General features: G+C 51.2%; 9 protein-coding genes across 21 annotated transcripts; 5 read left to right on the top strand and 4 right to left on the bottom strand.

The window, feature by feature from the left end:
• The first annotated feature begins 652 nt into the window (after positions 1 to 652).
• ZAN (zonadhesin) lies at positions 653 to 32340 on the top strand. Its single transcript, XM_045819344.1, has 47 exons — positions 653 to 729; positions 1827 to 1879; positions 2355 to 2501; positions 2620 to 2891; positions 3052 to 3139; positions 4064 to 4216; positions 6830 to 6994; positions 7306 to 7397; positions 7588 to 7666; positions 7775 to 7921; positions 8465 to 8733; positions 9033 to 9147; positions 9956 to 10039; positions 10738 to 10922; positions 12958 to 13099; positions 13271 to 13387; positions 13888 to 14012; positions 14239 to 14384; positions 15069 to 15212; positions 15569 to 15676; positions 15800 to 15969; positions 16667 to 16869; positions 18034 to 18175; positions 18471 to 18718; positions 18961 to 19141; positions 19432 to 19543; positions 19904 to 19998; positions 20306 to 20482; positions 21285 to 21493; positions 21713 to 21857; positions 22263 to 22510; positions 22606 to 22770; positions 22969 to 23093; positions 23433 to 23731; positions 26442 to 26653; positions 27152 to 27293; positions 27665 to 27912; positions 28380 to 28509; positions 28707 to 28878; positions 29160 to 29330; positions 29555 to 29694; positions 30095 to 30294; positions 30382 to 30520; positions 30963 to 31103; positions 31933 to 32035; positions 32127 to 32168; positions 32252 to 32340. The coding sequence occupies exons 1-47, from the start codon at positions 653 to 655 to the stop codon at positions 32274 to 32276; spliced, it is 7092 nt and encodes a 2363-aa protein (XP_045675300.1). The 3' UTR covers positions 32277 to 32340.
• Positions 32341 to 34494: 2154 nt separating this feature from the next.
• On the bottom strand, positions 34495 to 50494 carry EPHB4 (EPH receptor B4). Of its 2 annotated transcripts, none has more exons than XM_045819459.1 (17): positions 49960 to 50494; positions 47207 to 47277; positions 46677 to 46964; positions 45559 to 45955; positions 44618 to 44773; positions 44109 to 44441; positions 43671 to 43795; positions 43121 to 43286; positions 41987 to 42089; positions 41725 to 41789; positions 41497 to 41610; positions 41158 to 41405; positions 38128 to 38343; positions 37675 to 37824; positions 37090 to 37283; positions 36741 to 36896; positions 34495 to 35544 (listed from the first exon to the last, which is right to left on the bottom strand). In XM_045819459.1, exons 1-17 carry the CDS (start codon positions 50009 to 50011, stop codon positions 35415 to 35417), a joined length of 2964 nt encoding a protein of 987 aa, XP_045675415.1. In that variant the 5' UTR covers positions 50012 to 50494; the 3' UTR covers positions 34495 to 35414. The 2 variants fall into 2 exon arrangements, with proteins under 2 accessions (XP_045675415.1, XP_045675416.1); XM_045819460.1 differs by having other exon boundaries at positions 36838 to 36896.
• Positions 50495 to 61812: 11318 nt separating this feature from the next.
• LOC123806305 (NADH dehydrogenase [ubiquinone] 1 beta subcomplex subunit 9-like) lies at positions 61813 to 64543 on the top strand. The gene is made up of 3 exons (XM_045819342.1): positions 61813 to 61822; positions 62143 to 62726; positions 64472 to 64543. Exons 1-3 carry the CDS (start codon positions 61813 to 61815, stop codon positions 64541 to 64543), a joined length of 666 nt encoding a protein of 221 aa, XP_045675298.1.
• A 421-nt stretch (positions 64544 to 64964) lies between these two features.
• Positions 64965 to 74030, top strand: SLC12A9 (solute carrier family 12 member 9). Of its 4 annotated transcripts, none has more exons than XM_045819448.1 (14): positions 64965 to 65090; positions 65782 to 66004; positions 66166 to 66300; positions 66753 to 66884; positions 67275 to 67583; positions 68247 to 68354; positions 68487 to 68598; positions 69154 to 69311; positions 69419 to 69501; positions 69673 to 69797; positions 69941 to 70133; positions 70305 to 70479; positions 70689 to 70835; positions 72737 to 74030. In XM_045819448.1, exons 2-14 carry the CDS (start codon positions 65824 to 65826, stop codon positions 73630 to 73632), a joined length of 2754 nt encoding a protein of 917 aa, XP_045675404.1. In that variant the 5' UTR covers positions 64965 to 65090; positions 65782 to 65823; the 3' UTR covers positions 73633 to 74030. The 4 variants fall into 4 exon arrangements, with proteins under 4 accessions (XP_045675404.1, XP_045675402.1, XP_045675405.1 ...); XM_045819446.1 differs by having other exon boundaries at positions 64970 to 65086; XM_045819449.1 differs by having other exon boundaries at positions 64970 to 65086; positions 65767 to 66004.
• Positions 74031 to 74150: 120 nt separating this feature from the next.
• TRIP6 (thyroid hormone receptor interactor 6) lies at positions 74151 to 77992 on the top strand. The gene is made up of 9 exons (XM_045819451.1): positions 74151 to 74603; positions 74891 to 75018; positions 75111 to 75236; positions 75526 to 75915; positions 76231 to 76324; positions 76436 to 76605; positions 77059 to 77237; positions 77492 to 77612; positions 77724 to 77992. Exons 1-9 carry the CDS (start codon positions 74495 to 74497, stop codon positions 77853 to 77855), a joined length of 1449 nt encoding a protein of 482 aa, XP_045675407.1. The 5' UTR covers positions 74151 to 74494; the 3' UTR covers positions 77856 to 77992.
• A 1357-nt stretch (positions 77993 to 79349) lies between these two features.
• On the top strand, positions 79350 to 92057 carry SRRT (serrate, RNA effector molecule). 3 transcript variants are annotated; one of them, XM_045819485.1, is made up of 20 exons: positions 79350 to 79576; positions 79899 to 80035; positions 84708 to 84836; positions 85053 to 85199; positions 85432 to 85620; positions 87409 to 87578; positions 87713 to 87897; positions 88099 to 88197; positions 88281 to 88398; positions 88587 to 88744; positions 89090 to 89151; positions 89268 to 89346; positions 89597 to 89785; positions 90135 to 90308; positions 90402 to 90555; positions 90723 to 90916; positions 91095 to 91251; positions 91450 to 91539; positions 91653 to 91779; positions 91866 to 92057. In XM_045819485.1, exons 2-20 carry the CDS (start codon positions 79914 to 79916, stop codon positions 91939 to 91941), a joined length of 2619 nt encoding a protein of 872 aa, XP_045675441.1. In that variant the 5' UTR covers positions 79350 to 79576; positions 79899 to 79913; the 3' UTR covers positions 91942 to 92057. The 3 variants fall into 3 exon arrangements, with proteins under 3 accessions (XP_045675441.1, XP_045675440.1, XP_045675439.1); XM_045819484.1 differs by having other exon boundaries at positions 79353 to 79649; positions 91438 to 91539; XM_045819483.1 differs by having other exon boundaries at positions 79354 to 79576; positions 91438 to 91539.
• A 63-nt stretch (positions 92058 to 92120) lies between these two features.
• UFSP1 (UFM1 specific peptidase 1 (inactive)) lies at positions 92121 to 93114 on the bottom strand. Its single transcript, XM_045819486.1, has one exon. The coding sequence runs from the start codon at positions 92695 to 92697 to the stop codon at positions 92266 to 92268; it is 432 nt and encodes a 143-aa protein (XP_045675442.1). The 5' UTR covers positions 92698 to 93114; the 3' UTR covers positions 92121 to 92265.
• Positions 93115 to 93317: 203 nt separating this feature from the next.
• On the bottom strand, positions 93318 to 99080 carry ACHE (acetylcholinesterase (Cartwright blood group)). 7 transcript variants are annotated; one of them, XM_045819713.1, is made up of 7 exons: positions 98950 to 99026; positions 97978 to 98107; positions 97666 to 97851; positions 96281 to 97373; positions 95444 to 95928; positions 94513 to 94682; positions 93318 to 93662 (listed from the first exon to the last, which is right to left on the bottom strand). In XM_045819713.1, the coding sequence occupies exons 4-7, from the start codon at positions 97346 to 97348 to the stop codon at positions 93541 to 93543; spliced, it is 1845 nt and encodes a 614-aa protein (XP_045675669.1). In that variant the 5' UTR covers positions 97349 to 97373; positions 97666 to 97851; positions 97978 to 98107; positions 98950 to 99026; the 3' UTR covers positions 93318 to 93540. The 7 variants fall into 7 exon arrangements, with proteins under 7 accessions (XP_045675669.1, XP_045675667.1, XP_045675671.1 ...); XM_045819711.1 differs by having other exon boundaries at positions 96281 to 97370; XM_045819712.1 differs by lacking the exon at positions 93318 to 93662 and adding an exon at positions 93726 to 94398 and having other exon boundaries at positions 96281 to 97370.
• A 3671-nt stretch (positions 99081 to 102751) lies between these two features.
• Positions 102752 to 103283, bottom strand: LOC123806462 (AP-3 complex subunit sigma-1-like). The gene is made up of 2 exons (XM_045819615.1): positions 103011 to 103283; positions 102752 to 102835 (listed from the first exon to the last, which is right to left on the bottom strand). The coding sequence occupies exons 1-2, from the start codon at positions 103281 to 103283 to the stop codon at positions 102752 to 102754; spliced, it is 357 nt and encodes a 118-aa protein (XP_045675571.1).
• Positions 103284 to 121346: the final 18063 nt, after the last annotated feature.

Raw genomic sequence — 121346 nt, 5'->3', positions numbered from 1 at the left:
TTCCAGTCGCCTTTGCTGCTGTTGCTGGTTATAGAATTTTAGGTTTGAAGGAGTTTCTCTTGGAATTCTGCAGACAATGTCCTGCTGCCTCTTAGAATCCATGGTTGCTATAGAAAAGTGCAACGCCCAGCTGATTCCTGATACTTAGTATGTGACCTGCTTTCTTCTGTCTGAAGGTGTTTAGGGTTTTCTCTTTGCCCCTGATATTCTGAAATTTTATGACATGCCTTTCATGGGTCTCTTTGCATTCATCATACCAGACTCCTTTTAATCAAGGGACTCACATTTCAGCTCTGGGAAATCTTGTGTAGTTTTTCTTCAGTAGTTTCTTTTTCTGTGTTTTCTCTTTTTCAAACTCTTTTGATTGGACATTAGACTTCCTGGACTGATTCTCCAAGTCTCTCTTTTCTTTCCCTCTTGCTTTCCTTCTCTCTCGCTCTCATTTTGTTTCTCTCAATTTTGATTTATAACTTGTTTGTTGGATTTTAAATTTCAGCCCTCATAATTTTTATTTCCAGTTTCCTCATTGTCCAGTTTTCATGGCATCCTCAGAGGGATGCCCGGCAAGGAGGGTCAGGGGTGTCTAAAATAGCCTGGGCTCCTTACTCTCTGCCTTCCTCGTGTCCTCTGAGAGCCGGCTCTGATGTCCCACATGGCTTCGCCAGTCTGGGCTCTGGTGCTGATCATAGGAACCGCCTGCAGCCAGCACCACACGCCCATCTCTGTCCGGTAAGCTGGGCTCAGGGGGCGATTGGGGCCAGCTCTGAGGAGTAGTGGGGGACAAAGTTGGAGGGGGCAAGCAGGCTAGTCATGAAGGGCACAGTCCTGGGGAGGAAGGCGGGAGCCCCATGTGATAGAGAGAGGATGAACAGCAATGAGGGGAGCCCCACAACCTCAGAGCCAGGAACTGAGTGATGCCAAAGCTCAGTGGGAGCAGGACAGCAGAAACGTGAGGAAAGAGGCACGAACTGGGGAAACAGGTCAGAAGATGGTGGAGGAAGAGAGAGAAGCCGAGCCCTGAGAAAATGGACAAAACCTGGAGCAGGTCCAGCACTTAGGAGAGACTTCAAGTAGGAGGCAAGAAATGGCTGTCTCAGTGTCCTGGAGCTTGTCTGAAGGGATTTGAACAAGTAGAACTTGAACAACTAAAACCAGGGGCTATTCTATGGGGCCCATGCCACCTGGGAGTGGTAGGGACTTCTCGGTGGAATCTGTAGGGTGAGGAAGGGTAGTCTCTTTGTTAGTCCTCTGTGTTCAGTTGCATGTAGCTGTAGCTGTGACAATACTACCTCCACCCTAAACCTAGCAACATGGGGCCTGTATAGCCCCTACTTCGGAGGAGGGAGGACTTCGACTATAGAACAAGAAGATCTCAACCTGAAGGAAGGAGATTTCCCGGGTATAAACTGGTTCCTCCTCACCTGAGACTCAACACCTGACATCCAGGGCGTAGAGGGATAGAGGGTACTGGCAGGGATGTGAGGACCTCTTGGGGAAGACACTTTTTCAGGGACAGATGAGAACTTAAGGTGAGCTCACAGTCATTGAAATTTATAATTCTTAAAAAAAAGATTTTATTTATTTATTTTTAGGGAGGGGAAGGGAGGGAGAAAGAGAAACATCAGTGTGTTGTTGCCTCTCACGCGCCCCCTACTGGGGACCTGGCCCACAACCCAGGCATGTGCCCTGACTAGGAATTGAACCAGCGACCCTTTGGTTCACAGGTTGGCACTCAATCCACTGAGCCAAGCCAGCCAGGGGTGAGGCTTGTAATTCTTGACAATGACAAGCCTTACATTTTGTTTTTTCCTCAACTCAACCTCAAGGAAAGAGAAGTCTCTGGACCAGAAGCCAGTCACCCCCGACTCTAAGGACAACTGTGAGTTGGAAACCAAGACAGCTCAGACTTTCCCTCCCGCCAAGGGTGGCTGCACATGTGCCCTCCAGGCCAGGCGATGACATGAACATGGAATGAATGTGTAAAGGGCAGCCCTTGGATGACACAGGGAGGAGGGAACTGAGGCAGAGTACAAGCCCTGACTAAAGATTCACATTCAAATGAACAGCAACAAAGTGTATGCTGCCCAGACAAAGCCTGTCTGCCCCCCTGAATCCAGCCCTCTGGACCTCGGTGTGGGACTCTAGACCTAGATATTCTGCCCACCCCACCCCCACCCTGAATTTCTCCTAAGAGATGAATTCTCAGATTCTCTTTCCCAAACCTCTGCTCTGGACCCTTATCTTAGTGGCCGCCCTCTCTAAGCTTACCAGTCTTGCCAGCTCCTACACCCCCAGTTTGGCTCTGCATCTGGTCCTCTCCCCTCTCCTGGCCTCACAGTGGCCTTTTCCCCCAGCCATTATAGCCCACTGTGATTTTGAGGATAACTCCAAACCCTTCTGTGACTGGACTCAAGTATCTACGGATGATGGGGACTGGATTCGAGCCAGTGGACCCTCCCCCATGGGCAGCATTGGGCCTCCTGGGGGGTATCCCAACGGAGGTGAGGAAGCCTAAAGTTTAGGGAGGCAGCTGGGAGTGGGAGCCTGGGCTCTGGGAAAGGGTTGGGGGCAGCTCATAGCGGTGGCAGGGCCTCACTGTCCTGGGCTCTGCCTCCCTAGAGGGCTACTACCTGCACCTGGACTTGAGCTCCTTCCGGCCAAGTGGAGTGGTCCGCCTGCGCAGCTCCCCCATATGGGAGCAAGGCCCCCTGTGCGTGCACTTTGCCTATCACATGTTCGGCCTGTCGTGGGGTGCCCAGCTCAAACTGCTGCTGCTCATGGGCACCAAGAACAAGCACCCCAACCTGCTTTGGAAACACCTTAATACCCAGAGCCCTTCCTGGATGCCCGCTGCTGTCACCGTGCCCACGGGCCGGGCCCTGCCCAGCCAGGTGAGGCTGAGGGCAGAATCTGGGGCCCCAGTGGAAATCCAGGTGTGTGGGGAGGCCAGAAGGGACTGGGATAATGAAGGGGTGTGGGGTGGCTAGGCCTTCTGGATTCAGGCAGAAAACTAGGGGCTCACAGCTGAGTGATCCCTCCTCCCTCCCACAGCTGATATTTGAAGGAGTGACGGGCAGCACTGCTTACCTAGACATCTCTCTGGATGCTATCTATATCCGTCGTGGCTCCTGCAGCAGGGGTGAGCACCTGTCCCTCCTCTTTCTCTCCACCCCAATCATCGCCTAGGGTGGCAGAAGTAGCTCAGGGACCATGACCCTGGTTTCTGCCAAAGTTGAGGCTACTTGCTTCTCTCTACCTTCATACCCTGTACCTCTGACTCCTGAAGCAGCCACACCTAAAGAGATGTTCTCCTTTAACATAAAGTTGTGGTGGTATCTGCCCTGGGGTGACCTACCATTCTGGTTTGCCCTGGGCTTTCCCTGTTTTAGTGCTGAAAGTCTTCCATCTCCCGGAACCCTCAGTCCAGGGTAAACCTGAATGTTTGGTCACCCTGGCTGCTACCAGATCTTTCTGGAATTAGCCCTCTAATCAGATGTTAGACATTTGAAGGAAGCAAATTCAAGGGAAGGAAAATTCCAGAAGCTGGATCAAGGAGTGGACACTGAATCCAGGGGCTGTGCTAGATGCTTCCTGAACATAATCTAGTTTACAACATGTGGTTACTGTCATTCCTATTTTTTAAAATTTTATTTATTTATTTTTAGAGCATGAGAAGGGAGGGAAAAAGAGAGGAAGAGAAACATCAATGTGTGGTTGCCTCTCACGTGGCACTCACTGGGGACCTGGCCCGCAACCTGGCATGTGCCCTGACTGGAAGTCGAACTGGCGACCCTTTGATTCACAGCCCGCGCTCAATCCACTGAGCTACATCAGCCAGGGCTTCATTCCCTGTTTATAAATAAGGAAATGGAGGGTTGGGCAGTTTAGGTCATCTATGCCAGGAACATGGCTTCTAGGGAGAGGAACTGTAGCTGGCTTGAAGGCCCTCTAGGGTTCACAGGAGCCAGATTGGGGCTCAGAATTCTGATTCCAGACGGGCATACTTTACATAGCTGCGTCCTCTTAGAAAAAGCTAAATCCTCTCTCTTTTTATTCCCCTCAGTCTGCATGATGCAAATGTGCAGCTTTGACACTCAAGATAATCTCTGTGGCTGGAGCTGGATCCCCACAGCCTCTGGAGCCAAGTGGGTCCAGAAGAAGGGGTTGTCAGGGGTGCCAAACGTGGGCCCCGAGGATGACTTCTCCCACCCTGGTAGTGAGTAATGGCCGCCCTCCTATCTTCTGACTTCCTGGGCTTCTAGTGACCTTGTAGGAGTTTATGATGTTTACTTGACAACTCTACACTAACTCAACTTGGGAAGGTCTGGGGTGGACCCAAGCAATCCCAAACCTCTGTCAGCTTGAACTGCCTGGCAGAAGCAAACTCCACAGTCCCAGCCAGCTCCCCCCACTGCCACCTCACAAGCTCTACCTAGCAGACCTAGGACAGCCTGCTCCTTACCTCCCTTCCTTGGAACCCTTCATTCTTTTTTTTTTTTAATATTCTTTTTTTTAAGATTTTATTTATTTATTTTTAGAGAGGGAAGGGAGGGAGGGAGAGAGAGAGAGAGAGAGACATCAATGTGCGGTTGCTGGGGGTTATGGCCTGAGAGAGAGAGAGAGAGAGAGACATCAATGTGCGGTTGCTGGGGGTTATGGCCTGCAACCCAGGAATGTACCCTGGTTGGGAATCGAACCTGGGACACTTTGGTTCCCAGCCCGCGCTCAATCCACTGAGCTACGCCAGCCAGGGCTGGAACCCTTCATTCTTCATTCATCCAACAAATGTTTACTGAGCACCTAAAATGTACCCAGTACTATCCCAGGCACTTAAGAGACATTAGCTTACAAAACAGACAAGGAGCAGCAGGGAACCAAGAGGGGGGCAGTTCCTAAAACAACAAAGAAGTACAGTTATACAGTTATAAAGTGAGCATAAAAAAAATCAATAAAGTAAGGGGACTGGATGTGCAGGGGTACGGTGGGCTGTATGTTTAAATAAGGCAGTTGGGTAGGTCCCACTCAGGTCACATATGAGCACAAACTTGAAGGAGGTAAGGGAGTGAGGCTGAAATTTTTGAAGAGAAGGACATTTTGACCAGAGGGGTCAGCTGTGAAACAGCCCTGAGGTAGCAGTGAGCTGGTGGGAGTAGTGGGTGAGAGGCTATTGAGGTTCAGCTGGGAGCCGTGTGGCTGGGTTGGAGAGGATGAACTCAGGCAGGTCCTTGGAGGAAAAGATCATGTGGAGCCTTGAAGGCCATTGTCAGGACTGTGGCTTTACTCTACATGAATGCCTTTGCAGATTCGGAGCAGAAGAATGACTTAACCTGATTTATGTTTAAAAGGATCACCTGCTTTTCATACTGAAAATCCACTGAAGGGAATGCAGGAAGACATTTCAGAGGCTTTTGCAATAATCCAGGAGATACTCTTTCTTCCTCTTCTGTTCCATCTGTGTCTGCCCACAGCTTCTTTTCCACCACCTCGCTGTGCTCTTGGCTGGGCCTTTCTTCTTTTTCCCCTTCCTTCCTTCCTCCCTCCCTTCCTTCCTTGCTCTTCAGCTCCTTTTCTCTCCCCCACACCAGCCACTTCTCCTCTCTCAGTCTGCTCCACACAACATGCACTTCTAGCCAGCACTGAGTGCATGCCCTGCCACGCTTCTCAGGTCAAACATAGAGAAGCATACTCACTAATTCCCTCTTTGAGTTTCTCCCTCTTCTTTCTTCTCTTTCCCTTTGCCTTTCTCCACTCACAATCCTTTCCCTTCCTTCCACGTTATTTTCATTTTCTTTTTCTCCAGCGTTCCCTCCCCCACTACTCCATAGCTCTTTCCACCCCATCCTCTCCATGTTCTCAGTCCCCTGAGCTTTCCTGCTGTCTGAAGTTTGCCTTCTAGAAAGAGCTTGAGAAACCTCCACGCCCGCCGCCTTCATTCTAAGCCCCTGGAGAGTAGGACAGGGCCCGCCCATCTCTGTATTAGCCCCACGGTCCCCAGCCCCTAGCATTTAGCACTGTATCCCATGCACAGCAGTTTCAGCAAATGTTGTTTTTAAAAATTTCTCTCTTTTCTTTTTTCCAACTTGTTCACTTAATTACATTTTTCACCGTTCCTTGTGTTTTTCTCCCATTTCTTTTTCTATTTCTCACATGTTCCAGTATCGCCACTCCTTGCTTTCTCTTTCACCATTCGCCATTTCCTTTCCTTTCATTCTACCGGCCCTCTTGTTTCTTCTCTTTTCTCTTCTCATCCATTCCTGCCCATTCCCCTCCTTAGCCCTCTTCTCTCCCTGTCGAAAGTCCTCCATCCCCGGCGGTGAGCGCACAACCCAGGGTCGGGTACCTGCAGGCACGCATGCGCACTGTCTGGCGGTCGCCTTAATTTTTCCCTGGCTACTAGTTGCGTCACAGAGTGTTTTAGAGGATGATTGGCTGACTGAGCTGCTGGTAAACTTGAAGTGGGGAGATGGCTGCCCTTCTGTGTCAGACAGGCCTTCTCTTACCAGTTTGTGTGAGTCGGCTCTGTCCAGTGGGTCAAATGTAAGAGGATATGACTCTAGAGGACCCAAAAAGACAGAACCCAAAGGACAAGGTTCTGTCTGTTCCTTCTGAAAGGCTGCCATTTTTCATATGGCAACGCCCACGTCCTTACCCAGCTCTGCGAAGCACTTCTGGAAGGACTGAAGGGTTCAACCAGTTGTGAGATGGGTGTAGGCCCACCTCAGCACTGGCTGGTCCTAGGCAGCTGTTGGGGCTCACCAGAGCCAGAGCCTCTGCCCTCCCCTATTCCCCCAATTTCAGCCACTCACCTTACTGACCTTTTTCTTCACAGATGGCTTCTACATGCTGCTGGACCCCAAGAATGCAAAGCCAAAGCAGAAATCTGTTCTCCTGAGCCCCCTGAGCCAGTCGTCAGGCTGTCTGAGCCTGTCTTTCCACTACGTCCTCCATGGCCAGTCTCCTGGTGCAGCCCTCACCATCTATGCTTCTGTCTTGGGTGAGAGTGGAGATGTCATGGGACTTAACACTGACCTGAGGCTCATTTCCCACGGCTGGGTTGATGGGGAGACATAGGTCTAGAGAAATCTGGGCTATGTGCAAGATTATGTTAAAGTGGAATTAGAGAGCCAGCAGGCACTGGATTCTGGGAAAATAAAGTGCTATGAGGTGAGAGAGAAGGAAGTGCTTGCATTTGAGGAAGGGGAATACACTCCAAGTGTTTCCTTTGCTACTCATTCTTCTGAGTACAGGTTTGAAATCATTTTCCAGTTGGCTTAATCTCACTTCCTTGGATTCCTTCCATTGTAGGCAGCATCCGGAAACACACTCTTTTCTCAGGACAATCTGGACCCAACTGGCAGACTGTTTCTGTCAATTACACAGGCCAGGGACAGATTCAGGTAGAGTCAAGCAAGAGGGCAGGTTTCCTTGCTCATAGTAGGCACTCCCAGTACTGAAGTGGAATGAGGGTCTGGGCACTGGGAGCAATGAGGGTCTGGGCACTAGGTCCCTGAACAGAATACAGTCAGATGGGGTGTTAGGCATTTGGGCTGTTTTCTCATGCCCGGCCCCCTCTTTCTCTCTCTTCAGTTCATTGTGGTGGGCGTGTTTGGAAATATCCCAGAACCAGCTGTGGCATTGGATGCAATCAGCATTGCTCCCTGTGGGGGTAAGAGCAGGGCTCGGGGAGGCCCAAATCCCTCAGAATCAGGGGTGGGATAAGGGAGGAATAGAGAGATAGCCAAATTTTCTCAAATTTCCCATTTTGATACTCCAGAGCGCTTTCCTCAGTGTGACTTTGAAGATGATGCCCATCCCTTCTGTGACTGGGTCCAGATATCAGGGATTGGTGGACATTGGACCTGGAGTGGGAAAAATATGCCCACCCAAGGAGTGCATACCTTTGGAGTGTCTCTTCATAAAGGTGAGGAAATTGTGGGCCCCTCAAGCCAATGAAATACTGAATCTGCTCCTAGCTAGGGGGCTGGTTGGTGTGATTGATGGACGAAGATGTAGGTGGTAAAGATCAGCCAGCAGGTGTTTACTGGGAAGTGCCACGGGGTCAGAGCTTGGTGATGACAGAGGTAGAGTGAATTGAGGATTCTCGTGGCTGTGGAGTCACTGAAAGCCCCCCCAAAAATCCAGGCATCTCACTTCATTGAGCCCAAGGCTTCAAAATCTACTGATTCATTTGCAGTTAAGACATTTACTGGTGCAGCCAACAAAAGAATCTGGGTTGCTGGTTTGGTTTTCTGTTCCTTTCTGATCCTGCCATCTTCAGTTAGAAAAGTCCAAAGTGAGCATGCACACACACACATACACACAAGAAAAAAACACTACAATAAAGGGAGTTTGGGTATTTATAGCAAATTTCCACTTAGAAAGCAAGGTATTGCTAAAGAGAACAGTGCTAGACTTGTCCTGTGGAGGTTTCTCATCTTGCCTATTCCCTTCTTTTTCCCAAAAGGTCACTATATCTACCTGGAGGCTGACAAATTCTCCCAGGCAGGCCAGTCTTTCAGACTGGTAAGCCCGTCCTTCTGTGCCCCCGGTACAATCTGTGTGGAATTTACCTACTACATGTATGGCCTGGGAGAGGACAGTAAGCTGAAGCTCCTTCTGGGGAGTCCTGCAGGCAGTTTCCTAATTTCTCTCTGGCAACGCATTGGGTCTCAGAGCCCTGGCTGGCTGAACGCCTCCATCACCATCCCTTCAGGACAGCAACAGCCTATGCAGGTGAGAGACAGAGGGAGTGGGCCCTTTAAGTATCTGTGTGGGGCATGGTAAGAAGGACACAATGCCTAGTATCCAGGGACATAACCAGGGCTGCGATGGGACACTGGAAGGAGAGCAGAGCAGAAAAAACTTGGTGTTCCTGAGAAGCCTCTCCGGCTCCGGAAAAGGGACAAGGGCAGAGATGAGGTTGGAACAAGGTGACATTTTGGCAGAAGACAGACTCTCTGCCTGGCAGTTACTGAGGTGCCAGGGTTTCCTTTTCATTTCTCTTTTCCTTCGTTCTCCCTCATTACCTTTAGCTGATACTGGAGGCCATCAGGGGCACCAACACTGCCTTCATTGTTGCTGTGGGCTTCATCTTGATCAATCACGGGACCTGTCAGGGTAAGACAAAACCCAAGACCTCAGAAATGGGCCTTACTCTGAGATGACCATTACTTGGGCTTCTCTACAGGTACTGGTTAAAAAGCAAGTCGTCTCTGTGTCTGGGTCCTCAGGCAGCCTTGTTTTCTGTGATTGCCCACCTCCACCTCCCTGGCTCCAACAGGATGCTCATCTGAGTGATGTGCCTTTGATGCCATGAATTTCTGTGGTGGGATCCAGAACACCTTAAGGAACGATGATCCTGAAGGGAGTCCCAGCATCCTATTCATTCTGTGTTATCTGTATCTGGCACGATATCTGGCATACATAAGGAGCAGTGGTTGTTGAGTGTTTATGGAGTGAAGGTGGGGTTGGGAGTAGGAGGAATAGGCATAAGTTTGACCCCACCCACTCCAATTAGGTGTGAGTGAAGAGGGTCATGGTATGACTTTGACTAAACTCCAGGGCTTTTTTTTTTTCTTTGCAGGACCTGTGCCAACCATGCCTCCTTCTAAGCCTCCAGTTCCCCCTGCTGGCCCTTCTGAGATCCCTCTCTCCACAGAAAAAACCACTGTCCTCGCTGGAAAACTCCCTGTCCCCACAGAGAAACTCCCTGTCCCCACTGAAAAACTCACTGTCCCCACTGAAAAACTCACTGTCCCCACTGAAAAATTCACTGTCCCCACAGAGAAACTCCCTGTCCCCACTGAAAAACTCACAGTCCCCACTGAAAAACTCACTGTCCCCACTGAAAAACTCGCTGTCCCCACTGAAAAACTCACTGTCCCCACAGAGAAACTCCCTGTCCCCACTGAAAAGCCCACAGCTCCTACCACACTTATACCCACTGGGCCTGCAGCCTCGGTGAAGCCTCCTAGTGCTCCAACTACCTCCATGACCACTGTGCCCCAGGCCACTGCTACAACCCCCAGTCCTACTCCAGGTATGTGGCTGTTGGACAAAGAGCTGAGAGTAAGAGATGATGACTAGGAGAGAGTATTAGGGAAAGGGCTGCTTCTAGCAGAAAACTGCAGTCTTAGAGGAGAGATGGATCAGAGTGGTGACTTTAGAAGAAATGAGGACTGACTACCCTGAGCGAGGCGACAGCAGGGCACAGGTGGGTGCGGGTATTTGGAAACCAAGCACCAGGCTTTCTTCTTACTTTTTAAATTGAGGTGTAAGTCCTATACCATAATATTCATCGTTTTAAAGTGTGCAATTTGGTGGTTTTAGTATATTCACAAGATTGTGCAAACATCATCACTTTCTAATTCCAGAACATTTTCATCACCCTCAAAGGAAACCCCATACCTGTTAGCAGTCACCCCCCATCCCCCAGTCCCCAAGCCCTGGCAACCACTAAGCTACTTGGCGTCTCTATGGATTTACCTGTTCTAGATATTACATGTAGATGGAATCATATAATACGTGCTCTTTTGTGACGGGCTTCTTTTACTTAGCATAATGCTTTCAAGGTGTATCCATGTTGTAGTTTGTATTAGGACTCTATTCCTTTTTCTGGCTGAATAATGCAGATTAGCTTCTTAGAGAAGAACTTGAATGTGGGGTAGAGGAGAGATGGGAAGTCACCTTGAGGAAAGCTATGGAGTAGAGGCTTGATAACGGCTGTTTCCCCCTTAGCAAGCTGCCCTCCGGATGCCCATTACGAACGCTGTGCCTGCCCGGCATCCTGCAAAAGCCCCAAGCCCAAATGTGAGCTCCTCTGCAAGCCTGGCTGTGTCTGCAATTCTGGCTTTTTGTTTAGTGGCTCCCACTGCATCAATGCCTCTTCCTGCGACTGCTTCTACGACAATAATTACTATAAGGTAAGACCACTGGGATGCCCAAGGGCCCCTGAGGGAGATTGCTAGAGGAACACCTGGGTTCTGGTTCCATCTGCTCCCCAGGTGAGGTGAATTTGGATCCATGGAACGGTCCCCAGGGGTCAGCTCTCAAGCAGTGGTTACACAATGGTGGAGTTGTTCATTCAGTATGTGGTTTCGTTGTCATCTCTGTTCATACAATAAATATTTGTTAAGTATCCTCTCTGGCAGGGCATGATGCTAGGCTATGCAGACAATTCCATCATCCTGTGGTCCTAACAGTCTTGATATTCTGTACTTCTGTTCCATACTGGCAGCCTTGATGCAATAGATACTAGAGCAACCAGGTAATGCCGGGTCTTCCTCGCCAATCTGAGGAAAGTGGGGGACCCCTGGATATATAGAGAGCCCCGGACATTGAAGACATTGAGCAGAGCTTCTGGTATGTCCAGCACGTAGAACAGTATTCCAGAATTTTCCAAAGGAACTTGTAAATCCTGACAGGCTACATCAAAAGAGAGAAGTTACTGTTCTTGTCTTCCTTCACTGATGTCCCCCACCCTCGCCCCATGGGACATTTTGTCAAGAGCACAGGCTCTGAAGAGGCACAGGCTCTGGGCCAGCACTGTCCGAAAGGCATGGCAATCAAGCCACATGTCATTTTATGTTTCCTAATGAACACATTCAAAAAACAAAAGGAAAGAGGTTAAACTAATACCAATATCTGCTCAATCCTAAATGTTCTCATTTTAACATGTAATCAATAGCTGTTAATAAAATTGTTTACATTTCTCTTTTTTCCATACTAATAGTCTTTAAAAACCCAGTGTGTGTTTGATGCTTATAGCATATCTGCATATCTGAATTTGGAACAGCCGCATTTTAAGAGCTCAGTGGGCCCTGTGGCTGGTGGCCACTGTTTTGAACAGAGTCATCCTAGAGTCAGACCAATCTGAGCATGAATCTCGGCCCCAGCACTTTGCTGGGTCACCTTGGGCAAAGTTCTGTACCTCTTCAAATCTGTTTCCATATCTCTAAAGTGTTCACAATAAGATTTTCTACTTCATCAGATGGCTGTGTGATAAAATTAGATCCTGACACAGACCAATTACTTATAAATGTTAATTATTATTATTAGCAATTTGTGATAACTATCATTTGCAGCCTACTAATTAACAGAACATTCAGCTACTTAATAGTGAACAGTGCCTCTTCTCAGCCCCAGATATTCTTCCTCGCGGTTGTCTCTTTGGGGGCTACTCCCTCCCCACCACCCCTCTCTTACCCAGTCTCCTGGGTGTCCTTGCATCAGTGTTTGGATTAGCTTCCGCTGTAGCTCGGCTAGAAAGATCTGCCGTAGCTGTCAGCATCAGGCATCTCTTCCCTGCCCTGGGAGACATGTATTAACTTATTATGGATTCACTTTTGCATTCAGAAATGTTTATTGAGTACTTTGAACCCTCCTGGCATTGGGGCCTCCATGAACAGGGCGTGGTCCTTGCTCTCCTAATACTGCCGGATTCTTTGGGACACATTGGATCTTGGTTCACTCTTTATTCAGCAAATATTTATTGAGTGAGAGCTCTTTGCTGGGCACTGTGCTATGTGTTGGGGCTCAGGTAGTGAGTAAAGATATTCATGGTCCCTCACAGGGGGATTATAATCAAATAATCCCCAAAATAAATATAAAAGTGCAACTGTGGTACTTCCTGGGAAGAAAAAGGCACCCAGAGCTATGAGGATGACCCCTAGTCAGGGAGTCTGGAAAGTCCTCCTAAGAAAGTAGTGTCCCTTGAACTGAACTTGTTGGTTGCCTAGGAATAACTTAAAAAGAAGGGAGAAGGAAGAGCATTCCAGGATGAGAGAACAGCACATGAAAATGGCATGTGGTGGGCAGGAATATCTAAAAGGGGTGGGAAGAGGAAGCATGCAAGCAAGTTTAGGGCAGGTGCAGTGGCAGAGAAGGGGGCTGTAGCACAGGATGATGGGATCACCCAAGAGCTATGTAGTGTTGTGACCCGCAGTTCCTTGCTCTCAGCCCGGGGCAGAGTGGTTCGGCCCCAACTGCACAGAACGCTGTCACTGCCAGCCGGGCAGTCGGGTGGAGTGCCTGACCTCTCAGTGTGGGACACACACCGTGTGCCAGCTGCAGAACAACCAGTACGGATGTCACCCCCATGGTGAGACCCTTCCCTCATTCTGTCCCCACCTGCCAGCCCTTCAGAGTGGGTGTGACGCCAAGGTTCCAATCAGTCCCCTGATAAGAGAAGCCGGGGTGTGCAACTGGCTGGGCGAGGTGGCTATCTGGCCTGGTGAACCCTCTTCTGTGGACCCCTTTCTTCTTTTGGCAGGCACTGCCACCTGCTTTGTCTATGGAGATCCTCATTATCTCACCTTTGACCGGAGGCACTTTAGCTTCATGGGCAGATGCACCTACATCTTGGCCCAATCCTGTGGCAACTCGACAGGTAGGGTCCCGGCAATGCTCCCAAGGCTTGGGTGAGGGGTCTGACAGAATAGGTGGGAATGGGAGCAAATAGGAAAGGCAAGAAAGTAAGGCTTGACATGTTCACCCCAGAAGCAGGACTTTCTCAAGATCAGGCTACTGGGGAAATTGCATCTTAAGACACTTTTCTTTATCAGTTGCTTCCTTGGCTAGCTTTTATTTAGAGGCTCACCTCACACAGTGGCAATAAAGAGACAAGAGAAGCAGCACAAACCTCCACCCCGGAGGACATCCCAGTCCTGAGGGGAGCTGGATTGGCTGCATGCCATGTCAGACAGTTGTGGAAGAGGCAGGCAGTTACGCCCCACTCACATGTGGGTCTGGGCTTCCCTCTTGAACTGCAGCTGGCATCTCTGTGGTCCTTTATCCCCACGGTGCCAGACATGGGTGCCTCCCTCAGTGGGTGCTCAGAAATGCTGTTGAATGAATCCCTGGGTGCTCTTTACTCTTCTCCCCAAACAGAGCCCTTCTTCAGGGTGGTGGTGAAGAATGAGGAACGAATGCAGGAAGGCACGTCTTGCCTGAGTGAAGTCTACGTGACGCTGCCTCAGACCACCGTCACCCTGCTCAAGGACAGGCGCACTCTGGTGAGTCCAGTTTTTGCTCAGCTCTGCTGGGGCCACCTGTGGGCTACTGCAGCCTTCTCCTGGCCAGTTCCTGCCGCCTGCAGGGCCTCTCAGGGATAGGCTCCAGAGCACTCCAAGGGAAGAGGTCTTTAGGTTTGCTATGGAGGGTGGATATTAGCATCTTCTGCAGGGCCTTCTGGCCCTCAGATCCATCTCTCAGTCTCTTTCCTTGGCCCCACTTTTCCAGGTTGGGGGTCAACAAGTCACCCTCCCATCCATACCTTTTCAAGGCATCTTCCTGGCTTCAAGTGGGCGATTTGTGGAGCTGCAGACTGCGTTTGGTTTGAGGGTGAGATGGGATGGTGACCAGCAGCTGTTTATGACTGTGCCCAGGTGAGGCTGCTGCCACTTCTCCCGCTCTGCCCCTCCCTCTCCCAGGACTGTCCAATCCTCTTAGCTTTGTAGATCAGGTGAGCGCATTTAGGGTGCTAGGGCTGCAGACGAGTCATCTTTAGCTTCCATTCCAGGGACTAATTCCCAGTCTAGGTAGGACTAGCACCTAGCACTAGTCAAGCACCTAGCTTGACTGGCAGGCCTCCCCTTTCGATGGGGAGACAGGAGGAAAGGGTTTCAGGGCTATGGATAATATCAGGATATACTCACTATGCTCTGGGAGTGTGCTAAAAGGGGTCACTAATGGACTGTGGGTGCTTTCAGAAGAGTGATCACTTGATCTCAGTCTTCGAGGAAGAGCAGTTCATAAGGGAACTACAGCTTTATAGAAATAGTGAACAGCAAATTCAAGAAAAAGCTGGAATGTCTTAGGGCCAGCAAAAGGTTTGTTATGGCTGGAAGGTGAGCGAGAGCAGAAGAAGGAAAGGAGGGGAGATCGTAAAGACAGCTCCAGGCAGGGGGCTGTGAGGTCCTGGTGTGCCTGGCACCTGGCACGGAACCCAAATCTGAGTCTGCACCTCTTACTTCTCTGCGCGTCTCACTCATCCCACTCTGCTGTGGTGCCTCAGATGACTAAGGCCCCTTCTTTCCATTAACGCTGCCTCCTCGCCCTGCCCCCTGCAGCACCTACTATAGCAAAGTCTGTGGTCTCTGTGGCAACTATGACGGCAACAGTAGCAATGACAACCAGATGCCTGATGGTAGGCCTGCACGGGATGAGGACGAGCTAGCCGTCAGCTGGCAGACCAAGGAGGATGTGAACAAGGAGTGAGGACGTCCCCTGCTCTGTCACTGCCCTTCTGCTCCTTTGCCCCTTTTAAGAACCAAACACCCTGCCTGGCATCATCGCTATTCTCCCCTCTTCCTCTACACACCCCCACTTCTGTCCCAGCCATGTCTATGAACTCGTTACCAACATGTTCTCCCCTACCATCAGTGATCCTCAGGCAGTCACGAGGAGACCCTGGTCTTGCTTGTCCAGCTCATGTTTTCCCTTCTCCTTTAGGGCTTGGTGTTCAAATGTTCTCCACTAGGGGTTGCTGAGAGCCGGGGGGACTGCTAGGGTAGGGGCCAAAAAGAGGCAAGACTTGACCTTTAGGGCATTTGGGGTGGATCTCTTCTAGGTGCCAGAAGAACAAGGCAAATCCCCCATCTTGTAACTCAACCTTGCAGAACACTCTATCGGGGCCAGAGTTCTGTGGACGACTTGTGGTCTTCCATGGAGCCTTTGAGTATGAAAGGAGGCAGGATGGGTGTGTGTGGGTGGGGGGAGGCTTGGCACCTGGAGTCCTCTGAGGCAGGGTGCTCTACCTTCTCTGTCCCCTCAGACCCTCTGACCTGGCCTTTCTCCACAGGGCGTGCCTGCCTCACCTCATGGCTTCTGTCTTCCTCAACAACTGTGTGCTTGACATGTGTAACTTCCAGGGGCTGCAGCAGATGCTGTGTGCTCATATGGCAGCCTTGACTGAGACCTGCCAGGATGCTGGCTACGGGGTGAAGCCCTGGAGAGAACCCCAGTTCTGCCGTGAGTTGCCCCGAGGAGCAGAGTTGCGGGGATGCTTCCTTCAGATGCATATGAGAGCAGAGGGCCAGCATCTAAGAGAGTTAGCACAGGCTTGGGGTTCCTGATGGAACCCTTTCCCTTCCACACGTGGACAGGGAAATCTGCAGAGTCAGAAATGTCCACTGAGAAAATCAGTCACTTGTAAACTCAGCACGTCTCCCCAGCTGCCTGAGGCTATGCAGACAAGGACACTGCCTGCCCAGGTTGCCTGATGCACACATGAAATACAGACTTGTGGCTGGGGGTGTTGCACCATCACTGACGCACAGCTGCTAAGCATGGCCCAGCCCTCTGGGGAGCCTGCTTTAGGGCAGGGCCATGCCCTTAACTGAGGCCCCATGGGTGCTTCCCCAGTGTTACTTCCACCTTGACCATGTAGCTTGGGCATGTTTACATAGCAGCAGTGTGGAGGTTCTTGATCAGTCCGCTCCCATGGACCTGCTTCTTGGTAGCTCCCTACAGGTCTCTCCTTCAGGCCCAGTGTAGAAGCTGAGCTCTTCAGTCATGCTTCTCCCACTCCCTCTCTTCTTCTCAACATGGGACAGAAGCCTCTAGCCGAGACCGTCTGAACTCTGGGCTACGAACTAGCTACAGACCTTCTTTCTCTTGTCCTCAGCCTGCCTCACGTGCTTCTCACCTGTGCTTCTCCCTACCCCAGCTCTGGACTGCCCACCCAACAGCAAGTACACCATGTGTGCCAACATGTGCCCTGACACCTGCCATTCAAGTTTCTCTGGCATGTCCTGCCGAAACCGATGTGTGGAGGGCTGTGAGTGCAACCCTGGCTTCGTCCTCAGCGGTCTCCAGTGCGTGCCCCGATCCCAGTGTGGGTGCGTGGACTCCACCGGCCACTACCTCATGGTGAGCTGCTGGGGCGGGGCCTCTTAGCCATGCAGCCAGAAAGCCCTCCTCCAGGATCTGAAGTCTGCAGTAAGAGAGAAGGAGGTGTGGCAGGGCCTGTAGGGCTGGGATTAGGGAAATTCTGGCCCAGGTATCCTTTCCCTTTGTCTTTCTTCAGCTCTAGCAATTTTCACTCAGACACGGATGGGATCATAGCAGTCATTGCTAACACTACCTGGCAGAGCCTGAGACCCGTTTCTCTTCCCTCCCATCTTCTCTGCCCCTATGTCCCTGAGTCATTTTCTTCATCTGCGTCTCCCCTGAACTCTTTCCAAACACCACCTTCTCCCCTATCAAGGCCCCTTTCTCTGCCGAAGGACTCGGGTTCCATCCTGGCCCCAGTTTCACAGTTTTCTCAGGGGCAGTATTTGGAGCCAGACTCTCGTTGATGTCACTTCTCTCTTCTTTCTTTGCTTGTTCCTCAGCCAAGTCCTAGAAACTACACCGATGTCTGTCAAAGCCATCTACCACCTGAGGTCCTCTGGAATCTCTTCCCCTCAGCCCCCATTCCAGGCCCTCTGAAGACTTTCTGTCCATGCCTTGCTCTATTATCAATTCCACCTTCTTTTAAGCCCCTTTCACCTGCTCTCAGGCACCCAGCCACCCACACCTGTCAGAATTCTTCACCTCCTTTGAGGCCCTGTTGAAATGCTGCCTCCTTCTTGAAGCCTTCTTGATAGGCAAAGTCAGAAAGCAGACCTCTAAACGTTTGTAGCAAGCACTTACTGTCTGTGTTGATGGCAGGAGACTCTCACCAGGCGCCCTGCTTGTTGCTTGTCTTCTTCGGGTGCATATCGTGTTGGGGCACATGATCTATGTTTACTTGTTTGCTGCCCCACTCTGCATCATGAGTTCTCTTAGGGCAGGGACATCATCCATCCAGTTCATTATTGAATTCCCAATGACTGGCACCAGGCATATATACATTCTGTTGAAATAGTGAAGGAACAGACAGATGATGGAATGATTGAATAAATGAGTGAATACCAGACTTTTGCAACTAACCCTGGAGCTTTGGGAAGACAGAGATTCCTTCTCAATGAGCAAGCCAATGATCTGAATAGCTGTGGGCTAATTGTCAGATCTGGGAATGACATCTTTTTCTTCCTTCCTTTCTTCCCTCAGGTACAGCAGAAGTGGTTCAAAGCAGGCTGCAGAGAGCTCTGTGTCTGTGAGGGCAACAACAGATTTCGCTGTGTACTCTGGAGGTGCCAGGCCCAGGAAGTCTGTGGTCAGCAGGATGGCATCTATGGCTGCCATGCTCAGGGTGAGCAGTCAGGTGGAAGGTGAGCGGGGGGCTGCCCCTGCAGCCTCATGTAAGGGCATGGCCTTGCCCTGAAGCGGGCTCCTCAGAGAGCTGGAGCATAGCACATCCAAGGGCTGGAGGGCAAAACCAGAGCATTGTCTTCAAGGACCCAGAGAGTGAGGTTGGGGCAGTCCTGTTCTTGACCTCTCTAAGCCAAGCTGACCACCTGATGAGCTCTGGGGACCACCCCAGTGTGGACTCACCAGATAGCACCTCCGGGTCAATGCGCCTCCAAACTCCATCTCCTCCTTTGCAGGGTCTGCCACCTGCACTGTCTCGGGGGATCCCCACTACCAGACCTTCGATGGAGCCCTGCACCACTTCATGGGCACCTGCAGCTACACCCTGACACAGCCTTGCTGGTCATGGTCCCTCGACAACCACTTTCTCGTGAGCACCACCAACGAATTCCAAGGTGGGAACTTGGAGGTCTCCTACGTGAAAGCTGTCCACGTGAAGGTCTTCAACCTCAGAATCTCACTGATCAAAGGCCACAAGGTTGTGGTGCGTGCCTCTGCCTACCACCCCAGGGCCCCACACCAGCAGCCTGTGCAGAACCTCTGCTCTGTCCGTCCTTGCTGCAGACCTACCTGTCTGGCTTCTGGACCCCAGGGCAGTTCCCCGCAGCAGATCCAGCCCCAGTTCCCGAGACACACCCTCTGCCCCTTTCCTGCTCCCTGGCCTTGGTCCTGTTTTTGCCCTTGTTCCAAATGCCTTTCCCTACAATGTCCTCCCTGCCTTTGTAGCTGAATGGTCGCCAGGTGGCCCTGCCTGTATGGCCTGCACAAGGTCGGTTAAGCATTAGGCTCAGTGGCTCCTTCATTCTCCTCTACACTGACTTTGGCCTTCAAGTTCGCTATGATGGGCACCACCTGGTCAAAGTGACAGTACCCTCCACCTACGCTGGCCGGCTCTGTGGGCTGTGTGGTAAGTTCCTTGGGCACCTGCTGGAAAAGCCAGGACAACAGGAAGGAGCCTTCCCAGTCCTTGCTCATACACGCTCTTCATACACACGTCCTAAGCACTGGTCCACCGCTTCATAGGTGGAGGGTGTTGGGTATGAGGGTAGGTGTTAAGGGAAGCTCAAGGTGAAGAAAAAGTTAACCTTGGCCTGTGGAGTATAGAGTGACAGGGCCTCTTGGGGAAAGACCCAGTCCTGGGGCTGGGTCTGCTTGCAGGGTACTTCTGTGGCCTCTGTTAACTGCTCCTTCCTCCAGGAAACTACAACAACAACAGCTTAGATGACAATCTGAAACCAGATGAAAAGCCTGCAACCAACTCCATCCAACTGGGAGTTTCCTGGAAGTCAAAAGAATACTCTGAACCCGGGTGAGCTGGGAACAGGGGGTGCCAGGCATGGGGAGGCAGACCTGGGGAAGTGCTCAGCAGGCCGCCTGCAGCATCCTCTGCGTGTCCCCAATCTCTCCGAGACTGGATTTGATGCCCCTGATGCCAATTTCTCCTGTGCTTACTGATCTAAGTCTTTGGAGAACCCTTTTGGGCAGTCTCTACTGAGATCTAACCGTCTTCCTTCCTGCTGTATCTTCTGACCTTCTACTTGAGGGCACCACTTCGTTCATTTCTCCTGTCCTTACTTACATCCCTGTTTTTCTCTCCACCTTTGTTTCAATTTGGGGGAAGCTTCCTCCAACCCTAAATTCCTATCCTTTCCCCCTCTTTTTTGTTTAGCTGCTTCTTTGAGGGTGGCAAACCTCCTAGATGCCAGGGGAATGAAGTGGAACACACCTGGGATAAAAACTGTGATATCTTAACCAACCCTCTGGGTAAGCCTCATCCTCTGCTGGCCCCCTCTCCCCCCAGGGTGGAGAAAGGGGAGGGGGACTGGTCAGGGAAGGAGAAAGAGTGAGACATGAAATAGACAGAAAGTCGGGAGGAAGACGGGTGGAAATGCAGAGGTAGTGTGCACTTCTTGGGAGCCTGATGGATAAGCCTTTTTTATTTGCATCTCAGGGAGCAGGTTCTCAGTAAATACAGGAAATGGATGTTGAATTTGCCCCAAGCAGCTGCCTGGTTCTGCTCCCTTCCCAGGCTTCTGCTCTTCTCTCACGCACCTGTGGTTTTATCCTCCAGGACCTTTCTCCCAGTGCCACGAGGTGGTACCCCCACACTCCAGCTTCACCAGTTGTGTGAACGGCCAGTGCGGGACCAAGGGCGACACCCTGACCCTGTGCCGCTCCCTGCAGGCCTACGCATCCCTGTGTGCTGAGGCCGGCCGGGCCCCTGCCTGGCGGAACAGCACCTTCTGCCGTGAGTGACCTGGCCGGCACTTCTGCAGTGTGGAGGAGTCTCCCCAACCTTGTCCTCTCCTCCTTTCCCTAAGTTCTGTTCCTAGGTTCTTCCCTCCTAGCCTGGTCCTCAGCCCCCACAGGGGGCCTCCTCTGTTCTCCACTTTCCAGTCTCTCCAAGCCCAACCCCCACCCTCTCCTTGTCTCCTTGCACTGGGAGCTGCTCCAGCTGATTCTCACATCATCCAAAACGGTCTGCCCTCCTTTGGTCACTGCATCTTTCCCCTCTTACCTGTTCCCTTTCTTCCTCTGTCCCAGGAACTTTTTTTGCTTAATTGTAAAATATATATAATGTGAAATTGCCCATTTAAGAGACTTTTAAGCATCCAGTTCTATAGCATTAAACACACTCACAGTATCGTGCAACCATCACCACCATTCACCTCCAGGACTTTCCTGTTTTCCTAAACTGAAACTCTGTCCCCAGTAAACACTAAATCCCCATTCCTCCCACCCTAGCTCTGGGCACCCACCATTCTCCTCTCTGTCTCTACGAATTTGACCAGTCCAGGGAGCTCATGTGAGTGTGCTCACACAGTGTTTGTCTTTCTGTGACTGGCTGGTTTCACTCAGCACAGTGTACTCGAGGTTCATCCATGTTGTGTAGCACATGTCAGAATTTCCTTCTTTTTAAGGCTGAATCATATTCCATGGTATGGATTGACCCCATTTTGTTTATGCATTCATCTGATAAACATTCTTCATGCCCCAAGGTCAGGGAGCTGGAAATCACTCAGCCCTTCCTAACGCTAGTTTCTTTTTAGCTCTGAAGTGCCCATCTGGCAGCAGCTACAGCCCCTGTGCCAACCCTTGCCCAGCCACCTGCCTCAGCCTGAGCCCCCCACGGGATTGCCCGGCAGCACTGCCCTGTGTCGAGGGCTGTGAGTGCCAAAAAGGCTACGTCCTGAGTGGAACCTCCTGTGTGCCCCTCAGCCAGTGTGGCTGCACTGACCCCGAGGGCTCCTACTACCCGGTGAGAGGCCAGAGCACAAGGGGTGCCCTGCCCTTCCAATGTCTACAGGTTAGGGGGCAGAAAGGGTAGGCAGACCAGTGCTGGGGGCTGAAGAGCAAGCTGAGAGACGGTAGCGACGGAGGTAATTGCTGAGTAAAGCTAGCCTCATGCAGAGTTCAGGGTGGTGGGCACCCAGTCTATCTCTGGTTTCCAAGTCTCTTGCATGCCCACACCCCGCAGGTTGGGGACAGCTGGTACACGGACAACACCTGCTCCAGGCTCTGCTCCTGCTCCACCTACAACAACATCTCCTGCATCCAGACATCCTGCAAGCCTAGCCAAAAGTGCGGGCCCCTGGATGGGCTGATCCGCTGCCGCACTGCAGGTATGAGGCCCCTGAGCATGCAGGAGACCTCACAGCCAACAAAACGAGCTCTCCCGTTTCCCCTCATGCTCTCCTCACTGCCATCTGTGGCACTCCGGTCTGTGGCCCTGCCGTACCAAAGAGCTTCTGGTTGGAAAGGTGACCACTGCCCTATCTGTCAGGAAGGGCTCCTTGGAGTCACTCCTGGTTCTCCATAGGGGATGGGCCATTAGAAGTCTCCTTGGCAAGATAATACCTGTTCCACCCACAAGCCTCACACCAGCTGGAGCTTTTTGTCTTGATTCTTTTCTTTGTCTTCCTTCCCTTTAGAAGCCCCCTCGCCTTCACATCTTTTCCTTGAAGATGGGGAGAATGCCTATTCTTGACAGAGGAAGAGCATTCCTCAGCTACCTCTCTCTCCTGCAGGTATGGGAGTGTGCCGGATCTCAGACACCTCCCATTATGTGAGCTTCGATGGCAGTTACCACGCCATCAGGAGCACCTGCACCTACGTCCTGGTGAAAACGTGCCACTTCACCATGGACCTGCCTTTCTTCAAGATCAGTGGCGAGAATGGGAGGAGGGAAGACCAGTCCCCTGCTTTGTACCTCCGCCAGGTCAACATTAACATCTTTGATTCCCTGATCATCTTGCAAAAGGGCCACCGTGTGCTGGTGAGCTGGGTGGCAGGGGCTGGGACAAAGGAAGCGAGTGCTGGGGAGAGGTTCTGGTCCTTCTTCCTACTCACATGCCCCACCTTCCTCTGCAGATCAATGGCAAGCAGTTCACCCTTCCCTCCACCAACAAGGTCCGGGGTGTCAGCATCTCTGCAAGTGGCATTTACACTGTTCTCAGTGTTTACACTGGGCTACAAGTCAAGTTTGACGGCAGTGGGTTCTTAGAGATCGAACTCCCTAGAGTCTATTATGGAAAGGTGAGTAAAACACCTGTCTTCTCCCAAGGGACTCAGCCCCCCTGCAAGGGGTGGGGCCCTAGACCCAAGAAGTCACTCCTCAGAACAGCAGAGGAGTACCGAGTGCTCCTTTGTCCTTAGAGTAGAAAAGGGGGTGCCAGTGAGAAATGCTCTCCTGCCCCCCACCCTGAATCCTGAGACTCCCCTCTGCCCACCCAGGTCTGTGGCATGTGCGGGAACTTCAATGGTGAGGAAGAGGATGACCTCATGATGCCTAGTGACGAACTAGCTCAGAATGATACTGAATTTGTGGACAGTTGGCAAGATAAGGAGGCCAACCCAACGTAATTGTCCCCATATCTTTCTGCCTTTCCATAGAAACACAAGCTGGCATTCTAGATCACGTGGCATGCCTGGGCTAGGGAGATCAGAGCACCTCCTTTATGCGTGCAACTTACCAGGAATGGCTTCTGGGGGCTGGGAATCTATCTGGGGAAACATAAAAGTCTTCCTTTTTTGGTTTCAAAGCACGGGAGGGAACCAAGGCTGCATGGAAGGTGGCCAGAGCTCAGATCAGCTTCCCAGTGAAGACAAGAGGCATCTTCAGGGTCACTCGGGAGCGCCACATCATTTCCATAGCTGGGCCAGTGGCTGTCCCTGTGATGATCTCTTTCCCTTACCAGTTGCCAACAAGATGAGCAGATGAAGACCAAAAGAGAAGACCAGGAGGAGCTAACTGCAAACTGCAGGCCTGATCACCTAGCAAGAGCTCAGGAGCAATGCCACGTGGCGTTTCAGGCTCCGGCCTGGGCCGAGTGTGCCACCCACGTGGGCCCTAAGCCCTTTCTGCTTCGCTGTGTGCTCAACCTCTGTGAGTTTAGAGGTCTACACAATGCCCTCTGCGTGTCTCTGCAGGCCTTTGGGGCCGCCTGCCGGGCCCAGGGGCTCAAGCCCCCAATCTGGAGAAACAGCAGTTTCTGCCGTGAGTGTCCCCTACTGCCCCAAATAGCTCCCAAACCCTGGTTCTGTCTGTGGATCTCTTAAAACTGCCGTTTTCCTTTCTGATTATTTCTGACCTGTTTCTGACCTCAGTGTCTCTGACAGTAGTGTTACAATAACCTCTGAGCCAGTACCCCTCCCACCAGGACAGCACGGGCTGCCTCTCATCTACTTTGCTAACACTGTCTTTCCAAGGGATGTATGATCCTGTTACTCCCCTGCATGGCTATTGCCTGCAAGATTCAGTCCAAGCCCTTGTCTAAAATGCACAACAGCCTGTGCACTGTCCCAGCCTCTCCTCGCTCGCCCCTTTCCTGTGCGCCTGCTGTCACCTGCACCAAAAGACCCCATTCCCCATGCAGACCTTGCTGTTCCACGCCTGTCCCTCCCTTTATATATGCTGCTCCTTGCACCTGGAAAGTTCTCCTCCTGGCAGACTGCTAGGCATCCTTCGGTAGCTCCTTCCTTTATATTAAAAAAAAGTTACATACCATAATATTCACCCCTTTTAAAGTGTACAATTCCCTGGCTTTTAGGATCTTCACAAGATTCTGCAACCATTGCCACTATCTAACTCCTGAACCTTCTAAATTTTAAAACAGTGCTTAAAATGTTCTCACTATGTGATACATTCATATGGTTCAAAAACTTTAAAACTATGAAAAGAGTCCCAGTGAAAAGTCTGCCTCCCATCCTGGCCCCACGGGTCCAGTTTCCAGCCTGCTGGGATCAGAATCTCAGTCTCTTTCCAAAGGTCCTCTATTTAGGCACATACAGACAAATGCAGATTTACTTTCTTTATTTTTCCGAGAACAGCGTTTGAGACACAGGATTTTGCACTTTAGTTTTTATTCATTTGACAATCTGGCTTGGAGACCCCTACCACATCAGATACTCTCCTCCATGTCAGAGAGCCATGTCTCATCTTGTTTTGCGCTGAGTGATATTCCATTATGATACCATACTTCATTTTTCATAATTTATTTAACTAGTCTCCCATCCATGGACTTTCTAGTTGTTTCTGGCCTTTTGTCTCCCGTTCCGCCCTGGGACAGCCATTCTTCTTCCTCTCTTCCCTCGGGCCCTGGCACGGACCCCACAATCACTGAGTCTCTCTCCCCCCCTTCTCACCCCCGGCTCCGGAATGCCCTGCCCACAGCACCTCCACAACCTGTGTCCCTTTTGCTTACCTTTCTCCTGGGGCCTGGAAGGCGGTGGAAGGACACCAAAGTCCTTTGCACCTGTGAGGAGGGCTGCATTTGTCACCCCGACCACATGCTGCGGTGGATAGCCTTACACAGCCATGATTTTCTGTGTGTGTGCCACACACGTGCGTAGGGGAAATTCCTAGATGTGGAATTGTTGGGTCAGGGACGCTGTGCATTTGTACTTTTGAGGGATGTTGCCAGTTCGCTTTTCCCAGGGGTTGAGGAATTTACATTCCTGCCAGCAACGTATGAATGTCCATTTCCCCACAGCTTCATCAGCGCAGAGCATTCTTACACTTTTGAATGTTTGCCAGTCTGAAAAATAAGAAGAGTCTTAATTTGCATTTTTCCTATTCTGAGTGAGATCACGCATTCTTTCATATATTTAGGAGCCATATGAATTCCCCTTTCTGTGAACTATCTCTTCATACCCATTCACCAGTTTTCCACTGGGTTGTTGGTCTTTTCGAACCATTTTTTACAAGTTCTTTTGTCTATTACACAGAGTAGCTCTTTACTAGTGCTACGAGCCACAAAAAATTTTCCAGTTTTTTATCTTTGACTCTTTTCTTGCCATGCAGAAAGAATTTATATATAGTTCGTGTGGTCAAATCTGTTAGTTTGTCTTATGGCTGCTGCATTTTGAGCCACGGTTACAAATGCCTCCCCCTCTGAAGTTTAGGCAGAAGCTGCCCATGCTTTGCTCTAGTATTTCTATGGTTTTATTATATTTTAGGAAATTTTTTGATCCACAGGAATTTATCCTGGTATATAGTGTAAGATGTGAATCAACTTGGGCTTTATTTTTTCTCAGCATTACTAAATGACCAGTCTCTCTTTTCCCGCTGACTGAAATGCCATAATTTATCATATACTAAATTCCCACATGTATTTGGGTTTTTATATGGGCTTTCTCTCCTCTTTCATGTTCCCATCTGTCTTTACTTACTTGTAACAATGTTGTGATCATTGAAAGTTTAAAATGTGTCATAATTTCTGGTAGGGACAGTCACTACCCACTGCTTTTTCCTTTTTACAAAGAAAAGATTTCTTAGCTCTTCTGGTTTGTTTATATCTTCAACTCCACTTTAATATCATCTTGTCTTATTAGAAAACATTACAAAAATCTTTTTGGTGTGTTTTATTAGGCTCATTTAAATGTATAAATTAACTTAGGGAATCGTGCAGACTGCTGCCCGCGAATACTCCCCTTTGTTCTCAACTGCTTTTGCCTAAAGGGCTTGATTTAACTCCTCCAACAGAGTGAGCAGCCCCCTGCTCCATGCCCCTATGCGCCTCGAACACACAGGCCCGCCACACACTCGCCGACCACACACATCAAGGCCCTGTGGGAGCTGCTGGCTGACCTTTGTCTCCCAGGCTGAAGCAGGAGAGCCCTTTCTGCCTTTCTTCCCCCGGCCCTGGCACAGAGGCCTCCCCCACGCTCACTAAGTCTTTCTCTCTCCCCCTCCTCCCCCCGCCCAGCTCTGGAATGCCCCCCCTACAGCACCTACACGACCTGCATTCCTCCCTGCTCACCTTCCTGCTGGGACCCGGAAGGCCAGTGCAAGGATGCCGAAGTCCCCTCCCCCTGCGAGGAGGGCTGCATTTGCCAGCCTGGCTACCTGCTCAGGGAGCAGCAGTGTGTGCCCAGGGCTCAGTGTGGCTGCTGGGATGCCCGGGGCCGCTTCTTCCCTGTGAGTGGGGAACAGAAGTTAGGGTGGGGTCCACACACCTTGAGGATGGCACTTTTTCCTTTCCTCAGCCTTTAGCGGCCTGGGGTGTGAAGGCTGGTGACAGGGCAGGGTGGGCTCCAGCCAGGCCTGGGCTGGGAGGGTGTGGCTTGGGTTTGGATCTGAGGAATCCAAAACCTGGGATGCTGTACAGTGCAGTGGAGGAGCACAGCCTTGGTTTGAATCCTGATGGTGCCCTCAGGGGACTGTGTCTCCTCAGTGTCCTCATCTGGACGGAGGGTCCAGTAGTTACCTGCTGAGCAACCTCGAGAACAGTGTGTGTGAGACACCAAGCACAATGCCTATAGGAGGTGGTGGGAGACAAATGTGTGAAGATGGCTCCCTACCTGCCTCTGGCCTGGCCCATTAAGCCATTCAGACTGCTGGCTTGGGCTGAAGGGGAGAGGAAGGAGAACTGGCGCTTCCCTCCTCACTCCCTGGGGCTTCCTGTGGCTTCCACAGGCAGGGAAAACCTGGCTGTCCATCGACTGCACCCAGAACTGCACCTGCAGAGCAGGAGCCATTCAGTGTCGTCCCTTCCTCTGCCCCCCGGGCTCCCACTGCCAGCCCAGCTCCAGTGGCAAGAGCAGATGCGTCCCCCACAGTAAGAGAGGTATGTGTGGAGGTGGGAGAGGTGGAGCCAGAGAGGCTGAGGCTGGGATGCTCTAGAGAGGAGGGGCTGAGCTCAGGCGTGGGGTGGGCCTGGGTTCTCATCCTGAGTCTCCCCAGCTTTGTGCCTGCCTGCAAGTCATGACCCTCTCTGGGATTCCATCCGTGAGGGGCAAAAGAGGAAAGTGGACGAGGAGATCCTCTCTGGTTTTTAATGGGGCTGGGGGAGAGGAACGTTGTGGCTCAAGTATCAGGGGAGCTTAGGGCTAAGAGGGAGAGGGACAGGAGACAGCAGGGTGGGTGAGGGGCTCTGGGGGGGCATGTAGCAGGACAGGGTGCCTTCTCAGTGTTGGCCCTTCTCAGCAGAGTCGGAACAATGCTCAGTTCTCGGAGATCCCCATTACCGCACATTTGATGGCCTCAGATACCGCTTCCAGGGCCACATGACCTACACTCTGATCAAGACCGTGGACGGGCTCCCCAGTGGCGTGGCACGCCTGGTCGTGGAGGGACGCAACAAAATGTCCATGCCGCTCAGCCTGATCTTCCTGCATGAAATCATCGTGATGGTCTACGGCTACACAGTCCAGCTGCAGGCTGAACTGCAGCTTGTGGTAAGAGCTGGGCCAGGCCGGGAGGTTCTGGGGAGGCAGCCTGGGCCATGGGAGGCCGCCTGGAGCAGGCGGAGCCAGGACTCCGAGTCCCCCGGGAAGTTCCTGACAGTGGCTGCCTGGTTATAGAAGTCAGAGTTAGTGTCACACTCACACCATGGGATTAAGCAAAAGGCTGGAAGGAGACAGGGGACAAGAGAGGAGGAGAGAGCCTGTGTGAAGGTGGAGCTGGCTGAGGAGGTACCAGGGGCGCTGACTCTGCCAATGTTTTTGCAAGGAAAGAGCTAGGGCTGCAAAGGCAGTAGATCTCGGGGAGGCCTTTGCCACGTAGATGGTGAAGCCTACTGGGGCATCTCATTCCACGGAATGGTGACAGAAGGGGGCGCTGAGATGCACCGAGAGAGGCGGAGCCACAGCGGCAGCGGGGCAGGTAGACGTGACTCCCCGAGACTCCTGTCTTCCTTCTCCAGGTCAACGGCCAGAAGACGGCCACCCCCTACAACCCCGATGAGCATCTGCTGGTTACCACTCGGGGCCATCGACTGTATCTGATCACTGACTTTGAGCTGGTTGTCAGCTTTGATGGAAGGAACAGTGCAGGTACTGGAGGCTAGAGGCCTGAGGGCAGAGGGGGCGTTTCTGAGATGGGGTGGGCAGGACCACACCTCAGACAGAACAAGCATGGTGAGAGGACCCCTGCCTGGGAGAGGGGTGCTGAGCTCCAGTGGAGGCCCCCGGAGGTGTGAGAAGGCAGAGAGGTGGGCAGTCTTGCTTTGGATGTTCCCTTCCTCCTGCAGCGATCTCCCTGCCCAGCACGTACCAGGGGCTTGTGCGTGGCCTGTGCGGGAACTTTGACAGGAACCAGAAGAATGAGTTTATGCTGCCCAATGGCTCCCTCACTCAGAACCTCAGCGACTTCGGCAACAGTTGGGAGGTGGAGATCAAGGGAGGCCTTCCCCACTTCTCCAGGTGAGAAGGCTGCGGCTCAGGGCAAGGAGGCCCAGCCCCTGGGGCATGAGCAACAAACAGCCCGGTATCTGTCCACACCCTACCCACCCCCATATCCTCAGCAGAAGAGGAAACCCACAGGCAAGTGCCCAGACGCACTTGCCGGGTTCCCCTAATCCTGTGGGGGGCACCTGCCATCTGGATCCCAGTCTGTGCCTAGGCCCTCCCCCCACACTCTCAGTTCTTCCTAAATTCATGAGCCTTCGGGTGCCTCCCCTGGCCCTTGGCTCTCTCAGCCCCAGGGCCATCCAAGAGGAGGAGTACAGAGAAGAAAAGCCGGGCTCCGATGTGTCAGGATGCAGCCCGGAGCACCAGAGGCTCATCAACAGCACCTGGGCGTGTAGGGTGCTGGTGGCCCCCCTGGGCCCCTTTGCTGCCTGTCACCAGACTGTGGCCCCAGAGCCCTTCCAGGAGTGAGTCAGGGGCCCGGGACACGGGGAACTCCTTTTCTCCTGGTCCTGCTGCCTGTCTCTGACTTTCCCTGTTTGTCTGGCTTCTATCTTTGTCCCTTCCATTCCTCGTGACCCCTGCCCCACACTGCCTGATGTCTTTCTGTTGGGGCTTTCAAGGCCTTATGCTACAGGGCTGAGTGTTCCTCTCTCCTCCTCACCCTCGACTGTCCCTGCTGCCCCCCCAGGAACTGTATGTTTGATCGGTGTGTCACCTGGGACCCCAAAGGCCAGGAGGAGCTGTGCTGCCAGGTCCTCAGTGGGTACGCCATCACCTGCCAGGAGGCAGGCACTGCCCTGGCCAGCTGGCGGGACCACACCCACTGCGGTGAGGCCCTGAGCTTCCCCCTGCTGGCCCCGCACCCCCTCAGCCATTTCCACCTCTGCCCAGCTCTGTGCCACCACCATTGTCCACACCTGGGTCTTCCCACCTGGGTCCCCCATTTCTCGGCTCTCACCATGTCAGCGTCCTCCCAACTGGAGCGCTCTCTGGCTCTGCCAGGGAAGTGTCATCCCCACCCTGCCGCCCATTTCGCTTCTTCTCACCTGTACCTATCTTCGTTCCTCCCATTCTTTTGCGTGCTTTAATGTCACACACTCAGAACCGGCTCACTGCCTGGCTTCCATGCCTGTGTCCTGTGGGTGGCCTTGCTCCCCCTCCAGCCCCACACTCCCTGCACCTGTTGGGCCAGTCCCAGCCTGACCACTCTGTGACTCTGTCCCTTCAGACTTGGTGTACCCAGCCAATACCATCTATCAGAGCTGTATGACACCCGGCTACAACTCCTATTCCAACCTGGCAGCCCCCAGGGATTGCAAGGGCCCCTGGGTGGAAGGCTGTGTCAGCCTCCTGGGCCGCATCTACAGTGCCACCCAGAGCCTCCCCCTGACCCTCTGTGGTTGCACCAACAACGGCATCTACTTCCAGGTCAGGGGATGTGGGAGGCCCTGTGGGGTGGAGGTGTGGAGGGAGGAAAACGAGTCCCTCTTCTCCAGGCCCTTCTTCCCTCTCCAGAGGGGTGACAGCTTTGTGACTGAGAACTGCTCTCAGTGCCACACCTGTGCCAGACCAGAGGTCCTGCTGAGTGAGCCCCTCAGCTGCAGTGCTGGGGGAATCTGCACCCTGGGGACCCTCACTCATGGCTGCTTCCAAGGTGAGCCCGGACCTCCCCTTGCCTCTATATCCTGGGGGTCCTTGGACGGAAGACTGTCCCTCCAGTCCTATGCCTGGAACTCCTCCCCATTGATGCCCAGAAGTTTGTGCCATTTAATTCTGCTCCTCCTCACTCAGCCCCTTCCTGTTCGGGGAAGGGCAGAAGTTAAGGACCTGATGTATCCTGAGCATGAGCTATCTGCTAGGTACCGGGCACTTAGCATCGCTCAGCACTTGGTAGCGAGTCTAGTTTCTGCATTTTATAGGTAAAAATAATGGAGTTCAGAGGCGAGCAGTTTCCCCAGAGCCTAGGGCTGGTGAGTGCGGAGCCAGGAATGGAGGCTATTGCTTTACCCCCTGGGATCCTTGCTCCTGGCCCCCTTGCCCTGACTGTGGGTGTCCCCCCAGAACCCCCCTCCACCCAGTCCCCTTCATCCTTGTAGAAAGCCCACGTCTGCAGAACCCCTACCAGAACGATGGGCACTGTCAGGAGCAGGGTGCCCCCTTCACCTGTGAGTGTGACTTTGTTCACGGAGGAGACCACTGCGTGGAACTTTGGGACGTGCTATCCCCGGAAAATCCAGGTAAGAACTTCATCCCAGGCCCTGCGTCCTCACAGTCCCTCCCCCACAAGCACCTGCCGCTACTCCGTGTATATAATGTTCGCATCTCGTAGGCACTGCTATGTATTACAGACATACAAAGGAGAGGTAATATACTATTAATATAATCTATATTATAGAAAATATAGTATGGTCCCTAGAGATGAACAGGACCGGGCCTCAAAGTCCCTGTGCTTTTCTCCTACCCACATTTTCTGGAATTTCTCTGAACCCCAGGTCTCTTCTGAGATCTATATGCCTCACCCCCACTGTTATTCCCCCTCTTGCATCACTCTAGGCCTCCCCACGACCTTTTATTGTTCTTTGCCATCCAAAACTACAATTCCCTTGAGCCTCTGGGCCAGTGGCTCTCCAACTCTAGCTTACCTAAGGTTGGGCATTGCTGGGTAGGGCTGGGCGGAGTGACTTGTTTAACACACTCATCCTGGAGATTCCGATTAAGCAGATCTGGAGTGGGCCCAGAAATCTGCATTTTTAATGAGCTCCCAGGTGGTCGAAGGAAGTGATTCCAGAATTCTTCTGTTAGAAACACTTGCAGATATGATTGATGCCCTGGACTCCAGGGATTAACTGGATGAACATTCCCCTAAAAGGCTTATGGGAATTGTGCGCCCAGAAACAGAAAGTGTTTGGGGGGAGAGCGCCACACTCAGGCCGTGGAACCCCTGGGGCAATGTCCTGCTGGAGAACCAGCCACAACCAGGGAGTTAGGAGCATGTAGGCACTTCAGGGTGGCAACCACAGACCAAAGCGGGTGTCTCCTCCTCCACCCCTCCCCATCCCATTCCAGAGGCAGCGTGCCACTCTGTGGTCCCCCTGTTGGGGATGCTGGTGGCCATGGCAGTCATAGTGCTGGCAGTGATCAGAAATAGTGTTTTCAAGAAGAGGAGGAGGTGAGTTCTGGAAGGGGGGATGAAGCGGGGCAGCTGGGAGGTGAGTGAACGGAGAGCAGGCACCGATCCCCTGTTCCCTGCCATCCCCTAGAAAGAAAATTTGGAGCCAGCACACACAGGCTGGCAGACACAGGTGAGAACCACTCCGCCACCCGGAACCCGGACCACTGGGAGTCAGGGAGGCCTCTAATACAGGTTTTCTCGCTTTCTCCTCAGATTCTGTTCCCAAGCCTGCCTTTAAAGTCACTCAATTTTGAGTTGTCCTCAAAAGAAGAGAGATAAAATAAAGTTATTTATTTTTGGGATGTGAATTTCCACATAATCATGGTGGAGGCAGGGTCGGTGAAGTGGGCCTTGGGGGGAGAAATAGGAAGGAGACAGGTGTGGGGGGCCTAGGGCTCAGTAACCCACAAAATGTCCAGAGAGGGGAGGTCTGAGCAGGTGAGGTCTGTCCCTTAGGCAGAGCCAGTGTCTGGCTTCTGGGACACAGGAGAAAAGATTGTATTTGTCATGTTTCCCCCCAAGTAGTCCTCCTCCTCAGAGGACTTGGCCTCTGTGCTTCCTACCGGAGGCAGTGAAAAGAGGTCCTGAGGGGTTTGACATTTCTGGTGACGAGATGACTTGGAGATGACTTGCTTGGTAGAGGCTAAGAATGGGAAATACAGCTTTTTCCAAAGGGCGGCCTCGCTTGTGCCCCTCTGAGGAACCACCCCCACTTCTGCAGGCATCCATTTCCCAAAAGGGCCAGAGGGTTACTATGGCAACTGAGGGTGGGGTCTGAGGCCTCTTGCTGAGGAGTCGAGTCCCATCCTAGGAGTGACACCCACCCCCCAACTCAGCCTGAGGTCACAGGACTTCCCAGCAGGCATGTCCTTGTTTGGGGGCGGAGGGGACATTCTGCTTGGGCTTAGAGAAGAAAAAGAAAGCTCCCAATTTGGGGAGGTTGGTCAGGATGTAGGACCCCAAGGGACAGGGGACCTGAGTTTGGGGCACCAAAGGTGGCAGGGTTCTGAAAAAATGTCTTTACCCTGTGCTTATACTCCAAGATGACCAGCTCTGTAGCCACATTCCTTCAAGGAAGTAAGACCTAACCTGGCTGGAGTGAGGGCCCCGGGACAGAGGGGTGACCATGGCCAGGCCATCCTGCCCCTTAGCTGGGGGAAGCAGCGCACACTCTGAGCTGGGTGTGGCAGGCACGCTCAGGAACTCAGGAGCTGGGCTGACTGTGCTTTAACCCGGGTGTCACGGGGGCTTCCTGCTGCACACTCACACAGACCTTCGCCTGGTCTTCGACCCTTTGCCTGTTCTTCAGCTGTGACCTACTCCTTCCCTGGCCAGCTAAGGCCACCTTCTCTAGCCAGGTGTCTGGTTGTCAGGGGAAGGGGTGGCCTGGGCTGGCACCCCCCCGATAGGCCCTTTTCTAGACCCAGACCCCCCCTCAGTCCTTGGCAGGACCGAGTCCCTTTCTCCCTTGGAGGTGAAAATATGGATATCTCTTCAAGTGAGGGGACTCCAGAAGCTGCTCCAGGTGGGAAACTGGAGATGAGGTCACTGCCCAGAGGCTCCCTGGGCTGGGAGAGGCAGAAGCTGTGATTATGACCCTGCACCAACCCCACCACCACAACAGGGGTTAACGGAGAGGCAGAAATGACGAGGTTGCTCCACCAGACAAAGCTGCCCTAGTCCAGACCTGCCCCTGCAGGTGTCCCTGAGGGCAGCTGACTGCGGAGAAAGAAACGGAAGATAGCAGAGAAAAAATGATGGGGATTGGCCCCATCAGCTTCCTGTTTGGGAGGGAGAAGACACTGAGTGGTTTCCCCCTCCCCTTCCCAAGAGGATGGGAAAACCTGCCTGGGCAGCATTTGGAAAGGGGGAATTGTCCTGACCCAGTCCGGCATCTGTGCGCACCCGTGCACGCGTGTGCGCGCGCGCACATTCGGGGGCCTGCATCCTCCACCCCGGCTCTCTGCACCTCCCCCACAGCCCATGCAGACATTCTCCTCCCAGGCTTTTAAACCAGCCCCAGCTGTCAACATCTGGCCCACATCTGTCTCCATCTGACTGGACCCCCATCCCAGTGGATTCCACCCCCCACCCTGACCCCCACACTACATGGGGCTGTAAAGCAGGGCTGTGAGCTCAAGGCCTCCTCTTTGCTTCAAACAAGCACCCTCCCAGGGCTAGGGAACCAGGGCTAGAAAACCAGGGCAGGGGAGGAGGGGGCAGCCCCACCCCGGAGGTGCCCCAGGCTCTTGGCAGAACCATCTGGAGCTGTTAGAAGCAGCTGCTAATGACTCATCTCCCACTGCCCCCACCCCACCACCTGAAACACACCCTGGGGTTGGGAACTCAGCACCCAGACCCACCACGGCTCTTTCTCCAGACCTCCTACCCCTCCGCACACTCCGCCTCCTCAGAAGTCTATTCCATGCCCCGCTCCCAATTACCCCCAGAGCTGCAACACTTCCCATTTTCTTTTATTTATACAAAAACATTGTTTTAAATATAATTTAAGAACCCCTCCAAGCACCGGTGTCTGTCTCTGGTTTCCACCACTACCTCAGCCCCCCCCACCCCACGGACACAGCTTGCGGGTGCTTGGTGGGGCCAGGAAACCGCGGCAGGACCAAGGCGCTGCTCTGAAAACAGACACAATGATGGTCCCTGTTCCCATGCGAGAACAGGAAGTGATCATGAACAGGTCCCCTCCAACACAAAACATTATGACAAAGACAGTAAAAAACAAAACAAAACAAAAACAAAACAAAAACACAAGAAACAAAAACCAAAGAGAATAAGACCAAAACCAAAACTTAAAACTCAAAAACCTTCAATATGAAGGCAGCAGATGGGGGAGGGGCATTTACAAGGGAAAAGTGAGTTCGGTGGAGACAGCAGCAAGGTTGGGACATCCCATCCAATGATTTCATCACTGGGTCGTGACACCCCTTCCCGCCTCCCACCATGGCGCTCCACTCCCGAGCTTAAGGGCTTGTCACCCTCTTCTCTTTGGTCTGCAAGGTCTGCGGCCCTTCAAGGTGAGGAGAGGCACCCTGGGGGCCTAACTGGGGATCAAAGGGATTGCACCCAACCACCCTGGAAAATCCTGAGGGAAGGGCTCCCACACCCTTGGCGGGGTTCCCCACCTGAGGGGCATGTTACTTTTATACTCACTCCCATATGGCAGAATCCCCAAATCCTGTCTCTCCAAATTGCCAGCTCCCTGCCCCCATAGGTTCAAAGTGCAATCCAATGGAGCGTAGGGATGGGGGCCTCTTGGGTCCCCACCCAACTCTGCCCCAAAAAGACGGGGAGCCGTGTCCCCATCATGGGAATTCCTGCTGCTCCAGAGTTGTGGGGCTAGGCCAGGAGGCGCAGGTCAGTACTGAGGGGCTGGTGCTCCAGACCCGCCTGGGGCTCCAGGTTTGGCCTGGGACTTCATGTGCTGGACACTGGCCAGGATTTTCTTCTGGTGTCCCGCCAGAGTGACTCCTATTCGGAGCAGGTCCCTGAGAAAGAATAGAGAGCTAGGTGAGGCCATGGGGCTGCTGGGATAGCTCTTCTAGCTTAGCTCCAGAAACTTGTTCACCGCCTCAGGATTGTCAGCCAATGAGGAAGACCAGCGGGGGAGGGGACACAGGTCAATAGTTGCTCAGCGGTTTCCGGAAGATTTCGGAGCCTGGGCACAGCGCTTTGCGCAGTTGGGGATGGGAAGGGGGAGGGCCGAAAGGGAGGAGGTGAGGAAGTGGGGTGGGTGGGGTGGAGGGGCTGGGACCTGGATGGATACTCCAGCAAGGGTTAAGGCAGAGAATCAGAGAAGGGGAGAAACGAGAAAAAGAAAGGTCCTCCAAATGAGACTGGGGGAAGGGGATGCACAGATTGCTTTAGAGGTGAAAGGAAAGGTCAGAAAGAAAAGGCCAGAGAGAGAGGGGAAGGGCTGGGTGGAGAGGAAGGGGAGGGAGGGGGTAAAACAAACTGCCTCCCCCCTCCATTCTGAGGCCTGGAGACTAAGATAAGGGAAAAAAAGGAGAGGTAGGAAACTGAGAGCAAGAACCTAGGTCAAGGAGAGGCTGGAACAAGTTTGGGAGGAGAGTGCCCAGGCCCAGTGGGGCAGACTGGCCCATGACTGCCCTGCCAGGGAGAGGGCCTCCAGGACCCTCTGGTTCCAGATTTCTAGTCCTTCTATTCTGTTATTCAAATCTGGGGCCAGAAAAAGTCCTTGGGAGAGAAGTGGGAAGGCAGAAGGGAGAAGTATCAGGGAGAGACCAACTAGGGAAAACACAGTATTTGGAAAGTGTCAGAATCATAAAACCATTTAACATTAAAGCTGGAAAGGTTCTCCAAAACCTAGTCGAATCTTTTCCTTTTATGGGTGGGAAAACATCCAAAGTCGACACGTTGTTAATGTGAGAGCAGGGTCTGGAATGTAGATAGATGCACAAAGATAGATACAGATTGCCAGGCAGGGAGCAAGATGCTCCAGGGCTGAAATGGTGCAAGGGGGTGAGGCGGGCACAGTTGGCCTGGAAGCTTCACTGGGCTCTCAGCTCCAGCAGCTGTTACTGCTTTGAGGGGGCCCTAGAAAAGTTGGCACCGGGAGTTGACCCCAAAGGCCCCTGCTGACCAGTGGGCTGGATTCTGGTCCCCAGATGCTCCTCTGACTGCTTGGCTCTAACCCCTACCTCCAGTTCCTGCTATGACTTACTCAGCAGAGATCTGGCTGACCAGCTCGAAGGAGCCAAACCCAGCGGCTGCAAAACTTTCTTCGTATCTCCCCATCTTGATGGCTCGAAGCCACTCACCCACAGAGCCAAAAGCTGAGTAGTGAGGCTGCCGCTGATCCAGAAGTGGGTGCGAGGCCCTGGGAGACAAGGATGGGGAGGATGTGCTGAGTTCCAGGGTTGTATCAGGATGGCGATGTTGAGTCCAGCCTTGGAGAGGCAGACAGGGAAAATCCCATATACCCCCCAAAATGACGGGTAATTTTGGGGAGATTCTGAAGGGGTGGAGGTGGCAGAGTGCAGCAAGGAGGGCCCATTCTGAAGAGTCCTCACCCGCCGTTCTCCCTGGCCACGATTTTGAGGCTAGCAGGGTTCCGGATCATCTTGTCGAGGGCACTGACCACCTGGGGGAAGCGGGGCCGTGCATTCCGGTCCTTTTGCCAACAGTCCAGCATGAGCTGGTGCAGGGAAGTGGGGCAGTCTGGGGGAGGGGGGAGCCGGTAGTCCTGTTCAATGGCATTGATCACCTGGAATGACAGAGAAGCACTGGGTGAAGGTGTCCAGGAAGAATGAGGATGCAAAGGATCCCAAGAAAATGGTGACTTCGCCGATGCTGGCTGGGTGCTACAACCCTCCAGAATGGCAAAGCTGGGGGTCCTCCTGGCTGGGGCTTAACGCCCCAGCAGCTCTTAGGGCCATGATCCAGATGTGTAACCTCCCAACCGTGCCCTCCATCCTGGTGTCCTTCTGTGACCAAACGTTCTTTATCAAACGCTTGGGTACAAAGGTCAACTCTTCTTTGTGTCACCCTCATCATCTCAAGGACCCAGCAGCGATGAGCTCTTTGGGAACCACACCCCACCCATATCCCAGGTGAGAATATTCTAAGAAAATATGGCAGGTCCAAGGGGCACTTACATCCTGATTGCTCATATCCCAGTACGGCCGTTCCCCGAAAGACATGACCTCCCACATCACGATCCCGTAGCTCCAGGCGTCACTGGCAGATGTGAACTTCCGGAAGGCGATGGCTTCAGGGGCTGTCCATCGGATGGGAATCTTTCCTCCCTAAAGATGAGGAAAGCAAAGATGAGCTGAGGGTCTCCCAAGATCCAGGCACTCTGCTCCTAGCCTTTGCTTTTCCACCCATCTCAGGCCTCCTTCCTTTCTGGGACCTGGCACCCAGCTCCCCAACTCCATTCTTTTCCTCGACACCCAGAAGTGGGCTTTCCTAAGCTGACCACTCCCTCCGTGGTCCACTCCTCCATCTTATCCCTGGATCAGAGCTGTCAAACCCGTAGCCACCTTTTCAACCTTCCCTGCCCACCAGGCCCTAAGAACCTAGTTCCTATGTCAGTCCCTCAGCCTCACCAGAGAGCTTGTGTAGGTGGGGTCAGAAGAGTTCTCCTCCAGGAATCGGGAAAGACCAAAGTCGGAAACCTTGCAGACAAGGTTGCTGTTGACCAGGATGTTGCGGGCAGCCAGGTCACGGTGAACGTAGCTCATCTCAGCAAGGTACCGCATGCCCGAGGCAATGCCCCGTAACATGCCCACCAGCTGGATGACAGTGAATTGCCCGTCGTTCAGCTGGAGACCACACAAAGGAGAGGGGCATGGTTAGGACAGCTCACCCCCTTATTTCCACTTCCCTTCACGTTCAAAACCCTATTTGACACCTGAAGCCCATCTCACACCCAGGCCTGTAGACTTCCCAGGCAGGCCCTCCTTTCTCTCATCCGATTCGCTGAGCTCTTACTCCCCTATCATTACACAGTGCTTATAACTGTCCCAGTTTCAAATATACATATTCACTCTCTTAATTAGATTGCGAGAGGAGACTTTAAATTTTTCTTCCTTTGAACATAGTACAGAGCTTTATACCCAGAACATACTCAACAAATGCTTTTGATCTAATATGTTCTTTTTATGTAACAAAACCAGAGTTCTCACAAGGGTGTGCTCTGTGCACCCTCTTATATAGGTGGGGACAAGTTTATGCCGATTCAGCCAAAATCTGGCTCCCCTCCTGGACCATCTGTGTGTAGTATGCAAGAGAACAGTGAGAAAATCAGGGTCCATCAGCAACCACAGTGCCAAAACCAAGGTCTAAACCCCAACTTTGACCTTTACAGCTCTCACCAGGTAAACCAACCAGTCAGGAATGGTTAACTAATCCCACCTTTTGATTTCAGTTAACGCGGCAGGGATCCTCAGTAGCCCCACAGGGTCAGGGACACAGAGTCCAAAACCGAATTCTAAATCAACCTTCCAAGCCTGAACCCAGTGTGTGGAAACTGCTGGAATCTGCCTGAGGAAACACCACTTGCCAATGCTCAGCCTCCGCAACTCCTTCCTCTCTCTCCCCTCACCTGCCACTTACAATCCATCTGCAAGTTCTGCTGGCCCTGCCTCCAACACGTACCCCAAATCCAGCCTTTCTTGGCACCCCACTACAACCCTCACAGCCTGAATGACTGCAAGTCTCCTCACTGGTTCCTGGCTTCCTTCCACTCTTGCTCCCCAGCACCCACCAAAGGGATCTCCTACTGAAACCCCTCAAAAGGCTTCTTGAATTTCTAATCAAATCCAAATTCCTGACCAAGGCCATGAGGTCCACGTGGCAGGGCCACCACCTACATCAAGATCCACCATGGTTCCTCTGCTCCCCAGGTTCAGTCCCACCTGCCTTCCTGCTTCTTGTCGAGTTCTTGCCCCCAGCGTTACTCTTCCCCCATCTTCTCAAGGCTGACTCTTTCACACCCACTCAAATGTCATCTCTTCTAAAATAGGCCCCTTGCCCTCCCTGCAATGGAATCTCTGTTGGGTACCAATGGAACAGACTCCTACGTACGCTACAGAGAGCCAATTGTCATCACACTACTGTAGGTCAACCTCAGCATCATTCATGGTGGGACCCAGGTGGCCTGTGTCTCCTGGTGGGACGCCATGTGAAGTTCACAGCACCCCCGAATCAGGCTGGCCACCAACATTTAATTTTGAATGCATCAAAATATTAGACATAGCTTCTTATAGGAAATACAGAGAAACAAGCTAAATGACCCCACAGGGAAGAATCTAATAAATCCACAAAGTGAGACATTCAAGGGAACAGGTGGGCCAGCTCCTCAGCATGACAAGGGACTGTGCTGGCTTTAGAAGAGACTCAAAAACAATAATCTCGCCCTGGCTGGCGTAGCTCAGTGGATTGAGCTCAGGCTGTGAACCAAAGTGTCGCAGGTTCGATTCCCAGCAAGGGCACATGCCTGGGTTGCAGGCCATGGCCCCCAGCAACTGCACATTGATGTTTCTCTCTCTTTCTCCCTCCCTTCCCTCTCTAAAAATAAATTAATAAAATCTTTAAAAGAAAACAACAATGATCTCCAGTTATAATGCTTGATCCTAAACTGGATGGTGGTTTGGGTAAACCAGCACTAAGGGACATTTGGGGACAACTGGGGAAATGTAGATATCAACTGTGTATTAGAGGATACCAAGAAATTATAATTTTTTTCAATGCAATGTTATTTTGCTATGTAGGAAAATGTTTTGATTAAAAAAAAATATATGTGAGGTGCCCTGGCCGGGTGGCTCAGCTGATTGGAGCATAGTCCCATACACCAAACGGTTGCAGGTTCGATCCCTGGTCAGGGCACATACCTAGGTGGTGGGTTCGATCTCTGGTTGGGGTGCTTATGGGCAGCAACTGATCCATGTTTCTCTCTCATCAATGTTTCTCTCTCCCTCTCCCTCTTCCCCGCCTTTTCTCTCTCTAAAATCAATAAACATATCCTTGAGTGAAGATTAAAATAAAACTGCAATGTAAAATTAACAAAATGATAAAATTCAGTAAACCTGTTAAAGTGACAAAAATAAGCTCTTCTCCCTCGTCTCCAGCCACTTTTCTTTATTTTTTTCTTTCATGTGCCAAGCACTTTTATTTACATTCTCAATCATTTTTCTCACTTAGTCCTCATTATTCTTTGAGTTTTGGCACTATCGCTACTTTCCCCAGCCATTTTTCCATGGTCTTGTTTGTTTCCACATCTGAAACTATTTGTTTAATAAAAGCTTGTTTGTTTCCTTAATTTCCAATCTTCCCCATTACACTGTCAGCCTAACAGCAGAGATGCTCATGGCTTTATTCCCAGGGCCTAGGCCAGTAGTAGCTGGTGTACAAGGAGGTGCTCAGGAAGTACTTGTTAAAAGCATGAATGATGGCCCCTTATATCCCAGGGTCAGCTGCCCCACAGAGAGGCCAGTCCCAGGGACTCAGCCGTTCCTGAAGGGAGAATGAAGGGCGAAGGGGGTGATGTGGAAGCCGCCACCTGTCCTGGGTTCTGAGTCCCCTGGCTGTGTGTGGGGAACACGGGTGGACTCGGGAGGCTGGGCAGGGGAGCTCACCCGCAGGAAGGAGTCCAGGGCACCATTCTCCATGAACTCGGTGAGGATCATGACCGGCACGCTGTTGGTGACCACGCCCTCCAGACGGATAATGTTGGGGTGCTCGAACTGGCCCATGATGGAGGCCTCGCTCAGGAACTCCCGCCGCTGCCGTTCTGTGTAACCGCCCTTCAGGGTCTTGATGGCCACGCAGCTCTCCTTCTTCCCCGGAGCCTTGAGCCGTCCCCGGCACACCTCCCCAAACTCGCCTTTAGGAAGGGTGCCGAGGGTCAGCTCTCCTCCTGGCCTTCCCTGCCCACCCCATTCTCCTCCCAGGCCTCCAGGCATCTTTCCTCTCACCTGCACCAATCACCTCTTCAATCTTGACGTAGGAGACGTCGATCTCTTTTGCAAATTCCCTCACAGCCTCATTAGGATCTTCGTAAGTGAAGGGGTCAATGTAGACCTTAGTACCTGAGGCATCATGCAAGGCCCATTAGCTGAGTAACTTCCCCTGCGCTCAGACGCCCAATTCTTGGGCTCATAACCTTGCCCCCGCACTGTTTCCTTCAGGACAAGCCTACCTACCGTGCCCAATAAGATACTGTCCATGTTTGTCTGAGTATTCAGCTTCTCTCCCACTGCTCTGCTTCCTATAGCCATGGGAAAGACAAGGTAAACTGAGTCACATACTTACATTCCCAGAGGGACGGGATGGGAAGAGAGGAGCAGAGACTGAGAAAGATTCCAAGTGGAAATGGGCTCTTGGGGCATGGAGGGAGTCTTGTCCTGGGGTAAGGGGACATCTACACAGGTTTCCTAGGGGCCTCCAGGGACTCAGAGCCCTCACCTGAGGCAGAGAACAGCGATGACAATGACCACCAGTACCAGCACCACGCCCACAACCGCAGTGCCTGCAATCAGGGCCAGCTGCTCCCGCCAGCTCTCACTCTCTGGGGGAGAAAAAAAAAACGTGATCAGGAGACCTGATGGTCCCCAAGGGCCCTACACAGGTCTCCTGAATGAGCTGTGGTTCTCCTGAGGACACTGCGGCAAGTAGGAGAGGACAAAGGAGAGGCAGGGCTGGGGAAGCACGGTGATTTTCACACTGCTTTCCACAGGCAGTGGGCCCCTCCTGTGTCCCTCAGGGGAGGTTCCCAGCCTTGTTACTGTCAAAGCTGGTTTGATCTTATTTTGTTTTAAGTCTAGTGACCGCAAAAAGTCCCATTTGAATGAAAGTTTGAAGGCTAAGTAAAAACAAAGGGTTTACCGCCCCAAAGTGGAAACGACCCATAAGTCCATCAACAGACAAAGGAACAAGCAGAGCACACCCCGGCCACGGCGACACCTGCTACAACTCGGGCGAGTCTCGGACACAGGACGGTAAGTGAAGGACGCCAGTGAGGCGAAGCACTGCACACTGGACGACCCCACTGGTACGAAACATCCAGAACAGGCCAATCCAGAGACAGAAAGTAGATTCGAATTTGCCGGGGGCTAGGGGGTTGTGGAGGGGTACAGGGTCTCTTTCTGGGGTGCTGAAACATTCTACCCTTCATTGTGATGGCTGCACCACTCTGGAAAAATACTAGAAGCCAGTGAATTAAACATTTTAAATGGCTGAACTGTATGATAGACGAAGCATATCTCAATAAAACTGTTTAAAAAAAACTAAAATTAAAATATTACAACAGGTGTCATCTTACTGATTCCCTGCAACCCTGTGAGAGAGGCCTCGTATTTCCATTTATTTGGGCGAGAGAGCTGGGGCTCTGAGGTCGGGTTTTTGCCAAAGGTCACGCAGCTGACGGAAGGCTGCCGAGCAAGGTCTTCACGCTCAGTTGTCGGTTTGGGTCTCCACATCCTATGCTGTCCTCACCAGGCCAGAACTGCCTCTCAGCTGAGGGAAAGAGGAGCCTAGGGGCATGACTGTGGGGGTCCTTCGGGAGCATCGCCTCCCCCCCAGGCCTATTCCCAGGCTCACCATGCAGCTGGGTCTGGCTATGGTGCTCCTGGCCAAAGGGTCCATAGCCGGCCTCGGAGCGCGCCCGCACCTGGACCAGATAGCTGGCTCCCCGCTTCAGCCCCTGCAGCTCTGCCCGGTTTTCCGATGTCTTCAGGAACCGAACACTGTTGGGGTTCCCTGCGCCCTGTCCGGGAGGAGGAGGGGTTGGCTGTAAGTACAGGTCTGTAGTTTCTGCTGCTCTTCCAGCCTCCCCCTGCCCTGCAGCCCCATCACTAGCACCTTGGTCCCGTTACATAGCAGGCGAGGCCTTTGTGCTCACTTCTGTGCGGTGTGCTGAGAATTGCATTCACTGTCTCATTTAATTGTTGCAGCAATTCTGTGGGGTTGGTACTGTTATCACAACTATTTTACAGATGAGGATACTGAGCTCAGAGAGGCCAAGGGGCTGGCCCCAGGTCTCCAGATAGTAAGTGGCAGAGCTGGAATTAAGTGCCTGCAATCCAGGTGTCCCACTCTGGAGCACGTCTCACTGCCCACCCCCAGCCCCAGGGGTGGTGCCCGGTCTCACCTTCTCATAGTACTTGACCTCATAGTCCAGCACTGCTCCACTGGGTGCCCGGGGAACAGCCCATGTCAAGCTCAAGCTGCTCGGTGAGGACCGAGTCACCCGGATATCAGACACTGGGGGAGGCACTGTGAGAGACAGGACATGCTGGGGCTCTTCTGCATGGCAGGTCTATCTCTTGCCTTTCCAACTCCTCTGCTACCTGCAAGTGTCTTAATCCTCCAGATATCTCAAGAACTCCTCCTGGCTCCCATCCTCAACTCTCCAGCCTGCCTTTGCATCTTTTTCACTCTCTGCCTCTTGCTCCCAAAGCCGTGACCCTCCATACTTCTTGAGGACACCACTGCACAGCCTTTGCCCCTTTTCCCGTCAGGCCTTGCTAGTCTCTCCCACCACCACTTCTCCCATTTGACCACATGCTGCCCCAGCCCCCAGTCTCACCCTCACGGTCTGTGGTGACATTTACAGCCTCAAATGGGACGGGCCCGGTGGCTAAGGAAGATACCCCATTCAAGGCAGTGACTTCAAAGGTGTAGGTAAAGTCAGGACGCAGCCCACGAATTGCAACCCAGGGCTCCACCAGGTCCCGGGGACCTGGGTCGAAGGTCAGGTCTCCTCCACAGAGTGTGCAGGACCCCCCAGGACGGCACTCCCGGCAGCGGAGTGCATAGGTGAGATCCTCTCGGCCACCTGACTCGAGGGGGGCACTCCATTCCAGGCGCAGGGAGGAACCGTTTAGGCGGGAAACCACGCTTCTTGGAGCCGATGGAGGGGCTGCAGGAAACCAGAGAATCAGACAGAGGCCCAACAGATATGAGGGGTGGGCAGTGGGACAGATGGGCAGCCACACTGACTTGGCCGGGCACCAGCAGGCCAGGGTCAAGAGGAGAAAGGCCTGGGAAGATGGGGACTGGAATGGGGGTCCACCCCTGGGGCCAATGGTCACTTACTGGTACAGTGCGCACCCCGGGGATCCGTGCGGGCCCGAAAGTACCCATTGCGGCACTGGCAGACGGGTGAGCCGATGGTGTTGGAGTGGCTGTTGGCTGGGCACGGCTGGCAGGACCCCTCCCCAGACAGAGGCTTGAAGGTGCCCTGGGCACAGGCTGAGAGAGAGAAAGCATTCACCAAAACATGCATCAAAAACACGCAGCTGCTCTTAAGGCTACCTGAAGTGCCAAGGGGGAAGCAGGGCAGGAGGAGCTCGGAAGCCTCGTCTCTAAGAGGAGAGCTCCTCCAGATCGGGAGTCAACCCTAACACCCACAGCGCCTGCACTCCTCGGCAGGCTGGTGAGACCCAAAGAGCACTGCTCAGAAAAACGATTTTCAATGCACACCACAAAACACACTGGGTTGTAGAGGAATCCAAGTAAGTTGAATACAACGATCAAAATATGAAGAAAGGGTTGTGACATGAAAGTGAGTGTGCTTCTTTATTAACAAGACACAGCAGCTGGTCTAACAGCCTCCATAACACCGAAGCGGGGTGGAGCAAACACAGAACTTGGCATCCTCACCTCATCCGTCACAATGGGCTGTGAAAATACCCAGGAACCACACTGAACAAGAACAGAGGCCATGACACCCTTGTCCTCTGAGCCAAACAAGGTGTCCCCCCCGCACCTGGGGACAGTGCTGCACCCCTGGATAGCCTCCCATGTCCAGAAAGGAGTGGATGTATCAGGGAGAGTGTGGAAGTGAGGAAGGGTTCTGAACTATACCGAGGGGGTGGAGGGGTGGGGAATGAAAACAGCCCCTCCAGGAACGGCGTGCCCAGGAGAGCAAAAAATGTTCAAAATGGAAATTTAAGAAGTGGGTCCAAAAACAGGCTACAGGACCTTGTCCTCCTCATGGATTGGCAATGCTTTCTTGCGGACATGCCCCTTCTCACCTCGACATCTGGTGTTCCCCTCGGTGGCCTCGAACCCTGGAGCACAGCTGCAGCCCATGACTGGCTGCTCGGCCCACTGGCCATCCTCCCGGCAGTAGAGGCTGGGACTGGGGCCCGGGACAGGGACGGCATCAGCCACGCAACTCCCTGTCACCGGCACCACAAGCTCACGAGGCACAGTCTCCGGGAAGCGGGTGAGGTTCACGGTCAGCTGGGCACACTTCTTGTAGAAGAGGTGCAGGGACAGCAGGGCCATGCAGGCGCCCTGGTCCTGGAAGGCCAGGTAGAAGCCGGCCTTGGTGAGTGGGCCCAGACGCAGCGTCTTGATGTTCACCTTCCCGGTGGCCTCGGCCCCAGGGCGCTTCCGGGTCAGGTGCTCAGCAGCCACTGTGTCCACCTTTGGGGTCAAAGAAGAGATTTGACCGCTGCTGTCCTCCACTCCCCAAAGACCTGGTGGACTGTCTTCTTTCTAGCTTACCCTCTCCATGACCTCCTTGGATGCTGTTCCAGAACATTCTCTCCACCTTTCTCAACCCACTTCCCTGCAGGCCCTAACATTGTTCAGGAATACTTGCTGAGCTCCTACAACGGGTCCAGCTCTGTCCTATACCACTCCTTTCTGTTCATCCACTCGACCTACAAAAATTTACTAACACCTACTGTATGCCCTGAACTCAGTGCAGAGGAAACAGAAATGAAGGAAACCCAGGTAAGCTACAAAGTATGATGAGAGTGATGACAGATGGGATCCCAGAGTGGGGCGCCTCAGCAAAGGCATCCCAGGGGAGACCTAGGGGATGGAACACAGAAGACACAGTGGGTGGGTAGAAGAGGCAGAGAGAAGGCCTTCCAGGGTGAGGGGTAGGAGGATAAGGGGGAAGTGTAGGTGGCCTAAGAACAGTGGGGTGGAGTGACTGAGGACCTTCCCTGGGGGCCAGCGCGGCAGCCCAGCTGCATGCTGCTGCTCCACCACCAGCACACTGCCTTCTTCCCTCCCCAGACCTGAGGCTCCTGCTTCCAGCGACCCAACTAAGACGGCCTTAGAAGTTCACCTCCACTGTCCCTAGACCACAGGCCTGCCCCAGCCCCGCCCTGGCCCGTGGCTGTGCTCTGGGTACCTTGATGTAGGGGTTCTCCATCCAGGCTGGGGTGAGGGCTGTGGCTGTGTCGGCATCACTCTCAAAGTAGAAGACTGTAAAGGTCTCCTTGCAGGAGCGCCCAGCCCGGGGCAGGGACAGGCACTCGAGCATGGTGAAGCGAAGTGTGGCGTACACGTGGACGGCACCTCGCCGGGGAACCCAGCCCGTGCGCAGCCAGTGGGCCAGGCCTGGGGCACGCTGCACATCGCACACCTCATAGGTCCGAACGCTGTGTTGCTCCTCATCCAGGCCGCTCAGCTCCTCCCACTGTGGGCAGAAGGGGGTCAGCGTGAGGGCTGCCTAATGGCTTCAATGTCAGTGGGAGAGGGTTTGTCATCAAGCAGAAGTGGCTAGGGTGGCGAGGGAAGGGGACCTCTGAGAGCAAGAGCTCGGAGGACACCGGTTCCTGCTGCTGTGATCTAGGCAATGGTATGGGGAGCAGGTCGGCACTGGTGCTCCTGGTTCCTCAGTTTCCCTTCTGAACCCCAGCCCCTGGGCCCAGCTCTTACCTGCCCGTCCACCTGAGGAAACGTCACCCACTTCAGATCGGCAGTTTCCAATTTTGTGTTCAGTAGGGTCTCTAAGACAGATAGATAGACAGTTAGTCACTGTTTAGGGGAGACACTGGGAAGACCAGTTGCCTGGGAATGGAGAAGCAGGGAGGTCCTCTCAGCTTCAATCTGGAGAGTCAGTCTGACTGAGACAAGAGGTAAGGAGGGGAGTGAGCCCTGCCCTGCTATTTCTCAGCTCTTTCTCTGAACACCAACCCCACTCCTAACCGCTGGCAGGCTCACTGGCCCTCAGGACTCCCAGATCTAGACCTCCCTCGACGGCTGTATCCTGGAGGACAGGGGAAGGTGCAAACACTGGAAGGGAAGAAGGGTCAACAGCTCAGAAAGGATTAAACTAGACCCCTCATCTGGCCCTGACTCTGGTGGGCAAAGGGCTGCTGGCATGGGGACACCCCTCCTTAAAGGACCTGCCAGGGCCTTCACAGTCCCTTCCCCAATCCCCAAGTTGCTGCTTCCCTGCCCCCAAGTCTACTCTTCTTCCATGTCCCCACCCATTTTGGGACCCAACACTCTAGTTTTTCAGATCCCGGGAGGTGCTGCTTAGCTCCTGAGGTGCAGCCAGCACCTCCACTCCCTCCCCTCTCCCCCCCAGCTCTCTGCTGTGGCTGCTGTCAGAAGGGGAAGTGCTGGAGGCTGGGATGCTTGGGTTCCCGCCCTGGCCCCTGCCTGCAGAGGCCTCACATCTGGATTTGGTTATGGGAAGGAAAAGGGGAGGAGATTTTAGAGGTGTGTGTGTATGGGGGGGGCAGAATACACCTGGCTCAGCTCGGCCTGGGGGAGGGGCACCAGGGAGGGGTGGGGCCCTGGCAGAAGGTGGGGATTAGGGGAAACTGCACAGGGTGGAGGGAGGGTAGGGGAATCCCCTTGGAGACCAGCAGCACACCTGGGACCTGGTCCCCACTTCCCAATGGGGGCTGCTGGAGGGAAGGGAAAGCAGGTGGGTGGGGCAGCCTCCTCCCAGGGAGCAAGTGCTATCCACAGAGGGCAAGGAATCAGGCAGCCAGGCCAGCCTCAGGTAAGGCCCTCGCCCCCATGGGTGGCAGGAGACAGCCCAGCACACTGGGGACAGGATGCCTGGGTTCTGGGAAAGGGGTGGATTGAGCCTGCCGTCTCCACCCTCCATTGTTCCAGCCTGGATAGTGTTTTCCTGTCTCCAATTTACACACTGTCTCTGTTTCAGGGCTGCCCCCTGCGCTCCAAGCGGCTCACTTTCTCTTACTCTATCTGGGTCCTGCCTCCTCTTGGAGGTCTCTTTGACATGTCCGTTTTCTGCCCTTTCACCTCTCTCCCCCCAGCTCTCTGTCCACCTCCATTTCTCTTGCTCTCTCCTACATTTTTTGTCTCCCACTTTTCAACTTCACTGGTGTGACCAGCTCGGATAAGTTATTCAACTCTTCTAAGCCTCAGGCTCTTCAGCTGTAAAATGGGACAACAATCCCTCCTACCCCCAGGGCTGTAGGAACCATGAAAATATAAAGCCCTCAGCACGGCCCTGGGGCTTAGAAAGCCTTTCAGTAACAGCAGATCGAGTGATTCCCTTTTCCTCTTTGCATCTTTTTTTCCCTCTCACCCCACTTCATCCTGGTGGGTTGTTTTCTCTTTGCTCTGCTTTTCCTTCTCTCCCACGATCTTTTCCTCTTCTTTCTCAGAGCCAGGCCAGTCTTCCCTCTCTCCACACCTAGCCTTTGATCCCCAGCCCAGAGCAGCGCTGCCTGGCCTGGGGGAGAGGGGTTTCTAACTGCCTTTGATTCCTCCTCCTCAGCAGCCCCCAAAACCCCCTCTCCAGAGACCCCTTTGATTTCAGGCAGTGAAGGGGGGTAGGAGGCAGCTCGTTGAAAGGAGATTAGGGATATAGGAGGAGGGTTTATAGGGCTCTTGGTTCCCCCTCTAGGGAGTGAGGGGAGGGGAGAGGCTCCTGGATGAAGAAACATTTGGGGAGAATATAGAAAAATTAGAAATGTGTAGAGAGACAAGGAGGTACATGGTCATTAGGCTGAATTAGGGCAACACAGGGGCTGCACGGGTCAGTTCTGCTGGTGAGCAGGGTTGGAGGGGAGCCCGTTTGTCTAGGGCTGGGGCAGGGCTGGGGTCCAGAGAGCATTTAAAGGGCTGGGGTAGAGTCTGGGGAAACCAGGAAGGGGGCCTCTCTGCGGCATGGGCAGTGGCTTTGGGAGATTTGTTTGGAGTGTGAGTGCAGAAGGTGGCCATTCTGACAAAGGCAGTGGAATTGGAGGATCAAGGTGTGAATGCTAAGGAAATGAGGGGTGGGGGCAGTTTATGGCCTAGCACAAAATTCTGCCTTGTCTGCAGTTGTTCCTCCAGAAACCTTTCCTTCTTTTTGGCAGAGGTGGGAAGAGGGTCAGAAACTTTGAAAAGAGTTTTGAAGATTGGAGTAGAGAGAAAAGGAAAGGCCGACCAAAGGAGTCTGGAGTCAAGAGTGAGAGAGTTTGGGGAGCCGGGGCTGGGGCAAGTCCCGGGACGGGGCCCGACTCCATCTCTTTCCCAAACAAAAGAAAACTCCACTCCCCGCTGGGCTGCCTCTCCCCCGCCCCCCGCCCGGTCTAGTACTATTGGTCCGAAGTGTTCGGGATTGAGGTGCCGTGTAGGGGTAGAGAGAGGTCGGGCCCCTCCACTCCGAGGCCCAACTTTGGGGGCCCCAGGAGTGGCGGGATGCCCCTGAGGAAACTCACCTTCTAAAGCCGCTGCGAGTGAAGCCCAGCAGAGCAGAGCCCGGAGCTCCATGGCGCCGCCTCACTCCTGTTGGACCCGATCTGAGTTTGGGGGGCGCTAGCCCCCCCAGGTCTGAATCCCCCCTGAGCGGGTAGACCTGGATTCCCCGCGCCGGACTCTCGGTCGGAGTCTCAGCGCGGGGCCATGCGGGCGTGCAGGGCACCGGGCGGCAGCGCCCAGGTGTGGCCCCGAGTCTCCACTGCGCAGGCGGGCGGGGGGCGTCCTTGTAGGGGACGCGCCGGACCGGGGCAAAGAGAGACGTGGCTGGAGTCGGGGGTCCCTCCGGGGCCTCGGGGTCCCGCCCCGGCTGGCTAGGGGTGTGCCTGCCTCGCGCTTTCACCTCCCCCCCCTTCGTGGGAGTGGTGCTGCTCGCGCCGCGGGCCGAGTGCTTGTGCTTCGCGCCAGCGGGGTGTGTGGAAGCAGGAGCAAGGACTGAGCGGGAGAGAGGAAGACTGCGGATCGGGTCGGGTCGGGGATGTGCTGGGCCGGGCTGGGACTTGGCCAGGCGGCGCCCGGCGGAGGAGGGAGGGGCGCGCGGGACGCTGGCGGAGCCGCCCCCAGCCCTGACTAGGACTGGGGCCCGAGGCGCGCTGATTGGGTCGCGCGGTGCTGAATAATTCATGAGGGAAGCGGAGTGGGGCGCCCAGTGGAGCAGGTCGGGAAGTTCGGAGAAAGTTTGGAGAAGGGGGAGGGGCGGTGGGCGCGGAGCCCAGGGACCGCCCAGATGTGCACGGAGACTGTGCCCGGGCCCGGATCCCGCGTGTCCGGGCCGGGGCCCAGGGACCCCTGGGGCAGGCCAGAACCCCGAGGACACCAGGGAGCAGAGAAGCACACCCAACAGCCCAGAGGGCCCCACAAAATTGCGCATTATCTTCCTGCAGATTTAAGATTCTTCTGGATTAGCCCATTATCCCCTCATTGGCGCAGGGGACGGTGTTTGGGGAAAGGTTTTGAGGATGGAGGGTGGCCCTGGGGTTCCCCGAGCCAATGATCTCAGCTTAGATAACCCCGGAGCGAACGTTCACACAATCATTCAACAAACATTAAGTATTGGGGACTTTCTATGCGCTCAACCTAGCGCTGAAAAATGCGGAGTGGAAGTGACACAACAGGGTTGAGATGGGAAGAAGTATAGAAAAGTCTAGGAAGCAAGGGTAAATAAAAGGTAGGTGAGTCTGAGATAGTGAGGGGTCCGGATGGAGTCCCAAATCACCGTCCTCATTCTCACTGTCGCGCTTGGCGGGCTCCGCACCACGCGCAGCCCTGACCCTTGGGGCTGGGGCCGGGCTGCTGCTGTCTTTCCTGAGGCTGTTTCCTGTCTGGCTCCTGGGGGCCCTCAGGATGGCTGGGAGGGCCTTTCCTCTCTTTGCCACCACCCTCCCTCCCATCCCATCAGTTAGAGGGGAGGATCCTGGAAAGCAGCGAACCTCCCACCAACCCCCTTCTGCATCAGGGCACCTAGTGTGAGTCCTGGGGTGGATGGAGGGTGCTGCAGGAGTCCTCCAGTGAAGGAATTGGAAGGAAAGGGCTTAAATTCAGAAACTATTTAAGGGGGACAGAGTCTGGAGGAGCTGAGGAGCCAAGAGAGAGGGAAGGAGGAGTCACCGATGTCTGGGGAAGGGCGGGGGCGGGCTGTCAAGCATCGCTAACCCCCTAGAGAGGACAGCCAGGCCTGTAGTGACCTCTTGTCCCAGCTCACTTATCTTCCTGCCACAAGTGGTGCTCCCCACACCCCTGCCCTTCCTTGTTGCCTTGCTTGGGTCCTGCTCCGGGGTGGGGGGTCACAGGGGGCAGGAAACAGCCGGCTTGAATGGAGCCAGGCAGACCAGGCCAGCAGACCACGCTGAGGCTGGGAATACCATCCTCCTCTCTCCCTGATCTAAGTCCAGCCTCTGTCCTGTTATCAGCTTCTCTTCCAGGTTACATTCCCCCTGCCCCCACCTTTCCCTGCTTTCACTCTGCACTCAGATTCTCTCCTCTAAAAGTTGTCTCCCCCTGGGCTCTTTGAATTTTCTCATTTGGTGTTGGCGGAGAGTTCATGATTCACAGGTGAATCATGATTCATCATGATGGTGCATGATAGAGACCGAGAAGCACAGAGAAATGAGGCAGACCGGAGTGAGGGGCTGATGAAACAGGAATAGAATAGTGTACTAGCTCACCGCAGACTTGAACCCTGTATTTCTGACCCCTGAGGACCAGCCCCCCTCAGCTAGACAGAAGATAATAGTTTAGGTAAGAAAATACCCTGTAGATCCCATATCATTGAGTCCTCAGCTCCCACCCCCAGCATATAATCCAGCTCTTAGTACCTAGTGTATACCAGTAAAAGAATGAATAAAAGGAAACTTTTATTGAGCATCTACTATGTGCTGGGTGCTCACTGCTAATTTGCAAGATTTATAAAACATGCTCCTGGCATTAAAAATCTTATAACCTGGCAGAAATGCATTACTTCCCCTTTCCATTGAGATGATAGCTGGGATTTTTCACTCCAATACCCAGGAATCACTCTCCATCTACCCTGTAGGTTTGAGATCGTTTTCTCCACCCTCTGACCACCCAGGACCACTTCCTAGGTGAGCTAATTCAGTATTCACTGAATTACATTACACAGGTAAGCATCCATGTCACTACCTGAATCAGCCCCAACAAATCTCAGGCCCTCCTTTCTTTATTATTACAGCACTTAGGGGCACTTCTCTGTCCTTCTCCCCACAGATAAGGTTGTCACCCCATCCCCTGCCCATGATCATTGTGGCAGTACCTGTGGCGAGCACCCCCACCCCCACCCCCTCCCCCAACCACTGGCAGGGCTTCGTTTTCCCTCTTCACATCGTTACAGTTGCTTGGAGCAGTCTTGGAGCTAGGACTTTTCCTATACTTACTAAACAAACTATTGATGATTTCTTCACCATGAACTGTAGAAACTGTCACTCCTCTTCCCATATCACAGCCCATGTAACCCTGTCAAATCTAGAGTTAAAATTACCTGGAAGCCCATGAGGTTTACACTTCAGCACCCTTCACCTTCCCGGCTCCTCCCCAAACCCTGGTTAATGAGTGCCATCAATTTACACAGTTTTTAAGGTGAGTCACGGCACGAGGACGTTTGAGATGGTCCTGAATCATAGCTCTTACAGCAAAGGAATTTAATAGAGGTTTTGACCTCACCAGTAATGAATTGAAGAGAAGTTTATAAATCAAAAGCCAAAAGAGATGTTTATAAACTCAATAATGAAAGAAAAAAAATTACATTGTTCATACTGGAGGGAAGACTGAGATATAAAGAGAATAGAAAATAATAATACAAAGTCTTAATCATATGAAGAGGTGGTCAAAGATTACACTTGTAAGAAAAAGGTAGGACGTGAAACTATTATAAGGTGCATTGAGAGTTATTTACTACAAATCTGTTATTTACCTAGCTTATTAAAAATAGTGCATGATTATATCTAAATACACATCTTTTGTACAACTAAAAAATAAAACACAGTAACATAATAGCAAAGCACATCATTTCTCATTTGCAGTACATGACAAATGGTTCACATTTAGTCATAAATGAGCTCTAATCTGGCCTTTGTAATATTGTTAGTATTTGTCCCCTTAACATTTGCAACTGGTTGTGATCTCTCAGTCTAAATAAACATTAACTTTACCTAATTTTATATTCACAATTTTGTTTTCTTAATAAGGGTTCCCCAAATTGTATAAACTTCAGGACTCACAAAATTGGAATCCAGGCTTCATGTGATTACCATGAATCTTCCTGAACTCATCAAATACAAAGTTGTATTAGACACACACAAAAGCCTTTACTAATTTATCGGTGATTGTATGTTTGCTTGTATGTGGCCCTAAATTTCACAGAAGCAGGTACAACATATATTCAACATACACTGTCTGGCCCCCAGTAAATACCCAGTGAATTTTGTTAACTGTTTATTCTTTATTGACTAGTAATTCTTTATTGACTTGTCTTTCTTTAATTTACTCAGCAATTATTTTTTAACATTTTACTATGGGCCAGGACTTGGGACACAGTTATCCTCTGCCTTCCAGGATTTGACAGCTACTGTAACAGGGTGCAGCCAGGGCCCCCCACAGAGAGATTTGTAATGGGGTCCAGAATTCAGGGTGTCCAGGAAATATTAAAAACATAAGATGTTCTCATCTCCACAAGTCTGAACTGGAGGGTGGGCTACAAGGAGCAGGGCCACTAAGATTTATTTTGCATATCAACAGTTTTGCAAATAACTGCAAAAACAGTTATTTAACATATCCAAAACTTTTGGCTAGTTTAGTAGATAAGTAACTGTGGCTGTGCTTTGAGCCAGGGAAATGGGAGTGACTTTGACCCATGACTTAACTGGGAGGCAACTCCCCCTGGTTACAGCGCCTGCTTGAGAGCTCGGAGAAGGTTGGCTCCATGCCACTGGCCACGCCTGCCCAGACTTCAGAAAAGCTGGAAAAATACAGGAATGCTAGCAGGTGTAGCCAATTGTGGGGAGTCAGAAATGGGGATGCAGAGGAAGATTCCTGCTAGGATTTAAACCCAGGCATGGCAGCCATGGGGGGAACCACACGGTTTGGGGGCTACCTTTGCCATGCTGCTTAGAAAGCAGGAAATCAAGATGCAGCAGCAATGCAGAGGTCTCTGTTAGCAGTTTGGAAGAATGCAGGAGAGACATTGCAGAATGGAAAGGTGTAAAAGGACTATTGCTGGTGGGCCAGGAGAAGGTGCCACTTGGGTCTGGATTAAGAACTGGAGATCCCGGTGGTGACACAGCTGACAGTGCTGGGAACCGAGGGAGGCCTGCCAGCCAAGCATGGATTACTGGGCAAGGACTGGGGGCTAGCTGAGCTACAGACTTCTATTTTTTTCCTGAGATATGGCACCCCTGACTGGGCAAGGGGGAAGGAAGCACTGTGTGCGTGGGGGGGGGGTGTTTTAACTGACTTTGGGATTGTAGAGAAGACATTAAGTCATTACTCTGAGTCTGTATAACTTTTGAATAAATAGTTCCTTTCCTTTTCATCAAACTCTGGCATTGAGAGCCATAATTCCCTAGTGACGGGCAAGGTGAACCTAGTATAGGAGGACCCCAGGAGAGGGGGGGCCTATTCAATACCAGTATCTTGTCTGTCCCCCCCAAGATCTGTCCTGTAACACTAGGTGTAGAAATAGCCATGAAATTTTCAACATAGGAGACTATGTATTGAGCATAAATAGTGGTATACAGAGGGTCCTATGGTATCAGGAAGGAAGCACACCTAATCCAGCCTGCAGTGTCAAGGTGACCTTCCTGAAGAAGATGATGCTGTCTGAAAGGGTCCTAGAGCACATTGGCAGGAAAGGTTGCTCTAAAGGCAGAAGGAGAAGGAGATAAAAAAGCATGAATGTGGTGAGATCGTCTCCAAACTCCCCAGAGTTCACAATGCCAGGGTATAGCGTGCAAAGACAGTGACAAGGGAGAAGGTAAAGAGGTGAGCAAGGGCCAGCCTTGGTCATTACAGGATCTTCCAGGAGTGCATGCTTGTCCTGAATACCTTGGGAGCAACTGAAGTAGTTTAGGCAAAGAAGCAACGTTGGTGAATTTGTCTAGAAAGATTCCACTTATACAACTTTGGAGAATAGATTGAAGGCAGAGAAACCAAATGCAGTTCTCCAAATGACAGAGCTTGAACTGACATTGGTGTGTGTGTGTGTGTGTGTGTGTGTGTCTCAGGGGAGGATTTAAGAGGTGTCAAAAAACTAGAGCAGACAGGATTTAGAACCTGGCTATGGGGGTGAAGGAGACTGAAATAAAGCATGATTCAAGTTTCAGACTTGGGCCCTGGCTGAGCCACTCAGTTGATTAGGGCATTGTCTTAATACAGGTTTGATCCTTGACTATGGCATGTACAAGAATCAACCAATGAATGCATAAATAAGTTGAATGCGAATTGATGTTTCTCTCTGTCTGTCTCTCTCTTTCTAATCAACTTTTTAAAAAGTTTCAGACTTGGGCAGCTTGGTAGGAGCTAATGAAATGGACCATGGAGAAGGAAGATGATGGGCATGTTGAGTTTGAGATCCCTGTGTACCATTTAAGAGCGCAGAGACAGCATTTTGGCTGGAGATGCAGGTTTGGGAGTTTTTTTGTGTATGTGGTAACAGAAGCTGCTGGGAATGAGAATGGGGATGTGGAGGAGAAACCCTACTACTTCACTTTTTTAAAAAATAAAACATTATGATATTTAACCATATTTATCATAAGAACCTTGTTAGGCTGGAACAATAGGCTAGACTATTATGACATCTACTTTAAATATGAGACAGGTTCAAAAGATTAAGTGACCTGTCTAGTGCACTCACTAGTAGTCAGCAGATAGGCCTGACTCCACTGGGGTGCGCTCCCACAGCACCCAGCACCCAGGACGAGCTTCCAGGGGCACTTCTAAGGCCCTTTCCTTCTTCCTCTCTTACCCAGGCCAGGCAGAGGGCATTTCCCTCCCTCCGTCTTGGAGCCTTTCTCTTGCAGAGCTTCTACGTTCCACTAGCTATTAAACGGGTATGATATCCCCCCTAACATTCACCAGAGCCTTGCCCATTCAAGCTTCTAATCTTGGTGCTGGGGATAGAAGAAGGGACCCTGAGCGCTGATGGGCTAGCAGGGGACTGACTGAAACAGCTAGGACTGGGAGTGAGCATCTGTGGGACCTGATAGGAAGGAGGGAGGGGGAAGGGCACACCTCATGACAGAAGCCAAGGCTACCAGAGGGCCAAGAGGTGGTAAGAAGGGAGGAGGGAGCTAAAAGGGAGAGGTTGGAGGGGGGAGTGGAAGGGGAGAGAGGTAGTGGGAGGCTCATTGTCCCAGCAGGGGGAAGTCTTTTGTTTCCTCTCTTCCCTTGGCAGCCTGACAGGATATGAGGCCAAGCCCCCCCTCCATGCCAACATCCCCCCACCTACTGGATGTGGCCCTTCCCTTACCATTGTGTCCTTGACAGGACTGGGGCATTGGCACTAGGAGGGAATTTAAGGACTATTTGTGGCCGGGGAATAGGCTCTCAGGGTCCTGAAGAGACAAGAAGCTCCTGCGATGGTTCATGGAGCTTGGCAAGGGAAAGCTCTGTGCCTGGGGAGGAGCAGGAAGTCAGGCTTGGGTGGGGCCAGCACAGAGGGTAGCAGGTCAAGCTACAGGGCTGTAAGCTGGGCCCCAGACTTGATGCAGGGCTTTGGTCTTCTCCCAGCCCCCACCATTCCAGCCTCGCTGGGGCCTGAGAGCTCACCTGAAGCCGTACTCCCCTACCCCTTCCATTCCCTAAGGTTGACATCACTTCCACAAAGGCAGTATGCATCTCCTAGAGCCCAGCAAACTCAGGTGACAGGTGACGTGCCTGGGTCCTCTAAAATCCACTTTCCTGGACTCCCTACCTCCCTGAGATCTAGGAGCCTGGCCCCCCAGTGCGGTCCCTCGGGAACCCTGGAATTTCATCCCACCCCTCCGCTCCCTCCAGGGCCAGTTTGCTCCATCAGCTGTTCCAGCAGGAAGGGCGCCCTGCTCAGCCTCGCCTCTCTTCCCGAGCCTTTTGTTTGCTGGGTCTGCAGGAAATTGTAGGGGCGGTGGCCAAGGGCTCATCTGCCCCAGGGGCCTGAGGGAGGGGGTTCTGAACTCATTAGACTCAATGCCAGGGAGCTAGCTCACTGCTGGGGTGGAAAGGGTGGATCACGAGGAATTAGCATTTAGGGCCTTAACTCGGAGTGGGGCACCCCTGGGTGGGCGGACTGGATGTCCTTGTCCCTGTCGGGCGGACTGGGTGTGTGTTAGGGACATCTTTAAAACTGGAGGCTGGATAGAAACTCCAAAGTCACGTAATAAAACCCGGGAGACTACTCGAGGCGAGAAGAACCCAGTTATTGAATCCCACAACCTCGTCCTACCCGACTCGGATCCCGGGGATCCCAATCGGTGGAAAAGGTGGAGGCAGATTTGACCAAGCAACCTCTGAGCAGTAGCTTGATTTCCCCCTCCCCCCTTAAAAATTGTGGGGAGGACTAGCACGGACACCTCCTATTGGTGCCTTCTCAGGACGCTACCGCAGAATAGGTGGCGGAGTGGACGCTCTAGCGGTCCAGCACTCTCTCGTTCGTTGCCATCGCTTTCTGAGGCCACCCTGGGCGCCGCCATCTTTCCTTTCCAGACAGTGGGGCGGGGCCACTGCAGTCACGTGAGGAGCGAGCCCCAAGCCTTGGAGGGTTCCTAGCTGCGTCAAAGGAAGGGTATAAAGGCTGCTTGAGTTCTAGAGACTGTTTAAAAGTAAATAAATAAAATCCAAAAAGAAAAAGAAGAAAACTAAATGTCTAAGAGCCTAGAAAAAAAAGCTGTGGTTCACAGGGCTTGAGCCTCCTTTCTCTTTTGGACTTAAATATCATTTTTAGTTAAATCTTCTCCATCGACTCCTTTTAAAGTTGAGCCACATTTTCCTCCCCATCCTCTTTCCTGTTTTTTTTTTTCCTTATTGCCCTTAATGCCACCTAATATGTGGTTTACTTCTTTATCTTGGTCATTGATTACCTCCTTCCCATATAAAGTTAAGCTCCACAAAATAGGAATTTTTGTTTTCTCCGCTTCTGTAACTCCTATGCTTCAGAGAGGAGAAGGGAGGGAGAAAAAGAGGGAGCAAGACATCAATGTGTGGTTGCCTCTAACACAACCCCTACTGGGGACCTGACCGGCAACCCAGGCATGTGCCCTGACTGGGAATCAAACCAGTGACCCTTTGGTTCACAGACCTGCACTCCATTCACTGAGCCACACTAGTTGGGGCTGGGTCACACCATTTTCTAGGTAACAGCCACTGTGGGGAAGGATCAGATGAGCAGGTAGATTTGGTAGGGCTTTATGGGTAGGTTGGCCATGTAATACCAGGTTGGCTAAAAAGTCCATTTAGGTTGTTTTGTTTTGTTTTTTTGTTTTGTTTTGTTTTGTAAAATAGAAGATGTGTATTTCATTGTCACTAACAACTTTATTGATTTGGATATTCTGAGCATGTTGGCTGTCTTTCACTACTGGCTTCTAATGAGTAGAAGCCCAGGGGTGCCGCTAAACATCTTCCAATGCATCTGACAGCCCCACAGCAAGAATTATTTGGCCAAAATGTCAATAGTTCCAAGAAACTTTGCGAACCACTTTTGGCTTATTCATTCAATCGCAGCACCCTCTATCTCCATGCACTGCACAAATCTTTTTTTGTGTTTCAGGTACATTTTTACCTTCCTTGAAATAATAAAGCATAATATGCCAAAAATGTTGCATATCTTCTTCTGTCTTCAATATTAAAATGTCTGCATAAAAATTCACCAATTATGGTACATTTTTAAAAAATACCCAGTGATATGACAGCTGTCACAATACAATCTAACAAAATTGTTTTGAATGAAATTAGAAACAGCTAAGCACTATAAGAGCCATGGTATGGAAAAAACTAAACAAACTTTTTGGCCTACTCAATATGTAGACCACTCTGGCTCAGAGCAAAGGAAACATTGTTAATACATACGCTGAGGCAACAGGCATAAACTGTTGTAGTAGGACTATAGTCAATGAATCAGGAGGTAATTATGGCTACCCTATGTATAAGGGCTTTTGGCTGCTACTTTGAGGAAAATGGGAAGTCATTAGAGGGTTTTGAAAAGAAGCACCATGACTAATAGTTGCTTCACTCTAACTGCTCTGCTGAGAATAGATTGTAAGGGCAAGTGTAAAGTAGGAAACCCGTTAGGTAATGCAAGTAAGAGGTGATGGTGGCTTAAAGTAGGATGGTAAGATGTGGTTTGATACTGGTTGTATTTTAAAAGTAGAGGCTAAGGAATTGCTAATGGGTTGGATGTTAGGTGTGAGAAAGAGCATTCAAGCATAACCCCAAGGTTTTTGACCTAAGCAACTGGAAAGGTGGAGGGTCAAAAGAAGAGTAGGTTGTGGGGTTAAGTATAGGTGTTTGATTTTGGTCATACCAAGTTTGAATTGCCTGCTTGATGTCCAAGCAGAGATGGTAGTATGTAGTTGGACATACAGTCTGAAATTCAGACTAGCGATCTGGACTGAAGATACACCCTTGGGGGCACTATTATAGGGATTGTAACAGGGTGCAGCCAGGGGCCCCCCAAAGAGGGATTTGTAATGGGGTTCGGAACTCAGGGTGTCCAGGAAATATTAAAAAATATAGGATGTCCTCACGCCCACAGGTCTGAACTGGGGGATGGGACACATGGAGCAGGGCCATTGAGAGTTGTTTTGCATAGCAACAGTTTTGCAACTAACCACTGTCATGGTCATTCAACATATCTATAACTTTTAACGGGTTTCATGGATATGTTAAATAGCTGTGGCCATGCTTTGAGCCAGGGAGATAGGAGTGACTTCCACCCAGGACATAACTGGGAGGCTAGCCCTCCGCCCTCCCTTACAGTGCCTGAATGAGAGCTTGGAGAAAGGAGAGGGACAACATGGCTTTTGGTGAAGAGGGAGAACCCCACAGCTTTGGGGCTTCCTTTGCCACACAGCTTGGGAAGCTAGAAAGCAAGATGTAGAGCTCTCTCTTAGCAGTTTAGAAGAATGCAACAGAGATGCCGCAGGAAGGAAAGGAGTGAAAGGACTCTTGTTGGTGGGCCACAAGAAGGTGCCATGTGGGTTTTGGATTAAAAACTGGAGATCAAGGTGGCAGCACAGCTGATGGTGCTGGGAACTGTGGGAGACCTACCAGCTGAGCACGGAATACTGGGAAGAACCAGGGGTTGCCTGAGCCACAGACTTCTATTTCTTTTCCTGAGATGCGGTAACCTGGGCTGGGCAAAGAGGTGAAGGAAGGACTGTGTGCATTTGTGGGTATTCTAAGGGACTTTGGGATCGCAATAAAGATATTAAGTCATTACTCTTAAGTTTGTATAACTTTTGAATAAATAATTCCTTTCCTTTTCACCAATCTCTGACACTGAGAGCTATTGAGAGCTATAATTCCCTGGTGGTGCGCAAAGGCGAACCTAAAACAGGGACCCTGGGAGAAGGGAGGGTCCATTTGGTAATAGTATTTTGTCCCACTCCACGGGTCTGTTCTGTAACAAGATGGTATTTAAAATTATGAGATTAACCACACATTGATGTTTCTCTCCCTCTCTTTCTCCCTCCATTCCCCTTTCTCTAAAAATAAAATAAGTAAAATATTAAAAAAATAAAATTATGAGATTGGATGAGGTCATCAAGAGAATCGGGTAAATGGTGAAAAGGAAGCCTGAGAACTGAGCTTCCAGTCCTCAGTAGAGCCTCTGGTCTACAGTGACCTCTCGGCTGTGCCTCCAGTTCCTAGGGGTGCTCCTGGGTTAAGAGGAGTGATGAAGAACAGGCAAAAGGGAGTGAGCAGGAGGAAATGTATGACTGTGGTGTCCTAGAAGCCACGTGTGGGAAGTGTTGGAGAGGATAAGGCAGTGATCAAGTATGTCAAATGCTGCTGGTAGTTCAGTAAAATGAGGACTGATCATTGACCCATGGGTTGATCAAGTGGAAGTCATTGGTGACTTGATGAGCGGTTTCCCTTTTGCTAGGGGCAAAATCCTTGGTGTAGTGGGTTTAAGAAGAAGCAGACTCCAGGGGATTGGAAATGACAGCTCATACAAGAAGTTTTGCTATAAGAATCAACAAACAAATAAGAGTGATAATGCCGGGGCAGGGGGCGTGTAGTAGATTCAAGAAAATCTTTTCTTTTTAAGACAAGAAATAAAAGCCTATTTGTAATGGGAATGACCTAATGGAATGAATAAACAAGTTGATGACATGGGACCTAGTAGGTGGTTAACCTTAACTGGGAGCATAATCAGTTTGTCCCTAGTAGCAGGCAAGAGGGCAGAGTAAAGTGTGGTGGGTCAATAGGAGCTTTTAGAGCCTAATCTGATGGATTCTGTTTTCTCATTTGGGAAGCAAGGCAGTGAGCTGAGAGTGAGAACAATGGGGGAAGCACTAGAGGGTTGAAGAGAGAGATGAAGATTTAACAGTCATCTAGGAGTATGGGAGAGTAAATGGTCTACAGAAATCTTGTCTGAGTGCTAAGCAGCATTAAAGACCCACTTCTGGCCCCCGGGAGCCCCAGTGGCCGCTGAAGGTGAGCTGGCCGTGATGGTGTTTTCGGGCCGGTGGCCTACCTGACCCACCAGCAGAAGGTGTTTCGACTTTATAAACAAGCGCTGCGCCACCTGGAGTCCTGGTGCATCTACAGGGACAAATACTGGTACTTTGCATGTTTGATGAGGGCTTGGTTTGAAGAACATAAGAATGAAACGGATATGGTGAAGGCCACCCAGCTGCTGAGAGAGGCGGAGAAGGAATTCTGGCACAATCAGCATCCTCAACCATACATCTTCCTGAACTCTCCTGGGGGCACCTCCTACGAGAGATACAAGTGTTACAAGGTTCCTGAGTGGTGCTTAGATGACTGGCATCCTACGCAGAAGGCAATGTATCCCGATTACTTTGCCAGGAGAGAGCAGTGGAAGAAACTGCGGAGGGAAAGCTGGGAGCGAGAGGTCAAGCAGCTGCAGCAGGAAACCTTGGCTGGTGGTCCCAGCACTGAAGCTTTGCCCCCAGCCCGAAATGAAGGTGATCTGCCCCCTCTGTGGTGGCACATTGTGACCAGGCCCCAGGAGTGGCCCACATGGAGAAAGAGAGGGGAAGATACCTCACTAGTCGTGGTTGTAAGTGAAACGATTTGCAGAAAATATGCACTTGCCCTAATAAAAGTAACAAGGTGTGACTGGAAAAAAAAAAGACCCCCTTCTGGTTCATGGTCATGAATCTGAAATGAGGCTGGCTGCCATGGCTGGGTGTTCTCGCCAGCTAAGTCCAGCTACTTGAGCAGGTTCAGGATAGACTGAAAATTGTTTATCAGGGCTGTGGTTTTGCCAGGAGGTAACTAAGTGATACAGGGAAAAGAGAGTGCTGACTGTGACCTTTAAGCTGGATAAAAAAGGAAGTGAGTCGGGGACAGTGGAAAGAGGGCAGGATCAATGGATTTGCGGCTCAGTGAAGTGGAGGATTGTTGGGGTCAGGGCATGACAAAGACCCTTTCCTTAACCAAACTTCAGTTAACTGGGAGCATAATCCTCTTCTGACCTGAGCCCCCATCCTTGCTGGGCCTGCCTATCCAATTTAGAGAGCTATCTGATAACTCTGGCATGCCTTGGGCAAGAATCCTGTTAAGTCTGTTTAGCTAGAATCCCCCTATGCCTTCTATTTCTTCTTAGTAATTTTCCATTCACTGATGCCCTTATTTTGCTTGTTAGGTATAAATCCCCAACTATCTTTGCAGTATTTGGGGGTTGAGCTGCACTTCTCTCCCCTATTGTCATAGTCCTGAATAAAATCTTTCTTACCATTGTAACAAATGCCTGATTTTTTCTTAACAGGCCTACTAGATGAGGTGAACAGAAAGAGGGAGGGCTTGCAGTTATTGATAAGAACAAGGTCCAGGCATGACCACTGAGTAGGATGGAAAGTAAGAGCTATGCAGAAGTGGAATTTAAGTGACTGCCAGCCCAGGGTGTTGGAAGTCTCGTCAATGTGGATATAGAAACCACCAAAAATTGCAGCAGGGGTGGTATTGGAGAGATCCAGGAGCCACACTCCACATCGTGGGCAGCAGAGATGACCAATAAAAATGTCACAGTTGAACTCATGAGACCTCTCCCTGGCAAAGCCACATTTTGACTGGTTTGAGCCCTTATGTCTACAGCCAAACACTAGTGGGAGGAAAAGTGGCGTTCATTTCCTGAAGCTCAAATGACAGTGTAACCATAAAGGAAAGTTAGAAATGTATTACTGAAGCTCTCTAAGGTTCAATTTCCTATTGAGAAATGGAAATAATAGTACCTACCTACCTCATTGATTGGTTATGCATATTTTTTTAAATTACTTTTAGAGAGGGGGGAAAGGAGGGAGAAAGAAAGGGAGAGAAACATCAATAAATTGCTTCTTGCCCACTCCCAACTGAGGACTTGGCCTGCAACCCAGGTATGTGCCCTGACTGGGAATTGAACCCTCAACCTTTTGGTTTGAAGGCTATCATTCAATACACTGAGCCATACCAGCCAGGGCTGGTTATGCACATTTAATATAGTACTGCATGCAAATGATAACAATGAACATTTTGGCATTGTTCTCAAGTGCCTATTCCTTTAACCCTCAGAGTCACCTTGTGCGGGAGGTTCGAGTTAATCCCTAGTTTACAGATGAGAAACGTTGCTAGGTGGTGCTGATATTGCTGGTACCTGAAGAGAGTGGGAAAGGGCTTCTAACTCCCGGAGGTTCACAAATCCTGTAATTTATGCTAGAAGGAAGAACACCATATGGGGAGGGATGAAAGCGGGAGGCACACCGAGTAGACCAACTGTTGCCTGCGCTGCCAGGACTCTTCTGGATGAACGGTCAACGGCTCCCTCAGGTGGCTGAAGCAAAAAGGGCAGCCGGTGGGCTGGACCAGGAGCTAGGGGAGGGCCCTCGGGGTGAGGAGTGAGGCCAGGACCGGTGGACGTTCCAGGGATTCCAGAGGCGGCGTAGGAACCCCAAGGACTTGGACCGACTGGGGTCCAGTGTTCCGGAGACACACCTAGGCCAAATGTCGTGGTCCCGCCCACCTGCAGCCTGCCTGCTGCAGTAACTGCACGCTCCTTTTATCGGTGGCTCTTGCGGATGCCTCTGGGTTCGGAGGGGGGTCCCTCCCGGGCAACGGGAGCTTGTTTGCACCAGGGTAATGGGCACGGTAGGAGCCATGGCCCACAACCTTCAGGAGACGCGCGTTTGAGGGGCACCCCGGGCAGCATCCAGGGCACACGTGGAGCAGGAGAAGCGCTAACCACTGGAGCCTAGAGGGGGCGGGGCTTCCCCTGGCGCACCCACGGGGTGGGGCCGAGCCCGGGGACCAATGGGACGCGTGTGCTGGGGGGCAGGCTCCCGGCCTGGCATCCCGGTAGCTGCAGCTTCTTTTCCGGCACCCGCGACCCCTCCGCCAGTAGCGGACCCCTCTCGGGGATCACCCCGGAGCAACTACATCCTCCGGGTGGGTGAGTGAGTGCTCGGCCGCACCCGGGCTGTGGGGGTGCGCCTGGCCGGGGAGAAAGGGATTGCGGCCCCCTCCTATCCACCCCTAGAGAGAGTGGGCAGGAACCTGGGCGGGGAGGAGGACCCACCTTGGGTTGCCTGCCTGTGTTTCTGTTTTGGTAGCCGAAGGGTGTATTTGGGGGGTACCTAGTGTGGTGGGAGGGGTTTGATGAGGCCAAGGGGAAGAGGAGATGGTTTGTGATGGGTTGAGGGAGAGGGTTGAGGGAGAGTGGGGTATGGGAAGATTGGGAAGTTTCTTTTTCCCGTAGGTGAGGCGACTGTATGGGGGAGCTTGAAGGGGGAGCACAGTATTGCGGAGGAGGGGCGAGGAGGGCTTCCTGCCCATAACTCACTTCCCTTTTGGGGTATTTGCTTCCTCTTCTGCTAGTTAAGAAGGGAGAGGACCTTTGCCCTTTCCATCACCATTGCCATCCCTAGTCTCCAGGATATGGGGGAAGGGGTGGCCCTCGGGAACTGAAAGGGGAGGGGCCTTGCTACCCAAATTCTGCCGTTGTTGGGGCAGTGGCCATGGCCAGTCAGCCCCCCACTAACTCTTTGTGTGTGTTTCTTTTGAATGAGGCTTCTGGGTATTTGCTTAGAGGTGTTTTCAGGGGCTCAGTGGAGCTGCTTTCTATTCAGAACTCTCTTGTGCAGGCCTCATAATCCATTGCTGGATCCTTCCACCTGCTGTCAGCCATGGCCAATGAAAACTCTCCTTTGTTGGCCTACCGGCTCCTGGGGGAAGATGGGGTTGCCTTCTCTGCCAATGGGGCCGGAGGGCCTGGAGGAGAATCTGCCAGGAAGCTCTCCACTTTCCTGGGTGTGGTGGTGCCCACAGTCCTGTCCATGTTCAGTATAGTTGTCTTCCTGAGGATTGGTGAGTGGATGGGGGGAGGGGCTTACTAGGGGGTGCAGTGGGGAGCAGGGGGGCTGGGATGAGGTTGTTGAAGGGCTAGAGGTTACTGAGGACTAGTGGGAGAGGGGAAAGGGTAGGGTGTGTGAGTCATCCTCTGACCTGCTTTGCCATGCCTGTCCCAGGGTTCGTGGTGGGCCATGCTGGGCTTCTGCAGGCTTTGGCCATGCTCCTGGTTGCCTACTTCATCCTGGCACTCACCGTCCTCTCTGTCTGTGCCATTGCCACCAATGGAGCTGTTCGGGGTGGTGGAGCTTACTGTATCCTTCAACATCGATGGACCGGGGTCTGGGCTCTAACATCTTGTAGGGAGGAGGGAGGGGCCCCTCTCTCCATTCTTGTGGGGCAGGGCAAGAGGGAGGCAGGTTCTAATGAGTGTTTTGAAGAAAAGCTGGTATAGGGAAGGTGACCAACTTGGCTTTACCTGTTCCACTTTCTAGTCTAAGAGGTGTGTCCCAGCTGTCATTTTGGTTTTCCTAACAGTCTTGTCAAGTAGGTTGCATTCATTTTAGAGAGGAGGAAACTGGAACTTAAGAGCATTAGGGACTTGTGTGAAGGCACATGGCTTGGGAGTGGCTGCGCTGGGACATGTCACCCCTGGGAACATGTGCTGGGAGACCAGATGTGGAGGGTCAGCTGTAGAGTGCTTTGTGCCAGGACCCTTCCTCATGCTCCTTTTCCCTTAACACTCACCCCCTGCTCTCACTTTTAGTCATGATCAGCCGGACCTTGGGGCCTGAGGTTGGAGGCAGCATTGGCCTCATGTTCTACCTGGCTAACGTCTGTGGCTGTGCTGTCTCCCTGTTGGGGCTGGTGGAGGCTGTGCTTGACGTCTTCGGTGCTGGTCTGTCTTCCCCACCTGGTCATGGAACCCCTGTGGGTTTGCTGGGATTGTGAGGGAGAGGCCCTCTCCGGGACATGGGCAAAGTGCCCCATTAGCTTGTCTTGAGCTTTTACCATGTACCCAGCCATGTGTAGATGTCAGAGATTGTCTTGGCCCACAGGGAACTTACCATCTAGTCTCATGGGCCAAGTTAATATCCCTAAAATCCACAGTAAGATTGGTGGTACCCACCCAGCAAGGCTAGGATGCTGGTTCAGTTCGGTGAGGGAGTAGGGAAGATGGCCTTTCTGAGGACAGGTGGGCCAAGGCAGGGTGTCTATTCCTGCTTTGTATCATGGTTGGGGTCCCTCCTCAGGGCCTGGTCTTCTAATTTTGTTCCTTCCTCTGCAGATGCCACAGGGTCCAGTGGATTTCGAGTCCTGCCCCAGGGCTATGGTTGGAGTTTGCTTTATGGATCCCTGCTGCTGGGCCTGGTGGGCGGGGTCTGCACCCTAGGGGCAGGCCTCTACGCCCGAGCCTCCTTCCTCACATTCCTGCTGGTCTCTGGTTCCCTGGCCTCAGTGCTGGTCAGCTTTGTGGCTGTGGGGCCCAGGGTCATCCAACTGACCCCTCGGCCTGGCCCTAATGGCTCCACCCTGCCACCTCAGGTTGGCCACTTCACTGGCTTCAATAGCAGCACCCTGATGGCCAACTTGGGCGGTGAGCTGGGCTCAGAGGTGCTGGGGTTCTCAGGGCAAGGGGCAGGCATGTGTGGGGGCTGGGCCCTTGGAACTGGGCCCTGCATGAGAACAGATGTCAGAGAGAACTGGGGCAGGAGATCTGGACCTGAAACTGCGCAGTTAAGATCAGTTCGACGTGTGCTGGCTGCTGTGTGTTTGGCCCAGTGGGGTGCGCGAGTCGACCGCAAGATAGTCACTGCCTTAGAAGAACTTGTTCAGTTGGAGAGATAAGATGTACATTCAGGAAACAATCAAATAGCATAATAGACTGAATGTGATTCAAGTAGACAAGAATCGTTGAGGAGTCTAGAGGAGCCAGATGGGAGTAGGGGCCTTGGGTGGGGGGAATAGGTGGACCTGGAGGTGGCCCGAGGTAGGCTGGGGAGTTCAAGAGGAGTGAGAGGGAAGATGGCTCAGGAAAGAGCATGGGTGAGGCCTGGAGGGAGGAACAGAGTATACAGGAGAAGAAGGTGATGAGGAGCTGAGCCAGCCCAGTGCTCAGTGGTCAGGGATGGGGTCTTGGTGAGAGTGGTGGGGGAAGCAGGGCCTTGAGGAATGTGAGGAGTGGGTGGTCAGGCCAAGACACCTGGATCACTAGGAGGGATTTTGACACCTTTTCTTCCTTGGGAACAATCCCTCCTAGGTGGCTACGCCAAGGACTACACCACAGGGGCCATGATGACCTTTGCCAGCGTCTTTGCCGTCCTTTTTAATGGTTGCACGGGCATCATGGCTGGGGCCAACATGTCTGGTGAGAGTCCCTGCCTACTGCCTCTTGGGTGTATGGGGCTGCCACCCTGTGCCCCCACCTGGTTGCTGAAGGCTCAGGGGTGTAGGGGATGGTAGAGGGCTGACCTCTCTTCCTGTGTTCCCCTCCCTCCAGGAGAGCTGAAGGACCCCAGCCGGGCTATTCCTCTGGGTACCATTGTGGCTGTTGCCTACACATTTTTTATCTACATTCTGCTTTTCTTCCTCTCCAGCTTTACCTGTGACAGGTGCCTGGGGAGGGGGTGAGCCTGGTCCTGTAGGGAGCTCGGGGGTTGTTGGACAAGGGCGATGCACCTGAATCACCAAAGATCACACAGGCAGGGGAGGGGGGCAGATGCCCAAGTTGTTGGGGTACAGGGAAAATGGGAACTTTCTCCCATGGGAGAGAGACGGAGCTGCTGTTGCCAATGGGCGGACTAGCTGAGTGGTGCTAGATAACCTGCAGCCAGCGTTTGTCACGTGCCTGGTGCTGTTGTAAGCACTTGGTTTGAGGGTGGAGAATGGCTTTCTAGGCAATTTCCATAAACAGTTGGCTCCTTGTACATATACTGTTGGGAATGTCTGTCATGTGATTAATTCCAGAGCAGTCCAACTATAACCAATGAATGCCAAGTCTATCCCCCTGGCACACTTGATCTATTACTGTGGTCCTTGAGCTAGGGGCTGGGTCAGTTGAGAATGTCTGTCTCTTAACCTCACACGATGTTGTGAGCCCTGTTCTCACAAGGACCCCAGATGGCTGTACATTTATTTACGATGCCCTCCTCTTTCCATTCCTGTAGGATCCTGCTGCAGGAGGATTATGGGTTCTTTCGCGCCATCAGCCTGTGGCCCCCACTAGTATTGATTGGTATCTATGCCACGGCACTCTCAGCCTCCATGAGCTCCCTCATTGGTGCCTCCCGCATCCTCCACGCCTTGGCCCAGGACGACCTCTTTGGTGCGCTGTCCCCTGCCTCCTCGCCCAACTCTGAGCATGCCCTTCATGTGTGTCTCAGTCTGTGCTTGGCCCAGGCTGATATATCTGCTGCATTTCTGTTTGCACAGGAGTGATCTTGGCACCAGCCAAGGTGGTGTCCCGAGGGGGGAACCCCTGGGGGGCCGTGCTCTATTCATGGGGTCTAGTACAGGTAAGCCTTCCTCTTTCAACTGCCCTTCCCTTTACCCTAAGCCCCTCCTGGCTATGCTTGCAGGACCGGGGGAACTTACAAGTGGGTTGGTAGACATAAATGAAAAGGCAGGATGCATTGGCATGGGGGGTGGGGGGTGGCTCAACACTCAGCCTCTTGGTCCTTGTCCAGTTGGTGCTCCTAGCTGGGAAGTTGAATACCCTGGCTGCTGTGGTCACCGTCTTCTACTTGGTAGCCTATGCCGCAGTGGACCTTTCCTGCCTGAGCCTGGAGTGGGCCTCGGCCCCCAACTTCCGGTGAGAGAATGCCTGTGTTCCTTGAAAAAGACAGAGGAATGGGAAGGACTCACACCAAGAGGGGTGAGGCTGGAAATGGAATAGAGTGGCCTCGTGTTCAGAGCCATCCCTGAGTGTCCTTCCTTCTCTCTGTCCATCTGCAGCCCCACGTTCAACCTGTTCTCCTGGCACACCTGCTTGTTGGGGGTAGCCTCCTGCCTGCTCATGATGTTTCTCATCAGTCCTGGGGCTGCCGGTGGCTCCCTGCTGCTCATGGGCCTGCTTTCTGCCTTGCTCACGGCTCGAGGCGGCCCCAGCAGCTGGGGCTATGTCAGCCAGGCCTTGCTCTTCCACCAGGTTGGGGGAGCTCAGAGGAGGGTGGGGAGTGGAGGGGGCAGCCTGGGAAAACCAACCCTGCAAAAAAGGCCTCCTCTTCCCTTGGCTAGAGTTGGGGCTTCTGTCTGAGAGGTGGTGAGTAGGAGGTTCCCACTTGAGTCCTTCCTCCCCACCCCCTCACCCTGTCCCCAGGTGCGTAAATACCTGCTCCGACTGGACGTGCGGAAGGAGCATGTGAAGTTCTGGCGACCTCAGCTGCTGCTCCTAGTGGGGAACCCCCGGGGTGCCCTGCCTCTGCTTCGGTTGGCCAACCAGCTCAAGAAGGGAGGCCTCTATGTGCTGGGCCATGTCACCCTGGGGGACCTTGGTGAGTTGCCCCTCCATTCCTCCTTCCACTCTCGGTCTCAGACGTTCTCAGTATTCTTTGTGTCCCAGAGGCCTCATGCTTCTCCCCAGATGATGCTTCCAGCCAGCGCACAGGCCTGCCCAGACCTTTTTCTTTTGCCCATTTGGGATCTGGACTCTAGGAGAAAGTATGTGAGTTTGGCCCACTTTTGCTGCCTTTTTTCTCCATAGACTCTCTGCCCTCTGACCCGGTGCAGCCACAGTACGGGGCGTGGCTGAGCCTTGTGGACCGGGCCCAAGTAAAGGCCTTTGTGGACCTCACCCTCTCACCCTCTGTGCGCCAGGGGGCTCAGCATCTGCTACGGATCTCAGGTCTTGGTGAGCTGCTCCTCCCTGGGTCCCCTCTCCCACCCTGTAGTCCTTTTCAGTTTCTGCTATCCTCCCCCCATCCCCTAGAGAGTAAACCACAGATTGCAAACTCTGAAAGGAACCCACAGTCTAGTACAGATAAGACATTATACTCAAAGATAACAGATAGTACGTGAATCAAGTCTTGGAAGAAATGCTTAAGGACTAGAGATGGGGTGACACCTTATTTTTTTGTGATGCAAAATCGGGGCACAGGCTCTGAAGAGCGTGTTATATTTCTGAGGACAATGGGAGTATTATTTGAAGCTGGGTGTTGCCCCATCAAATCTATGACAGATGGTTTCTAACCACCCAAGTTCAAGAAAAGAAGACCACTATGCACTTATGTGGCCAGCAAAGGTTTTGTAACTAGGTGATATCTCAGCTGGGCCTTGAAAGGGGTGGAGAAGTAGGGAGTGGCATAACGTGGCCTCAGTGAAGATTCAGAGGGTGTGTGGGGCTGATGCTTTTGAGTGGAGTGGAAGATTCCCAGCTTGTGACTCTGTGTCAGTGCTGAGGCCTCCGGTCTTGCATCCCAGCTTCCTCCAAATCCGAGCTCAGCTGCCTCCTTTTTTCTTAGTCTCGGGACTGGCATTTGTTCCCTCACTGAGCACATGCATCTTTCTCCACTTAGAATCTGGCTAAAGACCAAGTGTTGGACATAGCTCTGCTCGGTGTAAATCAGAACCCTGGGAAACGCTCAGAAGGGGTGCAGCTAGTCTAATTTGCAAGATCAGCTAGAGTTCACACCTGCAGAGGTGTTTTGGGATGTTATAAAGCACTATGAGATAGTCCCTGGAGCATCTTAGGGCTTGGTCTCTTTTGTGGGGAAACCTGTGCCAAGACACCACTACTTCCATGAAATTTAACCTGCAGAAAATGGTTCAAATAAAAGGAAGAAGAATTCCTTTAAATAGTACATTCTCCTGGCAGTCCATTTGTTTCAAGAGAAGGAGTCTTAGAAGAGGTTTCAGAGTCTTCCTGTACAGTCAGCCCTCTCAAAGGGAGGGACTTATCTGATTCCACACTGGTTGTTTAAAAATTAAAAACCAAGAGCTGTTGGCAGGGACTTGGGGTGTTGAGGTTGGTACACACACTGGCCTAGAGGGTAAGAGAATGAGCTCTGGTGTCAGGTGCATTACGTTTACCTGCCACCCTGGTATCTACCAGCCGTGAACCTTCGGGCAGGTGGTTTCGCTGCTCTGTGCCTCAGTTTCCTTATTTGTGAAAGGGAGTGAGTAAATAGTCCCCATGTGATAGCGTTGCTTCAAGGATCAATGAGTTAAATAAAACATGAGGTTGATTCCAGAAGATGTGGCCCCTGGTCAGTATGCAGATGTTAGCTGTCCCTTTTCTGGAGACCATGCTTTGGCCATGCCATCGTTAGGAAACATTGTGCAGCCCCAGCACCGGGCTCTCATCCTCCCCCAGCAGGGTCTGGGTGCTGTTTCCCTGGATATCGAGGCTGTAAGCTTGACTAATCAGGGGTCCGGTCTGCCCAATGGAGTCAGACTCTCATCTCCCATCATGAAAAAGGTGTGCTGCAAGGAGCTTGGACTGAATGCCTCCTACTGCCAAGTGGGAAGTGCTCATTAGTTAAAAGAATCCTAAGGTGAACCTTGCCTATTTAAATGGGGGAGATTAGTCATGGAGATAAATTACATAAATGCATGAGAAAGTGTTTGGGAAAACTCAAACTCATTACGCAAAACTGCATAATGTTGCGCTAAGAGCCCAAGCACAGTGCAAAGCAATGTCATTCCTGATGTTGCCATCAGCGTGTATGAATGGATGCGTATAGCGTGGTGTAAACTCAGCTGGTGAGTCTGATTCCTGTTGGTTCCTTCCTACCTCCCCCTCTGTGCCCCTAGGTGGCATGAAGCCCAACACGTTGGTCCTGGGTTTCTACGATGATGCTGTACCCCAGGATCACTTCCTGACAGACCCGGCTTTCTCTGAACCAGCTGATGGCACCCAGGAGGGTGGGGTCCCAGCCCTGAGTACTCTGTTCCCTCCACCCCGGGCTCCTGGGAGCCCCAGGGCTCTAAGTCCCCAGGACTACGTGGCCACAGTGGCTGACGCTCTCAAGATGAACAAGAACGTGGTTCTGGCACGGGCCTGTGGGGCCTTGCCCCCTGAGCGGCTGAGCCGGGGGTCTGGGGGCACCTCTCAGCCACATCATGTGGATGTGTGGCCCCTCAACCTGCTGCGGCCCCGGGGTGGGCCTGGCTACGTGGATGTCTGTGGCCTCTTCCTGCTGCAGATGGCAACCATCTTGGGCATGGTGCCTGCTTGGCACAGTGCCCGGCTCCGGATCTTCTTGTGCCTGGGGCCTCGAGAGGCCCCTGGGGCTGCTGAGGGGCGGCTCCGGACGCTACTGAGCCAACTGAGGATCCGGGCCCAGGTGCAGGAGGTGGTGTGGGGTGATGGGGCTGGGTCCGGAGAGCCTGAGGAGGAGGAGGAGGAGGAAGGGGACTTCGTGAATGGCAGGCGGGGAGACTCTGAGGCAGAGGCCCTGGCATGCAGCGCCAACGCCCTAGTTCGGGCCCAGCAGGGGCGTGGCAGAGGAGGAGGGCCTGGTGGGCCTGAGGGTGGGGATGGGGAGGAGGGTCCCACCACAGCACTCACCTTCCTGTATTTGCCACGGCCGCCTGCTGATCCTGCCCGCTACCCCCACTACCTGGCACTGCTGGAGATTCTGAGCCGAGATCTGGGCCCTACACTGCTCATTCATGGTGTCACCCCTGTCACTTGCACTGATCTCTGATTCCCTGTTCCTGAAGTAGAGTGTCCAAGTCTGGCAGCCCACTTTGATTAGCAACTGAGGAGGGGAAGGGCCGCCTCCTGTCTGCCCTGCACCTGGGACACAGAGCCAGGCGGAGGTATTAGGGGGCCTTGGGCCAGGGTATCTCTAGATCTCTAGGAGAGGGGCCCCGGTGCACTGATCAGTGCATAGCAGCTGTCCCTGCCAGGCCATGGGGGAAGTCAGCGCCGCCCCTTCTTTCCCTTCACCGGTGCCTTGATGGGGGCTGCGTCTCTGCTTGTGACTCTAGGCTACCTCAGTCTCCCCCTCACCTGACTGACTCACTGACCCCTGAGGTTGTAATGTGTTTGTTCTGTTTTACTTTTCTAACTGCTGAACGTCAATAAAAGACAACACTACAAGCTGGCTGAACACTGCTGGTGTGGGGGTAGGGTAGGTGGGACAGGAAGAGGGAGAGATCTGTATGGAAGAGTGGAATGTGGGAAAGAGGAGCGCTGGAGTGTCCTAGCGGTGAAGAGGCCACGTGCGCCAGCCTGGGTGGGGACTCGTGGAAATAGAGGCTGCCCACAGCTCCCGAGGCGGGCTGAGGCGCAAAGCCCTCCATGCTGGACAGCAGGGGGCTGACTTGGGTTGGGGGAAGGAACGCGGTTTAGGGCCTAGGGGGCCACGTGACCCTCCCCCAGGAATGTGCTGACGTCACAGGGGGCGTGGCCATCCCCCAAATTGGGGAGGAAGGGGGGTAAAGCCAAGGAAAGTTTCTTTTCTGGAGTCCCAAACGAAGTGTGAGACGGAAGAAGAGATCAAGACCAGAGGCCCGGGGCTCTGTGGGACCTTGACCGCTGTCTGAAGTCCCTCGTTCTAGGCCATGTCGGGGCCCACTTGGCTCCCCCCGAAGCAGCCAGAGCCCGCCAGAGCCTCTCAGGGGCGAGCTCACCCCCGAGGTGCGCCGGGGCCGCCCCCAGCCCACGGAGCAGGTAAGACAGTCCCAGTACCACTGAGGAGGCCACTGGCTGGTCGGCTTCTGTAAGTCCCTCTGAGCCTGCCCCTGCCGCTCCTTCCCCAAAGCTGGGCTGGAACCAGCGTCCCCTGCCCTCTCCGCAGCCCTGCTAGCCTCTTGTCTCATTCTCGGACCCCAGGTGTGGGTGGAGGTGGGTTGGGGTGAGGCGGAGAGGAGAAGAGTGACCCTAGAGGGTGGTCTCCACAAGTGTTACCCTTGTCTGCTTCCCCATCTCCACTTTCACTCTCTTTTCCCTCACCCAAGCACTCCAGCCCCACCTCAGGGTCAATTTTTGCCCCGTCCCGTCTGAGCAGTGTTACCAGGCCCTGGGTGGACCAGAAGATCGGGGGCCAGCCTGGGTGGGGTGCCATGGTGCACCCCAGCGCTCACAGGTAAGGACCTGGGATTGGGGGGCTGCATGGCATCCGGGGCAAGAGTAGAGGCCATGTGATTTGAATTCTCCCTGCTTTTGCTCTATTCCCAGGGGCAACCCCCAGACAGGGGGGGCTTGCGCCCTGGAAGTCTGGATGCTGAGATAGATTCCCTGACAAGCATGTTGGCTGAGCTGGATGGGGGTCGTGGTCATGTCCCACGGCGGCCTAACCGGCAGGTAACCCCCTGATCCCTCCCTTGCTCCGTGCCCCTTGGCTCCCCTTCCTTCAGCCTGGTCCCTTCTCTGTCCAGTCAGCGCCCTCCCCACCCCCACATAAGTGATGCATACACCAGTGTTTGGCCACCAGAGCTCAATGGGTTGTCAGCCACTTGAGGGTGGGCCCTTGTCAAAAACCATCCCTTACTTGGGTGCCACATACATGGGGTGTGGGTGCGGGTGTGGGTTTCCACAGATGTATGTCCCGTAATGGGCCTGCTCACTCCTTTTGGTCTGCATTTTTCCCCAGGCTTATGATCCCCCTCAGCCCCCTGCCTACCGCCCTGGCTCAGGCTCCCAGAAGCCAAATGGAGGGGGTGTTCCTCCTCCACTACTCCCAGCATCCCCCTATGGGGGCCCCACTCCAGCCTCCTATGCTACAGCCAGTACTCCCGCTGGCCCTGCCTTTCCTGTGCAGGTGAAGGTGGCACAGCCAGTGAGAGGCTGTGGTCCCCCCAGAGCGGGGCCCTCTCAGGCCTCAGGGCCCCTGCTGGGCCCTCACTTTCCTCTCCCAGGCCGAGGTGAAGTCTGGGGGACTGGCTATAGGAGCCACCGAGAGCCAGGGCTTGGGTGTAAAGAGGAGGCTGCTGGGGGCTCCAGTCCTGCAGGAGGAGGAAGAGGAAGTGGGTATGGCCACCAGGTAAGCCCTGGGCACTGGGATTTGGGGTCCTCACAGACAAATGGACACTGATTGGGTGCTGTGGGGGCAGTATTTTAAGTCCTGGTTGTCAGAGGTTTGGGGTGTCAGAGCTCTGGATTCCCTCTCCCTCCTTCCAGGGGTGTGTGACAGGTCAGGAAATATAGGAGGGAGGGGACTGGAGTGACACACTCGCTCCTCAAGGCACACCCTTGGACCCTGGGCTGAGATGTCCAATGAGCTTTGTGGTCACCGTCAGGTATTTTGACAGCATTGAAAGCTAGAGGTAGTGCCGAAGCCCTGATTCTCACCTCCCAGGTCCCCCTGAGCCAGCCTCCTGAGGAGGAGCTTGAGAGGCTGACCAAGAAGCTGGTGCATGACATGAGCCACCCGCCCAGTGGGGAGTACTTTGGTGAGCTGAGTCTGAGGGTGGGTAGAAAGGGTGGGGGGCTAGAGAGTCAGAGGGATAGCAGATATGGCTTCCTGGCCTATGCAGGTTGACCCTGTCCCTCCCTGTCCCCAGGCCGGTGTGGGGGCTGTGGAGAAGATGTGGTTGGGGATGGGGCCGGGGTTGTGGCCCTGGACCGCGTCTTTCACGTTGGCTGCTTTGTGTGTTCTACGTGCCGGGCCCAGCTTCGGGGCCAACATTTCTATGCCGTGGAGAGGAGGGCCTATTGTGAGAGCTGCTATGTGGTGAGTGGTTGTGGCTGGGGGCCAGAGTCAGCAGAGGCAGGGGGTTTCTGTCCAATGTGGGAACTAGATGTCCCTGTCCCAAAGAGGAACGGGGCTCAAGGCTGGGGGACTAACACATATACAAGAAGGGAGGAATTAGGCAGCTAAATACTGGTTGCTGGAGGGGAAGAGCAATAGCCCCTTGCAGATTTGAAGCATTTATTTTAGAGTTAAGGGAGTGTGTTAAATTCCCACAACACACCGTAAAGCAGATATTGAAGGAAACTGAAGCTCAGAGAGGTTATATAACTTAGCTGGGAAGCTGCAGTGCTGAGATTTGCACTCAGATCCCTTCAAGACTACTTTTCACTAAATCAAATGCAGGGGCTACATAAACATGGGTGGGCTGGCAGGATGCCTGCAGAGCTGCTGTGGGCCTTCCCAGCCCAACCTTCCTGTCATTCTTCCCAACAGGCCACCTTGGAGAAGTGTTCCACATGCTCTCAACCCATCTTGGACCGGATCCTTCGGGCTATGGGGAAGGCCTACCACCCTGGCTGCTTCACCTGTGTGGTGTGCCACCGTGGCCTTGATGGCATCCCTTTCACAGTGGATGCCACAAGCCAGATCCACTGCATTGAGGACTTCCATAGGTCAGGCTGGATCCTGCACCTGTGTCTCAGGATATCTGCTTTTCCCATCTTTCTCCTCTCTTGTTCATGTCCCAGTACCAGCCTCTCCTGTCTCCCACCCTTGTCATGCCTTGTTCTCCTTAACATCAGTTTCTTCCCAACATCCAAGACCATTCCGCTGGCCTTTCCCCTTCCCTCCCACCTTCTCTGGGCTCCACTGTTACTCCCTTCCATCCCTGGGGCTCGACAACCCCTTTGGTTCTCTTCTTCTCCAGGAAATTTGCTCCACGATGCTCAGTGTGTGGTGGGGCCATCATGCCTGAGCCAGGTCAGGAGGAGACTGTGCGAATTGTTGCTCTGGATCGCAGTTTTCACATCGGCTGTTACAAGTGTGAGGTCAGGGGACCTGGGCAAGGGGCAAAGGAGTTCTTGGAGTCCAGGCTCACTGGGCGTGGCAGAACCCAGGGGTCTTGGCCTGATTGAAAGCTGTCACTTCTTTCCTAACAGGAGTGTGGGCTGCTGCTCTCCTCTGAGGGTGAGTGTCAGGGCTGCTACCCACTTGATGGTCACATCTTGTGCAAGGCCTGCAGTGCCTGGCGCATCCAGGAGCTCTCAGCCACTGTCACCACTGACTGCTGAGTCTTCCCAGAAGCACCTGCTGCATTCTCCCTTCCCATCACCACCTTCCCTGCATCTGCCTTTACAATTCTGTCATCAAATGCTATGTCCTCTTCCTCCAATCATGAAATAATAATCTCTCAAGAATTTGCAAGACACCTCAAGTCTATTGTCTCATCTGATTCTTCCAGCAGCCCAACAAAACACAACTGTTGTGACTGCATTTTTAGCTGAGAAGTGACTTTCCCAGACTGCACGGTTCCTAAGAGGCAGAACCTAGGTCTTTACAGTTTTGGCCCAATTATTTTTGCAACTCTACTACAGTCAGCCTTCTGGATCCCTGGGTTCAATCAACTGAGGATAGAAACTATTGAGAAAAAAGTTAACATTTAACATGTACTATGTAGTTAGGCTTACCATGGTTGCACTTGGTACTGAACATGTACCAAACTTATTTTCCTTGTCATTATCCCTAAACAGTACAATATAACAACTATTTACATAGATTTTACATTGTATCATAAGTAATCTAGAGATAATTTAAAGTATATAAGAGGATATGTATAGGTTACATGCAAATACTATGCCATTTAATATATGGGATTTGAGAATCTGCAGATTTTGGTATCTCTATGGGTCCTAGGACCCATCTCCTGTAGATACCAAGGTACACCAAAGGATGACTGTATACACTTTTTTAAAAAAGATTTTATTTATTTTTAGGCAGAGGGGAAAGGGAGACAGGGAGAGAAACATCAGTGTGTGGTTACCTCTTGCATGCCTCCCACCAGGGGCTGAGCCTGCAACCCAGGCATGTTCCCTGACTGGGAATTGAACCAGTGACCTTTGGTTTGCAATTCACTGAGCTACACAGTGAGGGTTGTATACACTTCTTTTAATGTAATTTGGTGTAAAGATACCCCACCTCTCAGTGCTGGGAGCAAAGCAGCGGCATGCTCCAGGAGACAGCATTTCCTATTGTACTTCACACTCAACTCACTGACCAAGGATTTGGTGCTGTCGCCAGGGCGGTGGTGCATTTAATCTGGGCCGAACCAGGTGCTGTTGACCAAGACCTCAACCTACAACTTGTGTCATCAAAGTACTGGTTGGGATGAGACTAAGATTTGCCAGTTTTGGTTACAAAAGGGGGTACCTTTGCCAAAGAGAAGGAAGAACGATGAATGAATGGGTTTTGCAGGTAGCGCATACCAGGCGCCAATAAAGGCCGGTTCTCCAGAGGGAGCACAAAATGGTGGGAGAAGCTTTAAAATGGTTGCTCTACCCCGTTAAACGACCGCACTCCCCACGCCCCAGCCTTGCGCGGGTAGAGTGTGGGACAATGCCTAGATGGTCTATAACAGGGCACTTCCGGGTAAGCGCGACCTTCGACCTCGGCCTGAGGAAGCTCTCCTTCACTCCGCCCTCCCCACGCTTCGCTTGGTCCAGCCCAGCCTCCGTAGTGCCTCTCGGTCAAGCAGCTCTCGTTCCGGGAAAAATCGCGAGTTTTCCGGGTCCCCGTCCCTTCCCATCATTCCTCGGTGCTTCGGGCCTTTCCCTGTTTAGTTCTAGTTAGGGCCGCGCGGGTAGTAGTTTGTAGTTCCAGGACCTGTTCCGCGAGTGACGCAGACAGTGCGCGAGCGGCGCGCCGACCGCATCCTCGACTGTCCCACTTTCTTCGCGTCTCCTCGACCTCATAGCTGAGAGCTCACCATTTTCGCGGGCCTCATCGCGCGCCCGAGGCAAGGGGCGGGCCCTGGTCTCTCAGAGAACCTGCGGGCGGGAGCGGGTACCAACGGCCGCGACCCCTCCCAGGTGGGGGAGGGGAGGGGCCTGGAGGGCCGCGGCTAGGGCGGGATGGAGGGAGAGGTGGACCAACGGGGTGGGCTGGAGACCCCTGGGGGCGAGTGGAGCCTCGGGGCCGTCCACCTGCCGTGGATGAGGGCTTAGGATGGCGGGGGACCACGGAAGCCTTTGCTGGGAGAGGTGGATGTACTGCTCCAGAGGGGCAAACGTTTCCTCTTTTTGTCATTAATACCCTGAACACCCTTATCCGGGCTCCAGACCTCAGACCGCGCTATGGGTGACAGTGATGACGAGTACGATCGAAGACGCAGGGACAAGTTTAGGAGAGAGCGCAGCGACTATGACCGTTCGCGGGAAAGAGATGAAAGACGTCGAGGGGACGACTGGAATGACCGGTAAGACACTTACTCTCAGCTTTGTATCCCCGTCACACTCTGTTGCACTCCACCCTCATTGTGTTTCCCTTATAATTTTATTAGGGCAACCCATACGAAATCGCTCATACTTGACCGTTTCATGTGGTTCATTTAACCTATTTGTTCTTGGCCAAAGACTTTTGAAATATCCAGAACATCAAACCAATAGAGTTAAGAGAGTTTGAGCCTGGAAAAGCAGTATTTATGAATGTCCTTAAAATGAATGTATTTATTGTTTCTGAATTATACCTCAAAGAAAAGTAATATGATAGAATTGACTTTTCTGGAGAGGTGTCAGACCAGTTTCCAGGCAGAATATGATTAAATTTCTTGTAATTGTCTTACCTAAAATCAGAAGGTTCTTTGGACAGTGATAGGTTTAAGTTGATACTGATTAGGTTTCTGGGGTATACTTGAGTTAATTATAGGTAGAGTGTTTATATTTAGAAACATCTGATGTGACTTCAGATAAAGTAATCAAGATTAGGAGGAACTGTGGACAATTTTTTTTTAAATTTTATTTATTTATTTTTAGAGAGGGAAGGGAGGGAGAGAGAGAGAGAGAGAGAAACATCAATGTGCAGTTGCTGGGGGTCATGGCCTGCAACCCGGACATGTACCCTGACTGGGAATCGAACCTGCGACACTTTGGTTCGCAGCCTGTGCTCAATCCACTGAGCTACGCCAGCCAGGACAATTTTTTTTTTAAATATAAGAGGCATCACCAATATCTAACCAGTTAGCTGCTGGTAATGGCTTGATTTGGAAACATTACTGGAAAAATTTTTTTTGCTCAATTATTTTGATAGCATTTATTCATTCAGTATGGTTTTGGAAAATGAATTTAGTAAATCAGTTGCTAAGTAAATGCATCTCTTCACTGTGGAGGCCCTTGCACTTTGTTTTCCTTGGTATTTTCTAAGAAAGAAGGAAAGGTGTGCTGAATTCTGTAGATGAGTAAGATATGGTTATTGCCTTTAAGGAGCTTACAGTCTGTGGGCCAAATGGCCTGGAGTGTATGCTACAACAGAGTATTTATGAGGGGTCATTATAAGGATGGTAAGCATTGAGGGAACAGATGTTTTTTTATTTTATTTTATTTTTTTAGGGTAAAGGAGGGAGAAAGAGAGGGAGAGAAACATCGACTGGTTGCCTTTTGTACATGCCTTGACCAGGGACCGAACCCACAACCCACCTGATGAGGAATTGAGCCGGTGATTTTTCGCTTTGCCCAACCAACTGAGCCACACCGGTCAGGGCAAGGGAATAGATCTGTTAAGGGATGGGAGTGGTGGTGGAGGTGGTGTGTCAGGGAGAGCTGCAGGAAAGTGCTACTTACACGTGGAAAGATGAGTGGGAATTCCCAAGACACAGGTGGTGTGAATAGCTTTGAGTTGTGGATATAACATATGTGGAAAAGAGCGTGCATTCTAGTTTTTTTCAGAGTACTGGTTCTCAAAATGGGGTCCACAGACCCTAGGCCCCAGGCCCCAGGGCCTAGGGGATGTGTGAGATTACAACTATTGTTATGGTAATACTAAGTATTGTTGTTTGCACTGTATTGACATTTACACTGATGGCGCTATGGCAATAGTAGGTAAAACTGCTGGTGCCTTAGCACACGTCAAGGCAGTGGCACCAAACGGGAGGGGGGATCCCAACCATTATTAGTTAATGTCCTTGATAAAGCAGCTTTTATTAAATTGGATTTTGAATATACATTTTTTAAAAAAGATCTTATTTGTTTTATTTTTAGAGAGAGGGGAAAGGAGGGAGAAGGAGAGGGAGAGAAACATCAACATGTGGTTGCCTCTCATGTGCCCCCTACTGGGGACCTGGCAGGCAACCCAGGCATGTGCCCTGATTGGGAATCAAACCCAGGACCCTTTCGTTCTCAGGTCGTTTCTCAGTCCACTGAGCCACACCAGCCAGAGCTGATTATATATATATATATATATATATATATATATATATATATATTTTTTTTTTTTTTTAAGATTTTATTTATTTTTAGAGGGGGAAGGGAGGAGAAAGAGAGAGAAACATCAATGTGTGGTTGCTGGGGGCTGTGGCCTGAAACCCAGGCACGTGCCCTGACTGGGAATCGAACCTGCGATGCTTTGGTTCGCTGCATATGCTCAGTCCACTGAGCTACACCAGCCAGGGCTGAATATTTTTTTAATACATGTGGCAAATGGGAAGTGAGCATATAGGAGTAAAATGGTTATCTTGAGGAAGAGCATTTGCAGGGTTGAACTGTGAGTCAAGTAACAGGTTGTTATTTTTTTGTTTGTATTGATTTTGGTTGTTTCTATGGGATGTCTTTTTTAAAAGTCTGAAAGATTGTCAGTGGTTATTCATATTTGGGTATTTGGCAGATGTTTTCAAGAAAACAAACTAAAAGAACCTGTTACTTCAAGAAAAATTGTCAGGCCCTGGCCCATGTGGCTCAGTTGGTTAGAGTATTATTCGATTCCCAGTCAGAGCACATGTCTAGGTTGCATGTTTGTGCCTGTTTGGAGCACATACGAGAAGCAACCAATCTGTGTTTCTCTCTCACATAGCAGTTTCTCTCCCTCTCTCCTTCCCTTCTTTTCTCTGTAAAAATCAATAAGCATGTTCTTTGTTGAGGATTAAAAAACCAAAATGTCAGTTTTGTAGACAATGAGGAATTGTTATCTTCCAGTGAAGACTAAAGTTTTGGAAAGCTTATATCTATTTTTTTTAATGGATTATAATACTTTTATTTATTTATTTATTTACTTATTTATTTTAGAGAGGGAAGGGAGAGAGAAAGAGAGAGAGAGAGAAACAACAATGTGTGGTTGCTGGGGGCCATGGCCTGCAACCCAGGCATGTGCCCTGACTGGGAATTGAATCTGCGATGCTTTGGTTCGCAGCCCGAGCTCAATCCACTGAGCTACGCCAGCTAGGGCCGGAAAGCTTATATCTATTAATGTGAGATTGTCAGCTTGCCACTACTTAAAGACATTTCTGAGGAAATAGGTAGTGATGCTAAAGAATGGAGTGTTTTGATATGGTGTAACCAGATATGTCAAGATCCATTCATAGAGCAAGGTAGAACAATGGATTTTAATGTAGCAAACTAACTCTTGTCAGGTTTTGGGTGGTATCAAAGAATATTCCCAGTCATCTGACAAGGCTATTAAAGTATTCCCTTTTCCAACTACATATCAGTGGGAGGCCAGGTTATCTACATACTTTTCAGTTGAAGAACATATCAGAATAGATTGAACACAGAAGCAAATGTGAGAATCTAGCTGTCTCTGTTAAGCCAGACCTTGAAAATGTAAAAAGTACCATTTTCTCACTTTTTTTGGAAAATAGCCATTTTTAATAAAAAATATGTAACTTATATTAATATACAACTTCAAATTGAATAGGTATTAATTTTTTCTGTTCATATTTCAAATACAGTAAGTATTGATAGATAAAACCCACATAAAGCCAAAACTCTTTAACATTCAATAATTTTCAAGAGCGTAAGGGGGTCCTAAGACAAAAAAGTTTGAAAAACCACTGAGTTAGAGCAAAGGATTTTTTTGTTGTTGTGATGGGGATTGGGGCAACTGGTGACTGGTGGCAAGGCTGGGGTGACAGCCAGGAGCCAAGGTTTTGAACAGTGCTGTGTACTGGCACTTAAGCAAGGGTATGGCACAATCAGATTTTTGTTTGAGAAAGATCACTCTGTAGAGAAGGGGCAGATAAGCAGAACCAGTGCTGCCCTCAAAGGAGAGATGACCAGAGGATAACAAGGAAGAGGGCAGCTTTGTCAGGTTGGGAGGCAGAGGATTAACAAACCAATAACAGTATGTAGTGGTGAGGGTGACACTTGATAACTGGATACATGGTGACGTATTGACATACCAAGCGTGGGAAACAGGAGGAGTGAAGCAAATTTGGTTCTATAGTGGTGGAAATAATAGGCTGAATTCTGACATGTTGAATTTAAGGTGTCAACGGCCATCTAGTAGGGGGTTATTAATATTGTTGGTCCTGCACTCCGAAAAAAGGCCAGGCTGGAGGAAGAAGAGTTGGGAGCCATCGTTCATGGGTAATGGCTGAAGTGATGGAAATAAGCAAGTGTCTTTCTGTTTAGAGGGTCAGGGTAATTTTATTTTTATTTTTAAAAGTTTTTATTTACTGATTTTAGAGGGGGGCAAAGAGAGAGAAACATCAGTTCCACTTATTTATGCATTTGTTGGTTGATTCTTTTTTTTTTTTTAAGATTTTATTTATTTATTTCTAGAGAGAAAAGGAGGGAGAGAAATATCAATGTGTGGTTGCCTTTCATGCGCTCCCTACTGGGGACCTGGCCTATAACCCAGGCATGTGCCCTGACTGGGAATTGAACAGGGACCCTTTGGTTCTCAGGTGGGCACTCAATCCACTGAGCCACACCATCCAGGGAGGTTGATTCTTGTATGTTCTCTGAGCAAGGATTGAACCTGCAACTTTGGTGTATTGCAATCACTCTCTAAGCAACTGTACTTCCCAACCAGGACCTAGAGGGTAGTTTTATAATTTTAGGCTTTTAGTCTTGTGTCTCAGGATTGGAAGGGCCTGTCCAGAAGTGCGATCTTAGGATATCCAACTGTGTCTTATTTACTGTTACTGTTCTAATCTCCAGGGAATGGGACCGTGGACGGGAGCGCCGCAGTCGGGGTGAATACCGTGACTATGACCGGAATCGGCGGGAACGCTTTTCTCCTCCCCGGCATGAGCTCAGCCCCCCGCAGAAACGCATGAGGCGAGACTGGTGAGATGGCAACAGTTTCTCTATCTTCCCTCACTTGTGTTGATAACTTTGATGATTTCCTTTTCTCTAACTTCCTATAAACACATCTTTTTTTGTCCCTTTAAATCCTTGGGTGAGAGATCACATTCCATATGCCCCTCCCTCTATCCCATCCTCCTTCATGCGCTGGAGAGATGATTCTCTCCTCTGTCTGACTTTTGTGTCCCCCACCCTCAGGGATGAGCACAGCTCTGACCCATACCACAGTGGCTATGAGATGCCCTATGCTGGGGGGGGTGGGGGCCCAACTTATGGCCCCCCTCAGCCCTGGGGCCACCCAGACGTCCACATCATGCAGCATCATGTTCTGCCTATCCAGGCCAGGTAAAGACCTGGGGTTCTAGGGTTCTTGGGAAAAGGGAGTTGTTGGACTTGGGGATGGCTGGGATTGCTGAAGACCGTGGCAGGGAGTGGGCTAGACACACAGTGGAGTGCCTATGGGGGTGGTCGCATTGATGCCTGGGGTGAGGTCCATGTGGGCAAAGGAAGAGGGCAGCTGGCCACCTCGGCTGCCCCGGCCCGTACAACCAAGACTTCCTGACCGGGCTCCCCTCAGGCTGGGTAGCATCGCAGAGATCGATTTGGGTGTGCCACCACCAGTGATGAAGACCTTCAAGGAGTTTCTCCTGTCGTTGGATGACTCTGTGGATGAAACAGAGGCAGTTAAACGCTATAATGACTATAAGCTGGATTTTCGAAGGCAGCAGATGCAGGATTTCTTCCTGGCTCATAAGGATGAGGAGTGGTGAGTGCCCCTACTTTCCTATTATCTTTTCCCTAGCATGTTTCACCTGGCCCTGCCAGGGGAGCCTGCAGCCCTGTCCTTATCCCATTTTCCCCAATCCAGAACTTCCTAGGGGGTGGGGGATGGGAATTACAACAGCATTAGCTGATGGGTTCTCCTCCTCACTTCAATGTCTGCCACGGTCCCCCACCCATCTCCCTTCCCCACTGTCCTCAGTCAGTGGGACACCTCCAGGCAGCTGGCCAGAGCCACCTGTTCCCTTGGGGCAGCAGACAGACTGCTTCCCACTTGCTGGATTTGGGTCATTGTCATCCCTGATCGCCAGGACCTTGTGTGACTTTGGCATCCTCCCAAAAGCAACGAGTGAATCCAGACAAGAAAAGCAAAGATGTCAGGGTCATTTAACAGAAAAAGAATTTTAATTTTTTTCTTTTTGTGGATGTTTTAATTTTAATCAACCATCTTTTCCCCCCTTCCTGCTCCTCCTCCTCATCCTCTTTCTGCTCCTTCTCCTTGAAAAGAGCCAGAACTGGGAACTACACCCGCTCATCGACGGAGCTCGGAGCAAACCCACCTCCACCCCCACCATACCCAGCCCATACATGAGCCCCTGGGCTGAGCCGCGCTGCCCCGGCCAGGCAGACAGGCAGGGCACTGCTGTGCACAATGCAGCAGTTTAGCTGAATGTGATTGCTCAGGCAGTTAGTCAGTCAGGGCCCCCACCGCGGAGTCCCGCGGGGGTGGGGCATCCAGGCCGGGACACCCCAGCCAGGAGCCAGCCGGTGGCCCACCTGACAGCATGGGCCCTGGGCGCGCTAGTTAAATCTTGAGCTCTGTTTGACCAAGCGGCCAAGGTAAAGATCCTGGAGGTGACGCCTGCGGCTTTTCTTTCCTCTTAATGCTGAACTTGTTCTGTTCTGTCTTTCACTGTCCTCTTTTTTTCTTTCTCTCTCTTACTCATACACTTTTCTCTCTCTGTTTGTGTTCTTGCTCCCTGCCTAACACTACTACCTTTTTTTCCCCCAGTTTCTCTGTCTGGTCTTTCTGGTCTTCAGTTTTCCCCTTTGTTTTTGATATCTGGGACTTTCTCACTATCCTTTTTCTCATATTCCTAATTTTTTTTTAACCCAAGGTCCTGTTTTAAATGTCCTCATGCTCCACCCTAACCCTCTACCCGTCTCTTCACACTCTCTGTGGGCAGTACCTGAGGTTATAAGGGCACTTCAGTTTCTCCCTGTCCCTTCACCATCTGCTTATCTTCCCAAGGGGGGAATAAAGGTGTCCTGCCTTTTGGCTTTTCCTATCTGGTACATTTCAGGTTTCACCCTGTCTTCCACCTAGGGGTGGAGGGAGTTGGTGGGAGCAATCCTTATGACGACTCTAGTTTGGGGTTGGCAAGGAGAGGGAGGTTCTTTGGGACCTACTGTTTCCTTATCTTTCCTTTCAGAAGCTTTGGGAAACTGTACTTTTAAAGTTAGTGTTTCCCAGAGACTTAAGGCAGTCAATTTGCCTTTCCAACCTTGGTTCCCCCTGTAGTCATTACTTTTCCCAAATATAGAACTTTTAGTTCCTGGCTCTCCCCAGAATCTTCTCAGAGCATAAACTCTCGTTCCTTTGGGGGTATTGGGTGTTTTTATTATACTCCTCTCCCCAGTCTCTCTGCTTTTATGATCTTTTGTGGGTGTGAGAGGATGGGGGCAAAGTCCTTATTTTCCCGGGCCCCTTCCAATGTCCTGGCCTTGGCCTTCAGTGACAATTTTGTCTCTTCCCTCCCCATTTCCTTTATAGGTTTCGATCTAAGTACCACCCAGATGAGGTGGGGAAACGTCGTCAGGAGGCCCGGGGGGCTCTACAAAACCGACTGAGGGTGTTCCTGTCCCTCATGGAGAGTGGCTGGTTTGATAATCTTTTCCTGGACATAGACAAAGCTGATGCCATTGTCAAAATGCTGGATGCAGGTGTGCAGACTGGTTGGGGTAATGGGTATCTCATGATCAAAGTCTTGGTTGGGAAATAGAAGTAGGTTGACAGAAAGCCAGAGACTGAAGTGCCAGGGCCCTTGGATTGTGACTTTTGTTCCCTCTGCTGGTAGCTGTGATTAAGATGGAAGGAGGTACAGAGAATGATCTACGCATCTTGGAGCAGGAGGAGGAGGAGGAACAGGCAGGAAAGCCTGGGGAACCCAACAAGAAGGAGGAAGGCCGGGCTGGGTCAGGCCTTGTGGATGGAGAGCGCAAGGTCAATGACAAGGAAGATAAGAAAGAAGATGGCAAACAGGTCAGTGTTAGGGCCCCTGCGTGCTGTCTGTGAGTACCAGGGGAAGTGAAGGGAGCTATTTCGATGGTAGTGGGGTCCACAGGAGTTAGAAGTAGAGGGCTGTGTGTTGGGGTGGGGGAGAGGTGAACTTATGGGCTCAGCTGTTGAAGTGGAAGGGGTTGATGGGGAGATAGATATCCCAGTGACTGTCTTTACCTGTAGGCTGAAAATGGTAGTTCTAGTGATGACAAAACTAAGAAATCTGAGGGTGAAGGGGACAAGGAAGAGAAGAAAGAAGACTCTGAGAAAGAAGCCAAAAAGGTAGGGACTCTCTTAAATGGAGTCAAAGTTAGGGCAGGGGTCCTTGTTATCTGGCTCATGTCTTCTTGCTGTGGCTCCCACAGAGCAGCAAGAAGCGCAACAGGAAGCACAGTGGTGACGACAGCTTTGATGAAGGCAGTGTGTCCGAGTCGGAGTCAGAGTCAGAGAGTGGCCAAGCTGAGGAGGAGAAGGAGGAGGCTGGTAGGTTTTATTTTCTGCTTATAATTCATTCTCTTCGTATGAACAGTGGGGTGGGTGAGAAGTTGGTGAAATTGATGGGACGGTGGCCTCTTGGGAGAGACTGAGGGGTGGGGTGGGAGTTTGACAGCTTTTCTATCCTCTCCAAAACCAACAATAAAACTCACCAACTCCCATCACTTCCTGTGTAGAAGAAGCTCTCAAGGAAAAGGAGAAACCCAAGGAAGAAGAAAGGGAGAAGCCCAAGGATACTCCTGGGCTGGAATGTAAACCCCGGCCTCTGCATAAGACTTGTTCTCTCTTTATGCGCAACATTGCACCCAACATTTCCAGGGCTGAGATAATTTCTGTGAGTGGGGAAAAATGGCATTGGGGGCAGGGACAGCACCCGGGCTCCATTCTTCCAGGGGTGGGAGGAGGCACTAGGTGGGGAGAGGATAATCTGGCAATGCTTCTGACATTCATCACTATTTCTCTAACAGGGAGGATCCCTTCTCATGGGTGCATGTCTTTTGAGAACTGGTCCTGGTTGTACCATTTACTTTCAAGTGCTACTCTTAAGTTCTTTGTTGTTTTTTCCTTACCTGAGTAGAGGCTTATAGGCAGTTCCTTAGGGTTCTGAGGACATGGGGTTTGAAGGAAGAAGTGAATCCTTGAATCATTAAGTGGAGTTTCTGTTCCTCTGCCTTTCCAGCTTTGTAAAAGATATCCAGGCTTTATGCGTGTGGCACTATCAGAGCCTCAGCCTGAGAGGAGGTGAGGAGTGGAGAGAAGTGTGACCCTGGGTAATTTGGAGAAAAGGTGCAGGGGAAGGTTAATGATCAGCATCACCTCCACCCCAGGATTATTTTGACATCTTTGTTCTTGTTTAGGTTTTTCCGTCGTGGCTGGGTGACATTTGACCGCAGTGTTAACATCAAAGAAATCTGCTGGAATCTGCAGAACATCCGAGTGAGTGCTGGGAGCCGGACTGTTTTGAGGAAGAGGTGTGGCTCTGTATGCTGCACACCTCTTACTGCTTTTTTTCATTGATTGCTTCTTTCATTTTGCTTCCTATTTCATCCATTCAGTCTGCTCACATTAATTGTGTACTGTTATCTGTGGGCTAGGCCCTGGGACTGTCCTCAGGGAACTCACAGCCTATTCACTGCTCTCACTAGGGCCAGTCTTTTGGTGTTGGTAAGCTTTCTTTACCTTCCAGCTCCGGGAGTGTGAGCTGAGTCCTGGCGTGAACAGAGACCTGACCCGTCGCGTCCGCAATATCAATGGCATTACCCAACACAAGCAGATAGTGCGCAATGACATCAAGCTGGCAGCCAAGCTGATCCATACGTTGGATGACAGGACCCAGCTCTGGGCCTCTGAACCTGGGACACCTCCTCTGCCAACAGTCAGTGACTCTCCATAGAACTTTTTCAAAAGCAGCCAACACCCCCTCATCTGTGGGCATCTCTGATCTTACATGATCTGTGGCATTGACCCTTTGTGCCCTCCTGCTTGTTGGCCCCTCTTTATCTAGGCAGTACCTCCAGTTTCCAGCAGAACAGATTGGTGTTAGTGACTATTTGTGGGCTGTGGTAGAACAAATACAAACATGAAGACAAATCCTAAGGCAGTGATAACAGGCCAAGTGAGCCTTGAATTCTTTCGGCCTCACTTCGCCTTTCAAATTAGGTTCCTAGGCTACATACTCTGAGGGTCTTTCTCTGTCTTACTTGCCTCTCTTGTCCCTCAACTAGAGTCTGCCCTCTCAGAATCCAATCTTGAAGAATATCACTGACTACCTGATCGAAGAAGTGAGTGCTGAGGAGGAAGAGCTGCTGGGGAGTAGTGGGGGGGCACCCCCTGAGGAGCCTCCTAAGGAAGGGAACCCAGCAGAGATCAACGTGGAGCGAGATGAGAAGCTGATCAAGGTGCCAGCAAGAGCAGAGTGTGGGGTGAGAGCCTGGTTCGCGGTGGTAAAGGGCACAAGTGTGATAAACTCGTGGTTTCTCATTTTCTCCTAGGTTTTGGACAAACTTCTCCTCTATTTGCGCATTGTGCATTCCCTGGATTATTATAACACATGCGAGTACCCCAATGAGGATGAAATGCCCAACCGCTGTGGCATCATCCATGTTCGGGGACCCATGCCACCCAATCGCATCAGTCATGGGGAAGGTGAGCTCTCTGTCTGAGTTCCCTTTGGTCCCCCTTTCTCCCCAGCTACCTCTTGTTTTCTACTCTGGAGCAGTGCTCTGTCACTTTCCTCTGATCCCCACCTTTCATATTTCTTGGTCCTGGCTCCCTTCTCCAACCTACCTTCTGTCTTTATTCCCAAACTACAGTATTAGAGTGGCAGAAGACATTTGAGGAGAAGCTGACTCCACTGCTGAGTGTGCGGGAATCTCTTTCAGAGGAAGAGGCCCAGAAGATGGGTCGAAAGGATCCTGAGCAGGAAGTGGAAAAGTTTGTCACCTCTAACACCCAGGAATTGGGCAAGGATAAGTGGCTATGCCCTCTCAGTGGCAAGAAATTCAAGGTCTGGGATGTTAGAGAGTTGTGGGACAGGTGGGAGGAGTGGGTTGAGCCAGGAATCTGCCTCCAGACCTGGAAGGAAACGTCTTTGGGACCAGGTGGGAGGGGAGGGTGATTATCTTGGGGTGTGGGGAGCTAGGGAACTGCTTGCTCAGTTCTGATCCTCTCCTCTTGGCATCCAGGGCCCTGAGTTTGTACGTAAACATATCTTCAACAAGCATGCAGAGAAAATTGAGGAAGTAAAGAAAGAAGTGGCATTCTTTAACAACTTTCTCACTGATGCTAAGCGTCCAGCTCTGCCTGAAATCAAGCCAGCTCAGCCACCTGGCCCTGCCCAGAGTAAGATACGATCCATGAGGGTCTACCACATTCCCTCTTCCATGACAGTTGAAGGACTCCTGGTTCTTTAACCAGTTGCACCCTGAAGTTTTGCCCAACCCTCAGGCCGTATTTCTAAAAGCCAGTTGCCTGTATCCTGCCACCCCCCCCCCCCCCCCGCAGTAATTCATGTTCCTGTCTGTGTTGTACTCCCCCCAGGCCTGACCCCGGGACTCCCCTACCCACACCAGAGTCCCCAGGGCCTGATGCCCTATGGTCAGCCCCGGCCCCCCATTTTGGGCTATGGAGGTAAGTATAGGAGGGATTTGAAAGGGTTTGGTGGTTTTGAGGGGTTGGGAGAAAGAAAGCAGCTAAAATGTAGACGTCACAGGTTCTCAGCTCAACACTGATCTTTTTCATAGCTGGTGCTGTCCGCCCTGCAGTCCCCACAGGAGGGCCTCCATATCCCCATGCCCCTTATGGTGCTGGCCGAGGGAACTATGATGCCTTCCGAGGCCAGGGAGGTTATCCTGGGAAACCTCGCAACAGGTGAGCTAAGATGTCCGAGCTTTCTTGCCCGCTTCAAATTGGGACCCTCAACTCTCATCCCATTTTACCTCTTTCTTATCTCACAGGATGGCCCGTGGAGACCCACGGGCCATTGTGGAATACCGTGACCTGGATGCTCCAGATGATGTAGATTTCTTTTGAGCCATCTACTTTTCCTCACTCTCGGTATCCTATACTTATGACTGCCATGTCCCATCCAGCTCTGAACATTTTTTGTACGTCCAGCCCTACTGCCAATAAAAGCACTTCTGCAGTGACTCCTGAGTACATATGTACTTCCCAAGATCCTCCCAAACATTGGCTGGGACAGTGGTTAAGCTGGGCCTTGCCATTTTATTGATGCCAGTGGTCCCAGGCTCTACTGGGGCTTCCTGGGGGCCTAACATTGGGCAGTGTCTAAGCCTCTGCCTTTTGAGAGTAGGTAGGTGGGTGTGCGGGAATAGTCTCAGTTCTGGGACAAGAGTCTCAGTTCTGGGCGTGCAGCTGTTCTTTTTCAGAGTTATGGCTGGTCCAACACAAGTTGTAGAAGGAGTTGGGGTCAAAAGTTGTGTTCACCTCCTGCCAGCTGACCCACCCAGCAGCCTGTAGTTGACTGGGGGTTTTTGGAGCACCCCAGCAGTGAGGGTCCAATACTAGGACGTAGGCTTCGGTGCCTGGCCCCAGGCAGACTCCTAGCAAGGCTTTGGACCGCGCATCTGCATCTCCCCCAACCATTACAGGCCCCCCACCTACTGTAAAGTGGGAGTAAAGCCTCTCCAGTTCCCCCCGAAGCCCAGCTCCACGAGGAACGTGGCGCAGGCGCCCCTGGGGCCCTCCAAAGTAGTCGAGACAGAGACTGGCCTCTACGCAGCCGATCCAGCTCCGGGAGCCCCGAAACCCAGGGGGCTTGTCGCCCATGTCCTCCAGTGCCGCCTGCACGTCCACCAACCCGGGTACACCCGCAGCTTGGCCGTTTGGCCATGAGCATAGCGTTTGTAGAGTGCGGTATCCGCAGCCCCAGCCCCGGTCGTCCAGGCCGTCGCAGCCGTAGTGATAGTAGAGGTAGTGGCCCGGAAGGATGGCCAAGCGAACGGGGCCACGGCCGGGTGGGGCAAGGCCCAGGTGGACATCTTTTAGCAGCTCCAGGGCGGTTGGCGGGAGCGGAGGTTGTCCAGGCAGGGCAGATGTTGTGTCTAGCGGTGTGGGGAAAACTTGGGCTCCAGCACTTACTCTCAGTGCTGGGTCTTGGGCTAGCCGCTGGCAGGACTGGCAGGCAGGCTCTGGCAACAACTTGCCTGGCACCGGGAAGCAGTGGAGACGGAGTCGACCCTCAGGGTTCCCACAATGCACCGCCGCGCCAGCACCACCCTTACTGCGCAGACGCGAGTTTGCCTCGCGGAGGCAGTAGAGGGCGCCCTGTATTCCACCTCTGAGCCAGGCCGTCGGCTCTGATGACCAGCCCTCCATTCCCTCAGCCCTAGTGGTTAGGCGTTCTGCCAGACCCCGGCTTCCCAATCGCGCACACGCCTTTGGCTGTAACAGTTTATTGGCAGCCCAGAGGGGCGAAGGCACCGCGGGGTAGGGGCTCGGCCGAGACATGCAGAAGACGCAGAAGACTGGGAGCCCCGGGAGAGGGAGGGAGTTGGGGCGGGCGAGGTCTAGGGCTCCTCTGTTATATCCCAGCCCTCAGATAAATAGTATATACAGCTAGGGGACCGGGCAGGGTGGGCGTGGTGGTGGAACTTGGGGGTCCCGCCTGGGTCACAGGTCTGAGCAGCGATCCTGCTTGCTGTAATGGTCAAACTGGTTCTTCCAGTGCACCATGTAGGAGCTCCAGCGGTGGAACTCGGCCTTCCACTGGCGCTCTGCCTCGTCCAGCGTGTCTGCGGCCAGGGTGCCCGGCAAGGGGTTGGGAGGAGGACATGGGGAAGTCCAGGGAACGGACATGGGGTACGGGGCGTGAGTGCAGGAGGACACAAGGAGTAAGTAGGAGGCCACGTGGGGTGGTGGAAAGAGGATTAGAATATGAGAGACGAAAGACCGGGGAAGATGAAGATAGAGGGGCACCAGAGAAGGATGGTGGGAAGGAGGATGGAGGGGTAGAAAATGACCGGAAGACAGGAGGAAGTAAGGGATCAGGAGGGTGGAGCATCCATGGATTGATGGGGGAAAAAAGAGACAGAAATGTTTGACGGTTATAGCCCCACTGGGAGGTGCTATCTAGCCCCAGGTCTTCCCTCTCCCCCCAACACCAAGCTCAGGCTCTAAGGAATAATTTTATATAAAAAGAGAATTGGCTTTTTCATTTGCATTTAAACAAAGGCGTGTGGGTCCCTGAGAAGGGTCGTAGGTCACCACTCCCCTTGTCCAGTTTGAGGCGCTCTGAGGGAGGGAGGGGGCGCTGGGTCGGAGATCCCTGAGTGGGGCCCTTCCCCACGGTCCGACTACTCATTAGAGGAGGGGCCCAGTGAGGCCGGAGGAGGGGAAGAGGCTGTGGTCACAGCCACGGGAGGCTGGAGAAAAGGAGAACGAGAAGGAGGGGTAGGGGGAGGCCGGGCCTGGGCCTCGGGGCAGCCTCCGCGTGGGCGGGGCCTGGGCAGGTGCTGGGAGCCTCCGAGGCTGGTGGGGAGAAGAGAGGGGTTATACACCCCGCCGGCTCCCATTACCCACTCTCTCTCCGCGCCCCACTTCTCCCCCCTCTGCTCAGCCCCTGCCCACTGGGTCCCCGCGTACCGGTGGCGCTGAGCAATTTGGGTAGGAAGCCGTTCCAGAAGGCACAGGCCTGGGCGCGCAGCCCCCGCCGCACCTCCAGCGGCCGCAGGTTGAGGCTCACATACTGCTGCGCTTTCCCCGTGTACGGCGGCCACTGCGGAGCCTTGGGGTCCTGGGGGTCATTAGGGTCCCTGTGGAAGGAAAGGGAAGGCTCAGCCTCAGGCAAGCCCGACTTGCCCTGGGGTTGGGGAATGGAGATGGAGAGGAGGAGGAGGCAGTCTGCTTCCAGACCCCATGCCCTCTTCGCTCCAAGGAGAGCCCCATCCCTTCCCTCCCAGTACTGCTTTAATCCTTTCTCTTCTCCAATATCCCTCATCATCTAGAGTCTTCCCCTTCCTCCTGCCCGCTTTCTGTTTCTCCTTTCCCTTTCCTTCAAATTTCCTGCGCCATCGTGGTCTGTTTCTCATTAAAAAAAAAAAAATCATGATTTATCGAGCTCTTACAGCGTAACCAGGCCCAGTCCTATCTGTACAAATATCACACTTGCTTTTAACATCGCCCATATGATATTGGATTTATTGTCCCCTTCTTCAGACAGGTAAAATGTGTGCACTCGTGCATCACAGCTAATGAAATCACCACTGATCCAATTGATCTAGCTCTACAGTTCACACTCAACTACTATGGTAACTCCTCTGTCTCTCCTTGTTTGGCTCTTCTCTTTGCCTGTCTCTGTTGTTGTCCTTGTCTCTCCAGGATCTGTCACCCCACTTCTTCCTTCCTCTCCCATTCTCCTTGGTCATCTTCTCTCTCCTCTTTTGTCTCCTTTCCTTTGTGAACTTCCCCCCCTCTTTCTAGCCCTTCTTGTCTCTCTGCTTGTCTTCCACTTTCTCTTTCTGTCCCCCCTGCCTCCCTAGCTCCCAGAGGCCATCCTCCCCTCCTCACTGCTGACCCTGTGCGGGCGAAGTTGGCCCAGTATTTCATCAGTCGCTGGGCAAAGGCTCTCTCCTCGATGGTGTAGTTTAGCGAGGGTTCCAGGGGGAGCCCAAAGATGAACTCGATCTCGTAGCCGTGGGGCACCCCCATCCAGAGGGGCCAGGAGAGCGTAGATGCACGGTGTTCAAAGATGTAGGCATAGACCTGAGCACCCTGGGCAGCCAGTCGCCCAGCCAGTTGGGCCACAGGGCACACGACATTGTGGTCGCCCACCACATTGCTCATGGCCTCTCTCAGGCGTGCTGGGTCCTCAGGGTTCAGCCAGTCTGTGTAATGCAGCACCACAGCCTCGGCAGCCAGGTCACTTGCCTGGGGGACCCCGACCCGCACCCCAGCCAGGAACTGTGCCCGGCTGATGAGAGACTCGTTGTCTTTGCTGAAGCCTGGGGCCCCGTAAACCAGAAAATAGGAGCCCTCATCCTTCACCACACCCACCAGCACCTGGGGGAACAGGAGGAAGTAATGGGAATGGGTGGAGGTGGGGGCAGACACAGACAGACACACAGACAAAAACAGATGGACAAAGAACCAGAGAGATGAACAGTTACAGATGCAGAACCACAGAGGAAGAGAGTATGAGATTGGGGAACAGGTGGAGAAAAGGAAAAAATATACCCATATTTTTTTTTCTCTCTGTCCCACTGGCCACCCCGGGATCAAGCCCTCAAGGAAGAGAAGCCTGGGACTTTGGGGATGGGTTTTGTGGATCCCTCATGCCTGGGTCCCCAGGGGGAGGATGGGAAGGAGAACAAGCCTAGAGGAACCAGTTCCACCCACTCCAGCCATTAGTCACCTGCAGGCCCTGGAAGTCTCCAGCATTGATGAGGGCCTCGGGCGTGTCACTGAGGAAGTCTCCGTCTATCACAGGCACAAAAGAGAAGCGGAAGACGCTTTCCTGAGGCAGCACATGCCACTCGTGGTCCACCAGGTCCTGAGCTGGCCGTGTCCGCAGGCAGGCAACCAACTCTGTGTCATTGCTACCAGCCCCACCTGGGGGACAGCCTACAAGGCGGGCCAGTAGTGTGGCCCTTCGGCGGGCCTCTCCCATGCCCACCGTAGCCCATGGCCCATTGGGTGCACCACTCTGCAGCACAGCCCTGTGGAACAGACTCCGGCTGGGTGGGGACAGAAGGTGCATGCCCACAGAGGCGGCACCTGCACTCTCCCCAAACAGAGTCACTGACATTGGGTCCCCCCCGAAGGCTGCTACATTCTCCTGTACCCACTGCAGGGCCAGCCTCTGGTCCAGGAGACCCACATTGCCTGGGGCCTCCCTGCTCCCTGGCAGGGCCAGGAAGCCAAAGGCTCCCACCCGGTAGTTCATGGATACCAGCACAGTCCCCTCTGCTTGGGCCAGGAAGCGGCCATCATACACATCCAGGGAGGAGGCCCCACTGTAGAAGCCACCCCCATAGATCCAGACGAGGACAGGGGCGGGGGACGCAGGCCGAGGGTATGGTGTCCACACGTTGAGGTACAAGCAGTTCTCACTCAGCTCACGGTTGGGATTCCACATCTCCGTGCCCTCAAAGCCAGGGTACAAGGTGTCCACGTATTGGTAGCAGACACTTTGGAAGGCTGTGGCATTCAGTATCCCTGACCAGGGCCGCTTGGGCTCCGGTGGCAGAAAGCGACGGGGGCCCACGGGTGGTTCTGCGAAGGGGATGCCCAGAAAAGCAGAGACAGGGCCCCCAGGGGCCATTACGCGGATGCCACGAAGATGGCCCCCACGCACTGTCACAAGCAGCTCTGGGTCCTCCGGGTGCTCAGCTTCTGCCCCTCCTCCCAGGAGGAAGAGGAGGAGGAGAAGAAGTGGGGACGCTGGCAAGAGAGTGTGCAGGGGACAGCATGGGGGCCTCATGGCTACCAAGGCAGGCGGGCAGCTGCTGGGAGAAAGAAAGGCAGAGGATGAAGGCCTGAGGCTGCTAGGAAGGAGATTAGGTAACACTCCTGCTCCAGGGTTATCTCTAAGCTTCAGAGAAGGTGGGGCAGGCTGGCAAAGAGGAAGCGAGAAATGGAGGAAGGGAGGCAGACCAACAGAGACAAGGACACAGGCAGAGAAGCAAGAGGGGACAGAGATCAGGCACACATACACCCAGACAGACAGATGTAAGGAACAGAAATGAGACCTTCCAAGCAATACCCTCCCCTGCCCCACAGAAGACCCACTGCCCTCACCTCCTTCCCCCAGCTGGGTGGACTGGTTTGGGCCCAGTGCGAGCAGTGCGGGTACCCGCACAAGAGGCCGCAGTCCACGTACTGGCCACAAGACAGGGGCGGGGCCCTCGCTGACGCGAGGCGGATGGGGGCGCTCGCAGTGGCGTGAAGGCTCAGCCGCTTCTGCCGATGGCCAGGGCCGGGGCCCTGGAGGGTGGGTTGGGCATTCAGGGTGTGGGAACCACAAGTTCTGGGGCACCCCAAATCCTGCCTACTCCACAACTCTACCCTCCCAGCCCGCCTCATCCACTGTCTGGCACAGCGCGCTGGTACCCTTGGGTGCCTGTCAGTTGCGCACTCCTGTCGTCTAGCCTCAGAGAACGGATTCGCCAGCCTTGGACCCCAGGACTCCAGTTCTCAGTCCGTCCGACGCTGCTGTGCATGCTGCCGCCAGCGGGGGGCACTAGAGACCGAGACAATATCGGCGCTCCCCGCCCGGAGTAAAGAAGCCGGGAACTTAGGGCGGGGGTCTGGGGGCTTGCGGGCATTGCAGAGGGGTCTGGCGAGCGAACCGGGACGCCTGTGTTCACGGAGCTCCGGAGATCCCCCGCTGCAGGGGCGGGGGCGCTATTTTGGGGCAGCAGCTGCTGTGGTTCCGGCATCTTCAGCCAAAGGATCAAAATTCCCCGGGTCGGAACTCCCCCCCTCTCGCGGCGGTCACCCAGCCGCCGGCGTCCTGAGATAGGGTGGTGATGGTGCTGAGATTAACTAGGAAACTCGAGTGGGGCTAATTATAACTCGGGTCTTCCGCTGAGTCTCCCCTTCCCTCCAAATAGAGACGGAATCCCCGCGGGAGGGGGATGCCTGGGCCTGGCAGGGGGCTTACGCTGGGCGCTTCGCAGGGGCGCGCGGGTGGCCGGATTGGGGTGGGGTCGGGGGAAATGGGAGCCGGACGCCAGGAACCTGCGTGGACTGGGTTCCGCCCCAATAAGGGGGCGTCTTATAGTGGCCCCGGACTTGAGGACCAACGGGCTAGGGGTGCTCGGTGGTCCCCACAGGAAATCGAGAGCAGAGGCAGCCGCCAGCCGTTCAGGGTGCGGGCTCCCTACGCAGGCGACCGTAAGTCTCCAGCGGCGAGCGAAGAGTTAAGGATGAGTGTGAGGTGGCGGGGGCGCCGCTGGGCAGGCCCGGGGGCGCAGTGGGCGTCAGGTTTGGGGGCCTGGATCCCTCCGGGAGCGCACTGTGCCCCGGACGCGGAAGGGGTCGAAGGCTGGGGGAGGGTCCCGGACGGGGCGGGAGACTCACCTGAGGCGGCCAAGCGGGGCCGGGCCGGGCCGCGCCGGGAGCTGGAGGCGGCCGATGTTCCCCGGCGCTGGCTGAGCAGACTCTGACAGCCGCCGCCTCCGGCCCCCCGCACACACCCCCTCCGGCCCGGCACTGCGCCCCCGCCTCCGCCCACTGTCTCCGCCCCCTCCCCTCCCCACCGCCCGGAGCTGCCACCTCCTCTCCCTTTTCCTCCCTGGGAACCCAGACCCACAGACCCCGAGGCCGAGACGGAGCCCGTGACAGACGCCGACTGACGTCCAGACACACCGTGACCCGCACTACCAAAAGACCCGCAGTGGCGGAGCAGACGCCCACAAGACCGACAGCTGAACAGAAACCCGGGGAAACACACACACACACACACACACACACGCAGACGGACGGTCCCTTGCAGTGACAGCCACAAACGCAGTGAGACATTGACAGACGGATGGACACTCTAGGACAGGGTGACAGCCTCGGTCTGAGCTGGGGGACAAATAAATGAGCATCCTTGGCCACAACACAGCGGGGATGGCACGGGGCGTGGGGGGGGGGGGAGGACCGGCATGTGAAAGTGTGGCTGAGGACCCCCCTCAGAGGATCGGGTGGTAGTGCTGGAGAAAAGGTGACATGGGACACTCTTGGGGACGAGGGCGCAACTGTGGAAATGAAGATGTGGACACGAGACCATGAGTGGAAATGAAGGGGACCCCCATAAAGGAGACGGGAGGAGGGAGAAGTGACTCGCAGATAGTCCAGATGGAAGGCCAAAGCGGTGGCACGCAAAAGGGTGCGGTGCGAGGCCGCCCTCCGCCGCCACAGTAGAAACTTCCGGAACCCCTGCGGGTGGGTTTGCGCTTGTTTCCTGACGGGTGACCTCGGACTTTCGTCAACAGGGCCCGGTAGGTATGACATCACTATGCCAGGCTCTTATTGGCCGCTGCGACGGGCAGGTGGGAGCGGCGTGGCCCGGGGACCCCTAGACTGTTCCGGGGGGTCGGAGCCTCACGGACCACCACGTCCAGCCCTAGGGGATCACCCATGGGGAAGTGTGGCCCCGAAGCCGTCTCCCACTCGAGGTGAGGGCGGAAAAGTGTGAGGCGGTACCCGCATGATTGCGCTGCCCGAAGATGCCACACTCTCTCTGGGTGGCCCTCTCCTGAACCTGCGGACGGCTGCTCGGAGACTCGCTGGCGCTGGCAAGCGTCCTGGCGTGCGCGCGCGCGCGAGCGAGGGTGCAGGGCGCCGCGTGGGGCGGCCGCGCGCGCTCACGCTCACTCAGCCGCCTAGCACCCCACAGAGTCCCCGGCTCGCGCTTGCAGCTGTGAGGGACCTAGGGTACCGGATCTGGGGTCTCAGGAGTGTCGTGGGATCCTCACGAATCGAGAAATGTGCCCCTCCCTGGGATGCGCGGTCCTGGTTCTCCTAGCTGGCACTCCCCACCCCCAAAGCTCGCTCGTGCGCCCCGCGGGAATTGGCCTCCGCAGGGCCAGGGATCGTCGCTAAGTCTAGTCCATTAGAGGGCGGTGGCCGCCAGGTGGCGCTGAAGGCAGCCGCTCCGGCCTCGGGGTCTACGTTGGAAAGCCGAGACTAAACCCAACGTCATCTCTTCCCACCTTTCAGCTTTCCGCGTTCCAGTCTTCAGGCACCCTAAATCCCCCGCACGGACACCGAAGTTCCCTGAATCCTGCCTTCAGCGTCCTGGTTGAGGGCTCCCCAGTGGTCAGACCATATCCCTCATTAGGGTTGTGAATAGAGACAGGAGACAGAAAAATGGACAGCCGGAGCAGCTGCGGGAGAAAAGGATGTGAGGCAGGTCTCCAAGTGTGGTAATTATGAATTATTAGAATGATAAAAACCAACAGTGAATGAATGAGCAGAGACCTGTGGAAATTTTTGGCCTGTAAAGGCCCTGACAGCGATGGGGCTTGCCTCCCTGTGGTTCTCCGAAAAGGGCTGTCCCATGCAAGTGCCTCACCTGACTTCTCTAACCAAGCGTCCCGAGGCCTGTACCACGAAGATAGCGAAGGAAGAGACAGCTTATAGCTCCGGGTTATCATGAACTAGTGACACCTTAGACAGTAGAAGGTGAAAAGACAGGGCATGTTCTAGGAGCTTGCCCAGCAAAGACTGCCTCAGAGAGGTCAGTGCTGAAAGCCTGGACCTGCCTCTAGAGTCAAAGACAGGACACCTGTGGTGATCTGGAATCTCTCAGGAAGGCAAATCATACATGCGTCTGGGGAGTGTTAAGTGGATTTAGCCAGAGAAAGTGTCCAGATACGTCTGCGAGGGGCTGGAGTGGAGAGCAAAAGCCAGGGCAGTTCCTGCCTGCCTGGGGATGGCATCTGTGAGGCAGTACCGTGAGGGATCCATGGGAGGTAAGGGGGAGGTGGGTTGTGAAAAGTCCTCAAGCCAGTCAGAACTTTATTCCTTTCAGGGGTGGGGACTATGGAGAGTCAGACAGCAGGAGGGAAGAGGAAGTAGAGTTTCCAAAGATGGTGGAGAATCTGGGGCAAGAGGGGATGCAGCCATTAATGTCAGCACCCCCTCCTCACTCCCCAGGCCTGGGGAGATGGGAAGAAGGGCAGGCAGGCCTAGTACGGGAAGGGGGGATGTATGGAAGGTTATGGGGGGGTTGGAATCCAAGGAGGGTGTCCTACTTCTGGAGCCCCTGATGTATGTCCCCATACCCTAGGTCAGGGAGGGGTCAGTTGAATGTTCAGTCGCATGAATCTGCAAGATGGCGTGGAGTGCTAGGGCATGCAGGCCCTTTGCCTCTAAGGCAGGTGTTGCAGAAGGAGGCCTGGGTCTCTACAGCTGTAAGCGGCTCTGGGAGGTGTGCCCATGGGCCACACGTGTGTCCTCAGCCTGCAGTGTGTCCCAGGTTGTGAGGATGGAGGAGACCATGCAGCTTGTGTTTCCATCTCAGGGAAGTTTTTTTTTTTTAAATTTTAAATGTATATTTATTTTTAAAACAGTGATAAGATATACTTTTATTTACTTTGTTGAGTCAGAGGGTTGTAAAAACTTATTGCTAAAGTAGGTATCAGGAAAACAGAAAGGTGCTTTAGAAGTCCAGTTACCTTGGAGTTTATTTAAACAGAGAAAAATATCATAATGTTTTCAGGCAATACATGCTTATTTCTTTAAATAACAATTGTGACAAATAACAGAAAGAATTAAGGAATATTGCACTTGTGATCCATATAAAACACCAACATTTTGTGTTGTACATAATTTAAAGAAATGTCTCAAACATTTAAAAAAAATTCTGTTATAGTCAATACAGAGAGGCATGCCTTAAGGGGCCATAGGAATGCAGCTTATTATTTTTATTTTTTATTTTAGAGAGAGGAGAAGGGAGGGAGAAAGAGAGGGAGAGAAACATGGATCGGCTGCCTTCTATACCCGGAACCTGCAACCCAGGCATGTGTCCCGACTGGGGAATTGAACCAGTGACCTTTGGGTTTGCAGGACTGCCCAACCAACTGAGCTCCAGTGGCCAGGGCCATTGGAATGTGGTTTAGAAAAGAAAGGAAAAAACTCACACTGGAACTACTCAATTTCTTAAAAAATCGCTGAGTAAGGAAAGCAACATTGAACTGCCATCCTGATTGCGTGCAGCTTCTCCACAGTACCTTGACTTAAATCCAAGAGCAAAAGTTAACACTCTCTTCCTCTACTTTTGGTAAGCAACTGCATGCAAACTTAGATGACCTTTCCCCCTGGATTTTACCTAGGCATGGCCTTTTAAATGTTTTCTTTAAAAGAAGACAGGTCTGGCACTTTTATACTGATGTCACCAAATATTTCTTGGGATCTCAGGAAGATTCACATTCTTTACAGCTGATGCAGCACGGGCTGGAGCTCCTGTTAGACCAGCCTCCGATTTCTCCAGTTAATGCACCGGTGTGTGTCATAGTTCCACGCATGTTGGTCCCCAGTGCCATTCCCCCAAGGACCACCTCTGCAGGAATATTGTGAACCTTGTGTACATGGAAAATTAAATCCAGTACACAGACATTTTCAAAACACTTGCCTAATGTTTATACAAGTACTTGAATGATAGCTCCAATGCCAAGTTCACTGTCCGGAAAATCCACACAGAAGACAAAGTATAACATTGCATAATGTCTATCAATCAGTTTGTTGTCAGATTCTCCAATTAATAATCCTCTTTTAAGGAAATTACAAACACTTGCATCTCTCTTGGATACCAAATGGAATATATCCCTGATGATTTGTTGCTGTGTATCTCCACCGTAAAGCTGGTGGAACTTGGAGAGCTGTGGCTTCCTGTGGTTGCTGAAGATGAGGATCGCATTGATCATAGCCAGGTGCTGGGAACCAGGGTGGAGGGCTGGCGCTCAGCCTTGCCTTGGGATCTCACCAGCGAGCCTCCTTCTCACAGGGTTTTTTAATTAGCAGGGGACCACCCCAAAGAGCCAGGATAAAGGGTGCATGTGTTGAAAGATCCACAGGGCCTTGGAGTAAGCCCTGGACTGGATGTCCTGATTCCTGGGTTATGGCGCAGTGCTCACAGTGAGACCTCTGGAAAGTCACACTACTTGCCTGGGCCTCAGTTTCTCCATGTGTAAAATGATGGATTGCGCTTATGTGTATGTCAGAATTATGGGGGTCATTTAGAGGGCTGCTCCACTTGGTGTTGGGTAGAGTCCTTACGTCTGTATTTTCAGCAGGTCATCAGGGCAGTCCCATGAGGGTGGTGTGAGGAGCACTGGAGGAGAAATGTGGGACTTGGTGCCCCCACAGGCAGTCCAAACTGCGGAGGACAACAAGCTGTGGGGGTCATCAGGAGGTGCTGCGGGCAGTCAGTGAGTACAAGAACTAACAGGGGCACCTCTGGCCGTGAAGGGAGATGGACAAGGACTTGAGCTTGTTTTTGAAAATGGATAGAACTTCCAAGAACAATTCCTCTTTTACCAACCTTAGTCAACACAGGGCCTCGACTCACCTGTCGAGCCATGGCACCTTTCCCTACGTAGTCCAATGTAATAACCTCCCCAGTGTCCTCTGTGATCCTGCCCTCCACAGCCGTTGCTACAGGGATAGCCTTGATTCTTCCATTTTCCCCTTCACCATGTCTGTTTATCCAGGAACTAGTCTTGATTCTCCCACCAGTCACACCAGTCCAGGAGACACTCCTACTTCACTTGCATGTCTGTGTCGTAGTTTTGCCAACACAGGGAACCCCTATGTCTATTGCAGTCCTTGCTCCGCCTTTGACAGCAAAAAGGATTCTCATCTCCTCTGTTCATTGGTTAGGATTTAGTTCAGCTATGTGATACAGAAAACCAAACAATAATGGAGATATATTTTTCTCTTACATAAAGGAGACCTAGCAGTAGGCCATGTAAGGTTGGCAGGGTGCCCTGAAGGCCAGAGACCAGGTTCCTTTACATGGAATTGTGTTATTCAACCATCATGAAGCTTCAGTCTCGTGGTGTAATGTAGTTGCTAGAGCATCAGTCATAACATCTGCATTCCAGCCCGCAGGAAGGACTGAAGGAGGGCATTGCTCCTTCCTCTAAAGGCATGTTTTGGAAATCATACACACAGCCCTTCATTTACATCCCACTGGCCAGAACTTAATCCTACACTCATAATTGGCTATGCAGGGGAATCAGAGGTGTAGTTTTTGTTCTGGATGACTTTGTACTCATCTAAAGTTTAGTTGTCCTAATACTAAGGAAGAAGAGAGAGCCGATACCTGGGCTAGCCATTGCCTCAGACCACTGCCCCAGCCCTGTTAAGTGGGGTTGTTAACCTGCAGAGTTGGCAGCTTGAGCCAGGCAAGAGACTTTCCTCCCTTCTCCCTACACCTTCCTGTAACGCCTTCTGAAGACTGGCCTAAGGCACATCATTTTACCTGATTCCTCCTTGGACTCATCCATCCTGTTTTTACCTTTTTGCTTTTGCTAGTTTTGAGCATTTCACACAATTTTTAGCCTGTCTCTGGATAGGCTAATTCTATTTTCACAATTCTGTTAAACATTTAACCAATTTACAGTATTTCTCATGCAGTACATTAGATATCATTCTGCTTATTCTCACCCCCTTTCTAGCAGGACGTAGAGTGGAGTGGGTTTCATATCCTGCACTCTCAATGGATTATGCACATTGGTACCCTTCTCAGGTTGATTTCTGTCCATAAACTGTAATGGTTCTAAAAGGAGTGAAATGTATAATTTAATTCACCAGGGGTGCACTTTGCCTCATGTCAGCCCTGGTGTCAGAACCCTGGGGGAATTCAAGTTCCTGGAGTATGACTCGGCTCCCAACTGACAAGGTCCCTGGTGTGCAGACCCACCGCCTGTGCAGATTCTGGCTCCGGCCCACCCTGATGCTGGTTTTGGTTTACGTATTAGCAGCGCATCTTGCATGACCTCTTGGGGACAGCTAGGTTGCACCAGGTACTATCTATATCGGACACTCCAGGAGCTCCTGAAAATGTCTCCAGTTGTTTCTGCAGGTATCAGCCAGCCAATGAGAGCATCCCAGACCTGGCTGTGATTCCAGGGATAGCAGGCATTGCACACAGGAGGGGTGCAGAAGTGGGCAGGGCTTGCCTGGGACTCCCCACCTTCACTGGAGACAGTGCATGCTGGCTGCAAGGCGGCTGCAAGGCTGGCCACATGGCCAACAGTTCTGTGGACAGTTGGAGCCCCAGGTCAATGTCCACGACTTTGGGGAAACCAGAGTGGGTTGGTGAGTAGTCAGACCCAGTGTTACTTTCATGTTAGCATTTACTGGGGGCTTGTTTGCCAGGCACTGGCCTGAATACTTTGCTAAAAAACCCACCCCAGCTCTGGCAGCTCAGTTGGTTGGAGTGTTGTCCAGTACACCAAAAGTTTGCTGGTTCGATTCCTAGTCAGGACACATACCTAGGTTGTGAGCTCAGGCCCCACTGGGGGTGCATAAGGGAGGCAGCCAATCAATGTTTCTTTCTCATATTGATGTTTCTCTCTCTCTTCCCCTTCTTCTCTCTCCAAAATCAATAAATATATCCTCAGGTGAGGGTTAAAAAAATCATCCCATTTAACTCCTGATTACAGCATTCCAGGGGGCACGCCCTGTTATTCTTACAATTGAACAGTTGGAAAACAGAAACTGAAGCACAGAGAGATTAAGCTTTTGTTTACTTTTATCAACTGGTAAGTGGAGGCCTTGGACTTTGGATGAGAACTCTAACCTGTGCTGATATTGGTGTGCTACAGGGCCACTCACCTGTTCTGCGGCTTCCAGAAAATGAGCTAGAGTCCAAGAAAAGAAAGGTGGTGGGGCAGGCTCCTACCATGAGTTCCTGGGACAGCTTCCTACCTGCCTCCCACTCTCCCCCACTCCCTTCCCCACTTCCGTCCCTCCCCACCCCATTTTTCTCTCCATTTTTCTCTCTCCCTTGAAGGCCTCACTGGGGGATCCTGCCTGTCAGATTTTCCCAACATCTTGGACCATGAAAATAGGTCTAGGTGACAGATGCCTGGGCATTGCTCCAGCATTCTGAAGGGGGAAGGCAGGTGAAGAAGACCCAACTCTGGGGGAGAAGAAGGGCAGGTAATGGTTTCTGCAGTTCTCAGGGACCTGTCCTCCTCTCCACCTGGGACCTCACACCTCCACCTCACTCCCATGCTCTGACAGCTCTCCTGAATGCAGGACCATGGGCACGTTCAGCCAGGCGAGGGCAGGAGGGTGTGGGGTGCCCAGCCTCCACAGTGGTCAGAGTCTCTCCATCCCATCCTGAACTCCCAGGCCACCACAGCCGTCCCTCAGCTCCCAGCCTTATCTCCCTGACTCTTTCCTCACCACCCCCATCTCAGGGCTCACTTCTGAAGCCTCTTCATTCTGCCCAGACCACCTCCTCTCCTGGGGCTCCGTGGTTTTCGGGGATTGAGATTGAAGGGGAAAGGGTGCCCCTCCCCCAGTTCCTTCTCTGTAGGCTGGAGGGCTCTTGGAAAAGTGGGAAGGAGAGTCTGACATCCTTAGGGACCCTGGAGTTCAAGGACAATGGAAAAAATTTAGGTAGTGAGGTAGAAGAATAAACAAAGCAAAATAAAACTCATTGATACAAAGAACAGATTGGTGGTTGCCAAAGGTGAGGGGTGAAGGGTGGGAGAGATGGGTGAAGGCGGTCAAGAGGGACAAACTTCTGGTTACAGGACAAACAAGTCCTGGAGCTGGAACGTGCAGGGCAGCGACTGTAGTTAACAATGTTGTATCGTGTATTTGAAAGTTGCTAAGAGAGTAAGTCTTAAAAGTTCTCATCACAAGAAAATAATTTGTAACTATGCGAGGTCATGGACCTTTACTAGACTTATTGTGATGGTCATTTCACAATATATACATATATTGAATCATTATGTGACATTATACACCTGAAACTAAGGTAATGTTATATGTCAACTATATTGCAATGAAAACAAAACAAAATAAACTTGCTACAGGCCATTTAAATAACCAGAAAGAGCATACTGCTAATCCTGAAAGTATTTTTGAAGACATTAAATATACAGTGCCCATGAGGATAGGGTTGAACAATTTTTTCACAAATATAAATTTGTGAATTATTTTTGTATATTATAGATATTAACCCTTTATCTGTCATTCACATTACAAATAATCTGCCCCCCCCACATCTATTTTGTCTACTTTGTATTATTTTGGCATCTTTCCTTTACACACAAAAACTTACTTTTTTGTGTAGTAGGATATGTGGAATTTTATTTTTATAGTGTTTGGGTTTTGCATTTTGATTAAAATAGTTTCTTCAGCTCCCAAGTTATACCCATAGTCTTATAAAGTTTCTTCCAGAAGTTTTAGTTTTTTCTCATGTCTTTGATTTAGTTTGCTTTATATTTTAATGTTGTAAGATATAACTTTATTTTCTGTTATGTGGGCAGTCAGTTGTGTTTTTAAATAAACAATTCATCTGAATTAAATTTCATCTTTGTTGTATATTCAATAATTGGATTTACTTTTGGCTCTTCCACTGTTTCATGGATCTATTGCTTATTTTTATGGCAGCACCATACTGTTTGGATTACAGTAGTTTTATAGTATGTTTTAAGTATATGACAAAGTAAGCCTCACACTTATTTTTCTGTTTTCTGGTATATTCTTAACCATTATTCATCTATGTGAATTTTAAGATAAATGCATTCACTTAAAATATTCAACTCTGTTGTGATCTAAATTAAAATTGCATGAAATGTGTACACTAATTTTAGGGAACTTGACATATTTTTGTTGTAAAAATCTTTATACCCAAGAACTTGGTACATCTTTTCCATTTGTTTAGATTTTGCTCTATGACCTTGAATAGTCAAGTCTTATAGGTTCTCTCATATATGTTCTTTTTTGTTAAATTTACTCCTAAATATTTTTCTATTTGAGTGTCTATTGCGAACAGAACACTTCTTCCAATATCCATTTCTATATGGTTATTTTTAGAATGGAGAAAATTATTTTTATAATCAATCCAGCCATCTTATTAAAGTCTCTCATTAATATAGTAATTTTTTCCCCACTAACATCTTTGGATTTTCTAATTATACAATTTCATCAGCAAGAGAATGGTGCATTTAACATTTTTCTATTGTTTATGCTACGTGTTCATTTTTGCCTTATTACATTAGCTGAAACTCCCCAAACAATATTAAAATAATAATGGCAATAGTGAGCATTCCTGTCTTGTTTTTTAGTTCAAAAGATATCTTGAGTACAATAGCCAAGATCTGGAAATAGCCCAAGTGCCCATCAGTAGATGAGTGGATCAAAAAACTGTGGTAGATTCATACAATGGAATACTACTTGGCCATAAAAAGTAAATCTTACCTTTTGTGAAAACATGAATGGACTTAGAGATTATTATGTTAAGTGAAATAAGCCAGTCAGAGAAAGATAGATACATATGATCTCACTTACATGTGGAATCTAATGAACAAAATACATTGACAAAGTAGAAACAGAGGCAGGGATTCATGGAATAGACTGACAGCTGTCAGCGGGGAGAGGGTTGGGGGCTGGATAAAAAAAGGTAAAGGGATTAAGCAAAAAACCACATAGACACAGACAACAGACAACAGTATGGTGACAGCCAGAGGGAAAAGGGAGTGGGGGTAGGTGGAGATGGGCAAAGGGGGTGACAATGGGGATGGAAAGAGACTTTGCTTGGGAAGTGCTTGCACACTGAAGTGTGCAGATGTTTTGTTGAGTTGTATGCTTGAAACCTGTATGGTTTTGTGAACCAATACTACCTCAATAAATTCAATAAAGAATAGTTTGAGTATTTGGTTATTTAAAATGTGTTATGTTACTGTCAATTCCCTTAAATTATTTTTGAGAAACATATTATTTATAAAAAGTGTGGAAAATGTACACACTATTAAAGAATAATAATAGAGGACTTCTGAACAAGATGGAGGCATAGGTGGATACACTTTTCCTCCTTGCACAACCAAAAGAAGGGCAACAACAAATTTAAAAACAAAAAACAACCAGAATGCCAGAAAATCGAACTGTATGAAAGTCTGACTACTAAGGAGTTAAAGAAGAAACATTCATCCAGACTGGAGACAGGCAGCAGGGGTGGAAAGGACGTGTGGCAAGGTGGCAGCTGAAGGACTGGGGCAGGTGGTCCCACATTTGTGTGCAGATAAACCAGGAGGAACAACTGGGAAGCCAGACAAACTGCATAACTCAGGGTTTCAGTGTGAGGAAATAAGGCCTTAAAACCTCTGACTGAAAAACTTGCAGGGGTTACAGTGGTGGGAGAAACTTCCAGTCTCACAGGAGAGTTCATTGGAAAGACCCACAGGGTCCTGGAACATACACAAGCCCACTCACCTGGGAATCAGCACCAGAAGGGCCCAATTTAATTGTGGGTAATGGAGGAAGTGACTGAAAGTGAGGCACAGAGAACCAAGCAAGTGGCATTGTTCCCTCCCCTCCCCCTCCCCCCACAGATAGCAACCCAACACAGCAAGGTGGGTTGCCCCACCCAGTCAAATACCTAAGGCTCTGCCCCTCACTATGTAACAGGTGTGCAGAGACAAAAACCAACAACAACAACAACAAAACCCCCCCCCCACAAAAAAACCACAATGGCCTAAATGAAAGAACAGATCAAAGCTTCAGAAAAAATACAACTAAGTGATGAAGAGATAGCCAACCTATCATATGAAGAGTTCAAAACACTGGTAATCAGGATGCTCACAGAAATGGTTGAGTGTGGTTGCAAAATAGAGAAACAAATGAAGGCTATGAAAAGTGAAATAAAGGAAAGTGCACAGGGAACCAACAGTGAAGGGAAGGAAACCAGGACTCAAATCAATGGTTAGCAGCAGAAGAAAAAAAATAAACATTCAACCAGAACAGAATGAAGAAACAAGAATTCAAAAAAAAATGAGGAGAGGCTTAGGAACCTCCAAGACAACTTTACACATTCCAACATCCAGGTCATAGGGGGTACCAGAAGGAGAAGAGGAAGAGCAGCAAATGGAAAACTTACTTGAAAAAATAATGAAGGAGAACTTCCCCAATCTGGCAAAGGAAATAGACTTCTAGGAAGTCCAAGAAGCTCAGAGAGTCCCAAAGAAGTTGGACCCAAGCAAGCACACACCAAGGCACATTTTAATTACATTTACCCAAGACTAAAGAAAAGGAGAGAATCTTAAAAGCAGCAAGAGAAAAGGAGACAGTCACCTACAAAGGAGTTCCCATCAGACTGTCAGCTGATTTCCCCAAAAGAGACCTTGCAGGCAAGAAGGGTCTGGAAAGAAGTTTTTGAAGTCATGAAAGGCAAGGACCTACATCCAAGATTACTCTATCCAGCAAAGCTATCATTTAGAATGGAAGGGCAGATAAAGTGCTTCCCAGATAAGGTCCAGTTGAAGGAGTTCACCAAAGCCTTATTATATGAAATATTAAAGGGATTTATCTAAGAAAAAGAAGAAGATAAAAAATACAAACTGTAAAATGACAACAAACTCAACTATGAACAACTGCACCTAAAAAAACAAAAACAAAAACAAACTAAGCAAATAACTAGAAGAGGAACAGATTCATAGAAATGGAGATCACATGGAGGGTTATCAGTGGGAAGGTGGATGGAGGAGAATGGGGGAAAAGGTACAGGGAATAAGAATGAATGGTAGGTAGAAAATAGACAGGGGGAGGTTAAGAACAATATAGGAAATCTAGAAGCAAAAGAACTTACATGTATGACCTATGGACATGAACTAAGGGGATGGGAATGCAGGTGGGAGGGAGGGTGCAGGGTGGAGGGGAATAAAAGGGGGATAATGGGACAACTGCAATAGCATAATCAATAAAATATATTTAGAAAAAGAATTATAATGAAAAAATCCATGTTCCCACCACCCAGCTTAGGAAATGGAACATCACATGCTTGGAAACTCCCTGGACATTACTTACCATTTGCATACAGATTCTTTCTTTTTGATAGCCACTATCCTGAATCTTGCATTACTAAATACTTTCAATTTTTATGACATTACTACACATATATGGAATCTTAATCAAAATATTGTTTAGATTAGCCTTTAAAATCATATAGAGTTGTACTGTATATATTCTTCTGTGAATTCTTATCCTCAATATTACCCTATTCCTTGATTTTTAGATGTGATCATGTGCCATCTCCCACCAATACCAAAATTCTCTCCATTACTGTCTAAGTTCTACAAAGTGTCCAGAAATGACACCATTGTTACCATCTCTGCTTCTGATGTCACTCCATATATTGATGTAGGATCCATTGTTAAAGGTACCACCTTCCCGTTGTTAGCAATCACTTCCAAAACTTCTGTAGCATGTTGTCAAATCTCCTCAGTTCTGGGACACCCCCCTTATCTGACATAACTGCAGTGTCAGTTTCTCCAGTACAAGGATTTCCCCTCCTTCACTTTTGACTACTGAGGCTGGGGTTGAACCTACCAGTACCACATCTAATCCTCCTAATTTTGTCATCAGAGGGACCACCTGCATTAGCTTTGTCTGACAAGCACATAAAGAACCACCAGGGGTTTGAGTCTGTCTGCCAATGTTATTGATGGACCTTGAATAGCATAAACCATAACCACTGCCAGGATCCCAGCTGTGGTACATTGTGTCATTGTTCAACATACAAGTTCTGTCCAGAAAGTATCCATCCACATCATATGAAAAATCGAGACATTTAATGAAGAAGATACAAGGTACAAGAAACATTGTACATAGGACAATGATGCTTCAGGCCCCTTCAAAGTGGGCACCTTGGGACCTCACACAATTCTCCCAATCACCCTCAGCTGCCCTATTATATTTTCCTGAGTCTCACTGATGGTCTGAAATGTCTTCCCTTTCAAAGGTGATTTTAGTTTTGGGAAAAACTAGAAGTCACACAGCACCAAATCTGGGCAATAGGGGGACTGAGTCACCTGGGTGATTTGATGTTTCACCAAAAAACTCTGCATGAGACGTGAGGCATGAGCAGGTATATTGTAATGAAGCTGCCAATCTCCAGCTGCCCATACCTGCAGACTTCTGAGTTATCCAAATAGTTTCCACAGAGGAATGTTCCAGCTTAATGCAAAATGTGATGCAGATTCATTGCTCTACTCCCTCAGTCATTTTGAATGTGATGGCCACACAGTATACATGCTCACTCAATGGTGTCTACCACCCCCATTGACTAGTACAGTGAAGTCGTCATTGTTCATACAGGCACATTCCAGTCCACTCTCCTTGGCTACTGGGTGCACAAACCATTCTCGTTCTATTAACAATGGCTGGACTTTTTCCAGACCTTGTATTTGTGTTCCCTCCTTCCAGTGGGTTGTACCTTCCTCCCCACTGACGTTAACCTTGGTGTCAGATCTGTGGTGCCACTCCCTGATGAAGGATTTCACACCCCTGTCTTGTCAAATTCAGGTACAACCAGTTGACTTGCTTTGGACAACAAAACGGGTGGAGGGATACATAATATCTCTGGAAAGTAGCTTAAACAGCCAGCTTGTGGTTTTGCCATCTGTCATTCCCCATTGCCACAAGATGGGTAATGTCCCAGACAGAAGCTTCTCCATCAACCTTGGCACTCAAGTGAAGATGACATAGAGGGCAACACAGATGTTGAGATGGGCAGGTACTATGAGTGAGAAATAAACCTCTATTGTTATAAGACACTGAGCCTTAGGATTATTTATTATTTCAGTGTGATGTGACATCTCCTGAATGACATACCAACTGCCACTGGCTTCTGCTTGCCTTAAAGCCAAGTACCAGCTATTCATTTGTCATCATGCAAATTGACATCACACTACCCCACCCACCATGACTTCAGACATGACTCTGGTTGGCACCTGGACTCTCACCACCTCACATCATCAATGACAACTGCAAATTTAGATCATGGGACAGTGGAGAGCTTGGTGAGCACACTGACCTAATGTTCCCAACCACCCAAGTCTCACTCTTGTGGGGATAAGGAGTGAGTGACCCATTCCTGGCCTTCAGCACTTTGTCCCTAGTCCTTGACATTTGAGCAATGGTCCCAGCCTGTATTTTTCTGGATTCACATCTTCCCCCAAGTACCTGTGACAATGGTGAGACCTTGGAGAGAGCCCAGTGCCCTCACTATTCTCACATGAACCCCACTGTAATGTTACCTCACCTATAGAGTGAGATGCTGTGAAGGGGCCCAGTGATGGATGTAACTAATGACTGGCCCAACCTCACCATCCTCAGCCCCCAGTCTTTCCACCTCTGCCACTGTCCCAATACCAGCAGCCCTTATGTCTATCTCAAACTTTGGTTGGGGATATGTATGATTCTAAGAGAGAGGAAGGGAGAGAGTGAAACATTGATGTGAGAGAAACACCATTTTGTTGCCTCCCACAGGCACCCCAACTAGGGATGAAACCTGCATTCCAGGCATCTATCTGTCCTGACTGGGGATCAAACCTGTGACCTTTTGGTGCATAGGACAAGGCTCCAACCAACCAAGCCATGCCAGGTGGGTTGGTTGGGGCATATTCATTTTTGGAGCCACCTCTGGATCTTGGTTGTATGTGGACAGCCTACAGAAATGCAAGGCTGGGCCCCAACATGGGGGTGGGGCTTTCTTGGATAGCAGCAAAGGACTCCAGCAGTCTTATCTTGACCATTTCCTCCCTAAACTAGGTGGGAGCTCCCCTGTCCATTGACTCAGCTCAGAGTGCAAAGGTATAATAACCTTACTCTCCCCTTTACGGGCAGTCATTCAAATGACTGTAGTATCTGCCACTAAATGATAATTAAGTGTTAGTGTCATGGGAGAGATATCAGCAGTAAACATCATTAAACTTCAGGAGTGGGAAAGGTCATTTCCTGATCGTACATGGCTTCCTGATGGGAGGAGAGCAAAAGTAAAGCAGTAGATGATGGGTCCAATTTTCATAGGCAGAAAGAAAGAGAAAGGGAGATGGAGAGGGCATTCCCAGTGTAGGAAATAGCTCAGTCAGAGGTTCAGCAGTAGCAAAATCTGAGACAAAGAGGTCTGTTTGTTGGCACGAAAGGAAGTTTGTGCAGCAGTAGGAAATGAAATTGAAAAGATTGATAGGAAGGAATCAGGGCGCCTGAAGTTGGATCAGGACCCATCTCCCCAGGAGCCTGGTGTTCCTTACAAAAGGGGTCCATTCATGTCTGTGTCCTCAGCACAGGATCTCAAATTTTGTGTTTCTTTTTCTCTCTTTTTTAAAAATATATTTTTATTGATTATGCTATTACAGTTGTGCCATTTCTCCCCCTTCATTCCCCTCCACCCTGCACACCCTCTCCCACCCACATTCCCCCACTTTAGTTCATGTCTACGTGTCATAAGTTCTTTAGTGTCTACATTTCCCATACTATTCTTGCCCTCCCCCTATCTGTTTTTTACCTACCATCTATGCTACTTATTCTCTGTACCTTTTCCCCCTCTCTCCTCCTCCCACTCCCCTGTGGCTAACCCTCCATGTGATCTCCATTTTTGTGGTTCTGTTCCTGTTCTAGTTGATTGCTTAGTTTGTTTTTATTTTTGTTTTAGGTGTGGTTGCTAATAATTGTGAATTTGCTGTCATTTTACTTTTCATATTTTTGATCTTCTTTTTCTTAGATAAGTCCCTTTAATATTTCATATAATAAGGGCTTGGTGATGATGAACTTCTTAATTTGACCTTATCTGAGAAGCACTTTATCTGCATTTCCATTCTACATGATAACTTTGCTGGATAGAGCAATCTTGGATGTAGGTCCTTGCCTTTCATGACTTGAAATACTTCTCTCCAGCCCCTTCTTGCCTGCAAGGTCTCTTTTGAGAAATCAGCTGACAGTCTGATGGGAACTCCTTTGTAGGTTACTGTTCCCTTATCTCTTGCTGCTTCTAGGATTCTTTCCTTCATTTTTACCTTGGCTAATGTAATTATAATGTAATAATGTAATTATGTAATTACATTATTGTAATTAATGTAATTGTAATATAACATTACATTAATGTTATAATGTAATAATGTAATTATGATGTGCCTTGGTGTGTTCCTCCTTGGGTCTAACTTCTTTGGGACTCTCTGAGCTTCCTGGGCTTCCTGGAATCTATTTCCTTTGCCAGATTGGGGAAGTTCTCCTTTATTATTTGTTCAAATAACTTTTTCACTTGTTGCTTTTCCTCTTCTCCTTCTGGTACCCCTATAATTTGGATGTTGGAATGTTTAAAGATGTCCTGGAGGTTCCTAAGCTTCTCCTCATTATCCTGAATTCTTATTTCTCCATTCTTTTCTGTTTGGATGTTTCTTTCTTCCTTCTGGTCCACTCCATTGATTTGAGTCCCAGTTTCCTTCCCAGCACTATTGGTTCTCTATGCTTTTTCCTTTATTTCTTTTATTGTAGTCTTCATTTTTTTATCTAATTTGTGACCAAGTTCAACCAATTCTGTGAGCATCCTGATCACCAATGCTTTGAACTGTGCATCTGATAGGTTGGCTATCTCTTGGCCGCTTAGTTGTATTTGCTGTGGCACTTTGATCTGTTTTTTGGTTCAGGCTTTTTTTTTTCCCTCTTGACCCACCTGTTTGTAGTGAAAGGCAGAGCCTTAAGTGTTGGGGGGGGGGCAGGCAACCCAGTTGCTGGATTGTGAAGCTGTATGTGGGGGCGGGGTCTGAGAGGGAACAATGGCGCTTGCTCCTCTCTCTGTCGGACTTCAGTCTATTCTGCCTCTTCCCCCAAGGTAACTGGGCCTTTCTGGTGCTAATTCCCTGTGGATGGGCTTGTGTATGTTCTAGGACCCTGTGGGTCTCTCCAATGCACTCTCCTGTGAGGCTGGGAGTCTTTCCCTGCGCCTTAACCGCCCCCCCCCCCCAAGTGTTTTCAATCAGTGTTCCAAGATTCTATTTCCTGGCACTGGGACCCTGGGTTGCATGGTCTGTCTCACTGCCCAATTTCACCTGGTTTATCTGCGTGCAAATGTGGGATTGTCTGAATAGCTAGGCGTCTTGCATGCAGTGCCTCACTTCACAGTTGCCGCCTTGCTGGGTCTGCCAGCTGTGGTCTTGCGCTCAGGATGCCTTACACACCCAGGATGCCTTACACGCCTGGTGCCACTGCTTTTTGTGCTGAGACCCCTCTCCACCTGGCTGCCTGACTCCGCCCCTCCTACCAGTCTGGATGAATGTGTATATTTTAACTCCTTGGTTGCCCAACTTCCATACAGTTCAATTTTCTGTCAGATCTGTTTATTATCTTGTTTCTAAATTGTTGCTGACCTTATTTTGATTGTGCAAGGAGGCACGGTGTGTCTGCCTATGCTTCCATCTTGGCCGGAAGCCCTCAAATTTTGTGTTTCTTTACAGCATCTTGGTCAGCCCTGATGTTTGACCACATAGCCTTAGCTCCACAAAGACTCCTCTGAAAAACAATAACAAAACTTTTCAAAAACAAGTATTTTAATGCTTCACCAATTGGTCAAATGTTTTAAGAAATCAAAGTGGAGGACCCCAAGAATGGCCTGGCCCTCTGTCAGCTCCCTTGCTTGGGCTGCATCTGTGGTGTTGCTGTCTCAGTTTAGCCTCCACCTCATCAAGATGCTTTATCTTTTCTTTCCTTTGTTCACTTTGTCCAACTTGACTACACAAGATTATTGTAGCTTTGTAATAAGTTTTGAAATCAGGAAGTGTGAATCATCCAGTTTTGTACTTCATTTTTGAGATTGATTTGGCTATTCAGAATCTTTGATATTCCATATGAATTTTAGCAAATTCTTGGATATAATGCCAAAATTCTTTTATTCAAATTTTTAAAAGATTTTATCTATTTTATTTTTAGAGAGGGGAAGGGGGGAAAAGAGAGGGAGAGAAACACCAATGTGTGGTTGCCTCTTGAGCACCCTCTACTGGAGACATGGCCTGCAACCCAGGCATGTGCTCTGACTGGGAATCGAACCAGTGACCCTTTGGGTTACTGGCACTCAATCCACTGAGCTACAACATCCAGGGCTAAAGTCCTTTTATTTTAAGCACTCTGAATGTAACAATCTACTTGTCTTCTAGCTTCCAAAGATTCTGATGAGAAATCTGCTAGTAATCTTTTTTTAAGGGTTGGAGGACCTGTTTATTTAAAAAATATTTATATCAAAATAGTTGCACTGCTGTTTTCTCTTTCTGCCAATTGGCCCCCAAAGAGATCACACTGAAAGAGTATACCTTTTAAGCCAATAAGCTGCAGGATGTGCACCTAACAGACTTCACCGAAACCTCACCAAAAAGGGGGTACTGGGTAAAGAAAGAAACTTATAAAGATCAGCACACCGACAGCTCAGATTGTAGAGAGCTTCCACAGCCATATGGGTGGTTGGTGTGCCACAAACCCAAAGAAGAAAAGTTTCAAAATAATGTAAAATTTAAAAGAATTTTTGTATATAAGCTATTCAAGATTTCTCTAGCACTAAATGATACAACACACAATGAAATGGCACTTTTAGAGACAGTAGCTTCAGATCCAGAGAAAGGGTGGTGAGATGAGTTCCATAGGGTCAATCAGTGGCAACAACCTAATTTATTTTCTTCCTTCCTTCCTTCCTTCCTTCCTTCCTTCCTTCCTTCCTTCCTTCCTTCCTTCCTTCCTTCCTTCCTTTCTTTCTTTCTTTCTTCTTCTTTTTTAAATATGTTTTATTGATTATGCTATTACACTTGTTCCATTATCCCCCCTTTATTCCCGTCTGCTCTGTGCACCCCCTCCCACCTGCATTCCCCCGCTTTAATTCATGTCCATGGGTCATATATACACGTTCTTTGGCTTCTACATTTCCTATACTATTTTAAAAAAGATTTTATTTATTTATTTTTAGAGAGAGAAGAAGGGAAGGAGAGAGAGAAACATCAATGTGTGGTTGCCTCTCCCATGCCCCACTGGGGACCTGGCCTGCAACCCAGGCATGTGCCCTGACTAGGAATCAAACTGGTAACCCCTTTGGTTCACAGGCCAGCGCTCAATCCACTGAGCCATACTCGCCAGGGCTCCTGTACTATTCTTAACCTCCCCCTGTCTATCTTCTCCCTACCATTTATGCTCCTTATTCTCTGTACCTTTCCCCCCTCTCTCCCCACCCACTCCCCCGCTGATAACCCTCCATGTGATCTCCATTTCTATGAATCTGTTCCTCTTCTAGTTATTTGCTTAGTTTGTTTTTGTTTTTGTTTTTTTTAGGTGCAGTTGTTCATAGTTGAGTTTGTTGTCATTTTACAGTTTGTATTTTTTATCTTCTTCTTTTTCTTAGATAAATCCCTTTAACAATTCATATAATAAGGCTTTGGTGAACTCCTTCAACTGGACCTTATCTGGGAAGCACTTTATCTGCCCTTCCATTCTAAATGATAGCTTTGCTGGATAGAGTAATCTTGGATGTAGGTCCTTGCCTTTCATGACTTCAAAAACTTCTTTCCAGACCCTTCTTGCCTGCAAGGTCTCTTTTGGGAAATCAGCTGACAGTCTGATGGGAACTCCTTTGTAGGTGACTGTCTCCTTTTCTCTTGCTGCTTTTAAGATTCTCTCCTTTTCTTTAGTCTTGGGTAAATGTAATTAAAATGTGCCTTGGTGTGTGCTTGCTTGGGTCCAACTTCTTTGGGACTCTCTGAGCTTCTTGGACTTCCTAGAAGTCTATTTCCTTTGCCAGATTGGGGAAGTTCTCCTTCATTATTTTTTCAAGTAAGTTTTCCATTTGCTGCTCTTCCTCTTCTCCTTCTGGTACCCCTATGACCTGGATGTTGGAATGTGTAAAGTTGTCTTGGAGGTTCCTAAGCCTCTCCTCATTTTTTTTTTGAATTCTTGTTTCTTCATTCTGTTCTGGTTGAATGTTTATTTTTTTTCTTCTGCTGCTAACCATTGATTTGAGTCCTGGTTTCCTTCCCTTCACTGTTGGTTCCCTGTGCACTTTCCTTTATTTCACTTTTCATAGCCTTCATTTGTTTCTCTATTTTGCAACCACACTCAACCATTTCTGTGAGCATCCTGATTACCAGTGTTTTGAACTCTTCATATGATAGGTTGGCTATCTCTTCATCACTTAGTTGTATTTTTTCTGAAGCTTTGATCTGTTCTTTCATTTGGGCCATTGTGGTTTTTTGTTGGGGGGGGTTTTGTTGTTGTTGTTGTTGGTTTTTGTCTCTGCACACCTGTTACATAGTGAGGGGCAGAGCCTTAGGTATTTGACTGGGTGGGGCAACCCACCTTGCTGTGTTGGGTTGCTATCTGTGGGGGAGGGGAGGGGAGGGAACAATGCCACTTGCTTGGTTCTCTGTGCCTCACTTTCAGTCACTTCCTCCATTACCCACAATTAAATTGGGCCCTTCTGGTGCTGATTCCCAGGTGAGTGGGCTTGTGTATGTTCCAGGACCCTGTGGGTCTTTCCAATGAACTCTCCTGTGAGGCTGGAGTTTGTCCTGCTGCTGCCTCAACCCCCACTGGTTTTTTCAATCAGAGTGCTGAGGCTTTATTTCCCCATGCTTAACTCTGGGTTGCTTGCTCTGTCTTGCTGTTCAGTTGTTCCTCCTGGTTTATCTGCACGTGAATGTGGGACCACCCTGTCCACAACCCACCACCTCACCAGGTCCGCCAGCCACAGCCTTGCCCACCCCAGTCCTCTAGCCACTGACCTGCTACAAGTCCTCTCCACCCAGCTATCTGTCCCCACCCCTCCTACAAGTCAGAATGAATGTTTCTTCTTTAACTCCTTGCTTGTTGGACTTCCATACAGTTTGATTTTCTGTCAGTTCTGGTTGTTTTTTTGTTTTTAAATTTGTTGTCCTTTATTTATTTATTTTTAGAGAGAGAGAGAGAGAAACATCAGTGTGGAGTTGCTGGGGGTCATGGCCTGCAACCCTGGCATGTGCCCTGACTGGGAATCGAACCTGCGACACTTTGGTTTGCAGCCCACACTCAATCCACTGAGCTACACCAGCCAGGTGTTGTCCTTCTTTTGATTGTGTGAGGAGGCATAGTGAGTCTACCTATGCCTCCATCTTGGCCGGAAGCCTAATTTTCTTTCTTTGAAAGAGTCTTGAGAGCAAATAACTGGTCGTTTTCAACATAAGGTGCATAAGATCCAATTTGTGAACCATTGAAAAGAGGGTAGAGGTGTTACAGAACATAACAAGGGGGGCCTGGGACAATATACTATTATTGAAATAAGGCCCTGGGTCCGTTATGTCCGCCGCCAGAGGAAAGACGTCTCTCAATGCCAGAGATTCGTGAAAAGGAAAGGAAATGTTTATTTAATGCTATACAGACTTAAAGTAGTGACCTAATGTCTTCATCAAAATCCCAGAGTCCCTTAAAACACCCACAAACACAGTCACAGTCCTTCCTTCCTTCCCCCTTTGCCCAGTCCAGAGTACCGTATCTCAGGAAAGGAAATAGAAGTCCATGGCTCAGGCAGTCCTCTGGTTCTTCCCAGTTAGTCCTCCATCTCGACTGGGAGACCTCCCTGGGTTCCCGGCACCCTCAGCTGAGTCACGGGGATCTCTGCTAAAACCAGGTGGTGGTTCCCCTTCTAAAGCTGTGGGGGTCCCCACTCTGTCCAGGCCACGTGGTTCTCTCTCCTAAAGCAGCACGGTTCTCTCCTGGGATGCAGGAGTCTCCACTCTGCTAAAGACGCATGGTTCTCTCTCTCAGGGCTGCGCATGGTTTTTTTTCCCTCCAATGGCCGCCAAGTCTGGGTTTTAAATCCCTGCAGCCAATCTTCCTCTGCAGCCTCATTTCCGACTCCTCCCACACTCGGCTTCACTTGCCAGAATTCATATCCTTCCAGCTTTACTGGGCTGCCATCATGAGTCTGGGCAGGTGTGGCCTCATGTCCTGGAGCCAATCTTCTC

Source organism: Phyllostomus hastatus, unplaced genomic scaffold, assembly GCF_019186645.2.
Source record: "Phyllostomus hastatus isolate PE091 unplaced genomic scaffold, TTU_PhHast_1.1 phas_scaffold_385, whole genome shotgun sequence".
Taxonomy (NCBI): Eukaryota; Metazoa; Chordata; class Mammalia; order Chiroptera; family Phyllostomidae; genus Phyllostomus; species Phyllostomus hastatus.
This window is presented reverse-complemented; position numbering and strand designations above follow the sequence as displayed.

Excerpts from the sequence above, each read along its gene's own strand:
- LOC123806305 (XM_045819342.1), top strand. Across the intron at positions 62,727-64,471 it reads ATACCTCACTAGTCGTGGTT|GTGGCTGAAGCAAAAAGGGC; the intron begins GTAAGTGAAACG and ends CGGCTCCCTCAG.
- ZAN (XM_045819344.1), top strand. The coding sequence starts at position 653 with ATGGCTTCGCCAGTCTGGGCTCTGGTGCTGATCATAGGAACCGCCTGC. Across the intron at positions 19,544-19,903 it reads AAAGAATACTCTGAACCCGG|CTGCTTCTTTGAGGGTGGCA; the intron begins GTGAGCTGGGAA and ends TTTTTTGTTTAG. Across the intron at positions 28,879-29,159 it reads GGCCTTCCCCACTTCTCCAG|GGCCATCCAAGAGGAGGAGT; the intron begins GTGAGAAGGCTG and ends TCTCAGCCCCAG.
- SLC12A9 (XM_045819448.1), top strand. The coding sequence starts at position 65,824 with ATGGCCAATGAAAACTCTCCTTTGTTGGCCTACCGGCTCCTGGGGGAA. Across the intron at positions 68,355-68,486 it reads GGCTGGGGCCAACATGTCTG|GAGAGCTGAAGGACCCCAGC; the intron begins GTGAGAGTCCCT and ends CCCTCCCTCCAG. Across the intron at positions 68,599-69,153 it reads TCCAGCTTTACCTGTGACAG|GATCCTGCTGCAGGAGGATT; the intron begins GTGCCTGGGGAG and ends CCATTCCTGTAG.
- EPHB4 (XM_045819459.1), bottom strand. The coding sequence starts at position 50,011 with ATGGAGCTCCGGGCTCTGCTCTGCTGGGCTTCACTCGCAGCGGCTTTA. Across the intron at positions 46,965-47,206 it reads TTCCTCAGGTGGACGGGCAG|TGGGAGGAGCTGAGCGGCCT; the intron begins GTAAGAGCTGGG and ends TTCTGCCCACAG. Across the intron at positions 37,284-37,674 it reads GGGATATGAGCAATCAGGAT|GTGATCAATGCCATTGAACA; the intron begins GTAAGTGCCCCT and ends CTGTCATTCCAG.
- TRIP6 (XM_045819451.1), top strand. The coding sequence starts at position 74,495 with ATGTCGGGGCCCACTTGGCTCCCCCCGAAGCAGCCAGAGCCCGCCAGA. Across the intron at positions 75,019-75,110 it reads GTGCACCCCAGCGCTCACAG|GGGCAACCCCCAGACAGGGG; the intron begins GTAAGGACCTGG and ends CTCTATTCCCAG. Across the intron at positions 76,606-77,058 it reads ATTGTGAGAGCTGCTATGTG|GCCACCTTGGAGAAGTGTTC; the intron begins GTGAGTGGTTGT and ends TCTTCCCAACAG.
- UFSP1 (XM_045819486.1), bottom strand. The coding sequence starts at position 92,697 with ATGGGCGACAAGCCCCCTGGGTTTCGGGGCTCCCGGAGCTGGATCGGC.
- ACHE (XM_045819715.1), bottom strand. The coding sequence starts at position 97,348 with ATGAGGCCCCCATGCTGTCCCCTGCACACTCTCTTGCCAGCGTCCCCA. Across the intron at positions 95,929-96,280 it reads GAGACTTCCAGGGCCTGCAG|GTGCTGGTGGGTGTGGTGAA; the intron begins GTGACTAATGGC and ends CTGTTCCCCCAG. Across the intron at positions 93,663-94,512 it reads CAAATTGCTCAGCGCCACCG|ACACGCTGGACGAGGCAGAG; the intron begins GTACGCGGGGAC and ends CCCTGGCCGCAG.
- LOC123806462 (XM_045819615.1), bottom strand. The coding sequence starts at position 103,283 with ATGATCAATGCGATCCTCATCTTCAGCAACCACAGGAAGCCACAGCTC. Across the intron at positions 102,836-103,010 it reads GCATTGGAGCTATCATTCAA|GCTGGTCTAACAGGAGCTCC; the intron begins GTACTTGTATAA and ends GAGAAATCGGAG.
- SRRT (XM_045819484.1), top strand. The coding sequence starts at position 79,914 with ATGGGTGACAGTGATGACGAGTACGATCGAAGACGCAGGGACAAGTTT. Across the intron at positions 88,198-88,280 it reads CTGAGAAAGAAGCCAAAAAG|AGCAGCAAGAAGCGCAACAG; the intron begins GTAGGGACTCTC and ends TGGCTCCCACAG. Across the intron at positions 89,786-90,134 it reads GGACACCTCCTCTGCCAACA|AGTCTGCCCTCTCAGAATCC; the intron begins GTCAGTGACTCT and ends TCCCTCAACTAG.